Genomic DNA, 143,046 nt, shown 5'->3' on the forward strand with positions numbered 1-143,046 from the left:
AGCACTTCTCAGTTTCAGTTTGTATATTGGCACAAAAAATGTGAAATTGCAAGTTCGCATTAGAATGATGGATTTTTCCATCATTCCTATATCATTCCTTCTAGACATAGACGCCTTTACTTTCAGTCTCACAATGATCCTTGCAAAAGTTATTCTCATTCCATCCCGAACACATATGCCTGATATTTAACCAGGACCTTCATCCATCCCATAAACATTATGTAATATTAAACCCATCCCAAGAAAAAATTAATTGCCATGTTTTCTTACACCCTCACTCATCTGCCTTCTTACCTGCAGTAGAATATGGTGGGTCCCACCGGTGGATTTTGTCTCATCCTTTTATATAGTTTGGCAACTCAATGCTTCTCTTCTAATCTCCCCTCTGGAATTTAGTTATTTGCATTTCCCCATAGCTGGGGAAAGAGACCGGATCAGCTAGGGAGTTTACTGTTGACCATGAAATGCACTCTCCAGGTGGGCTGTGAACGTCTATTTACTGGGGCCCCAGTGACTTCTGGCTGGAATGTTGATGATCTTGATGCACAGTATCACACATGCTCTGGTACTCAGCTACTATTTCTACAGAACATTTTGTGGTGCTTTCTCAACAACATAACAGAGTGTTCATGAATCTTCATGAAAGATAAGACTCTGCCTTCGGTGGGGTTAACAGGTTTCCTGCACTTGAACACTTGATACTCATGGGTCAGGCCCACAGTGAAGAAATGGGGTAAGACATTCTTCCCCAACCTGGTGCCCTCCAAAATTGGCTGCGTCCTATGGCAGTTTCCGTTTCAACCTGTCTAGGATGGGAAAGGCTGGGGTTCAGGCACCTTGATTTTTAACATCTGGTAGGGCCTAGCTTGGGCCCAAAAAATAACCCAGTGGTGAAGAAGAAATGGAGAAGTCAATATGAAGGAAAACAGAAGTGATGAGAGAAGCATCAAGCCCATGGAAAGTGGGGACGGTGCTCAGAACTCCTGGGTGCTGTCAGTTCCCTCCTCTCAGAGCCTAGGCAAGACCCTCTCATTTTCTGTGCGCATGGCCTGCTTCTTTGCATCGCCAATTCTTCTAGGCAGGCAGTGGCTCATGGGGCATGCCTGGACAATGCTGTATGGATTATGGAATGCAACTAGCCATTCTTCTTCTGCATTAGCATGTGGGGCCCAGAAAATGCTTCCGTTCAATTTCTAACCACTCCGTTTTACCTCTTCTCTCCCTGGCTCAAGAGTCACTCAATGTTCCCTGGTCTCCGAAATGTTCAGATGGCAAGGTCTTATTTTTTTCTTGTGGTCTCCAGTGGGAGATGTTCAGGTGTGGATACGCTTTGTGTCAAATCCCATATACAAGGGGTCTTCAAAAAGTTTCTGTACTTTTATATTTTATAAATATATTTTATATATACTTTTGCTGATGGCATTAAAAAGTTGGTATGATGCTGGGAAAAATGCATCGCAAAGGAAGGTGACTAGGTAGAAAAGTGATGTAATTTGTTTTTGAAATTCTTAATAAATAGAGTTTAAAAAGTGCAGAAACTTTTTGAAGAACCCTCGTACATTAAAAGCTTGGATTTTGATGCTGATGTCTACAGGCAGCTACAAGTTCTGTGCTGAGACCCATAAAATAAGAACCCTGAAAATGGGCTACCCAGACAAAGTGAGAACGCATCTACCCCTTCAAAATCTATGCATCTCTGCCTCCATCCTCCCTGGCAGTCCATTTCCATTCCATTCCCACCTCATTCCTCTCTTTTTTCCATTTTTTCAACATCCTGTACTATTTTCTTACAAGTCTATTTTGTGGGTTTTGCAATCCCATTGAAATTTATTTTCCCTAACAACTGTTTGAGCATTTGCAAATTTAGGGTGACCAAATGCTAAATACTACAGGGCTTTAACAGTGGTATAAAGAGGGAATTCCGCCCCGAGGTTTCGGCAAGGGGCGGCATAGAAATGTTATAATAATAATAATAATAATAATAATAATAATAATAATAATAATAATAATTTCATAGTCATACAAACTACCCCTACAGAAATTTCCTGTCCTATATAACTTTTAAAGGTACAGACGCCCCGTCTTCCTTTGCAGCAGACCAACTTATCTGCAAATGTTTGGGTTATTCATAATCTGTTGATCCTTCCATGCACGGGTTGTGTGCGTTCAACTACACAGCAATAAGCCCAAGAAAACTTGAATCAGAAATAGAAGGAATGGCATTAATATTAGCTGCCATTTCAGCCAGATCTTGCCCTTTTACAGATTATTGACCGTTAAAAGGACCATAAAACAAGTGCATGCCTAAAACACGACAAAACAGAAGCCATATAAAAGCAGTAAGCAGAATTAAAAACAAAGAGCAGCCAACAGTAAAAAAAAGAAAGAAGAAGAAGGTAATGCAGAAAGGATTAAGCTGGATTTTTGAAACGGCGGGAGTTCCTCGCCTTTCATTACAGGCAGGGAGTCAATATGTGCAGCAAGCTGCAGAAGAGGGAAGTGAACATTTGATATTATTGGATTTATCAGGTCTTCCCTTCTCTGCTTTTCCCACTGAGATGCTATGCGAATCTTATAAGGACCATGCCTTTAGCAGGACCATTCGAAGGGTCACCAAAGAGTGAGTTGGGGTTTAATTGCTTTATCAAGTGGGGTGGTCAGGAAAACGGGGCAGCAGAGAGAGAGAAGTTGGTTTAACATGGAAGTCATGACACCTGCATCCAGGCATAGTCTTCAGATACAGAGTGGGAGGATATTGGCAATCCTATACTGTCTTCTCATAAGTCAGTTCCCTTGTTTCTACTTGACCTCATGCCCAGGTGAAAGTAGTTGGCATTGCAAGCTTTTTTGGGCCAGCTCGTCTGGTCATTTCAGAAACTGCCCCAGGCAACAAAATAAGGTGGGTGTCATGGGAGGCATGGCAGAGGACACACCCTAAAGACTGAATAAAAATTATTTATTTCCCGCTTTTAGGCTTCCCAGACTCCAGTCCAATCTGCAGCAGCCCAGAGTCTGCAGGGCACTCCCCAGGAATCCAGCCCCACACGCCGTACAGACAGCACCGTGGGTGGCCACCAGGAACGGTGGCCAGCATGCCCACTCTCTTCACCCATTTTCCATGCCCTCCACCACCACCACTGCAGGCAGCAGTGAGCAGGGAAGGAGGCTGGCCAGCAGGAACTGCAGCCGGGAAGCATTGCCAGTTGCACGGCTGTGGATCTGGAAATGCTCACAACTTCTTCCATTCTCTTCCTCAGAGAGGGCTGAACCCTAGAAGGAGCCCAACAGGCAGGCATACACTGGGTTCCAGAGGAGCAAGTACCCAGAAAGGTGTCTCCAGAGATCCTTTGGTGCCCCCAGACACCACAATCTTTACCGCCGAATTAGACCCTTCCATGTGCGATGCAAGCTTGAGATTGGGCCTAGGATTGCTGGGATAAAGAAACACATTTTTGAAAATTACATTCAGCAATTCCCTGGCTCTGTCTCCAGGCTTAAACTAAGCATGCCACGTTTCTTGTTAATTGGGCAATAGAAATAAAGAGAAGCATGGCGGTTTTCTATATTAAGACACCTATCAATTAATTTTAGAACATGTAAATTACATGATCTAAGATTAATCTCCAGGTTTGCTAATACAGAAATAAAACAGCCAATGGTTGAGAAATTGGGGAGCATTTACTAGTGACTGAAGGAAGGTAACCCTAGAAAGATTTTCTTGTAGAGCCCTTTGGAAGGATTCCAGCAGTGAGTTCCTCCAACCCGGCAGAGTTGGGACCTGCTAACTGAATTCTTTCTTTGCTGGTTTGGGGGCCCTGACAAAGGACAAACTTTGCCACCTCCTAAACGAGCCCTCCGCTAAAGGAAGAGCATTGCTAGGGCTGACCGAGAGCTCACAATTTTCCAGCAAGTTGCCATGACAGTGTGCAAAAGTGGCACGTACGGACAGGGGACACACGCAAGGTAGGTGCAGCTCCTGGATGCAGGAGTGGACATTCTGAGCTGGAAAACATCAGGCACCCTGTTCATTCCAGAAGTGCTTCTGCCTTTACTAGGGCCCACAGGAAGCGCACACCACAAATCACAGCTTTTCAGCTGCCACCACCAGAATGAAAGAAATGTGCATCCAGACTCAAACTATATTTGAGTTAGAGTCTTTTTCTCCTCTTTTTTCGTCTGAGCGCTTTTTGTACACCAATGATTTTCTTGTATAACGTGAAAAATATTTGAAGCTGCCCTTGCGATGGCTTATCTCATTTCTTGATCTAGCTGCTGGAGCCCAAGGATTAAAAGATAAGCCGTGACGCACAAAGTGGTGAATGTCAGAGCTTCCCCCGTGAGAATCTCACCTTCATTAGACATACCTTAGCAGAAAAACAATAAACTAATATCAGGCAGCATTAGATCATTTTGCAGGACAAAGGAGGGTGTGTCCCACTTGTGAAGGACAGTCCTCTATTGGAAGGCCACCTCTAATGTTTGAATTGTCAAACCCAGTTTAAATATAAAGAAGCAAAGGTAACAAAGGCCTTGACTGCCCATCTGCAGTTGGCAGCTGAACAACAGGCCAACAGGCTGAGCAGGAACATGGGTCACGTGGCCCCACTAGGGAGAGCTGTATTGCACTTCTACTGAAATCACAGAAATTATTTCCACTTTCAAGTCTTTCCCTGTACATTAGCTTAGCTTAGTAATGCATTCTACTCTTGGCAATGCACGTGTGCTTGATGCATAAAAGGACAGTTCAGGCCAGGGGCCAAGAAGAATGGCTTGGATCTCGTCACCTGCTCTCCTGCATGACACCCGCCCCCCCCCCGCCCCCCCGATGCTTTTATCACCTATCAGCTACTTACAAAGTTTGGTAGGGGTGGGGGATCAGGGAGGCAGTTTGCTAAAGGCATATGAGAATAAAACAAAAGGACTGAATGAAGTCAGGAGAACACAAACATAAGAACATTCAGGAAAGGCAGACATGAGTGTGTCTCACGTGTGCCCCAGAGGACAGGTCTTTCAGGACTGGGACATTGGCACTTCTAAGGTGTACACGGGGAGCAAAACTAGAGGCATGGATTTCTGGTCAGGACAGGAATCCCACCTTAATTCTAAAGCTGTTCTTACAGTATCAGTCTTTTAGCAGCCGTATTATGGCAGAGCTTTTGCTCATGTTGCCCTGACAATGGATAACCCTTGATAGATACCTGCCCCACTTCCCAGGACTAGCACCCCAATTAGTTTCCTGAGTCACCAGCCCCTAAAACCAATCTTGATTATTCCTTTCCATCCAGTATGGAAGGCAATAGAACAGCCTTCCCCAATTTCTCTAAAGGCTGAGAATTGCAATCCAATGCCTCTGAAGGAAACCAGGTTGAGAAAGGCTATGGTAGGAATTGAAGGATGCTAAATCCTGATGCAACTCCTAAAGATGGAAACTCAATGCAACTCAGACAATGGTGAAGAATAAAACATTCTTTTCTGATGACCAAATAACAAGTAATAATTTACTTAGTGTTCTATCAGAGAGACACAAGAGGGACAAAGTTATAAAATAAACCTCTGTCAAGAAGGTCAACATTGTAAAGATAAGCCTGTAAGCACATGTTTTGACACCAGATGTCCTAAGGGGTGATGTGGGCCAAGGTAACCACATACAAAAAAGTAACTGAATGTTTCCTGCTAAATATGTTCATCCTTTACTGACGGATGTGTCCTGCTTTTATCAAGTATTGTTTCCTGCTATGACATTTTCTTCTACCATTCATTACAAAAAGCTAAATGCATAGATTGGCTGCACATGATGACTGTAGCAACTGGTCCTGATCAGGGACAGCTCACTCTACGTTTCTGGGGTACACCTACAATAAAGAGTTAACAGGAAGGCTTTGCTGGTGTCGCCTGTCTCTTGCACAATCACACAACAAACTAGGGGGACATTTTTGTCCTCAACAGTGGGCTTTAGTGAGGAGAGAGCCCCATAATCATCACCATCATTAGATAAAGTACATTTTTGTGTATTACTATTGCTATCTACTTTTTATGAGAACAGCTATATAAACAGCAGACTGTTACCACCTCTTCGCTTTGCTCTCACATGTAGGCTTCACAGCTCTGAGGTTCACTTCACAAGAACTGTCACTGATGCACTCAGTGCCATTCATGGGCAAATGTACCTCCTTGTTCTTCATGGTCCTGTCTCAGGTACTTTCCGCACAAAGCCCCTTTGGGTGGGTCTCCAGCTCTGCAGGGAATGGCAGCCCCACACAGCTGGCTCTTTCCAAACGAGTGCTGCCGTCTAGGATGTGGACTCCTAGGCTGATCAGCAAATCTCCTTCCTTTCCCTCCTCACCTCAAAACATCTGGGAGCAACAGCAAACAGTCTTCTGGAGCAGTCTTCCCCATCCTGGTGGCCTTGCAAAGTGCTGCAGGTCTCATCATCCCGGACAGTCTGCCCTGCTGAGGGGAGGCAACGGGAGCTGGACACCTGGAGATCACCAGGCTGGGGAAGGTGGTCCTCAGTTTGTACCTGCCAAGGAAGAAGAAAATAGATCTACTTATGGATTACAAAAAATGTGTTAACTGCCAATTATCTTTTGTCTAATAATTGTTTGTTAGTTTATTATAATTATATCCTGGCTGCAGTTCCCACAAGGGATCCATTCTGCTTATCTGGTCGTCCTCCTTGCCGTTTCACACTCACAACCACCTGCCCTGTGAGGCAGATTGGGTTGAGGCTCAGCAACTGCCCAAAGTCACCCAGGGAGCTTCATGTCCAAGTCAGAAGTAGAACACAGACCTTCCAATTCCCAGTTCAACACGCAAACCGCTAGGCCATGCTGGAGTCATGACATGCCTTTGCCTGGCCTCTGCAATACCTGTATTACCTCTAGAGGGGGATTAGGCTAAATCTTCAAGTTAAACAATATATTCAATAATTCATATATTAAATAGTACTAAAGTTCAATTGTATTAATTGATGCTCTCTACCCACAGCTGCCATATATTTCCCTACTGCTATTTTAGCCTCATTCCAAATCAAAAACAAATTTGCTGAATCTGTCACAAGTTTGACTGATGTAGACGGCTAGAAACCAGAAGTAAATGGCTTCTAAGAGGGGTCAGCCATGCCTCTGGAAAGTCGTAAATGTACAACAGCTGCAAAACCCACTGTGATATTTGCAGAATGTGTTGGAGGCTCATTCTGCTTCAGTTTAATCAGAATTTAGCCAGTTTGCCATTCCTAGAATTCAACTCAGAACCAAACACCTTCTGCAATGTATTTCCAACCTTCTATCTTTCTGCGTATTTCTAAATGTACAGTGCAATTTGCAGAAGAAAAAAAGATGCATTCTAAATATATTTTTAAAAAGCTAGTGAAAATGCACACACACATTAATCAATGGGAATAAAGTGTGTATATACCAAAAGCACAATAGGGGGAAAAGTGCATGAAACTAGATCTCTCGAATTATGCAAAAAGGAAGCGAACAAAGTTCTTCATGCAGGAAATCTTGGAAAGTTTGGCCCTTGCTGATGCATGCATCCCTAGATATTTGGCAGTGCACATTACAATCACCAGCCTTGGTTGGTTGGTTGGTTGGTTGGTTTTTTAAAATTCAATTTTCCAGAGGAAGTCAAACCGACACCATCCTAAGCAGGCAGCTCAACCCTACATTCTCCCATATCCATAAAAGTAGGGCACCATTCATTGAAGGGGTTGAATGTTGCAGAATCCTGTAAACCACTTCCTTTTGTTGCTCACGTTTCACACCAAACCTCGCCCCTTGACTACCTCTAATATTTCATATTAGGGCTCAATCTTATGCTCATTAAGAAAGGGCAAAAATACTACAACTCCCAGGATTCCCCACCCCCATGGGACGCAATGAGGAGGGAGTTTCTAAAATAGAAGAAAAGGATCCCGGCGTTCTCTATCTTGCTCTCTCTCATTTCTGTCTCTGAACTCTCTTCCACTAGGGAAGTAGGACACTGACCACTGTCTGACTCCACCCATTTGACATTTCCCTCCCCCTTTCTGAGGTTTCCTGCCTAAAGTTATTTCTCTCACGCCACTCCTGTACTTCAGCTAATTGCCGTGGCTGTCCTGGCTTCCCCGCTTGGGGATTCACAGCCAGATCACCCCCAGGCAGAGAGACTTTCGAGGAGTAGCCTTTCCACAACATTGGAGCTTTCACCATGGACCAACCAGGGTTCCGTGTTCTCCACATTCTCTTGGGCTTGTCCTGGGCACAGCTGGGTGAGTTGAATCAAAGGCTTCCTTTCTCCTGCTCTTCCATTGGTCTCCTCTGGGGCATCGGATCCCTTGCCTGCCCCCAGAGTTGCCCTCTTTCCTGGAGAAGGTTGGCCTTACTCTGGCCATGGCTTGTCAGGACATGGGATCACCTTCCTACCACACCCTTGCCCCACACAGCTTCTCTTCCCCAGGGTCAGAACAAGCTGTCTTAAAGCACACAGAATGCGTTTCTGCATACGTACATGGGCAAGCCAAAAATGTTCCTTAATTCTGATGAGGCGGCTGAGAGTGATGGGAATTGCAGTCTAATGCATCTGAAGGGCACTGGGTAATGCCAGGCTAATAATGGATCTGAGGTGGGCATAGTTATGCAACCCTCCCCTCCCTGCACTGCCTCTATGGGGGAGGGGTGCCCTCATTGAAACCCCTTCCCCCCTTGGTTTACGTCAAAGCTAAATCTTCTTTCCTCTCCTTTTCTATTTTGGGCATTCTGTTCTGATGGAAAGGCTTTGTTCCAGTGTGATCCCCATTAGACACGGGTTTAGTGTTGTTAAAATAAAAAAAGAACTTCGGAATATTTCAGCTGATGCAAGTGTGCCGAAACCAGTGCCAGCTTCAGGTTTTTGTGGGCTCTCGGGCAGGAACTTCCATGGCCGCCTCCCCAGTGAGAGCACCTTCCCCCTGCTGTGGTCAGCAGCCCTCTGGTGCTCCTTCCCCATCATTGCTGCACCTGCCAGCTTGATGGGCAGAGAGCCAGGGCAGAAGAACACAAGGGCCACCACTGTCTGGGCCAGAGCAAGAGGCGCGGAAGGAGTAGCTTGTACTGACAGGGAAGTATGAGTCAACGCTGCTGCTTTTTTCCAGCAGGCCTCTGCCTGGTGCAGGCAAGTATAATGTCGGGGTCACTGTGGGTAGGTGAGCAGCCATGCCTCCCCTTCAACCCAGCCTGCTTGACTTGCGTCAGCTTCGATGGGCTCCTTGGTCCCACAGCCCCTCCTCTGCTGCTTTGTACAGAACACTAGGGAAGGTGGTTACAGCAGCTTCTGCAATCCCAGAAATGCTGGGTGCAAAGAGCTTCCGTGCCCCCAATTAATATACCGAGCTAAATGAACCCATTGTCTGACTTGGCTTCCCATGTCCTTAAGAGACCTTCCTATCGTCCTCTTTTCTAAATGGAAGGAGGCAGACTTCCTTCTCCTTCTGCCCTGCCCTCTGTCCATCATGGACCATCTCAGGTCACCACCTATGAGTGATGAGAAATGTCCCTGAACTGCAGCTTCCATCAGACCCACCTGGCATGTCCAAGATCTTAGGTATAGTTCACAACATCTGGAGGGTGCTAGCAGAGAGCAAGCCCCATTGAACAAAAATGGGTCTTAATTCCAGAGGGATCCAGCATTTTGACAGCAACCAGTCTGCTCATTTTCTGCTCTTTCTTATTTATAATGTTAGATTTATATTTAGCACCCTCAGTGCATAGGGCACTGGAGAGAGGAAGTCTGCGGTCTCGGCGTTTGGTTGTTCAGATTCTCCCTTTGAGGACAGAGTCGGTGCTCCAGTGTCAGAAGGGGAAGTGTTCGCCACCCCCTTGCCACCGGTGCAAGAGAAATCAGAGAGGGGCAATGCTGGGAAAGTGATGAAAGGAAGGAGAGAGAAATTCTGTGTGCATGGGATCCCTGCATTAAGAGATCCGATACCGACCTCCTTGTTTGGGGGCTTCCAATTATCAAGGGTGCAAAAGAAAGCACAGGAGGACAGGCCGTGGCCCCAAGGAACTTCCAATTACCAAGGGGACATAGAAAAAGAAACAGAGTGAGTCAGAAGGGGTCTCCTGGGCCATCTAGTCTGACCCCCGGCTCCACTCATGACATGCCTGCCATGTGCATGTCCAGCCTATCCTTAAACGCCCTCACCCACGGGGCTTCAACCAGCTCCTGTAAAAGCCCATTCCATACCCTAGGGGACCTAAGCATCGGGAAGTACTTCCTGGCATCCACCCTAAGTCGTGGTTCCCTGAGCTTTGCTCCATTGGAATGCATCCTGCTCTCCAATGCAGGGGGAAAGAGGTCATGACCCACCTGTGCATGGTGGCCCCAGAGATTTGTAAACCACCCAGAGAGTCCTCTGGGCTACTAGGGTGGTATATAAATGCAAATAATAAATAAATAAATAATACCTGTGTTGCTAACTGGCCCCCTCTGAGTCTCCTCCTTTCAAGGATGGAAAGACTCAGCTCCCTCAGTGGCTCATCCTGCAAAGCAGGCACCATCCCAGTGGCCCTTTGCTGCACAGATTCCAACCTTACCATCTTAATTCTATCTATCTATCAGGCTTACTTTGTTGCTGGGTTGCCTAGAATAGCGGGCTTGCATTCATCCACTTGTTTTCTGCAGTGGCCAGTTTGGATGGGCTTGCCTTGATGCCCTGATCAAAAAGAAATACTCTGTGCAGTTTTGCGTTGTAAACGCAAGTAAATCATTGCACCGTCACGACTCCATATATCCCTGGGGTTTACTTTTGTCACCCAAATCTTATGTACATGTACATAGGATTTATTGATTGATGTTTGATTTCATTTCATTTCTATTCCATCTCATTAGCCAAAATGAGTGCCATTTTGCTGTAGGAAAAAAATAATATACTTTTAATGTAAAAATAATTAAAGTATAACCCTACCTCTAGGTTAATACAGAGCAGGAATTCTAGAATCAGATGCTAAAAATGCACTACGGGGTCTGCAAGAAAATTGGCAGCCAAACAGCCAATTAATTCCACCATTTTACAGACAAGGAACACTGAGTCCGCCATTAACGAGCCATATTATTTCCAGTATTTCTGTCTTTGAGTTTTCTACAGGAGGTCACTCATTTTTGTATCTATTTTCAGTTCGTTTGCCAAATTGAGATCCAAGATCTACAAGAGCTCTTTCTTTCCTCCTTTTAGGCTTCATAGCCTCCTGTTAGCACCGCTGAAACAGAATAACATGCAGTGGCTGGTTCTCTATTCTGCGAAGAAACCAAAAATTTATAAAGCAGATTAGAAAAGTGACGCTCTGAATTGTGTTCTGACAAGGAAACGGGACAGCTTGGTTTGGGGAACCAAGGGTGGGGAACAAGGGCTGCTTCTCCTTCATTAGCTCTCTCCTGAAGCACCTTTGTCACAGTTTGAGATAGAGAAAGAGACCAGGGCTGCCCGCCCAGCCTGTTATTCCATTGGTACAATTGCTGGCAACGTTCTTCCCTGCAGCTTCACTCATGCCCTCCTGGGAAATGAGCTACCAATTTCCCTTATGGAGAAATAGACACCTGCATGCAGTCCCTGTGGCACCGCTAAGAACTAAAACTGTGTAGAGTCAAAACATTTTGCAGCAAAGCAAACACACAGCAGTAAGGGTACCACTCCAGCAGTTTGTCTCTGCAGCTGTTATTGGGTAGTTTTGTATACCAACACTCCTCCTAAACATGTTTTGGCATCTATAGATGTCAGAAAAATCCAGAACGGATACAGATGATGTCTGATTTCTATGAATGTGATCCATGGATTCTGCAGTGAATTGGCATCTTCCACATCACACAGATTTGGCAGATGTGTAGATGATTTCATTACTTTCTGGAATTATAGGCAAACTGAATCATATGAAAATGACTGGAAAATGTTAATATTCTTGCCATTTGAAGCAACAGCAAAAAGTTGTTTATGTATCTCACCATTCTTCAGCTTCTGCAGATTGTAATTTTTTTGTGTGCTTACACACATACAAACACCAAACTTGGAAAGAGATAACAAGTATCATTAACTTTTCCTCAAAGTAGTAAAAGAGGTTTAAGGTTCAATTTTGCATTTTTAGACAAAAAAAGCCCTACAGCTCACAGAATGCCTATGCCAGCTGAAAATTATTATATTCTGTAAACTGTTTTGAGAGCTAATCAAAATGTATATAGGTACTTTAAAAATAAATAAATAAATTACAACCTGCATTGGGCAAAAACAAGAAGCAAGATCTCCTTAAAACAAATCATAAAACTATACATAATATGTTACTAGTTTCAGACTCCACAAGCTGAAATCAACAGAACCAGCTGACTGCATTGCAGAAAAATATACAAGAGATTTATACACAGGGATGGTCAGATGATATAAAAGCTGCTCTATTTCATGAACTGCCAGGTGCCTTATGCAAAAATGCACAAATTGACACTCTCCAAAAAGCACAAGTCCTTCCAAAATACGCAGCCCCCAACATGCATATTTTCATGCCTATTGAAAGTGTTTTCCTATGCCTAAATGTATGTGAAATTATGTAAAATTAAAAGGGCCTGCAAGTCTATGGAATCCATGTGACTCAGGAAATGTTGGTCCACTGATGGATCTCCAGGTTGCATTCTCAGACATTTGAATTCATTTGCATCTGCTGTGGGTTTCTCCGGCACCTCCACAGAGCAGACAGCAAAAGAGTTATTCAGAGAAAGGGCCTGCAAACATTATGTCAGCATGCAAGGTGTAGAGAAATGCATGTCTTTTTATGCTTATGAAAATGGATACAAAATGCTGCTCACATGTTCATCCCAAAGGCTGAAAAATTGCAAACTGATGCAGAAACAGGATGGAATGTGTTGTGCCTGAAATGAAAATGAGCGTCCCTTCTGGCAGCCCCTTGGCAGGTGTTATCTGCTTTCTATCTCTTGCCACCTGACAAGAACTTCAGCACTGTGGTGATGTTCACTCCTCTATTTCCTGTTGATTCAGCTCTGTAGACCACGGGGCTAGAGGTGGCGTGTGCAACTGTGTGCTGTTTTTCTGCAAGTGTACCTTATGAGTGCAGAAACTGGGACGCCTGCTGGGAACGAGGAATACAGTTGATATTGGCCCACACTCTCAGGGACTGCTGGCTGGGGGGGGGGGGAGTGGTGGGCAGGGGGCTCAGAAAGTGTGCAGAGATGCTTTTTCAAGGCCAGATTCCCAAGATAGGCAGGCAGCCTCTGAGGATAGCCAAGACATGCAGTTAGCAGAAGGGGACTTGGAACAAGGGAGTTTTTCGGAGACAGGTGAGGCAGGGCTGGGTCTGGACCCCAGGACACAACATGGACAGAGGAGGATTTGCCATACAGGGAGTAGCATGCAGATTTTCAGAAGGCCCCTTCCAAAGAGGTGGGCCCAGGCATGCTCATAAGGAAAGTTATTGGGAGTGAACACTACACTGGGTTTAACAAACCACTCTGTGCACGCTCAGAGATTCATCCTGGGTGTTTGTGCTGCTGGAAAATACTTTGGTCAGTAAAGAACATTTTGCAAGAAAGGTCTGTGGCTTTCTATGTGCAAAGGAATGAAATTCAGTCCAAACTTATCATCAGGAGCAGAAGTGGCATTATTGTCAATGCCCCACACCACCATGTTTCTAGTCCCTATGGTTGTGAAGCTAGCATGCATGTATACACACACACACACACACACACACACACACACACTGCATAGGCAGCCTGAAGGAAAGTGAAAATGACCTCTCCTAAAAACTACTTTGTGAGAAAGAGGAATGACCTCTCTTAAAAACTCAGGGCCTTCTATCATCACTAGCAGAAGCAGACAGAAAGACAGATGGATTGTATATTCATTTCATAGGATTCTCCTTCTCGCAGCACAGAATATAGATTGCCTTTGGGGCAAAGAGCTGGTGCAGAAGTGGCTTCCTTAGCATGGAGAATGCACAACTTTGGCTGCAACAGCCTGTGACAAACAGGGCAGTGTGGTGGGTTTGGTGTTACTGATCCTCCGACTCCTGGTGTGCAGAAGGCTGGCATGTGGGCATTGGATGGCCCTCCCCATCAATACCTGCCCCCATCAGTTGCACAGCTCCCATCCAGGTAACTTGAAAGAAGATTATTTCCCCATACAAATTATAACTGAGTCATAAAACTGAAAATCACAGAAAATAAGGCTAGAATGCTAAGCAATAGTTCCTTGAAAATTAACACCATCTGAATTAGTACAGAGTTTGGTTTTTTGTTTGTTTGTTTGTTTGTTTGTTTGTTTTTTAGGGTAATGCAAAATAACTATTATTTGCCTTTCAGAAATCTAACACATAAGGCAAAGCTCTCCCCACGTTCAAAAAGCACTTTATCCCTCTCCATATCTCTGGCAGTACAGCTGAGGTCTAGGAACTTGCAGTGCCGTCAGGGCCCCACCTTCCCCTCCTCTCCCCACGACATTTTAAATGCTGAATTCCTCCTCACTCTGTTAAACTATAAATTTGCTATGGGGCCTGTGTTAGACTAACTGGGGGTGGTGGTAACCATGGTTTGCACCTACCTTCTCACCTGAAACCATGGTTTGAAGTAGATTTGCAAGATGTGGTTTGGAGAAGATCCTGGCTCTCACTAAGTGAGCTGCAACAAGCAATTGTTGACTTGTGAATGTGATCCCCACCTCCTGATGCCAGAAAGGAAGGGAGAGAGCGTCAAAGTTAATTTTCACTGAATACTCAGGCACATGCTGTCGCCTCACTTCCGGATTCATTGCTTGGACTCAGGGGGAACACAGTAGCAGGAGTAATTTTGCACCAGGTAGGCTGGTGTGGCAGCTGTTCCTCTTTGTGCACAAAACAGATCTGATACTTTGGTTTAAATGTCTCTCAGAAGGATGGAAAAGTCCCATGGAACAAAAGCCTATGAGTACATGGACGAGCATTGAGCAAAAACTAGTGAGAATTTTCACCTTGAGAACTGAGGGCAGAAGAGAACAGGGTGAAAAGTGAGGGTGGATTCAGAAATGGATGGAATTCAGCCCAAGGCTTGGGGCTCCTACCTCAAGTGCAGCTGCAGTTCTGCTGCAGGTGAAATGGAGCGGCCACAAAGCGAGCGACAGATTGTGGGGAGGAAGGTATTTCTATACAGCATGAACAGGAACAGAAGTACAGAGACCAGACCTCAAGATCAAGATCTTAGCTCCAAACCATCCACTTTTCTTCGCTTCAGTGCACAGAGTCAAACCCAACATTAATGTTCCCAACCTGCCCCACCCAGCAAGATTTCTTTCCCATTGCAAAATTCTGCCAACTGCTGCATGGAGAGACCTGAATGTTCCTCTTAGAGACCTGTCATCTCTCCTGTTATGCAAACAAAGATCTGGTGGAAATGAATGGGGAATAATGTCAATGTAATAATAGCTCAAACACTATTTCTTTTTCTTTTAGGAGCTGCCCAACAGAGCGGTAAGAACCTATCCACCCTCCTTTTTGTAATGCTTGCTGCTAACTTTGGAAATCAGAGTTGAGAAAACCTGGAGGCATGCAGGACCTGTGTAAAGTTTTAGCAGAAGCCCAAGAGCTACTAAACAGTGCCTGGTACAAAAGACAGACCCTCAGAACTAAATGGCTCTGAACCCTGACCGGGAATTTGTGTTGCGTGTGAGAACTGAAGGAAGTCTTTCACACACACTCAGGTCACTCACAGTGAACACAAGCATTCTTCTTGTCAACAGTATAATTGGAGAGGGGGTGATTCTATTACTGCAACTGTTGCATAATTAGGAGGCAGAAAACTTTGCTGATCTACTGCAAATTGGGGGGGGGGAATGGAAACACAAAACAAAGAAACATTTACTTAGATGGTGCAGTCCTCACTTTGGTATTTAAAGTGCGCAGCTGTTGCTTAAGGTTTCAGTTCCTTGCTCTCTTTTCTCCCAAACTATTCCTCTTCAAGCAACTATTTATAGACCACTTTGCTTCCCACTTTCAGCCAAGATGAATATGCCCTTTCTTGTTCGGATAACTTGAAAGTGATTTTGTGTGTGCGCATCCCACTTCTGAGTGGCAAGATATTTCAGGGCTCCCTGCCTTCACTGGGGATTCTATTTCCTTAGAAAGCGGTCACTAGAAATTGATGATATTAAGATAGTATTGGGTTTATTTTTACAAATATGGGAAACCGAGCATAAGATGGAGATGGGGATTTCACAACGGTTGCACTCTGATAGTCTCAGTTCCAGCAGACTAGACTTCCGGCCTCCCACATTGCCTTCACTTGCCATTCACATTATTGTTGTTGTTGCTCACTATTATTATTATTATAAAATTACATTTACTTTGCATTGAGGCAGGTTGGGCTGAGAGTGTGTGGGCAGCCCTGTTCAGTTCTAGTCCCTGTTCAAGCTTCATGGTTGAACAGGGACTAGAACCCAAGTCTCCTGGCTCACCAGCCCAACTCCGGGGGAGAAAGAAGTCAGCCTCCTTGGACTATCCTAGTTCTCACTGAACCACATCACCAGACCTAGTTATCAACTCTGCCTTAAGAGCAATTGCCCCAAGACTCCCACTCTGATCGCTCTTCTAATCTAAATCTTACAATGAAGAATCACATCCTTGGAAGACAGCCTGAAGCTCAGCGGCACTGGCTGCAGGAGCACCTGAAAAAATCATTCAGGCCAAGCCAGCCTCAGAGCCCAGTGCCTTCCTTATGCAAATGCCCCCACACAGAGCTCCCAGGGGCTCCTGTCCAGAGCCATATCTGCAGACTTCCAGCCATGCCACAGCACCTGGCATTTTGCAGTCTGCTCATTTGGACGCATACGTATCCGTCAGTTCCTAAAGGGGCAGGTCCTTGAGATATCCAGGCCCTGCAGGGCAGCCTCCCCAAAGCTGGAGAACATTTAAATCTCCCGAATGGCAGGCAGCAAGGCAGCCACAACTAACTCTGCCTGCTCCCTTTGGCAGAACAGGGAACCACACTCCTGCTGCCGTTGTTCAGGCCAACAGGCCCAGGACAATTTCCTGCCTGAGGAAATGAAGGAAATGCAAATGGAGTCAAGCTGCTGAGCACCCTAGGCCAGTCAAGACATTTTGGTCCTGGGGGAGCAGGGGGAACGGACCAGTTTGCACAGTGCCAGCACCTCTGATAGGTTAGGGTGTCTTTTAACCCTGTGCATGCCTGTCTTCTGACAGATCTTTGTTCCAAGTTACCCACACTTGGGTGAGTTTTGTTTTGATGTCCAAACATGGCGAGAGGGGGGTGTTGGGGTGAGCATCCCTCGGACAACGAGGGGGCACACAGCAGCCTGCTCGCAGCAGGTTTGGGCAGCATTTGAGTCCCCATGGGGTGAAGTGGCAGCTTGGCACCCATGAGCAGGATGCCCCCCCCAACACACACACACACACAGCTCAAACAAGCCACGGGGAGCAGTGGTTCTTGGGTAAACCAGGTCAATGTCACAAGCATCTCTGCTCCCGTGGCCACAAAGATGCGATCGTGATAAATTAAGTGACAGACCATTTGCCGACGCTGCTGCAAGTCTCGCACAGTCTGCAGCCTGAGGCAGTGGCCTCGCTCTGACAGGTGGCAGAGTTGGCCCTGGCTCCGGGTAGGCCGGGGTGGGCTGCAGCCCTGGGAAGAGAACAGGCTGGGAAGGCGAGGCTGCCCCATCTCCTGCCGCATCAGAAGGTTCATCCACAGTATCTGAACGTTCCCTGGTCTGCGTCAAGGTGTGTTCCTCCAAAATTCCCCTCCCTTTCATGGTCATTCTATCTGCCTCAAGCCCTGCAGTCCCAGAGTGAGGATAAGCATTGCCCAGACGTCCAGGGGGAAAGGGCTCGAGTCCCACGAATGCCGGCCAGCTCCCGATGGGCTCCGTCCAGAGAGTTTGATCCCAGGGACCGCTGCTGCCTCCGTGCTCCTCACCATTCCGGCTCTCATTCTCCCCAGGCTGCAACGACTGCTACATGCTGCGTCCGAGCACCATCGCGGGCATCGTGCTGGGGGATTTGCTGCTGACGTTGCTCATTGCGCTGGCTGTCTACTTCGTGGCCCGCCACATCTCTTGCCGATCTGCTCACAGTGGTGAGGAGCAAGGGGCTGCTCCCATCCTCTTCCAGGGTGGCACCACCGTGCTACAGCCAGGGGGCTCCAGCTGCAAGGCTCTTCCCATGGACTGGATCCATTCTCCGCGGGAACCATGGAAGGGCCTTTTTCCTGCAGCTTCAGTACAGTGCTGGGGAAAATTTTTAGAGGGTTTGCATCTGGAGAGGGGAGCAACAGCTCCTCCTCACAAAACAATTCCTGCCCCCTACAAGGCAGTTTAAGAAAAGATTCAATTAGTGCCAGCGGGAGTTATTTTTAGCTGTTTCGCTGACATGCCAGGAGAACTGTGTTGCGTTTCAGCTCCCCCTCACATGAACAATCCCCATCTGTATGGCCATTGAGCTTCTGGGGCAGCAAATTTGCATGGGCGCTGATGGAAACATCTGGCCCCAAACCATTTCAGTGCCTAGAATGTCCCCTAGTGTGTTAGAAAAAGCATAGTCACTGGTCTGGCATGCGTGCAACTGAAGGAGATGGGCAGCCTGCTTGCATGCAAAAGAATGTGCACAGAATGTGCTTTTGGGCAAGGAATCCATCCCCTGGCTTGGGCCTCATCTGCATAGCTGAGCAGAACCCCAGCACAGAAACACACGCACATGATGTCATATTCCCTGCAAAAGCAGGTCCCCCGATCGCCCACCCTCTCAGCACCTCCCCTGTGAGAAAGGTGCCAGGAAATGTAATTATTTACCTTTTTAAAAGGCAAGGAAGAGGGGACGGGACACAGAATTATGCATGGTGTGCAGAAATGGGGAAGGGGGATGTTTTTCTCCCTCTCCCAAAATACCAGCAAGCCAAGGTCACCCCATGAAGTTAAATGGTGGGAGATCCAGGACAGATAAAAGGGAGAATTAAATGGTGGAATTCACTTCCCTGTGGCCACCAAATTGGACAGCTTTCAAAGGAGGTTGGGCAGATTCATGGAGGAGGAGGCTACCAACGGCCACTGGTCCTAATGTCTTTGTGCTACCTCCACCATCAGCAGCAGAGTGCCTATGTACACCAGTTGCTGGGGAAGATGGATGGGGGTGGCGTTGCCCTTGCATTCTGCTTGCAGAATCCCATGGGCAGCTGGTTCCCACTGCATGCTCAGAATGCGGGACTAGTTTGTTGGATCGAGTGTGACTTTTCTTAAGTTCTTACCCTCCACTGATCCAAATTCAGAGTCTAGACATCTGCCACGATTGCCAGGTTGAAAAGAGAGAAAATGGCAGAAGAAATTGCATCCACTTTTTGCATTCCTAACTTCAGGAATCTAATTTGGAAAAGCCACAACCACCCGTGGTTAAGGAAAGGGGAGGGGTAGAAAGATTAGACCTGCTTTGCTTGAAGACAATGCAGCTTCCGTTGCCTGCAGCTCCAGGTAAGGCAGGGAAAATTCGTAGCTGAAACCCTGGTGTGGCACGGCCAGTCAGTGTTGACAATACTGGGGTGGGTGAACCAAGGACATGGTTTTCTACATTCTTGTTTGGGGTGAGAAAACAACAACCTCCCTCTGCTCTTTCTTCTTAGGTGGCGTAAACAAGGCGCAGAATGAATCCCCCTACGAGGTGAGTGTGGGGGTGACTGGGGAGCCTTGCCTTGGGTGGTGCTGACTGGGAAGTCCAAGGATCAGAAGTGGGCCAAGCCCAGCTTTGTTGCTGCTGTTCTTTGGGTTGCCGTAGTTGTTTTCCTCCCTGTGGACTTGCACCTCTAAGATGCACCCAGTTGGCACCTTTGTAAACAGTGTGAGTCGCACAATTTGCATGTATTGGAAACTGGAGCCTACATAGTCCTCGTGTGATGTGGGCAACGTGTGTCTTAACTCATACGACGATGAGTCAGTGCCAGCATGGCACTAACAAGCAGAAATCCAAGCCGATGGGGCGTTTTATGAAAATCCCATCTGTTCAGCCCCTCTTGGGTGCCACACACATCCCTGGCCTGCTGAGTGGGCACACTGAGATAATCAAGAATTTGCAGAAAGGAAAATCCCTGTCTCTCTGCCTGGCCAGCAGGCCAATCTGTGACATTTGCGGTCCAGGTTGAGATGTGGTTCAAAACCCTTAACAGAAATTGCTCCTCATTGACTCACAGGGATCCTTTCCCTGTGGGGTGCAGAACCAAACCTGGTGCACCTGTGAGCCTTACTCAGCCCCCTGGGGTCCCAGATAACCACCCTTTCCCTACCCCCTTTCCCTGAACACCTGCTGTTTGAGGTGTTGCTAGTTTTTGAGCAATTTCATCTCCATTCGCGGTGGAGAAATTTAGCCTCTTCTAATGCTTAGCTATCTGCAAAAGAGCTTGAAGATAAAATCTACTAGAATCTGCTGGTATTTTGGCCCTGTCCTTTGCCTTTGGCCCCATCCACCAGTGGAATGTGGCCCCAGAGTGTTTTTCTGAAATGTAATTCAGCACCCTATTTAAAATAACTCTCAACATTGCCTGTTTGCATTTCTTTCCTTCCAGTTCTATACCTTCCTTCCAAAAGATCCTGGGATTTCTAGTCTGATGACAGAATTCCCTTCTCCCCTAAAACTACAGTTCTCAGATATGATAGCTTCTCCCTCTGGGAGCTTTAAAGAAAGATTCAGTAAATCCATAGTTTAATTCAGTAAATCATAGGGTGAGTACTCAGAGGAGGGCTTTCTCTGCGGCAGCGCCCAACCTGTGGAATGCGCTCCCCAGAGAGGTTCGCCTGGCGCTGTTGTTGTTGTTGTTGGGTTTTTTTTTGGGGGGGGGGGTTGGCACCAGGCCAAGACCTTTTTATTTAAACACTATTTTAACAGTTAATGGTTCACTTGTTGATTTTAAATTGACCGGGCTGTTTCCACTATTTTATGTATTTTATTTATTTGATGAATTTTTTGTATTTTATACGGGATTTTAATGATTGTAAGCCGCCCCGAGGCTCATGCGATGGGGCGGCATATAAGTTGTCTAAATAAATAAATAGGTTCTCTCAGTGGTTCTTGGCCTTAAGACATACACAGAAGCTTCATATTGACCAAATCTTGAGAATAAAGAATAGGTAAGGGCTGTTGCCACAGATCAACATGGCCAACCATCTGCCAAGGGCCCATGGCCAACCCTTTTCCCCCCAACACCATGGGGACGTCCATCTACCACCTACCTCTCCTACCACCAGCTGATGATTGAGGGCACCCCATGCCTGCCCACAGTTGTGTCCCTCCAGTGCTGGCCAGCAGAGCAGACATCTTAACCTCATTCAGACTCCCCACAATGCAATTGCCAATGTCAGCAGGTGGCATGATGCCTTGGAGAACCTAACATGGCAGCTGTCTGCCACAGGACCCTCCTGAAGGCTGAATGGGCACCCAACCTCTTGCTGTTTCTGGTGACTATGTGGTGGCCATCTTAACTGTGTGTGTAATCCATTTCTTTTTATGCTGTTTTCAGAAAGATTCTTATTTTTTTACCGGGTGCATATTGTTAGCCACTCTGAGTGCCATTCTGGGAAGAAAAGTAAGATGTAGGTTAAATAAGCAACTGATAACACCAGGTAAACACACCTGTGGGGAAATGGAGGTGAGGTGAATGAGAGGCAGTGGTGGCAAGCCAGCCCTGGGGGAGAGCTTAGCAATTGACAGGGGGCATCAGTTGCGAAGGTCCAAGAGCCCACTAAAATGTGGCACCAGTCCTGGGCTGTTGCCTGTCATTATAACCTAGAAGCACCCAGCCACTTTCAGAACAAGGATTTGGGACTACATGCCCGCAAACTGCCTAGAAAGCCTTCTCTGTTGGTTGATACGGAGGTGAAATACATTGATTGTTGTGGTCATCTAATGGGGCTCCCCATAGGATTTCTTGCAAGGAAAGAACTTCTAAACTGCCTGAGCAGCATAGCTACACCTTGACACTCTGCTCCTCTCTTACCTCCTAGGAGCTTCAAGCGCACAGAATGGATGTTTATAGTGATCTGAAGACTCCTCAGTCCACTTACAAATAGTCTTCCTTCTCATCTTGTTCTGTTGAACTTTACAAGCTCCGAAACAGCTTTAGCTTTAGAAGCTCCAAAATCGAAGATATCTGTTCAAGTCTGCTCGGAAACTGAACTTTCATGGCAGGCTTTTCAGCATGAATTCAGTTCTTTTCAGTATGTACTTTCTCTGCTGTGACGATCTGACCCATTTTAGGGTATGTCCCTCACACGTGCACACACATCCATGGTAATATGGATAAAATTTCCCTGGGTTGCCACACAGTGTGGAGAAGTTGGAGAAGAAGGGCATCCCAGGGCTACCCAACCAGGGGCCTTTTCCTCAGGCCGTGGCCAGTGGCCACGTGTGTGCTGCAACCCAAGCCATGCCTTCCTGCAAAGTACATGTGCCAAAAACAATGGTGCCTCTCAAGTTTCGTTTTTGCCCAAGAACCAATGGATCTGGTTCCATACTCAGAGTAAACCCATTGAAATCAATGGGAGTCATGTCAGTCATGGCTGACGGAAGGTGCAATTCTATGTGGGTTTACACCTACAAAAGTCCATGCTGACTGGAGAATGCTGAGAGCTATAGCATGTTTTTCGTTCTAAATATGTATAGGATTATGTCCGTAAAGACCCTTAGATTTCAGCAGATCTCCTTGAAGAATGATCAGATCTGGGTCCATTCTATTCCTTTTGTGTTATAATTTTCAAATCTAATTAGCACACAATCCTCTGGGATATTTTCCTGCAAGGAAATGAATGAGAACTATTTTAACTTTTTAAGGTTTGATGCATTATTAAGCTGGTATATTTTAAGGTTTTATGTCTGCTTTTTGTGATTTGCCCAAAGAACTTTGTCAGTGGAACTGCACAGAAATGGAATGAGGACACTGCCTCATGCCAGGCCAAGCTATTTGTCCTGGTGGCCCTGCATTTCAATGACAGCAGAAAGGACCTGGAAAGGCATCTCACCTTAGACCAAAGGATAGTTAGGAAGGAAAGAAAACACCTGTGTCAAAGATAACAGTTTCCCATTGCTGATGTTAGGAATGCACCACATCCAACTGGATGCTGTGGAATTTCCTTGACTACTCTGGATCAAGCAGCCATTACCTTTCCCATAATGCCCCAGAGCAATGCTAAGTTAGGGGCATCATGGGAAATTAAAATGGCAGCTGGATAAACACAGTGGTCTGGTGAGCTGCTGCTCCTGAGCTGCCACCAACAGAGAAGCTCAGCAGAACCCACCAATGGTCAAGGGGTGAAGCACCAGAGAACACATTGCCTGGACGCATTGCATATGAGGTCTGTCCAGTCAGAGGCTGGAGCTGAGGAGATAGGGGAGTGGCCTGGTGGTGCCATGTGTCCTACTTTGCAGAGAGTACCTTTATGTGAAGAGCTCTCTTTTCCTTGAAGGTGTCTCCTTCAAGAACTGACCTGTCCATGTACAGTCTAAGGATAATCCCAAAAAAAGAACCACAGGGGCCTTGAAGTTCCCCATCACCTGGTCAGAAGATTGAACAGGAAAGCATACAGGGCACAATCTCCCCTGCTTTAGCAAGATGCACTGTCTCTAGAGTGCTGGACTGGGGCCAGGAGAGCCAGGTTCTGGTCCCAACCTGAGCATCTTAGGCTTTAAGGCTGGGGGCTAACCTAGCAAGCAAACTTGGGCGTGTTCAAGCTTTGGTGTCCTCTGGCTCAACGGGAAAGAGCTGCACAGTGGGAGGGCCTCGGAAAGCCCCAGGGTGGACCAGGCCTGCCTTCTCAAAGCCCACTTGCTGCACTAGTGACGCACCCAGCAGTGTGCAGTACCCGCAGGGTTGCCACATTCCCTGTGTCTCCATAGAACAGGGACATGGGGCAATCAGCCTCACAGCCTGTGTCAATGCCTCAGGCCAGCAGCAAGCACACAACATGACTCACACAAACCATGTGAGCCTCTTGTTTCCCCATTCATCTTGGCAAGTTTCCGTTCTTTCATTCTCACCAGCCCACCAGCCACCGTGGAGACTTGCCTTGATCAAACACAAGCTGTAACCCAGCTTTCCCCAAGCTGGTGCCCCCCATATTTTGGACTTCAACTCCCAGAATCCCCAGGCATCTTTTGGGCTTTTATAAGGGTAGGCATGTTGAGAACCCGCCTGCCAAGGGCCCATGACCTGTGCAGGACAAAGACACTGGCGGGGGCATTGCTCCACCTCTTCACGACCACAAGCACCTTGCTCACCCACCTCTCCTGGAAGAAGGGAGCCGTGGGTGCCACCTCCCGATCCCTCAGTGGCTCCTGGCCTGTCATGGGAGGGTAGCAAGGCTGAGAAAGGCAGTGAGGAGCAGAAGTGGCTGGTGACAATAGCAGTGAGATGGAAGATTCACAACAGGTTGGGGAGATTTTGACATCCTCATCACCATCATCACATTGTATTTATATCCCACCCTTTTTCCTCTTGTAAGAAACGCAGGGCTGTTTCCATGACCCCATTTTATCCTCACAGCAACATGCCTGTGAGGTGGGGTGGGCTGAGGGCGAGTGGCTGCTGCAAAGGCTCCCAGTGGGGACCCGACTCTCCCAGAGCCCCAGGCCGTTGCTCTCAGCACCACACCACACTGGTTCTCCGTGCTGAGAGTGTCTTGCCCAGGGGCCTCCAAAACCTGGAGCCAGCACTGCTGGCCCTGCAGGCTGATGGGATCCATGCTGATGAGGCTTATGGGCATCCAATGGCATTGCTGGCCAGGGCCAAAGAGGCTTGGTCACTGCACCTCGCACCTGCATTCTCTCTGGCCAGCCACATTCAGCCATCCAAACAGTCCCAGGAGGGGAGCGGAGGCTGGGGCACTGGTTGGAATCGGCACCTGCTCTCAGCCCCAGCCTGCTCCTCTGCCTGCTCCTTGCATGCCTGCTTTCCCCCCACAGAGGCCCTGCTAGGAACACAGGGAGGAGCTAGTGCAGTTCCTTCTGGACTCGGCCTTTGACATTTCAGCTCCAAGGCCCTTGCACATCAGAGGCAGGATGCTAAAGAATCCCATGATGTCAAGAAGCCACCCAATTGCACCTGGGCCCCATCGGCTTTCTCCCCGGAAGGCCCTACTGGGACTGCTGTTGTTGCTGCTACTGTACCATTCCTTTGACTTCGCTATGCAGCTCGGACCGAGACAGAAGTGTGGCAGGATCAAAATTTGGGGTATACGGGCAAATCGTTTCCATTTCCTTTTGACCAGAATTTACCCAGTTCACACTAAGGGGGACCATAGATGGACTGCACTTGAAGTCCCTATGTCTCTGATGTTGTTAAGTGATTTGCAAGACCAGAAAAAGGAGTTCTCATTTGTAATATAAAGTGTACTTTTGAAAAATGCGCATTAAAACATACTTTGGGAAAATGCAGTCAAACACACTTTAACTGATGGGGGGGGGGAGTGCATACTTTTAGAAATGCACACACTTAAGCTGCCCCTTTGGGAAAAGGTGCACAAGAATTATGTACTGATTTTCTTGTAAAAACTCACTGGCTGATAGGGAAACAAGTCTGGAGGCACTTCAAGGTGGATTTGCAGAACTTCTAGGAGCTCATGTTCCACTGATTCACACACCCTTCCTTAGAATGACTGGCTAATATTCCTTAACAGTCAGTGGCCAAGCTGTGCCAGCCACCCCTTATTCTAGGAAAATAGCATATTAATAGCCCAAGACAATCGGGAGTATGTTTCTTATTGGGAGCCAATGGCTAGGAAATAGTTGGAGATTTCTCTGGAATGCAGCAAAAGACTAGAGCAGGGTGGGCAAATTTTGGCCTTCCAAAAGGTTGGGCTTATATTTCCCATCAGCCCTAATCAGCATAGCCAGTGGTGAGGAAGGATGGGACTTGTGGGCTAGAACATCTGGAGGACCATGTGTTGCCTCCCCCTCATACACACAAGCACAAACCACTGGTCTTAAGGTGTGTGTGAAAGGAAAACACAGGCTGAAGCAGAAGCAGAGAAACACAGAGAAGGAGAGGGATGGCCGAAGGCTGAAGGGTCCTGAGCACTACGTCAGACTCTCTGGAGATTGGGTGCTAGGCTGGCAAACTTGGCCTGACTCCACAAATGTTCAGCTCATTGCTTTGGAATGATGGGAGTCTTCTTACTACTTGGGGCCATGGAAAGCAGGTATAATTGTGCTATGATTATAGTGAATGGATCCAGATTTGCACAGGTCAAAGTTGTCATTGTCCAGCAAAGTTATACAGCTGTCACAATCAGTTCCACTTTGCTCACCCCACCAGAGTGAATGCAGGCCTGCTGGCACCCCTAGGCATAGCTGCCATCAAGGTACACCCCATGACCCCTGAAGAGAGTGCCCACCCATTACATTCTCCTGAAGGGGCTGCCCCACCATTCATTCCCCACCCCAGCTTCAAACATGTCAGCTGTAAAGCTAAGTACTGATTAGGGAAGCCTGCCATCTAGTGACAGTCAGTGAAAATGCAGGTTTCAAAACAAGGACACATTTTACCATGAGATACTCATAAGCCTCTGAACTCCGCAATTCCACCAGACGGCCAATCTGCAGTGCCTTGGTGAGAAAGCAGTGGAAACTGAGGTGCTGCCAGGTTATGGTGCACCCTGGCAGCCCCAGTCTGCTCTCCAAACTGCCCCTGAACCACCCCCTTTACCTCCACTCCAAGGCCAATTGTCTGACCCAAAAGAAGTAACTGCCATGGCTCTTTCCATGCCACTGCAAGGCTGGGAGGGGGAAAGAGACTGCAGTTCCCCACCTCTGAGCTAGGAGTTCTGTCTCTGACCCCGGATCTGGGAATCCAAGGGTTCCTATGGTCCCCAAGATGCTACCTAAAGCAGCCTTCCCCAACCTGGTGGTCTTCGGAGGCATTTGGGCTGCAACTTCCAGAATTCCCATCCAGCAGGGCCATTGACTGGGAATTCTGGGTGCTGCAGTCCAAATGTATGTGGAAGGCACAAGGTTGGGGAAGCTAATCCATAGGATCACCTCCTAACTAAATGAATGCATTTTAAAAACGAAATAAGCACACACATGTGTGCATACTAAGTTCCAGGTGTTTAGGCTTCAGGGTGCTTACACTAGGTGCTGACAGACAGACAGACAGATGTTTTAACCCTAGAAGCCTGGTTCAGTCAAGGTGCCTCACTTTACATTTTTGTATCTGTGGAAGAAACAAAGCCTCCTGTATCAAGGATAATGCCTTACAATATACTGAATACAGTAGTGAAATATGTGTGCAGAATGTAATCAAAGCAAGCAAAACAAAGCTCACACGCATGCCCTTTTCTTTGGTTGGTTCTCTGAATAAACCAGGGAGTGCACTCCATGGGCCTCCAAAGTTTCCTGAGTGAGCAACACATGAATTCATCTCTCCAAGCCAAAAACTTCAGACATTGCTTCTTGCCATGGATTTTATGAAGTTCCTCTTCTCAGATTTACCTGTTAATATGCATATTGTTAGCATCCAGGGCATGGGCAGCTGGGTATCAGATCAGGGCACCAGGACCCAGACAACTGGTACAATATACAGACCCATTCCAAATCATGGAATGGGTAATAGGCAGTCCAGAGATGAAGGTGGGTAACAGAAGTGCAAGGTAGGCACTCCAACAACACCCAAGACCTTTGTTAGTGAGGCTACATCTAAAGGAAAGAGCCAGTTTTTGTATAGTTTTTCCCTCAGGGCTCCCAGGTGGTGCTCGTAACATTCCAGGTGGCTGCAATTGACTGTGGACTGTTCCTGCAACCACCAGGGCTGCCATTCTGGTCTCTGGCCAGAAGAGGGAGTCCTGGTGCTGCCTCAGAACCTCACACATATGGACTCTAAAACCCCCTTCCTGGGAGATATGTGAGGCTGGGATGAAGCTGCTTCAGTAAAGCAAACAGTTTTGGTTCTCACAGCAAAAGCAGCTCTTATCTAAGCAGCTCTTATCTTATACTTAGAGAAAGCAATAAAAGCAGTCACCTCTTGTGTTCTTCCTGACAAGCTGAAGACCAGAATGCCTAGGCATGGCTCCTGGAAACTTTCCTGGCCTTGGGGTTCCACAAAAGTTCATTCCACTGCCTATGGAAACTTAATATCCTTCTCAACACTATCACAACAAAGCCCACACAGAACAAAATCCTCTGTTGTTATTATTATTGTAGATGATTATGACACCTAAGGTTTACTAGGCACTGAACAAACATTTTAAAAACTCATAATCTAAAAAATATGTTACAACAGGGATAAGGGATAGCGAGGGAACAAGAGAACAAGCAATAACAAAAACAAATTACTTAACTCTTTCTTAATTGAATGGAATGGCACTGGAGGACTCAGTTCTGGGAAATAAGCTGGTCAATATAGATGGAAATTAATCCCAGCTGAACCAGAAGAGGGAGCTTTGAGACTCGCCTCCTCCTCTAGTGCAGCCAGGCAGCTGATAGGTGATGTCTGCAAGGGACAGGAAACCCATGTAGGTTCAGGTTTTGGAGGGCCCTGGTCAACTTGCCCTTCATGCCCCCTTTTCTCAGTGACTCCACCTTTTCATCACCACTGTCACCAGGCCCTCCTCTTTCCCATCACCACAACTGCTGTCCAGGCCAGGGTAAGAGGCAAGTGAACCTACAGCTGACACTGGGGAAGGGGAGGAGCTATTCTTGTCAGTGGGCTGCCACTGAGGGATGGATTCTCAGCAGTCCAACCATGCCTGCTCTTGAATCTGGCCCTCCAAGGAATTAATTTACGTTTGTGCAAGAGAAAGGATTTCTCAGTCTCAGAGTCAACCCAGTCCAGCCCATGTTTATGCACAAATCAACCAATCAAGGAGCACTTTTCAGAAAGCCACGCAGAAATGTGGTGGAGTCCCTTCTTGGTGCAGGCAGTAAATGACACATACACTTATGCAAGGATGAGACAGTGATCTCCACCCACAGCAAAGGGCCATGAGGAACAGAAAGTCAGAGCAGTAGCAATTCAACTGCAAATACTTGGCTGGAGACTTTGGACTCCTCCAAACCTTCCTTTCTTATTCCTTATTTATTTATCTATCTTTCTATTTTGATCCACCTCATCACAGTAGCGGCCATCAGGCACCCTTCCCCAAAAATGCAGCATTCCAAAGTTCTTCTCCCAGAATCTGAATCAGAACTGGAAGGAGAATCAGTGTCAGAATGCTCAGCTGAAATGCCAAGGTCAACATGACCTGAGATAAGCCGAAGGGTGGGGTCAACCAGGACCAGCTTTTGGGGTGCTCTGGACAAAGTGCCCTACACCCATCTATGCTCTAGTGCTCTGGTACTCCCCCTCACCCTTACCAAGCACTGGGGACAGGCATCGCATCCTGTTTCCCCAACATTTTGCTAGCACAGCAGGCCAGCAACTCTCAGCCTGTCTGCGTCATTATACTGTATCTCAGAATGCAAAATGAATTGAAGGCAGCAGGCAGTTGCAAACCTCAGCAGGAGCTTCAGTTCACAGGGCAAGGCTGAGCGATGCTTGTGAAACCTCCTAGCAGAGCATTGCGGGGGTAGCAGGGGCAAGTGGCTGTTGGAAGGCAGCCTTGGCCTCATATGCCCTGGCACTTGCCTGGCCTAGAGCAGGCACTTACTTTTCAGCCCACACGGCTTGCATAGCACATGCATCACCTGAACCATCACATCGGCTCTCTCACACACACCACCTGTCCTCTCCTGGCAATGCTCCGACAAATGCATCACCTGAACCTTGCTATGATGCCTGATCATGTGCTTGGGATGCTACCACTCTACTGCTGTCAGGCACAGCAGAGGCAAGCACCTCCGTTGTGCACTGCTTCAGCAGCCTCCTCCCCAGGATTGCCAACTGGCCATTCTTCCACTGGAATGACAAATGCAGTGGCATGCTGGCCTGGGCCAGGCAAGGAGGGCTGAAAAGCCAGTCCTCTTTAGAACGGGCCTGCCAACTTTTTCTTCCTGATTCCACCACTCGAACCATGAGGGTCCACCGCATTCTCCATACTCCCCATCCTAAGCTGTACCTTGATTTATTAACAACAACAACAACAACAACAACGTACTTCTTAATGCATGGCTTAACTGCTACTGTTTTGAAAGGCATCTGTCATTAAAATTGGGATGTCCTACTTTATAGAGGTCAATCTTTTTCAGTGGCTGCAAGAGAACTGTCCTCTATTTGAAGTTGCTCTCACTTATTGGAAAGGCTGCCCCGTCAAAGTCCATTAAAGATAAAGAACCCTAAGAAGAATTGCACAGCACAGCCCTTGAATCTGCCCATCCAGGAAGCAGCAACTGGCAGGAGTACAGATCACCTAGATCCAGTCTTGCCACTGTGGTGAGAAACGTTGTGTTTCTATTTGAATCATAGTATTTATTTCTAGATTCTTATGGATACAGGAGGAAATTGCACATGCCAATTGTATCCAAACCCATGCCTTCTTTGGCCTCTTATTTGGAGGATGAATTCTCTCCTTTTGGGCTCTTCACCAATGCCACTCTACCTGCACACCTGGCACAGGTATGGTGTCTGGCCTCCCATGAACATTGCAAGTCCAAAGCCATTTGCTACCACAGATTTCCTTTGAGGAGATGCCTTTGTGAAGTTCTGGGTTGTGTTGCCAAGAATCAGTACTTTCAAGCACTACTTTGGACTTCTGATGCTGAATTGTTTAGACCTCTGAAAGCCCTTAATCAGAAGAAAGAAAAGTGTGTTTCTGGATGAATGGACAGATCTGTGAATTTCAGTTTCTTTCAGTTCTCATTCTTCCCAGTGTTATATTTGGCTCATTCTGCTTCCATATCAGTTTGAGATTTTTTAAAAAGGTTTTGCACTAAACAACAATCACAAGTTGGGAACATTTCTCTATATTCATACATTTCTACATGCAATATGTAAAAACCTGCAATATTTACATCAATATGCAATACGCCCTGTGTAAAAAACAACCTTTTTTTCCTTCAGCGCAAATGTTTTGTTATCAAATTCTATCATATGTTTTGGGGAAGTGTGAATTTCAAAGCTCAACAGAAGTTTGGTTTCTAGTTTAGGTTCACAAGTGCAAAATTAGGTACGTTTGCATTAAAATGCTAAGTGAACAAATTTCTGCTACAAATTTCTCCCCCTTTCTTATATGCAATCTAAAGTTTTGCCTTTGGACTGTACAAACTGAATGCACACCACACAACTGAGTGCACTGGTTTGAACTGCATAGAGGTCTTAACTGCTAAGCTTCATACAAGATTGATTTTTTGCAGGAGAAGAAATTGCAGTTTCATGGTGTATAAGCTTAACATTTGAAGAAAAACAAGCTGGATGCAAGTAATCACCACTAGCATTCATGACGGTGCCCTCTTGAGCATTCAGTGGGAATTGCTGTGTCAGTCAAGGGAAAAGGCAACCCTACAAGATTCACACACCAATCGTTGTTTGGCTGGTGAAATTAGAAAATAACATGTTTGACTAGATGGGACAATCTGACAGGATTCTTCTCACGATCTTATGCTTCCAGAGCAACAGTACAGAGAAAAGGTTACACAAACACACAACCACCCTGTCTCATTCCAAAGATTTATAGAAAAATGTTGTTGAAGAAAACACAAAGGCTGACTTTACAACTCAGCTGGTTACTTTTGTACATTCTAAAGAAAGCAAATCACAAAGGTTAATTTCTGTTTTACAGACAACCAATAATTGCATTAAAAGGCTGAGGATGGATCTTCAAAGATTAAGCTGCCTCAGCAAATTCTGCCTGTACTATTTCCTGTTAACACATATTTTATTATAGGAACACTCACTTATTTATTGATTGATTTGGGATATTTCTAGCCTATCCAATCACTTTTGTCTCTGGACAGCTCACAGCAAACTTTCTTAGCAAACTATTTATTACTAGGGTCTACCAAGAGAATTGCCAAATCGGCTTCCCCACAAAAGCCCCTATGGCACATCCATGCTAATGTTTCAAGTGATGCTGACCCTGAACCCATATAGCTCATACCATTCCATTTTCTATCAAAAGTGCTGATAGCAGGTTGGATTCAAGGATAGTCCAACAGTGTAGACCTACTGAAATGAATGAGGATGTAAGATAGATGAATGCTGAATACAGCCCACAAATCGGTGAAGAAATTAGTATGCTTTAACGTTTGTTGTGCTTTAATCCTGTTTTAGGTGCTCTGCAGAGCACAGCATCAAATAGATGCCCTTCAGATAATTGGTTTACCAAGCCTGGTGTTGCCTACTTTTGACATCAGAGGTTCCTCAGGGTTCCAGGACAGAGCCTCTACCATCGCCTGCTTGCTGGGACTGGCCCGTGGCTTCCAGAATGCAAAGCACATCCATGGCCCTTGGGTTACAGCCTTGCCCAAGAAGAATCTCTCAGAGCAATCACCAATACAGAGGAGCATCTGTGGGTCAGTTGTTAGCAACCAAATGGGCACAGACCAGCAGCACTGGAAACAGACAGATTTCCTGTGGCACAAAAGCGGGTGAACAAAACAACCCAGTTCCTCTCTTGAGTGTTGCAAACCTTGTTGCCTCTTTCAGGAGAAGCAGATTTAAGTCTTGTTACGTAGAATTGTGGGACCCTGTACAATGGGCTTTTGTACAAACTCGGGTCTCCAGATGTTGGCCTAAAATTCCACAGCCATTGTAAAGGGAGTCCTAGGCCAGGCAAAAGCTGACCAATTGCCAATTTCGCCAAATATGGATCAAGGAAACAAAAGGACTGAAGAATCTGGAGCCAGTTTCACCTCCTCGATATCACAACCATTCTCCTGCTACTCTTTCCCATGCAGAAACCCCACCAATATGCCAAGCTTCAGTGGACTCAGTGCCCCCTCCCCAAGCCCAACCATCACAGATCCTTCTCTGACATAAAAAGTGCTGATTCTGGTCATGTTAGTGTAGATATTGGTGGTGAGTTTCAGACAAGAAGGAATCTCATTTGCAAGTTTCAAGCATGTTCATGTAATTATTCCTTTCACCTGTAGAAAAACAGAAGGATATTCCATTAGGCCTGAAAAAAGGAGGTGTACAGATTGAAGACTGACCCATGGCTATTATTAACTGGCTGAGCTATTTTTATTTTGACTGCAAATCTTGCTAATGTTTTGTGTGCAGTTTTAATACAGCTTTTTATATCTTCATCTTTTTTACATCTTCATCCAAAAAAGTAGAATGCCCATTTTATAGATGGAAAACTGAGGCCAAGAGATGGGGAGCTGCTAAGGTGCAGTCACTAGACCTGTGATCCAACAAGGGAATTTAAACTCTCTATTTTCCAGCCCTGGGTTCAGTTCTATCTGCCACACCTGATGCAGATGATAGATAACTGAGCCTTTAATAATCGATATGGGAGAGGTGCTTCTTCTCATCACGTAGCATTTGGAGAAAAAAGTAATATGTGTATGCCTATTAATTGTATGCATCTGTCTCTTTTGATTTTGTGTGTTTGTGTTTTAATGTAGGCCTTAAAAACCTTAGTAATAGACATATTTGGTGGTTGGAGGATGTGCTCAATTTAGTATAGTATTTATATCATGCCATTCTGCAAAAAGTAACAAACACAGAGGCTTACAGTAAATGTAGGAATACACAGTGGGGCAGAACTAAAAACAAAACTTAAAAACAAATCAGTTGTAACAAATAGCATCAGTCAAAATATTGACATATAGAGATGGAAACTGAAAAGTCCTGCAAATACCTAGCATTAAAATATAAAGCAGTAAAACTGTACATGTTTTTAAAAAGTTTCACCGACTGTCTAATGATGGGTGGGTGGTGGGGGGGGAGAGCTGGGTAGATTTACAGTTGTGGCACCGCCGCTGGGAAGCCCTGCACCCAGTGCCAGAGGTAACAGGGGCAGAATGAAGCCAAGGAGAGAGGCCGTTTGTTTGGGCCCACTGTTGAACTTGGCTGGGGCTCTATATTTCTTGCATGGCCCTGTTTCTGGTGTATGTGCTTTATGCTAGGCTTGAATTCAGGTCTCTTTGATCCCCTGCACCCACAACATCTGCATCTCGCACTTCTCTCCAGAAACAATCTCCGCCTTTTGCCGGCCTCGCTTTTCACAGGGACTGGAACTGGGGACCAGCTTCCCAAGGATGCCTCACTTACCCGCAGCATGCTTTTTCTTGTCCTTCCGACGAATGCAGCAATAGACGGGAATGAGAAGCAGCACGGTGAGGAACATATCTACAGCTATAATTCCAGCCATGATGCCTGGGGTGATGCGGTAACAGTCTCCAGAACTCCCTGTATGTGAGCGGCAGGGAAAGGAGGCTGAGTGCCACCAGCTTATTTATTTATTAAAACATTTCTATGCCGCCCCTTGCCGAAGCCTCGGGGCGGCTCACAGCACAAAATACAATACAATAAAATACAAAAATAATAATATAAAACCAAAAATATAAAATAAATAACAATATACAAGAAGTCACCCTGGCCAGATAAATAAGCAAATATTGTTAACAATTAAAATGATGTTTAAATAAAAAGGTCTTCGCCTGGCGCCGAAAAACAAATAACGACGGCGCCAGGCAGACCTCTCTGGGGAGAGCTTCCAGCCTTCCTGCCTGCACAGCTCCCCCTGGAGCCATCATGTCACGTCACCTTTGCTAAGCTGGAGCAGTGCGGTCCTGCAGCTGGATGGGTGACCACATGTGGAAGCAGAGCCTGGACTCCGTGGCTTTGTAGGCCCCTCCAACTGTACTACTATTCTATGTTAGTCAAAGATGACGCGTGGTGCCTCAGAGCATAGGCAGAGGGCACTGTGTTGGGATTTGGGGCCACGCTACCCTCGTCTTGAGGCTGCAGGCCTCCATGAGTTATACGTGGGCCAAAATTCCTCAGGAGACCTTTTAAAATTGTCTGAGAATTTTCCCCTGCCAGCCCCTGAATAAATAAGACAAGCTGGAAAAATAATATTGTTTGCCTTCGTGTTTGTGCACATGCGTGTGTGTGTGTGTGGGTGTGCCGCCATGTTTTTCTCCCAATGCCCCAGGACTAAATAATCTCTAGGGCATTTTGAGGGATACAAAATGACAGCTAGGCTGCCGACGCAGAAACTCTGGCGCTGCCTAGCTGCCATTTATGGTAACAGGAGAGGGGAAAAAACCCTTTAGAAAATAAGAAGTTTCACTGCCACAGGTGCAAATCTTGAGTCCCCCACCCTACCCCATGTGCAAGAAACCATCGTAGAATTCCCCCAACAGGGATATTCTCTGAGAAGCCTCCTCCTCTTCTTTTTCACCAAACTCACGAATTTGGGGTGAATTTGGGAAGGTCATTTTTGCTCTGCTCTACAGCATCTTTGGGAAAGTAGATGCCACAGCACAAAATTCCATTTAGGTGTTGCCAGTTGCCTTGCAAAGGGAATTTCAGCAGGTATGAGATGGTATTACAGGGATGAAAAGCAGGTTATGACAAGGAGCTGGGAAGGAACCACACCTGCTGCAATCACCTCTTCCTTACAGTATTTAAGGAAATCGAAACCCTATGCTGCCATCCAAAAACTGCATAGATCTGCCTGCATAGCCTAGGGATTCCCTTTGCAGCAGCATCTCCGGCAGTCTGTGTGTATCAGCCTGGAAACACGAGATGCACTGAGCTTGTGCTCAGAGCATTGGTAATCTAGCCCAGTATTGTTAGCACTGCTTGGCTGCCACTCTCCCAAATTTCAGGAACGGTTCCTTCCAAGCCCTACCTGGTGACGTCAGAGACTGAACCTTAGAACTCCTCTATGCAAATGTGCTCTACCACTGGACTGTGTGTGCGCGCGCATGCACATGCATGTTGATGTGCATGGAGGGGAGTTCCATCCAAACAGGTGGAGCTGTGGGTAAGCTGCTTCCTCTGCTATCCTCCCTCCCTCCCTCCCTCCCTCCCTCTCCTATTTACAAATATCTGAAACTGAGAGGTGATGCATCGTAAACCCCGACGAGTCTCTCACTAACATGACCAAACACTTCGGTATATTTGCCCTGTTGAAAAAGGAGACGAATTGTCCCCATTCTATTTTTAAAGAAAACACTTGACTTCAATGCAAATCTCCCGGTGAACTTGCGAGGGGTGACAAATGCATGGTTTAGAAGCACACATGAAGAAATCAGTACTGGCATTTTTCATATGCATGGTAAGACCTGCCCAAGGCATGCACTGCCCCTCCTGGGCAACAGACACCTACAGAAGCTACCAGGACTGGGAGCTGACTCTTCCTTCAGCACAGGTGGTAGAACAATAGGCTGTCCCTCACCTGAGGTCAGAAGACCTAAAGGGAGCAGGTTAGACTGACTGGGTAGGCAGCGTTGTTCCCCAAGGCCCGCCCTACTTTAAGGCAGAGTGACAGATGGCTCAGGTAGCAGATGTTGTGGGACAGGGACAAGGTGTTGGAGAAGACACCTATGGGCTCTGTGCCCCCTAAATTAGCCTGCTGCCTTCCAGAGGAGTGGGGGGGTGCTGTCCCACCATCTGTGTTGGAACTGGGCTCATCTGCCAAGCCACTGGCTTTGCACCTGGAGTGGGAGGTTAGTGCTGTCTTGCTTTTTGCCTCAGGCAGCAAAGAGGGGATCAAAAGAGATCTCCCTTTCTGTGAATCACTCTCCAAACTATGCTCTGTTGATAGGCTGAAATTCCTCACCTGTTTGCTCAGCAGCTGTGCTTCCTGTAAGGAGGGCATGTGAAAGAAGAAAATAGGTTATTCCAGGCAGGTATCCTCACAGAATAGCCCCTTCCCACAGCAGAACTCCTCTCCTTCTTTCCTAACACAGCTCTGTAGTCAATCCAGAAGCTGCTCTCAGAGGAGACACAAATCAGAGCTGGGCAGCGCACGGCTTATAAAAGGCACATAGCCCCCAGCCATCCTCCACTGCAGCTTCCCAAAATTGCACTGAAAAAGAAACATAAAATAAACCTGCAGCAAAGCAGTGCCCCATTGCAGCCACAGAAGGCTAAAACGGACAAATGCCACCTGCAAACAGGACATATTAGGCTGTTTTAAAACTATTTAGCACCATGGAGCAGCTCAACACTGAATTTCAATGCCAAACTGGTGGGGGGGGATTAATTTTGTAAATACATGTGTCTTTCCCCTCGCAATGTGCCCCACAGTGGAGAGATCGCTCCAGGGGTGATCATGGGTCTTTCCAGATGGCCCACCCTGGTACCACTGCGGGTGCTGTGAGAGCCCACGGATCCGTGGCTCTGGGGCAAAGGTGCTCCTTGGAACGCCATCATCCTGCAGACTGCTAGGTGAAATAGAGAGGGCCGGGGGGCGGGGGGTGAGGGGGTATTGGACTGCGCAAGACAAGAGCGGAGGGCCAGGTGGTTCTGCTACGATCACGGCTCCTTCCTCTTGCACACCACCCCCGCTCCTCTCACCGGACACAAGAGAACGCCAAGCCTGCTGCCATCGGTTTCAGTTCCTCCAAGCCACAGGCAAGTCCTTTCAACACCCTGTGGAAACCAATGCGAAACGTCTCCCCCTCCCTCTGCGCCATCGCACAGGCCCGTGTGCTGCTTGCTGAATCGTAGGCTAGCAGAGCCAGATGAATGCAAAGCGGATTTCACATCATCGTCGTCAGAATGCATGACATTTGTGTCGCGCTTTTCTCAAGCATCCCGAAGCTCTCAAAAGGGACGGGTTTGATGCTCTGAAACGCCATGAGCCTGGAGGCAAAAGAGGCCTGGGCTCTTTGCCCAGCGTCATTGTGAGAGGGCCGGATGGGACCCGGGGGTCTGAATTCTAGTCCGCACTCAGCCCTGAAGCTCACTGGGCAACTCTGGGCAGCCACTGACTCTGAGCCGTGCCTGCCTCGTAGGGCTGACGCTGTAAAAAAGTGCAGAGGTGAAGCAGAATGATGCAGGCCCTTCTGGGTTCCTTGCAGGAAAAAGGGGCAGGGCATAAAGTAGCATAAAGCTCCTGCTTCAGTTGCTAGGTTTTAAAAGAGAATGCCAGCCTTTCAGAAAGGGGAAGAGCTGCACATTCCATAGGAAGAGTTGTGGGGGCGGGTAGCCACCAGAAGGCAGCTCAGCCTACGACGGAGCCCCAGAGAATCAGAGCGAGGCACTTCCCCAGCTCCAAGGGCTGGATGTGGCCCTTGTTCAAGAGCCAGAGTGAACATGGAAGCCCAACTTCACAGTCCAACCTATTCAAAAACACCGGAAGAGACTCACCCATGCAGAGCCAGAAAATGGAAACAGCCAAACCCCACATGATGGCGGCAACGGTTCTCAGAGCCCTGCCTCTGGAAGAAGCTCGCAGATGTGAGGATCTGCAGAGAGGTTGCATCACACCCTGATGTCTGACCAGGATGTGGGATGACATCAGGAGTCACACGGCAGCCCAGCCTGGCTCGGCAGCTGCTTCCCACCGACTTCCCCAAAGACGCAAAGCACCTCCCGCTAGCTCCCCAGTAGCCCATGTGCTCAGCTTTCCTTTGTCATTTTCCAAAGACTCAGGTAAGCAGCCAAAGAAGGAAGGCAAGGAAAAAAGGCATCAAGCTGAAATCCAGCTGTGGAGAAGTGGATCCATTCAACCGATTGTTCCCCCTTCACTTTGAAGGCAAATCTATAAGTGAAATTCATTGACTGCTTGGAGATTTTGTTTATGATGTTCCATTAAGAAAAAATTGTATTTACAGTGCAGTCCTATGCATTTCTACTCAGAAATAAGTCCCACTGAAATAAGTAGGGGTTACCCGCCCACCTCCAAGAGTAGGGTTGTATTGCTCCTTTTTTTCACAATCTGAAGAAGCTCTTTGATAAATATTGCTGGTTTTGTCCCTGTCTCTGTACAAAGTAAAGTTGTGCCATATTGTATTGAGAACCCTCTACTTTCCACTAATTTGCAATGCAATGAGGCTGCCTGTAAGCCGCAAAGGATTACAGACGTCCAATGGCAGACGGGAGAAGGACAGAGGAAAAGGTCACCTCCATGCTTCTCCTTCCCTGCAAAAGGCTAAGTTGGCTAATAATTGCCATAGGTTTTCTGGCCATCTTGGCAAGGAAGAGATGCTGACCACAGGCTATGCTGTATCCCAGCAGAGCCTTTTCCTTCCCACCCCTAACCTGGCCAACAAACCTCTGACTCCAAGGGCAGGCTTCCAACCTCGGAGCCACAGCTGGTAGAGGAAGAACTGTGCCAGCTGCAAGAGCACAGGGAGGGCACTCCAAGGTTGGAGTTCCAGCTCGGAGTGTGTTTCTGAGGTCAGAGCAGGGGTGCATTTCTGAGATCACACCACTCCTGTGTCTGTCTCAGCAACATCTAGCACCCAATTTGATCTGTTGGAGGCGAGGGGTGGTTTCTAATGGTTTGTGGCATTCCAAGTGGCATCTGTATACAAAGACATGCATGTTAAAGGTTGTGTAGTTTTTCAGCTTGCATCTGCTACCGTGGGTGCTGTCACTAGCATGAACAGGGGGTCTCAGAGTCAGGAAGGTAGAACAAAGAAGGGTCACGCGCATGGATAATTGTTCGATTTCTCCTGAAAGTTGGTTTCGCATCATTCCTCAATGTGAGCATCTTCAGTTTTTCAAGAGGGAAAAGGGTGCATTTTCAAAAGCATGCCTAAGTATGTATGTCCCATTTTAAATGTACATTTTTTCAAAAAGGATGCATTTTGCCAATGCAATTGCAAGGTGGAAAACACGTGAGCTTTCTCTGGAAAATGTGATTGGATTTGCTTTGGGGGAAGAAAGCAGGGCATGTTCTGCTCTTTGGGGAAGCAAAACAAAACTCTTGTTATGTCTCTACCCAGATTTGTTGAGCTCCCATCCAACACAGAGAGAAAGCACAGTGTGAATCAGGTTATGGCAGTGTTTGAACTACAGCCAGTGGGAAATCCACAACAGCTTGACTTGGGGTCATGAATAAACAATAGCACTTATTTTGGTGCTACAAAAGAGTTTCCCGCGTGCTTTCTGGAGATTCCAAGTGGCTATGAAAGATGCAGGAACAAACCAAACCATTCCCCCCACCACCACCAGGCACTTACTATTATTTATTAAAAGTTTTTGTATGCCATCCTTTATATAACTATCCCAGCATGGCTTACAGCAATTTAAAACAATTTAAAACATCTAATAACATCATCCACAGATCACAACAGTGATACTGTATGAAACAATAAATAAACATCAGATAAATCAAATTAAATCAAAATACCGTATTTTTCACTCTATAAGACGCACCTGACCATAGGACGCACCTAGTTTTTAGAGGAGGAAAACAAGAAAAAAATATTCTGAATCAAATGGTTTACTAAACTATTTAATAAACTATAACAGAATACAGTAATACCGTATTTCAACCGTGTTGCTTCCATGTAGCCTGAAGGGCCTGATCATGCCCCATCTTGGAAGCTAAGGAGAGTCAGGCCTGGTTGGAATCTGGATGGGGGACTTCAATGTTGTGAACCACCCAGAGAGCTTCCGCTATGGGTGGTATAGAAATATAATTAATAGTAATAATAGTAAAGTGAACAGCAGTCAACCGTGGCATTAAGAACCATCATCACTGTAATTAACAAAAGAGAGACTTTAAAGTTCAAGTACTCTTCTAGTTTTTGTTGAACCCATAGAACTCATCATCACTAGAGTCAGAATTTATGAAGCTCTCTTGCTCACAATCACTGACATCACTTTCTTAGTCAGTAGTGGAATTATTGAAGGAATCCACAATCTACACCAGTTATACAAGAGCTGCTGCAGACAATTCAATAACAAATCTAAAAAAGCCAGTAACGTTCACGCTGCCCTACTAGTAAATAATAGAAAAAAAACTTTTGACAAAAAATGAGGTATTGTACGGTAAATCAAACACACAGCAGACTAAGTAGTCTTTGAAGAATAAACTTCATACACGAAGGCAATGCCATTCAAATATCCACTGATCCTAAAAAAAATGTGTCTGATCAACTAACAAATAACTGATCCATGGAAAGCTTCCTGATAATCACAGGCACATTCCCCATCACTTCCCCATGGGCTTCATTAAAAGACGGGTTGCCATTTGAAAACACACACCGACCTGTGATTAACAGCTCTCAACTGTGCCGGGGGGCGGGGGGGAGCAGGACGCGCCGAGCACATGCCGGCCAGGTGGTGCCACGTGGTGCAGGCGGCCGGCAGCATCCCGGGCATTGGGCACACACACATTCGCTCTATAAGATGCACAGACATTTCCCCTTACTTTTGGGGGGGGGGGGAGTGTGTCTTATAGAGCAAAAAATACGGTAGAACAAAGCAAACCTTGGCCACCTAGCTGTGATTCAAGGAAGGACACCAGGAGCTGACCCAGTAATGGATTGCAGCAGTGCAAACTCCATAGCCCTCTTAGAAGGAAAACCCTAAAAAGGGATTAAAATGTTCTCCCATTGTTGTTCCTCCCACTGTCAAAATGTAATGTGTAAAGTTTTTTTTGGGGGGGGGGATGGGGGTCATACTTTTTCAACATTTGGGGTTGAACTAAATTATCATTTAGGAGACCCTGCAGCTTGGATTCCCAACATGTTGCCCATGAGCTCCAAAATCCCTACAGGCTTGCTTTTGGTACCTGCTATGCCTCCCATTGTTATTTGCTTTCTTAGGTTTTAAAAATTATTGCTGTAAGCCGCCCAGAGACGTGTAGTGATTGGACTGGTTAGAAATACCCCCCATAAATAAATAAAGATAAATAAACTGGGAGCTTGCTTTCTGCAAAGTGAAGTTCTGCACTCTTGGGCCTCTTTTTTGAAGCTCAGAAGCTTTTGGAACTCAAATTTCCTGCTGCCACCTCTGCCATGTGCAAGATACTTTCTTTGCATGTCAGGAGTTAGCTTCTGGGAAATCAGCTTTTTGTGAGCATCCACAAAGGTCAAGGACCACTGTCTTCCACCAAAGTCCACAGTTCCCGCCTCTCGTCTCCAAGGAGACAATGAGCATCCCAAGATGCTCCCAGCACCAATCCCAGCTCTCCATTTCTCAGCCACTGAAGGGCATCTAGTGGTGCATCTTGAGAGGCTGGGTAAGGCTGCCGGAAGGGCTTTGGTCAATACCATTGAATCAAATAAAGAATATGAGGCTCATGTTTTGCTGGGGGGTGAAGTGCACTCTTTCTCTATCCCTGGGGTGGCTAAATTCCCTGTGCCAGACTCGGGGACACCAGTGGCTTTGTTTTGAGAACAAGTGGCAAGGCGAGGCAGTACTTTTGCATGACATTAACGAAAAAGGGGGCAAAGCAGGAGGCAGACAGCTCAAAACTGGACTACAGCAGGGATTCCCCTGCTCTAATCCCTGTGGTTCATTTCAAATGGGGCTTGTACAGGAGAAATTCCCAATAGGTTGCATCCAGAATACTGAGCAGATGTGGGAAAGTGCCATTTACATGTTCAGTCTCAAACACCAAAATATCTTAAGCCCAAATCTTCGTAGGAAATCCCACTGTGATGATCAATCAGTTTGTTGCTCTCCACCAGAAGAGTCAGGAAATGAAAAGTCACTTTCACTCTTCCCTTCGGGGAGCCTGCAGAAGCGAGAGATGAGTGGCAAGTTTCTATTCCTGAAGCTGTGGTCCTCGCAGCTTTTGCTCCCACCTCCTCCGTGGTGTGAAGCCATGGCATGGCTAATGACGGTGTCATCCGTCCATCCTGGGCCCCACCACAACAGCAGTCGGATCGCCAGAGGCACCCACGAGCCCCCTCTTCCCACTTCCTGTTCACGTCACCGAGTGACACATCACTTCCCCTGTTTGGTGCACCAACTATAATTATCACTTCTATAAAACGGAGCTCACCTAGTTGGGGCAAGATGATCTGTCCAAGACAGCAGGTCATGAAATGGGCAAGATCAGGTGCCCCAACTGGAAGCCTTCCAGATGTAGCACACCAGTTCCCATCTTCCCCAGCCTGAATAGCCAATGGTAAGGCACACTGAAAGTTGTAGTCCAAAATAGGCCGCTGTGTATGGTGGCTTCCTGTTTGTTTCTGAGTGCAAGTCAAGGTGCTGGACTTGGCCTATACGGTCTTACACAGCTCTGAACCACCACACCTGATGGCGCCCCTATCCCGGTGTGCACCGCCCTGTACGTTCTGAACAACACCCGAGATCCTGCTCCAAGTGTCCTGAAGGTTTGGAGCATGGCAACAACGGCAGCCCTCCTAACCGTGGGATGTTCTCCCCATGTGAAGTCCTTCTGGTGCTGACATGGCCAGGTTACGATTTCCCTCCACTGCCAGGCTTTTGACCATGTAAGAGGAGGCAATCTTTGTATAAGGTCTCGGTTGTTTGACTGTCAGTGTGTTTAGTGTGTTTTAAAAGTTACCTTTTTTAACACTACTGGCTTGATATTCTATTTTACCATGCTGTGAATCTCCCAGAGAGCTTGGATGATCCAGGAGCATAGAAATGTGATAACAGAATGAGATCGGGAGGGCGGCAAGGTGAGGAATGTTGGACTAGATGGAAAAATAGCTTGAAGAGCTTTGACTTCGGGGTGGTATAGAAATAAAATAAGTGAATGAACAACAGCATAGTACAACTTCCCAACACCCAGTGTGGTCCACATGGGTTGGACTACCAAGTGCATCATCCTCAGCACCACAGAGAAGGCTGTTACAGTACCTTGTGGAGGGCTCCTTTCCCGCCCCCTTTCTGCATTCAGTGTTCCTTTATTCTTCTATGGTTGACAGCACCCTAATAGACCTTAGGCAGGTCAGTCTATTGGGCAAGGGGTGAGAGATGTGCTGACATGGCTGCCGCCCGGAACTCTGGATTGTGGCTCTGTTGGGAGTCTAGGGGTGCACATTTAAGGAGACATCCTTGCTGGCTGAGGCATGCTGGGAGTTGTAGGCCTTTTTTCTGCCTAGGAAGTGAAATGCATCTTTTCTTCACCCCACCCCACCCAAGTATTCAATACCCCATGCAAGGCTTCCCTTGTGAGGGTGTGGGAGTACATCAGCACATGCCCAGAGATCCTTCACATGACATGGATCCTTAGCCTAACCACACGCAGACACTAACAGAACGGGTGGAAATGCAATGTCATGGGAGGGCTGCTCTTCTGGGTGAATTCATCTGATTCAAAGGTAAAATCTGGTACCATGTGGCACAACAGTGAGAGGAGAACAGGTTAGGGTTACAAAAGATAAGCAAGATGCAAATACTCTTTCCTTACAATTTGTTTATCCTGCATTGATTGATTGTTTGATTGATTGATGATTTGATTTGATTTGAGTTGACTTGACTTGATCCCACTTTTTTCTTACAATGAACTCAAAGCAGCTTATGTCATTCTCCTCCTGTTGCTCTCAATCTTATCCCCACAACAGTTGGTTCTGTGACTGAGCAGGGACTAGAACCCGGATCACCCGAGTTTCAGCCCTGCGCTCTTAACCACACTGGCTCTTTCCTAGTTATTTGCTTCTTTTGTTAAATTTCAAAATGAGTATGAGTACATGTTTAATGTACACATACACACTGGGAGCCAGTGTGGTGTAGTGGTTAAGAGCCTGGGACTGGGACTCAGACGACCTGGGTTCTAGTCCCAGCTCTGCCATGGGGCCAAATAGGTGACTTTGGGTCAGTCACAGACTCTCAGCCCAACCTACCTCACAGGGTTGTTGTTGTGGGGATAAGATGGAGGAGGAAAATGATGTAAGCTGCCTTAAGCCCTTTGTAGGAAAAAGGCAGGATATAAATGGATGGATAAATAAATAAATACTTTGTGCATTGAAATATAGCAAAACCAATACAGCATGATGTATTTTTCATCTAGGTCAGGGAGTTGATGATGGACACAGAGCCATGGTGAAATAGTAGCTTTGTTGGTTTGTTGTGTTGTGTGGACCCAGTTCCAGAGTTCCTGTATGGTAAGATTGATTTTCTGAAACCACAAAGAGAATCAGTGGTCTGTTCTATGCTTTCCATACTTCCCATGGCCCCTTCCATCCAGACCCAGCATCACTATTTTACCATTTTTGGTATGGAGACACCATAGAGTCCTCAGGCCAGAACAGCCACAAACCTGCCTGCTTCTAGCCTTGAATCTCTACTACACTCAGCTCCCTAGCAGCAGAGGCATCACTGTTTGCTTTATACCCATTAGCAGAGCAATGTGTCCATCTCCTTGATTATTGGAAATAGCAGTCAATTTCCATTGACTAACCATCTCCCTGGCGGGTAGAGCAGCTGAGGAGTGCCACAGCCATGCAAGTGAATTCAGGAAGGGGCAGGGGGAATCACCCCTCAGAGTTGCAGCAGCGGACACTGCTGTGGTCCAGCCACAAGAATAGGGAGAAGGCAGGGATCTTGCTTAAAGGGGGTGATGGAAGGTGCAGCAGAGCCGGAAACAACAGGGTCGGGAGTGCAGAAGCCATGCTGCCTGAGTAACCACATGGCCATCAGACTGGTAAGTTGCATGCAGGATTTTTTGCCAGGTCATGTGAACCCAGCTGTTCTGTTCTTCCACTCATAAGCAAAATGACTGTGTGCACTCAACAAATCTAGAGCAGGAGTGAGGGAACCTTCTTCATCCATGGTTCCCAACTTTGGATCTCCAGATGTTGCTGGACTCCCATTCCCACCCAGCATGACCAATGGCCAGAGATGATGGGAGCAATAGTCCAAAACAGCTGGAGTGCCACAGATTCCCCGACTGTGATCTATGGCCTGATCGGCCGATGATGCTTTTCTGGGCATGGAAATGGGGGAACCTTCCCCTACCAAAGTGGGGGTTGAGCTGCACTTACCAGCACAGGACTAGTAAAATTTAGCATTATATTAATATTTGTTGTATAATCTTCATATTTTATAAGCCATTACTCTTATTAGAATTTTGAATATTGCTGCCTCAACCATTGTAAAAGGGGCACAAATCTAGCGAAAACAACCTGGAGCCACACCTCATTTTAAAGGGCAGCAAAGGCACAGCAAACTTTTCAGGAGTCCATTTAGTCAGATTCACTTTCAATTGCAAATTCTATATATGCATATGTGTTCATCCATGCATGTGGGTGTGGGTGTGAGTGTTCACACACGCGCATGGGTACAGCAGGTGACTGTACAATCAGGAAACCAAAGGATTTCTTGTGTTCTGTTCTCTCTCTCTCTCCCCCCCCCCCCCCCCCACCACACACACAGACACACACACACTGCATGAAATGCAAAGGGTAGCAATCAGTCACCCTTCCTATGCAGAGCTCTAATGGGTACACAAGATTAATTCACAACATCTGTCACTGGGGATGATGTTCTTTTTGGCTATGGTAATATAATGCTTAAAGAGAGGCAGCTAGTTTCCCAGGTGAGAAATCAGGAAGAGACAGTCCCACTCTTCCAGTGGATGGATGAGGCCAATCTGCTTCATCAAATGCTATTTGCAAATGTATCATCAAGGGTATTATTATCCTTAGTCAACAATGTGTATGCACAGAAGGCTTTGAGAATAACAAATGTGACAGTTTCCTGCCTCTAGGAACTTACCTTTTAATCTAAATGTTTTCACTGGAGGAAACAGAAGTGGAGGAAACAGAGGTGGGGTGGAGAGAGACAAGCATGGGCAGCCAACAACAGTGCACGAAAACGAAAGCTTTAGGCCCCTGGATTCCCCAGAAAAGGTGCCAACTTACAAGATTTTGGGTACATGCCCTCCACCCAGTCTAGGGGTCATGCCAGAAGAACAGCTCAGATGACACACATTTACCGAAAACTCAAAGAAACGAAGCACGATTCCACTGCAACACAGATGATTAAGTGTTACGCCATGAAAGATGACATAGTCGGGGAGTTATGTATGCGTTCCGATTGTGGTAATGCAGAAAGTTCACATCGCAGCCACAAGGTGACATGAGTGAGCAGCGCTTGCATCATTTCTTTGGTCACCCAGATTTGAGACAAGCAAAGCTCGTCTGTGTTTGTTCATCATCATTTAGGGCAGCATTTCCTTTTAGGGCATTTCTTTCTATAAGAACATATCTTAGTTTCCAAGTGCAAGTCTGCACGGCACCAACAAATGCTCTTCTTGGAAGGTTTTTAAATGTAAATGTTTTAAAAGGTTTTTAAAACATTTTAAATGTTTAAATGTAAAGACTTACTTCATTTGAAGGGGAACTTTTCCAACTGATTTCTACATGTGGAGAAATGTAAAAACCAAAAACAAAACCTGGATTTTGCCTCAGCTGAAGCTCGGTCATTTTCAAGAAAGGTATGCAAGCTTGTGACTAAAGTTTAGTCTCCACTGAAATACATCTCAAGGCCGAGCATCATGATTTCAGCTTTCGCTGAATTAGAGCACTGCTCAGACTTCCAACCCCTTTGAAAGGACGGGCAGCTTGTGGGCCTGGCCTCTTTGTACACAGCATTCCCCCCGCTTTCACCACATGCAAAGCTGTCTTGTGGTGCTTCCCGAAGGCCCCTGGGGCTAACCATCGAAAGGCTCTGTACAGCTATTCTGTCTTTTCTTCCTTTACGGGCTTTTTAAAAGTAAGAATAAAAATGGAAATATTGGGAAAATACAGGACAACTCCCAGGGCTAACCCTGTCTTTAGACAGAGTGATGCTGTTACCTTGGACATCAGGGGTTGGAGGGTGACAACAAGCTGTTGGAGGAGAGACCTGTGTAACCTGCAGCCTCCACGGCACTCCCAATGTATGACTGCTGCCTTCAGGGAAGTCACTTTCCCATCATCCATGTTGGATTCATCCATCTCCAAGTCCAGCCCAGTCCAGTTTTGCACCTGAAATGGGAGAAGTTACCATCTTGGACTTCACCACAGGCTGCATTCCTGAGGGATACAACTGAAGATGGGGACAACTAGACACCCGCCCCCCATGTGAAAGCCCATGAATGAAATAGGGGCACTGTCCCATAAAAGTCTCATGCGGAAGCCCTTGCAGGACTTTGCTAGAGGTACCAAAGACCTTGCCAGCTGCAGTCCACTCTTCCCGACTGGCAGCACCTCACCAGGGTCTGCACCTCACCTGCATCCCACCCTTTTAAGTGGAGAGGATGGAGAGCAGCCTTGGGCCTATGCAGAGAGAGCAGCGGGTCTGACTTTTTGTTCTTTCCTGCTGTCTGAGGCGAGCGAGCTTTTTTGGTGAGGAAATAAGTGTGGTGCAGTGGTGAGACTGTTGAACTGGGGATTCAGGAGAACCAGGTTTGAGTGCCCATGAAGCTCATGGGGTGACTTGTTGTAAAGATAAACCGAGGAGGAACAGATACCTTGAAAGAAGAAAGGCAGGATATAAATGGAATGCAAGTTGTATATCACCAGCCTTACCACCACAAGTTGGAGCGGTAGGGAAATTTATCAAATGTAAGCTTTCCTCGATCTGGTGTGCCCAAAAGTTTGGGACCACAACTCCCTGCATTCCCAGCCATTGGGCTTTTTGGCTGGGGTCTGATTGGAGCCGAAGTCCAAACCGTTTCGAGAGCACCAGGATGTGGAATACTATATTACATGGCATGCATGCAGTGGAGGCTTTTGGTTAAGTGTTACTGTTCCAGTATTATTTTCTCATGTATTCATTCATAACACTATTCCGTCCCAGTTCCAGATTAATTTGTGATTTTAAAAAAATCAGCACAAGGACTGACATTTAAAGTCAAGCAATAATATTGCAATTCAAAATACACATGTTAAAACATTTTCATACTTTTTGAGCTAAGGGCTGTGTCAAAAATTGATATCTGAGAACATTATAATCTAATCCTTCATCCCAAAAGGATAGTGAAGATGACTGAAAAATGATACAATACAATCTAAACACCGTACCTCAGAAAGTGACATGAAGAATTATCAAGCCTTTTCAACTGGTTAAGAAGATGCAAAATTCATTCTAAAATGTTGGAAAGCTTGTTTCAAGCTGTCCATACAAATAAAAAGGGCTTCTCCTGGTGCTAAACTGTGCACCATCTTGACATCAGACAGATCTGTAGGTAGATTTTCCAGCATGAAGGTCCTCATTTGAAGATGCTGTGTCCTTCTCTTATGGATGGAGTATAGAGAAAGGAGCTCCTCTAACTGTTTTAATGCTCAGCCAAATTGAGAGACAGCACATACTTGGGCCTTATGTCTCTTAGCTAACCACCAGTAGCTTGAATGAGGCTTGGTAGAAAATAGGCAGCAGTAATATTTAAACATTCTTACCGTGCATCCTTGACCACTTGTATGGCATGTTAGTCTTTTAACTGTTTATAATCCACAAAGTGAACATGGGTTTTTGGCAGATTAAAACTATAATCAAGAAATAAATAGCCCCTTCAGAACCTATGTAAAATAGCTTCCTCTAGGCACACCAAAGATTGTTCTAGAAACTGTGTTCGGTACTAATTCAAGTTTTCACAGTTGAAGCTTTCCTATGACAGCTCACATGTTGGTCTAGGTGGTGAAGATGCGAGCAATTCATCAGAGTGACTTCTGCCTTGTCAGCCTATCTAGTCAGTGGGACCACTGGCTGAAATGCTCCTGGAGGTTCCATATGGACCAATGGCTAGGGTAGAATCCACCCAGGGAAGACCCCTTAGTGTTTCTGAGGAATCCCCAGGCTCTGGGTGTCAGGAAGGCACTAATGCAGTTCCTGAAAACATGTTTATTTTGAGGAAGCATTCTTTGGCTCATCAGCCACTGTTCTTATTGATCTCCTGCTTTAATATTATTCTTTTCAGCTTGCTCTGTCTTTTTATTGTTTGGTGTTGTTATATCCCATCAAGTCACCTCTGACCTATGGTGACCCTATACATGAAAGCCCTGCAGGGTGTCCGTCCTTGTAGCCATGCTGAGCTGTTGTCAATTCAAGACGGTGGCTTCCTTCATGGAATCAATCCATCTCATATTTGCTCTTCCCCTTCTTCTGCCTTCAATTTTCCCTAGCATGATTGTCTTCTCCACTAAATCTTACTTTCTTGTGATGTATTTGCAGTCCAACCACTTCAGTTTTGACAGCTTTGCTTCCAGGGAAAGTTCTGGCATGACTTGATCTAGGGCCCAGTCATTGGTCTTCCTGTCAGTCTGAGGGATCTGCAAAGCTCTCTTCCAGCTTCACGTTTTGAACGCATTAATTTGCTTCCTTTCACCTTCCATCACTGCCCAGCTTTCCCACCCATCCGCAGTGATCAATAATGCTATAGTGTGGACAATCTTGGCCTAGGTCTCCAGTGAACCATCCATATACTTTATCTTTTCCAGTGCCTTCATCACTGCCCTTCAGTCTCAGTCTTCTTCATTTTTTTGGGCTGCAGCCCCCCTTTGAACTGATGACTGAGCCAAGGGATGCAAAATCTTTCACAACTGCCATTTCTCCATTGTTGACATTAAAGTTGTGCAATTCTTATGCGGTCATGATTTTTGTTTTCTTAATGTTCAGCTGCAGACTGTGTTGATGTAGAGCAGCATAGAAACATTGCAATAAATTAATGAAAAGCAGCATTTGCAAATTCTCCATGTCTCTTTTGGTTTCTCCTCATTGGTTTGGTTGTCCTCATTGCAAACCGTGAACAGTCTTGTGAGCAAGTTGACAGCCAACCCTAATATGCCTGCCTAAAAAAAATCCATCTAAGTGTACAAAAATCCATTGATAAAATGGTGAGCTTCACTGGCTCAGTAAGCAGGCTCCTCCCACCTTCCCATGTTCTGACCAATGAATGCAAAGCCACTATGTTAACTGCCAAACTGTAGCTGCTTACATGTTCATGCAAAAACATGGTTAGGACAGAGGTCCCTCTTCATTGTACCATCAAAAGCCCAGTCCATGAATTTTGTTAAGCTGGGCTCTGTGTGAAGCTTGCAACACCATCAAGAACATCTGTACCACTTGAATTTTTTTTTCCTGACACTGGAGATTTGAGCATTTTGCCCAGATGACTGAACAGGGTCAGAGGCAGTGTGCCTATGTATACCAACTGCTGGGGAACATCAGTTCTCCTGCACTCATGCCCTGCTAGTGGAGTTCCCATGAGCAGCTGGCTTGTCACTGCGGGATCACAATGCTGGACCCGTGGTCTGAGCACGGCTCTTCTTAGTCCTTATGAGAGCTGGAAGTTCAGATAAGGCAGCCAACAGAGCACTTTGAGCACAGCACACGTGGGCTGAGAGGACCTGTAGTGCAAGGACGTGTGCTAATTTCATTTTTATTTGCAAAACAGACAAGCATGCCTGTCTGAGTGCCCATTATGAGCACAATCATGAGCGCACCAAAAATATTTGCAAACTGTTGAGCACGTCCTCCTGTTCCTCTCATTCCCAATTCTCAGTTCAATTTGAGCAAATTTCCTCAGTAGACTGAATCAGTCCCATCAGCCCCCTCAGCACACTGAATCAGCTCTTTGGAGGAAATTTGCGCAAACTAGGAAAACTGTGCCAATTCAGGGATAGCTGCACAAATCTCCCACTCGGGTGCTGCTCAATTTCCATGTTTTCCATTCACACAGAGAACACAGTGATTACAAACAAGCATTACAGAAATACTGCAAGTCTCCAGTCCTCTCATTTTTTGTTGTTCAGTCGACTCTTTGCAACCCCATGGAGAACATTGCTCCAGGTTCTCCTGTCCTCCACCATCCCCCGGAGTACACCCAACCCCACCCCCACCTCTCCAGTGACCCCATCCAGCCACCTCATCCTCTGCCATCCCCTTCTCCTTTAGCCCTCAATCGTTCCCAGCATCAGGGTCTTTCCCAATGAGTCCCTCCTTCTCAATAGGTGGCTAAAGTATTTGAGCTTCAGCTTTAGTACCTGATCTTCTAAAGAGCCATCAGGGTTGTTTTCCTTTAGGATTGACTGATTTGATCTCTTTGCAGTTCAAGGGACTCTCAGGAGTCTTCTCCAACACCACAATTCAGAAGGATCAATTCTTCAGTTCTCAGTCTTCCTTATGGTCCAACTCTCACAGCCATACATTACAAGTGGAAAAACTATAGCTTTGACTATACGCACTTTTGTCGGCAGGGTGATGTCTCTGCTTTTTAGTATGCTGTCTAGATTTGCCATAGCTTTTCTCCCCAGGAGCAAGTGTCTTTTAATTTCTTGGCTGCAGTCATCGTCTGTGGTGATCTTGGAGCCCAAGAATATAAAATTGTCACTACCTCCATTTCTTACCCATCTATTTACCAGGAAGTGAGAGGTCCAGATGCCATGATCTTAGTTCTTTTAATGTTGAGTTTCAGGGCAACTTTCCTCTCCTCTTTCAACCTCATCAAGAGGCTCTTTAGTTCCTCTTCAATTTTGGCCATTAGAGTGGTATTATCTGCATATCTGAGGTTGTTGGTATTTCTTCCAGCAATCTTAATTCCAGCTTGCCATTCATCTAGCCCAAGCCTTCATATGATGTACTCGCCCTCAAATTTGCAGGAGGCCAAAGCAACAGTTTTGCCCATGAAACATCACCACTCAGGGATGGGAAGCACGCAACAACACACTAGTGGCACAATCCTGCTCACAAGTACTTAGACGTGACTATGGTCAGTGGGGCTTACTCATCAGTGACTGTGCACAGTGAATTATAATACACCTTAAGCTTTCCATCTGTAGGTTCATGCAGGTGTGCATTAATTCCCCACCACCACATGTATGTTTGTTAATGTTAATGGGGGCTGACTTATGAGAATATATGACACCAAACCTCTTCCAACTACATTGGCTGCCAGTTGAAGTCTGGGCCCAATTCAAAGTGCTAGTATTAATATTCAAAGCCCTAAATGGCTTGGGGCCAGGCTCCCTGAAAAATTGCCCTGCCCCATATGTACTCACCAAGACCATAAGGTCTTCTTCAGATGCCCTTCTCCAGGAGCACCCTCCAAAGGAAGTAAAGAGGATGGCTACCAGGAAAAGGGCCTTCTCGGTTGTGGCACCCCAGCTATGGAATGAGTTTCCCAGAGAGGTGCACCTGGCACCTACTCTTTAGCCCTTTTGGCACCAGCTAAAAACCTTTTTATTCTTCCAGGATTTTAACAGCTAACCTTTCAACTGTAGTTCTTATATTGTATTTTATCAATAAGATGCTATATATATTGATAACATACAATCTAAGAGCTACAGTTGCTTATACCGATAAATCTAAGAACCATTGCTGCTATACCTCTGTGCTGATTTGGTTGCAACTACTATGATCTTATTGTTTTATGTCTTTTCTGTTGTGTGTTTTTAATTTTGATAACCACCCAGGCAGCTTCAGCTACTGGGCAGGATACAAATGAAACAAATAATTATATGGAGAGGTTCACCTGGTGCCTACTTTGCATTGTGTTCAAAAGGAAATAGACTTCTTGCTACCATTATCATCAACGACATCCTAGACTCTCTGGGGTCCTTCTGAGATTTCGCAAGTTCTTTCTTTTTAAAAGGTCCGTCTGGCGCCATCGTTATTTGTTTTTCGGCGTCAGGCAAAGACCTTTTTATTCAAACATCATTTTAACTGTTAATACTATTTATTTATTTTATTCTTCGGCCAGGGCGACTTATTTTATATTGTAAACTTGTTTTATATTTTATTGTATTATATTTTAATTGATATATTTGTGAGCCGCCCCGAGGCTTCGGCGAATGGGGCGGCATAGAAATTTTCTAAATAAATAAATAAAAGAATGTTTCAAAGGGATCTTTTCAGCTCTGACACCCCAATTGTGGAAAGTCCTCCCAAGAGAGTCTGACTTGCTGTCTGTGCTGTAATCTTTGGTGCACCAGGAGAAGCGCATTAGACTCTCACATCCTTCAGTCTGGGTTGCTTTTAAATACAGTATTTGCATTTTTGCTGCTGGCTTTTGCTTTGGTTTTACACATTAGCTTTAAATGTTTTAAAACAAAGTTGTATGTTACATTTTATCATGTTCTTTTATTTCATGGTCTTAGCCGCTGCAAATCACCCAGAGAACGTCAGCTATCAGGCAGTGCAGAATAAATAAGGAAAGGTTTGATGCCATGTCTGAGCTGCTTTTATTGATCTCTCTGCTGTGATGCATTTTATGTGGAAATTGTATTTTTATATTGTGCATTTATTGCTCATAATGTATTGTGCAATTAACAAGGTCATGGTGCTGCCCAGGGAATGTCGGATCTGGGGTGGAAGAAAGAAACAGAGGAAGACTAGAGGCCTCCCCCAAACACTTCTGGCTGGAAGTGTTCTCCAAGTGCTTCTAAAAAGCTTGTTAAACAGATTGTTCAGATGGCTGGGGAAGAGGCGTGGATTATAAAGCCACTTCCTTTCGCTAGTATAAATTGAAGGTTGTTTCCTCCTTGTTAATTTCAAGAGTGCTTGTGCAAGACAAGTGTGTGGCAGACACAGCTGAGGAAGGTGGCGGAGGAAGCTAACGGATCTGGTGCCCCACGAGGGCTAGAAATGGGAATGAAACTGCAGAAAGGTAAGTGAGAGATCCCAGAAGCTACTCTGTGGGACAGGGTGGGGGCTCAGCTTGTCAGACATTCTGGTGGGGAGCTGAGAGCAGAAGGAAAGGAGAAGCCCTTGAAGACTGCAAGTGGGGTGGCCTCGTTTTCCCCCACTGCAGGGCTGCTCCTGATTCTTCATGGCTGCTTGACAGGCAGGTACTCAACCGATGGAGGTTTTCCTGGCATGGGCCTGAGCTTTTGTTAGTTTCTGTCCATTCTGCAGCTGTTAAAGGGCACAGGAGTGCTGCCAGAAAGAAGAGGCAGCAATCCCAGTTGGACACCTTCTTGAGATGGGTTTTGCATCATTTAGTAATTAATGGACTACAGGCAGGCCACGAAATATGTTCTCTTCCCTAAGGGAAGATTTTGTGGAATGGAGATGGATTTCAGGGTTTGGCCTGGTGGCAGTCTGCGTATTAATCTAATGCCTTTGGATCAGTTAGGATTTCATCTGTCCTGTCCTAGAGTTACCCTTGGCCTCCTAAGAGGACGATTATGTGCTGAAATTAGGTATGCAAGGAAGAACTTCCTACAAGGTTGCTTTAAAAACATGGCCCTGTTCCTCTACCATTAATAGCAGCCTGACGCAAAGCAAATTAGTAAGTAATGAATTTTTCCTCCCTGGCCCAGCAATAAATGATGGGGAAACCCAACTGCACACAACCCTACACAGGAGGGATACTTGCAAGCGGTTGTGCATGGGATGCACGGTTAACCTTGTTGATTTGCTTTGACTCCAGCCCTCCGAACAGGAAGCTGCAATTCCTCGTGTGCCACCTGCCCCACCTCGCACCGTCCCCCTAACACACCCGAAGGGAACTCGCAGTGATGTGGGCAATACCATTGCACAGAAATCCGCCTTAGACCAGGAAACTGCACCCGCCATTAGGATCTAAGGCAGCCTTCCACTGCCCTGATGCCCCCCAGATATTGGGGGCCATAGCTCCCAGCATTCCTGGCCATAGGCTATTCTGGCTGGGGAGTATGGGTGCTGAAGTCTAAAGCATATGAGCCAGGGGTAATGCTGATGTCCAGTTTCTCGGCATAGACACAAAAAGCCTGCTGTAGGAAGACTGATCTGCTTGGAACACCCACTGGGATTGATAATCGATCACTGCAATTTCGGTGGCACTGTCCCCATCTGCAAAGCGAGTTTTCTTCGCTTTCAGACTGTAAAGAATCAGAGAAGAAGCCTCGCAATGCGAGGGGCATCTGGTCCCCTCCTTTGCCCCCGTTCGGTGTAGTGACGCTTTTCAGTGCTCGAATTAGCCTAAGGCACGCCTTCCGGCCCCTGGGGATGAGGGTAGCGGGAGAGCGGCAGGAATCGGGCGGTGGGGATACTTGGTTTTCATTAAAGGCGCCCACCCCACAAACCAGTTCCCCGCGCTCGGATTGGAGAAACGCGCCGGCAGATCGTGGGGTTGTCGAAAAGGAGCCACCTCCTCTGGCCTGCCGCACTTAAGAACAGGTGCCTCATTTTCTAATCCGGTGGCCATCTGAGCGGCAGCGCCCTTTCCCAGCAACGGGGCGCGGCGCCCAGGCTGTCCCCAAGGGGGGCTGGTTCGGCTGCAGAGGAAGAGGGCTGCACCATGAACGACGTGCTTTGCGGGGGGAAGGGGGGTGAGGAAGGCGGTGCGTCCTGACTCTTTCAGGGGCACCTTGGGCGGGAGAAGAGCCAGGACGCCTGCGTTCTGCCTGCTTTGGCAGCGCCAGGGTCCCGAGCATGGTGGACCCCACGCGGCGTGCGGGGGCCAACCCCCCATGATGTCTCCCCGGCCGGAAAATAGATTCCAACCGCCTGGCCGCCTCTTCAAAGAAGAGAGGAAGCGCTGGGGTTTCCCAGTGACGCGCCTTTGGGGATTCCACTCTGCGCGAGGCGGCGCGTGGGCGGACCACGCTTGGCCGCGCCTGGCGCAGGCCATGTACGTGTTTGTGTATTTCTGCCGCGCTCCTTCCTAGCCAGACAAGTGGGCAAAGGGCACGACCGGCGGAGCCGAGGAATCCCCGCGCCCACTGGCTTCCCCGAGAAAGCCCCTCGGCTCACGGGGGAGATCCTGGCTCCCTAGGGGTGATTCCGCCGCCCCCGCGAGAAGACTTCTGCTTGCAGGAGCTGGGCTGAGCGGCTGCTGGCCCCTGAGTGATGATGCTCGGCGCGGATTGGCCTGCGCTTAGAAAGTTAGCGCAGCACGGACGGAATCCGGTGTGTGCGTGTGTTTGTCTTGGCGTGCTAGTTCTTTTCTTGCAGAAAGTTAAGAAAGTTTAAGAACTCCTTCTCCATTCTGCTTTACAATAGGTATATACAGATTTTTTCTGAGCAGTTACAGAAACCTGCAGTAGTACAGATTATACTGCTTTGAAATGGAGATCGGGAATTGTTTGCTTGTGGGTTTATTTCAAGGGTGATTTAAAGCCACTGCTCAGGATCCGTTGCCTCCACTTTATTATTGACCTTAACGCACTTACATTGTTACCAAAACATGGGCATTCAGATTATAATTAACCATGATTTTTAACTACCAAATGCCAACTGGAATAAAAGTTTGTCTGTTTGAAGCCAGCAGTGACGAGGCCATGTGTGTCTTCCTGGCATTCCAAAGGTGTGGGACCACCACTGAAACAGCCCTGCCCTCAGCACCTCCCAGCCTTGCTGGTGAACCAGAGAGGAAGACCCCTGATGGGATCCTGGGCTGTTCTGAATGCCACCCACCCCCCAACACATCCAGGAAGTTTAGAAAGAGGGCACCCCAGGAAAAAGTTACATCAGATTTGGTAGTTTCCTATTAACAGGAAGATAGTTACACGGAGGGGATTTTTAACTTTTGTTTTTAAGTTACAACCTTTTTGAAGTGCTGCAGCCTGGCACTGTGTTCTGATCAGCAAGGGGCAGGTTTTACCCCTGACAGATGAAGCCCCCTTTTTGTCCACCTGACCTTGTGTGCATTTGAGTGTGGCAAGAGGGGCCATTCACGGCAGTGGAGATGATCACTGATTGGACGATGCTCGATGCTTGTGTGTGGAGCCTGTTTAATTCCTCCTGAATTAAAAGGCTGTGGTCATCTGGAGGACAACCTTGTGGGAGCAGGGAAGGATCTGTAATGCCTTTAGATCTGCAAGATAACAGAGCCAGCCCATTGCTCCTTGGTCCCTGCCTGAGTATAGAAACCTCACAAGCAGTATTTGTAATTTAAAAGAGTCTCTGTTGCTTTGGCCTCTTGACCGACCAGCAGTGTAAGGACTGGAGAAAGAGAGAGGTCACTGTTGGGCCCCAGAGTTGCAGGAATGGGTCGGGCTGAAGATGTGGCAGCCATGCTCTCCATCTCCAGTAGCATTTTCCACCGCTTCTAAGAGGAAGCGAGGTGGCCCAGAGCTGCACAGCCTCTGCACATTCGTCCGTGCAGCTATCACTGGTACTCCAGGGCAGGCCACTTCCAGTGTTCCATATATTTTGAACTACAAATCCTATTATCCCTAGCCATTGGCTAGGCTGACTAGGGCTCCTGGGAGGTGTAGGCGGAGATATCCTGTAGCAGTTGCCCACTCCTAGTTTATGAGATAGCAGACAGATCTAGAATACTATTATTCAGTTTTTTAAGCAGGCACTAAACACACTACATTGTGAAATCCAGATGAAACCAATACATGTATTTCTATTATTTCCCACATACCCATTAAAGACAGAGCCAGTATGGTGTATTGGTTAAGAGTGCAAGACTGGGACTCAGGCATAGAGTGAGTTAGAAGGGGTCTCCTGGGCCATCTAGTCTGACCCCCCCCCCCCAGCTCCAGCCGGCTCCACTCATAACATGCCTACCTTGTGCATGTCCAGCCTATCCTTAAACACCGCTCAGCCATGGAAATCACTGGGTGACTTTGGGGCATTCGCAAACTCTCAGCCCAACCCATCTCACAGGGTTGTTGTTGTTGTGAAGATAAGATTGGGAGAAGAGAATTATGTAAACTGCCTTGAGTTCCTGAGAAGGAAAAAAGGCAGGGTATAAATATAAATAAATAATAGTGCTCAAGGCAGCTAACATGAATAGGCAAAGTATTGTTTCGCTAAAACATAGCAACATCAAGGGAAATATATCAGTTAAAAACGTATCTGTTCCATAAAGATAAGAAATAAAGAGCATGTTGAAACCTAGATTAGCAGACAAATACTACCCAAATCAGAAAAACAACCCAACTCCCTCCCCCGCCTGTCAAGATGCTCTTCCAAACAGTTTTAAGTGAGCACCAAAACAGACAAGAAAATGCCTCTAAACAAGACTGTGGAACTGCAGGCATTTGGGACCAAATCTGGCCATCCAGGCAGGGCTCCCCAATGGCCCTGCCCCCTTCTCCCGCCCCACTCTGTCCCCAGCTGCCAGTCATTTGATTTCCCAGCCTTGGCGTGGTTAGTCCAGGTTCTGAAGGGCTGCAGTGCCTCTAGGGCTTAGCTGAAAGCAGTAAGAATTGTAGGGTGCGATCTGATGCCTGTGAGGCTCCAAACTTGCAGGCTTACAAGCATCCAGTGCAAGGGGCAAGGAGTTGTGGCAGCCATCTCTGTCCCTGCTGGCCGTGCATCCTGGGTGTTATCCAGGTGACCTTTTCAGCCATCCAGATTTAGGGCCAACAAAATGGAAGGAAGATGGTTGGGGTACCGACTGGAAACAGCTTGACTCTGAAGGCCCAGCTTCTTCCCCTGCCTGTCCCTTGGCATGCCCCTTCTCCCTCCAAGGTCCAGTTGAGACTGGAGGTGGTGGGGCAGCTTCCATGGCTCTTTCTGGTTTGTCTGTGATGGGGTGGGGTAGGTGTTTGGAGTTTAAGCATGGAGATTGGAGGGAGCCCCATGCTGAGATGCCAAAATGTCCTTCCCAGATGAGACCGCGAGATTGCAATAAAAAGACCATTGGATTGCGCCTTTCAGCTACAAAGTACTGGGTGTTCAGGCCCTGCCCTCTTTGCCTTTGCCCCACCCAGCCTGAGAGCTTCTCTCAGGCTGTAGAATTTGGACCTGGGGCTCAAGGAGGTTCAACACCACTGCTGTATGCAGAAAATTCTGCAGTCTGGGTGCCACAACTGAGAAGGCCCTCCCTCGGTACCATCTTCCTTACCACAAAAGTAGACCCTTTGACTATGACCACCAAAAATGGGCTAATAGTTCTTGTTGCGAACAGGATTTATCTTAAATTTTCCACTTCTTCTTTTTTAAAGTCATCTTGGTAAGTAGGCTCCACTGCATCTTAAAATTAATTTAGCCTTTAATCCTACACACACTTAAGCCTTATCCAATTATTCAGCTCAACATTTCAAAATTGAGAACAGGATTCTGGCTTGTACATGCAAATGCTTCACTTTAATTTCTCGCCACCTGATTATCTTCCCCTTGAGGTTTTGCAGCTTGCTGGATGTATGCAGGCGGCAAACTGAGGTGGCTGAATGGGCTGTCATACGTAGGACGGCAGGAGGAGGAATCTCATGTCTCGAACACTCTGCTATGTAATCCATCTCCCTGCAGTTAGACAACTGGCCCAGCGAGACATGTTTTCTTTCTTCTGACCTTCGTGTTAGTTTTCTTCATGCAGGGAATCACACAAGCAAAAGGAGTATTCAAAAATGGTTCTCCTTGCCTGTGTGGAGTAACAAAATCCACTCCATTCCTAAATTCTGCTGTTCGCATACATTTGATGGCAAAAGAAGAAGGGGGTGGCAGAGGATGAGGTGGCTGGATGGAGTCACTGAAGCAGTCGGTGTGAGCTTAGATGGACTCCAGGGGATGGTGGACAGGAAGGCCTGGAGGGATGTTGTCCATGGGGTCGCGATGGGTCGGACATGACTTCGCAACTAACAACATGCATAAATTAGCTATTGAGCCAAGGGTGTCTGTATGGGCACTGACTTCAGGTAAAGGTGTGGTGTTTGCAGTGATACAAATGTTCTAGCTGAATGAATGAGGCACAGGTCAAAGACATTCAAGTGATGACCTCCATGTTCGAACTGACCCATGGTGCCACCGCCAGGACGAGAGCCATGTGGTGTAGTGGCTAAGAGCACGGGACTGGGACTCAGGCGAATGGGGTGCTAGTCCCGCTCGGCCATGCAGCCCACTGGGTGACTGTGAGCCAGGAACAGACTCAGTCCAGCCTACTTCACAAGGTTGTTGTTGGGGGGATAAGATTAAGAGAAGGAGGAGAATGATGTAAGCCATTCTGAGTTCCTTGTAAAGAAAAAAGGCAGGAGATACAGCTAATAATAAATAAAATGGCCATGGTAAAAGTGGGACAGGCGTTCCTGAATCCAGTGCTGCGCTGTCTCTCTGCAAACCTTACCACCAGGCCACATGCCAGTCCCACAGGCTGCACATGCAGGTCCAGTTTGCCCCAGGCCAAAGCCCAGAGGCAAAACAGATAGCCAAGGTGGGCTGGTGGTCAGGTTTCAGATCAAGCAGGCAAGTGGCACAGACTAAGACACCTGTGCTGGACCAGCAGTTGTACAGCTCTAGTCAGGCCCTGATTGGTGACCCTCATCACCTGACATGGGCTGTTTTATGAACCATGATCCCCTACCTGGCCATTCTAAGGTTGGTGCTGCTCTAGCCAGTGCCACCTTCACCTGCTGCAGTTCAGGAGCCTGGGCCATGCTGCCTGAGCTCCTGGTTTATGATTCCTGTTGCCATCACTTTACAATACTTCCTGCTCACACACCTGAACATTACCTGAACATCACCCACTTGATATCCTGGTAGAATGCCTTGTGGGATTTTCATGAGGGCTGGCGTATCAATCCATGTGCATGTACGATAGTGTGGATAACCAGAGGTGGCCAGGCCATGGAGCAAGGGGACAGAATGCAGAAGGCTTCCCAGGTGTCTGTGTGCTGACCTGCTGAGCCTGCCACGGTGCTGCTAAGTGAAGATGGACAAGAGCTCTTAAGGCTCTGCATCTTTAAACTGCAGCTGTGCAGGTCGGGCCTTCAAACAGAGGACTGTCCTCTGTGCCAGAGGACACGTGGCCACCCCATCAAATCAGGCAGCAGCCTGGGGCCGGCTGCACCAGGAGAGTAGGCAAAGTGTCTTCCGCAGTGCAAGCACTTTGAGCGCAGCAGGGGCAACATCAAGCTCAGTGCCTTGTGTCACCACTTGGGTCTGAGGGTGGGCAAGGCCAGGGATGGGCTGCCCTTCTCACCACCAGGAAGGGGAGGAGTAGATCTGTGAGCTTGACGGAGGACTGCGACACAGGGCTGCCTCTCTAGCACCGCCTGATGTCTCCTGGGGGCTTGGCTGAAACTCAGGCCTGGCCCTACCATTACGCAGGGGGAAGCAGTGGCCTCTGGCAGCAGGTGCCGAGGGGCAGCAGCTTCTCGTACTGAGCCCAGCAGCTGATCTTCTCTTGGAAGGACCACAGGTGCATCTGCCACGTGGCCTGGCCTGTTTTCTCAGCAAAGGAAACAGCTCTCCCATTGTCTCAGAGCAAGGGGGGGGGGTGCTGGCCCATCAGCAGGCAGCCTCTGCACATGGGACGGTAGAACTGAAGGCAAGCTGGTTTGAGATGGCCTTGCTGACACTCTGGACTCTGGGCCTGTGCAACACACACATGGTGTCAAAACTTGTCACATGGTGGCGTTTTCACACATGGATCTTGTGTGCGAGAGTGCGTGTCAGGTTTCGGCACCATTGTGCCATTGCCGATGGCACAAGCCCTGGGGGGACCCACTGCACTCGTGGCACTCGTGGACTTGCACACCTCCCAGAAAGAGGAAGTGCATCACCAAAAAAGAGGACAGGAAGCTGTGTCAAATTCACATATGCTGATTTATAGAGAGAGGGGAAAATGTGAACATCATGTGTGTTTTGTTTAATAGTATTGCTTTTATTGTATATGTTGTTTGATATTTATGACTTTGTTAACCACCCCTTGAGCCATTATGGCTAATGGGCGGTGTAGAAATTAAACTAATAAAATACTTCTCACCATGTTGGAGAAGATTGCGATGAGGGGATCTGTCTGCCTGCCTATTCCGTCTCCTGTCTAGGTATTAACAGCCATTGACACACAATGGTTTTCCTTAAGATTAAGGTTAAGGAAAACCCTTGAAAGCCTTTCAAACATTATTACATTTATAGTCCCCTTTTTTTCCTTTTTGCTCCTGCAGGGAACCCAAGGCAGCTTACATGGTGTTTCTGCTCCCCATTTCACTCTCACAACAACCCTGTAAGGTGGGTTAGGGCAAGAGTCAGTGGCTGCCCCAAAGACACTTGGCAAACTTTATGACCAACTGGGGATTAGAACCCCCATCTCCCAAGGCCCAGTCCAGCACCCTGACCACTAACCGCTCTGAGCGCCGAAGTCTGGGGCTGTAAAGCAGGACTCACAGCCATTTGACCTCAACTGCAGCCAACCTTCTGCCCTCAAGGTTACTTACACACGCACAGGTAATGCGAAATCACCCTGAACTTAGTGGCTTTGGGTCACAGGATCTGGATAAGAACCTAAACCAAGAAGAGCGATGTGACCGCCTGGCCTGTGTCGGCTGAGTTTTCCTTTCACCTTGCTTCCTCCGGACAGACTGTCATGACTTCCATCATGGAAGCAATGGCTCAGCCGCTTCGTGTTTCGAGACAGGCAGCCCAGGCAACCACAGTGTGATGCTCTGAGCTGGCGTGCTGTTCTTCCCCGCCCTCCTCACACTGTGCCAGGATGGCTTTGAAGAGAAAGCAAGAAAAGAAAAACCCCGCAGCATCTGCATTTAGGCACCGCCTGCTCTGGAAAACATCCCTTGTAGGTTGAGAAGGAAAACCACAGGTGACGGAGGCGGAAGGCCAGCGTGAGGGCACAGCATGATTCACAAGCAGTGTGCCATTATTTCTCTGCTAAGAGGCCTCGCAGTGTGAGGCAGGGTAAACTCTGCACCTCCATTCCTGGAGGGTCAGGGATCTAAGCTGGCTGTTCCAGTTGGCCTGCAGAGTAGAACACACTGTTGAAAGTGCAGGTCGAGTCTTCTTTCTGTACACAGATTGCTGATAGCAGTCTGAGGTCATCGAATCACAGAAGAGTAGAGTTGGAAGGGGCCATGAAGGCCATCGGGCCCAACCCCCTGCTGCTGCAGGACACCAGTTTATACCATCCCACTCAGGATGGTCCAGTTTTGCCCTGAATTTCTCCAGTGTGGGAAAGCCCACGACCTCTCCAAGCAGCTGGTTCCACTGTTGTATTGCTCTGACAGTGAGGAAGTTTTTCCTGATATCTAGCCTGAACCTGGGTTGTCGCAACTTGGCTTGATTTTTCCATGTCCTGCACTCTGATATCAGTGAGAAGAGATCTTGACCTTCCTCTTTGTGACATCCTTTGAGGTCCTTATAGAGAGATGTCATGTCCCCGCTCAGCCTTCTCTTCTCAAGGCTGAACATGCCCAGTTCTCTCAGTCTCTCCTCATAGGGCAGTGTTTCCAGACCCTTGATCAGTTTTGTTCTTCTCCTCTGGACCCTTCCTAATTTTTCCACATCCTTCTTAGATCTGATTGACTAGTGACTGGTGTTTCTTCAAGGGGTTCTCAACAGTGATGTGAGGCTGATTCTGTGGCTCTAATTAACTTGCATGTCCCAAGTGAAATTGCCTCTCCAAAGCTGGTCTTTGCATTGCATTTCAGGGGATGGGGTAGTCCTCTGCCTGATAGTCCTCTGTTTCAGCTGTCTTCTATTTGAAGGTTGGTCATTTCCAGTTTAAAGCTAAAGAAGCAAAATAGTGGTTGCCCATCTACTCCTAGCACCTGGAAAGGCAGGCAAGTCCCCTGGTCACAGTCACCTGCGGTATGGTGAAGTGCCCTGTATTTCTGTTGGAAATGTCATCATTGCCATGCCTGCATCTACACGTACACAAATTAGTGTATGCAAATCAGTGCAGTATCCTCTTTGTTTCTGGTGATTCATAATTGGCAGTCCTAAGGGATGTTCCCAGTGGAATGTGAATTCCTTTGAAATGCAAATGGAAGCTTTACAGAAGCGTTTTTATGGATCATGGTTGGGGGTGGGGCTGGGGGAGAGAAAGAGTGGGCTTAGACAACAAAATAACCCACACTCAAGAGCTGACCATGGGTTGAGTCTGGATTGTCTTTGAACCCATGGGTTATTGTTGAAACGTGGGTTGTCATGTTGTCTGAACCCAACTGAAACGACAAATGGAAATCCAACAAGAAACCAAGGGTTCTGCTCATAGGTTATCCAGTTCATAGTTGTTAACAATGCCATACGCACACGCACGCACACACGTCTGTTAATCCAGCTGGTTTCAGATGCCACTCACATTTCAACAACAATCCATGGTTCAATGACAACCCGCACTCAACCCAAACTCAACAATTCAGTGAAGGTTACTTTGCAATTAACCTCAGGTATAATTTGGCCCATGTAGAACGACAACCACAGTGTCTTCCTGCATAGGGAAGCAGGAAGCATGTGACAACATTAAGGGAATGCAGTAAGTATCCTAGGGAAAGTGGTGCTCTCCTGATGCATTGGACTATGGGAGTTGGAATTTAATGGAATAGGTTGGGGGAAATTGCTGCAGTAGCTCATCTTGTGTGAGTCCTGTTTCCCCAAGCCACTGAAACTTCCATTTCAGACAAGCAGCTCCCATGCTGAAAGAACAGACTCAGGCATTCCTGTTCAGCCACTGCTCTCTGCAAATGCAGAACCTGGAAGGGCAGGGCAGTGACATTCAAGATCCCGAGCAATGTAGCATTCGTTTTTTAAAGGGGAGAATTATCCTGTTAGCCCCCAAGGATGCAAAGTTTGGCTTCAAAGGGTGCAAGCCATGCCCAGTAAACCCCAGAAGCCCAAGTGAGTCCAAGTAAGATTCCAGGTAGCTTGGAAGTGGAGCTTCTTCACCCACATCTCTCCCAATGGGAAGTGGGAGCAGAATGAGACCAATGTAATTGCTAAGTTGAAAGGGATGCTAGGAGCATCCAATCCAACCTCCGCCTCATACTGACAATAATAAACAAATACATATATGCTTGATAATACCCACAACTGCCGAAATCAGTTCTGTTTGGTACAAAATCATTCATTCATTCATTCATTCATTCATTCATTTATGAATGAAATTTATAGGCCATCCATTGCTGTCGTCTCTGGACAGCTTACAATATATTATAAATCCTAAACAAAATAAATTGGCTACACCACGACTGAGTATACAATGACATGGTTAAAATAAATTAAATGAATAAATATACCAATAAAATTAATTAGCTTTAAAATATTGGTCAGATAAAAAGGTCTTGATCTGGTGCCAAAAAGCATATAATGACGGCGCCAGGCAGATCTCTCTAGGGAGCACATTCCATTCCATCTCTTTTTTGGCATGTGCTTGGATACAGTTTGCACATTTTGGAAATCCAGACTCTCATATATTTCTGAATCAAAATTATGTAACCTTCCTGTTGGTCGCCTTTGCAAGGAAGCTCAGGCATGAAAGAAAAGATGCTTCACCTGTACATGACATGCTACCTTTTGGTGCTCAGGGAAGTTTCCAGGGGCACCACTTGCATCCTGAGATTCTGAGGTGCCACAATTTCATGGGAGGACTATACCACATGCTCTTCAGAAAGGCTGATCACAAACCCCAAGGACTCCAGGCGCAGGTTGCCCTCCCAATTGGCTATCGTAACAATAACCCCTTTCGCTCTCTTTAGTTGCAGGTTGTAAAGTGCCACGCAGCAGCTTACCACCACAGACCGTGCGGAAATTACTGGAACAAAAACGGCAACAGCAGTCTGTCCTAGGCCACAGCACTGGACCCTTGGTGAGTCACATGCCAAAACCAGTTTTGGTCATCCCCTCTCCCCACCACAACCCCCAACAGTCGGTAGCTTTAATTTTGCTCCAAAAACCCAGCTATGGGATCTTGGCAGAAGAGCCTTTTGAGGGAAGGGCCTCAACTTGGTGGAAGCAGAGTGTATGCTGGTTACTCAAAAGATCCCAGGTTCAGTTCCTGGCATCTTCAGGTAGGGCTGGGAAAGACTCCGTCTTTGGCAGTGAAGCGCTCTGTTGAAAAAGGGAGTACAGGGGTTTATTCATTAGAGAAAACTGTATGTGAAAATGCACAGGTGAGTGGAAGGAGCATTAAAAGTGCACTAGATTAAGAAAAGTGCTTGCACACAGTGTGTACATTAGCCAAAATTGTGAACAAATATGCATGCATTAGGGGAACACCTCCTCCCACCCCCACCCCCAGTTCTAAGACTGGGAAAATTCTCAGTAAATGGGGCAAACCAAACTTAAGACTGGAAAAATGAAAAACTGAGAAAAACAGAAACTGACAAAACTGTTTTCCTCACCCCTAATGATTGCTCACATCAGCCCAGCCAGCAGGGCCAATGGTCAGGGCTGATGAGAGTTGTAGTCCCTTTATCTCTCCTGAATTGCCTGACCACTGGTTTCAGTGTTGGAGGCTGAAGTGCTGAGCCAAGAGTCAACAAATTCTGGCCAGAACTGGCACTAGCATGAGTTCCACAAACTTCGGGGTGCCGTCGGGGCTAGCTGTGTGGGGAGTCCTTGGGCTGCATTCATGCAACTTGGAAAACATAAGAATGGGCATTTGGGATCAAAGCAGGCAACAGTGTAGCACTGCAGGCAACCTTGTCCAGATCCATTCAGGCTTGCCACCATAACTGACCCTCTGGTCTTCTCTTCTCCTCCTGCCCAGATCTCCCCAGGAGCTCTAGAAGCCAACCAGCCAGGTGAGTGGTTATGGTCATTCTGGGAGGCACGTCTCTTCACTCCAGCTGAGAAAGCTCTCCTTGCTCTTTTCCTTCCAATGAGCTTCCTGACGTTCATTTCTGAAGGTGGGAGAGGAATGTTCTCAGACACAACCAGAAGTTGTTCTTTGCTTTGAGGCAAAGAGAAAGAGAGGGTGCCACTGTGGATGCTGGGATCACATCTCAGTTCTTCCATGGTTGCGTGGAACCCAATGCCAGCAGCACCTGGGGAGGCTGGTCACACCTGCGTCAGGTATTCTTGGTCCATTGCAGCCCGCCTGTTCAGTTTTGTAGGAGCTATCCATGGTGTGCCATAAAGGTGATCCTATCTGTGGGACTGAGGTGGAGCACCATGGATAGCTCCTACATAGCTGAAAATCTGCCTTCAAAGAAGATGAGGAACCCACTTGGCATGGGAGTCACCAGCCTCCCTGAGTAGCACCAGGGCTTGTTTCCTTCCTTCCTGCACAGCTCGTGAGGCCAGGCAGGTGCAGGTATATCTGGCCCACCCTTCCCACCTGTGGGTGCCAGGCCTATTTCCTTTTGGACAGCCTTCTCTAATCTGGTGCCCTCCAGATGCCCTGAACTTCAGGTTCCATAATGCTTGACCATGAGTCATGCTACTAGCGAGCCAGATGAAAAGAGATAAAGTTCCCAGTTTTAGCATTGTGGACCCATGCTGGAAATTGTGTGGGAAGTGCCTGTGATGATCTCATAGGATGGGAGGAGTGGCCTAATACAATTGCCTGGTGGTTAAGAGATGGAGCTTCAGTCTCTGGCATAGCTTCTTGCTCCACCCCATGACTAGCAAAAGTCGGGGAGCGGCAGGGACATGATGCAAAAGTAGATGCAGCCGTACTCAGTTGGCATGATCCATAAGTTTAAGGAATCCTGCTTGTCTTGGCCCCAGTTGTAGGACAGAGTTTTGATTCCTTTCGTACATGGCAGATGCATCCTTGGCCATCCCACCTGTGAATTCCGCACCTCTCTATCATACAAGAAGGCTGACTAGTTAGAACAACTATTCTGTGCCTCCTTTTATCTTTGCTTAGCTGAGTCCTTCTTCCTAGAACCCCCTGGAGGACCAGAAGGAGGGGGACCTATTCCAGGACAGACAGCAGCTCCAGAGTACCCCATCACTACCTTTCCCACCTGGCAGCCAGACCCCTCAAGCCAAGCAGCTTTCCCCGTGGACTATTCCTACAACTGTCTGGACACCACCAAGGACTTCCTCCTCCAGCCTCCAGAGGTTCAGTATGACATGATGGACCCATTCTCACCTTTGGAAGCAGGCGTTTATGGGGCTTCAGGACCTGGGCCTACAGAGGAAGCATACAGTTCCAAGATGGCACCAGTGGTGGAGTATGAGGTAAAACTGGTTTGTGTGTGTGTGTGTGTGTGTGTGTGTGTAGCTCCATGGCCTTGGAAGGGACTCAAAGTAGAGATGTATCCATACTACAGTTTTCAACTGAGTTTTGAAAGGAATGTGCCAATCCCAGAGAATCCATGGAAATGTTTGAGGAAACTCTTCCAACTACAACTTCTCAACTGGGGACTTCTCTACAGAACATTTTGCAAGAGATTCTTTGGAGGCAGCTCTGATGGTGTAATATATCTGGGATATTCATATGGTTAGGTTGGCCACTTAGGAATTGCTGAAAAGAAGATGAAAGGAGGACAAAAAAGAGAAGACAATGATTTGCATAATATTTTCTGGGATTAAAGCTGGGACAGACAACCTTTCCAGGTCACAAGCCCAGGTGGCATTTGAGAAAACTTTCCCAGGCACCAGCACAAAATGGCTGCCTGAGGGAAAGGGTGAGTACAAGACACAGGTGGGGTCTGAGCCTCAACGTTCCCAACACCTTTTACCCCACAGTTTTCAGCACCAACGGAAACCTATTTCACAGCAATCCTAGCTGCTGGCAAGGAAATGCTTTAATTAAAAGATTGATTAATTAATTGAATCAATGAATGCATGCATGCATGCATTCATTAATTAAATAATATGCATTCTTGGTACCTTCGTAGGTGCCAAGAAAAGTGTCTGGAGGTAAACTGGTGCCTGGAGGATCGTTGCCTACTCTTTGCCTACCCTGTCTTTATAGATACAGATGCAAATCAAGAAATAATTATCATTATTTGAATAGCAGTACAGAGCAGCTCAGTGCAGTGTGGAAGACCTGAGTGCCTGCTGGCCAGGTGCAAACTGGGATCTGCAGCAGTTCCTTGCGTTCTTTATGCTTAAAGCAGACTCAGACAGGATAACTTTTCCGAAGGGGGATCCCTTCAGATAGTCTTTTGGAGAGCACATCACCCCACTAAAAGACCTGGGATAGTGGGCTGGCCGTGGGCCCATCTGGGAAGGACCAGGCCTCAGCCCTTCCGGCATAAACTTCAGGAGCCATTTTATGATTCAGGCCCCCACTGCATCCCCACAGCTGTGCCTAGCAGCCTCCAACCATTTGGGCGATGCTCAAGCTACTCCATGGCATAACGAAATGGCTCCAGGAGCACTGTTCTGAAATCAGACCATGTAGATGCAGTGCTATGATCTAATCTCACTGCCGCATTCTGTAATGTCCTTCCAGGAGCCTATCCAAATTAGGAGGCAGGTTATGGAATCTTCCTTCCCACATGCCTGGTCGATTGCAGTTGCTGGCGAGCAAGAGATGAATGGCCCTTCTCCTGCTTAGATCCTAATTCTATGTGTTAGGCTAGCAAGCACATGTTTGTCAGGTCTGGGGTTAGTGCTGGGGCAAATTACTTGGACCCAGTTTTGGGTCCCAGGCAATGGGCAGCTGGGCTTGTGCAAGCTGCCTTCCATTTTAATTAGCTGCATTGCCCTGATGTAGCAGATCTCCAGGACATTATGAGAAATTAAAAAGTCATCTCTTCCCCACACAAACACATGGGTTTAAATGGCTTGCACTGATCCAAACCACCGTGACATTGAGTGGTCTGGGGGCCCTTGTGAGCGATTTGAATAACAGCCCGTTCATAGCCAGCCAGTCCATCTTTGTGCATTTTTCCCCATAAAATACCAAGGAAGGGGCATTTTTAGCAGTGAATGGCACTGAGAGGGTGGGATGTGCTGCCTGCAGAAGTCAGCTGCTTCTCTGTTTTTGCTTGTGGAATGTTTCTTGGTGATGCTCTGGGTTCACAGCAGATTTTGGCTTGTGACTCTGTTGGGGCCATTTTGTCACTTGAGACACTTGCTTCGACTCAGCTGTGCTTCGAGAGGCTTTGCATGAGGTTGAACAAGATGACAGCCCACCACACTGAAGGGCTGGAGCTGGGTAGAGTGTGGGTTGTCATTCAACCATGGCTTATTGTTGAAATGTGGATCTTCTTCTTGTCTGAACCTAGGTGGCTTATTGGTAACAAACTAGACATGAAAAGAATCCAGGATGTGTTTTCTGGTTGTGCACCATGATTGTTCCCCATGGTTTGTTACTACACCTGGGTTCAGACAACACAATAACACAGATTTCAACAGTAATACATATTCAATCTATACCTAACTCCCGAGTGTGAACACGGGTTGTCTGAACTGTCATTGTGTCAGAGTTTTTGAATCCTAGGAAGCTGCTTTGTGCTTTCTTGCAACAGTGAGCCAGAATTACCATCATTCTTATTGAGTGTGGCACAGGGGTGCGGAACCTTAGTACCAGTGGCCAAATCCAGTCCTCTGAAATTCCCCAGAAGGCCACACTCTCCTCCTATCCCCATCCCTTTCACCCAACCACCAACCCAAGAGCTTTCCAAACCTTTGTGCCATTTTCCCTCCATTATAAAAGTTTAAAATTTTCTCCAAAGGCTTAGTTAGTGTCAGTAAGAACTTGAGGCCAAAATAAGCAGCATGTTCGGAATTTTAGCTCTACCTCTTTCATCTTACCCCCTCCCCCCCGCCCACCACCACCACCACCACCACCACCATTTCCTCTGACCCCACACATCGCCAGAACATCACCACCGAGAGTTGCTCCAAATGGTCCACAGGCTGAGAGAGGTTCGGTGCCCCTGGTCTAGAATATGCAATATTTGGTGTGGGCTCTTTTCCTTGAGGCCAATCACAGGAAAGATGGCAGGGTAGCAAACAGGGATGATGCTGGGTGAGCTATTGCAGGGCAGGCCCAGAAGAACATGCATCTTGGAGAGGGGAGAATGCCCCTGTTTCGATGCCTCTCAGCTGTGTATTTTCCCCTCTCAGAAGGCAGCCACTGAGGCCCAGGCCTTGAACCTCTATCCCTCCTCTGGAGGCCATTGGCCAGGACAGGAACAGAGCAACCTTTGCCTCCTTCCCTCTGGAAATTACCAAGCCGCATCTCTGGAGGTGGATCCCGGGGAACTGGCCCAGGCTCGGGCGCGGATCCAGAACATGGATCTGGCTCACCTGCTACAGCAGGATGAGGACGGAGACATGTGAGTATGCGACCGAGGCAGCGTCAGCTCCAGGTTTCAGAAGGCACTCGGGCAGGGCACCTTCAATGGCACCTTCCCTCTTCTTCAAGAAACTCACCTTCTCTCCACCTTTGTCACCAGCTGCTGTTGCACCTCATCCTTTCTCTCATTATTGCTACCAAGACCCCTCTCAATGTTTGCACTCATAATATAGGCCACAGTAGCTAATCTATATGCATAGATGCAAAGTTTAGAAGCAGCTATTAGGATTTCGAAAGAATGCCATTCATCTGCCCATCGTTTGAGTGGCTGGGACCAGGGGCCTCTGTGGCTCTCTGCTTGGTCTTCTGACCAGCAGCTAACCATGAGCACACCCTCTTCCTTCTTCTTTCTATACTTTGGGTTGGACCCCAGTTGAACTTGGGTCTTGTTGATTCCAATGAACCTGCTCTTAAGTATGGCTAAAACTGGACCTAACTTTTTCTCTTTAAACTGGACTTGAATTGAACAGCCCTTCAGACAGAGGAGTGCCTTCTGTAAAGTAGGACAAGTGAGCATTCTGCTAGGGAAAGGAGGAGTGGGAAGGGTGAAGGTCTAGACAAGGATGGCACAGCCCCAGAGGCAAATGCATGATGGGTTCTCGGGTTGAGGGACCCAGGCCAGTGACAGGGGCCTGTGAAAGGTGGTGGGAAGGTGAGTTAGCATGGGAGGTGGGTAGCCACATGTTGCTTTCTGGGTTTTAACTATTCCAAGCTCCTCCTCTTCAGGCTCCTCCATCTGCTTGTGGCTCAGGGACACCGCCCACTGGCTTACGCTGCTGCTGAGACGCTACGAGACTGTGGGCAGCTGGATGTCAAAGAGCACAGGGGGAAGGTGAGGTCATGGCTCAGGTGGGCGCCATCCTTCTTTCACAAAGGATGCCGGATGCATCTCAAGTTCTTCTGGCCGCAAAAAGTGTCTCTCCCATCACCCGGGACGTGCCCTGCATCATGGAACGTTCTGTGGCTGCTGCCTGCTGGGACTGGTGGGGCAGGAATCACATTCATCCATGGCTGCAACAGCCTGTTGTGGAGAAAGGGCAAATTGATCTTGAGATCAGGCCTGCAAAGCAGATGATTGGCTGGGGAAAGATCTGCAGAGCAACACAGAAGCACCCCTTGGGATCTCCCCCCCCCCCTTTTTTTTTTTTTTTTTTTGGTGCAGCAACAATGCTTTTGGCCTAAAGAAAATAACTCAAGGCAACACCATTGGTGCAAAGCAGAAAAGTGGGGAATGCTCTCTTTCACAAACAGACACAAACGGGCACCCATAATTTTACAATCCAGAAGTTGCTGCCCCTCCCACACAAGCAGCAAGCTGCCTCTGGTGCTATACTGCAATCTGAAACAAGGAAGAATCCAAAATCCATATTGTGTGGTGTCTTTATTTGAAGGTCTCCATGGTTGCCCATAGTCTCAGCCAGGAACTTTTCCCAGCCCCACCAGGAGCTGTCAGGAGCTGAACCTTGCAGGAATTGGGCTTGGGGGAAAAGGACCTTTTTCAAGCCTCCTTGTTTCATGGAGGTGTGGTAGGATTGAGATTTCTGTACGGATGCTGTCAGAGCTTCCCTCCTCAGAGATGCTGCACTGAGCTGCCCAGGCAGAAAAGGGTGCTCCGTTTCTTCCTCGGCAAATTGCTTTGCTTCCAAGTTATGTGCTGCGAAAGGGCCTTCCTTATCTCAGCTCTCAGCATGGAACGGTAGCAGGCTGCCTGGCACACCACAGGCAGGTCGATGGAAGTGGAGGTGGAATATTGCAAAGGAGGGGAGGAGATGCTGGTAGGCCCAGGGTGGTAGGATGACGTAGCCACTCCAGCTTTCTGTCTGAACTGTGAAGGAACTATCCATGGTGCTGGGCCATTTTGGGATGAGGTTCTGCCCCACAGACAGTTGAACTAAAAGCCAGAGTGGGTACACCGCACATTGGCATTGGAACCACCAGCCTCTATGGAGTCATGGTAAGGGGAGCCAGGTTGCAGGCCAGATGGAGAAGCCAAGTAAGCTACATATGCCCCTGGTGCCGTCACAGGAACAAACGATGGGTACCGACACCACCACCAGATGATAATTCTGCCCTAATAGGCTGCTGCTGAAAGATGCAGCCAGCTGAGGCAGTTGAAAAGTTGCCCGCCCTTATCTTCACCATACCTGATGACAAGGAGTTCCTTCCATCCACTGCCACCCCCTAGGACTGCTGCCCTAGGCGGCTGCAAAGAGCCACCCACTCCCCACTCATGGCCCTTCTCCTCTGTGCCTAGACTCCACTGCTGGTGGCAGCCGCAGCAAATCAGGCCAACATTGTGAAAGACCTGATCCTACTGGGGGCGGATGTCAATGCTGTTGACCAGAAGGGCCAGACTGTGTTGCACCTTGGCGCCACCTATGGGCTGCCCAGTGTCATTGAGGTGAGTGTGGCTGCCTCCTTTCCCACAGAGCAGGGGTGGGGACCCTGATTTCAATTTGGGAGACACTCTCGGGGGGGGGGCGCGGCACTGGTTGAAATGGACAAAGTAGCAGGTGGCTCTCCTGCATTAGTCCCTGGAGAGCTACTGCCAGAAAGAGCAGCATATTCTAGGCCATTGACCATGCTGGCTGGGGATGAAAGGTGTTATAGTCCCGCACATGAGGTCAACATACTGGGAAAGGCTGTGCCATCTGTTTATTTAGCCCAAGCTTTCCGGGACAGGAAACCACCACCCCTTTTCGGCATCTCCCTCTGACGTGGCAAGATGTTTATTGCTGCAGTGGAAAAGCATGGCTGCCCCCTTGGGAAGGCATGCTGGGATGTACTACTGTTCCCAGGATTGTTAATTCCATTTATATACCACCCAGTGGCCCAAGTTCTCTGGGTGGTTAACAAGAAGACATAAAATACGATAAAAAACAGTTCAAGTATGTTTTTTAAAGGGTACCAATTAATAGGAAAAAATGAACTAGCATTGTGTTCTAAATCATATGAGGACTTAAAACATCTGACTAGACCAGTGCAGATATAAACCTCCCAAATGCCATGAAATGCCGCAGTGCAGAGGGCGCTCTTAACCTGGCAAGGGAAAGAGCTGGTGCCAGGCAGGCCTCAGTGGGAATTGGATCCATAATCCAAGGTGCCACCACTGAGAAGACCTACGCCTTTGTTGCCACCAACCAAGCCTCCCCTGGAGGTAATTCTTGGAGAAAAGCCTCAGGTGCTGACTGCAGTGCCTGGATAGATTTTGGTCTGGAAAGGTGTGCCAACCGCTCTTGTGAAACAAAGCCATTAATTTCTTTCTCTTCCAGGCTGTCTTGTTAACCAACAACCCTGTCAATGTGGAAGCCAGAAATTTTGAAGGTAGGAAGCCAGGAGAGGTCTGTCTTCCCACAGATCTCCTGGGGTGGTGCATGCATGGAGGGCGAAGGGCCATGCGGCGTGTATGGGCCATGCAGCACTGACACCCCACTCCATGCCGTCCCTCCAGGGCTGACTCCCCTGCACTGTGCCGTCATTGCTCACAACACTGCCCTCCAGGCAGAGGGCCTGGAGCCATTGTTCCAGCACCGCCTGCAGAGCTTGCTGCTCTGCATTCGACTGCTCCTGCAGCTCAGAGCTGACTACAAGAGCCAGGTAGGTGGGCAAGCTGTGCTGAGGGCCTCCTTCCCTTCCCCCCAAAGTCCATCAGCCCGTGGATCCTACACAGGGCACCTCGTGGCTGCAGCCTGACATTTCCCCTGCATGCCGCTCACCTTTTCTAGGACCTGAAGAGCAGCAAAACCATCCTGCACTTAGCCGTCCAAGCCGCAAACCTGCCTTTGATCGAGTTTCTCCTCCGGCTGCCTGGACAAGAGCTCCAGAACTTCGTAAATATGAAGGTATGCTTTTAGATCTCCTCCCACAGTGGGGTGCTGCTAGCCAAGGTGGGGCCAGCCAGATTCCTATCTAAATGCGATGTCTGGAGTTGCATCAGGACCAGTGTCAAGGACAGATGCTTGCACAAAGCCCACACAAAAGCAGGGACCACCACACAAGTGCCCTGCCGTCGCTCCCCTCCTGGCCATTGCTGGCCCGCCCGACCCTTGCTCTGCCCAGATAACAGCAGTGGTGGCAGCGGGCTCCTCATGCTTCTTCTCACCCACTTGCCACAGGCGAGAAAAGGGAGGAGGAGCGAGGGCAGCTGGCAGCTCCCCGAGGGCAGGGTGCTCTCAGGCCCACAAAACCGTGGAGCCGGCACTGCGCGTAGGGTGACCTGAGCAGCTGCTGGAGGCTGATCATGGGCGGGCAGCTTCTCCATGCTAAGACCGCTTGTCTTTTGAGCTGCAAGGGAAATGTAAAAAAAAACCTCTGCAGCAGCCTGACATGCAGCCATTTAGCAAAGGAAGGTTTGTGGTGGAGAGGGTGGGGGCGCTGTCTTCGCAACAGAGTGGTAGCAGTGGTTTTCTGCCCAGCTCTATGTCCCCTCTATCTGCAAGAGCTTTAATTTTTAATTTTGTATTATGCGTGGAGCTGGAAGCACTGCTGAAAGGCAGATGGCACCGTTGTACTTTCCCCCACCCCTCTCTTAAAAGGCTGCACAATTGCACAGGCAAAATAGCAGGCTCTGCGTTCTTCCAGATGAAGCTTTGCTTGTACAACGGCTCCCCTTCATTCATGGAATTGTATTGAGGAGGAGGAGGAGGCATTGTCAGGATGCTATCATCAGTTTGCAACCCTTCTCGGTTTTCCCAGTACTTCCTTTCTCCTTTTGCACAAAAAGCAAAAGGGAAACATGAAAGAGGGGAGATGAAATGGCTGCCCCGTGCTAGGAGCGGCCTATCTGGAAGCCCCCGCTCTTTCCAAAACAAGTAAAAAAAGGATGCGGAGAAGGCTTGTGTCTGCTGGTGGCAGTGATGACACGGGTATTATCCAATAGGAGCCCATCAACAGTCCCAGAGCCAGAATGAACACATCTTGGCAAGAACCCTGGAAGCATTTAGTAATTAGCAAGGAAGAGAATTGGGATTCTGCTGGCAACTCTGCCTGGGGATTGCTGGCCAAAACTCAGTTTATCCAGCAACAAGGGAAGGGTTGGGAGGGAGGATATTTGTATTCTTCTGCAACCAGGGACTCTGATATCCTCCAAAAACTAATCTTCTGTGTATAATTACAGTTGCTTATTGTACATGCTCTGGATTTTTTAAACTCATTCAAATGAATCCACATTTTAAGATTTTCCCTAATATGGATGGGGAACATGTGGCCTTTCAGAGATTGCTGGACCACTGTTCCCATCATCCCATGCTTGCTGGACCTGATGGATGTTGCAGTCTAAGCATGTCTGGTGTGCCTCGGAGTCTCCACCCTTGGACTATTACAGGGATATTGAACCGTTTTCAATATTTTGAAAAAGTGCTTGAAGACCCCTTCCCAGGGTTGGCAAGGCTGCGGTTGAATGGGATGGGGCCCCAATCCCTCGGAATTTCAGTATAATTTACCTTAAAGTGATCACTGTTAATAACTGAAGGTACTTCATCTTTTGGAATGGGGTGGGGGTAGAAAAAAGCAGAGAGATTCCCAAAACATGAAAGGCTAGAAGAAAGGAATGGGGTTGGAGAAGAGAGCATGGCCACCAAAGGAAGCCCAGAGGTCCAGTTTGGGACCCCAAGTGAGCAAGCTTTGGCTTCCAGACCTGAGGCTCTGCACTCTCAGTGTATATGTAACCTGGGAAGTAGTTCTTGGCCTTGCCTAGAAGCTAGGCCTGTGCCCCTCCCAAGCCCCCAGGTTTGTAGCACCAGCTCAAGGCTCTAGTAACTACCCACTTTTCTAGTTCGAGGTGCCTTCCACCATCCCTTTTCTTCTAGTCACAGGATCTGCACAGCAGAGGAAAAACTAAGGCGCAGCTGCTGCACTCCGTGACTTCTCTGAAATGATTGTTTCTAGCATGAGGAATGCTAACTTTGTGCAGGAAGAAACCCTGTTTCGCACTCAGAAGGATTTAGCATTGTTCCTCGGCATCTCCGGGTGAAAGGACTGGGTTGCCTGTGACCCCAGAACCTCAGATCTGGCAGCTATTCCCAGTCCTCCTGGCATTTCCAGTTGGCCCCCCCCCCCCAAGGCTCCCAAATGGGCCCACCAAGGCCAGGGCCCCTTCAAATACAAATAGCAACTTTAGAGACACTTTTTTTTTTTTTTTTTGAGCAGATAGCAAAAGAGAGCATCGCATGTCCCAACCCTCAGAGTCTTGAACAGCCTTTCCCAACCTGCAGCCCACTTCAGCTCCTGTCACCCCCTGTTAACAAGGCCAATGGTCAGGAATCCTGGGAGTTAGGAGCCTAAGCATCTAGAGGGTCCCACGTTGGAGATGGCTGGCCCTGAGAGCCACCTCCTGAGAGGCAGGTGAGGTTCCCGCAGGCTGTCCACTTGACCTCTGCATAATGCTGAGCCTCAGCTTGGAAGGAGAAACCAGCTGCTAAGCCAGCCCGCTGCAGACATGCCCATGTGTGCAGCTGCTTCTCCAGGATGCCGTCCTGCAAGACTTGAGGAGAGGTTTTGCCTTACCTTTCGTGTAGCTGACCAGAGAAAATCTCTCTCCACAGGCTCATGGGAATACAGCGTTGCACATGGCAGCCGGGCTGCACGGGCACCCCCATCAGGAGCAGATCGTGCGCCTGCTGCTGCAGCATGGGGCTGACCCCAGTGCCCGGAACCTGGAGAACGAGCAGCCAGTTCACCTGTTGGCTCCGGGGACAGCCACAGAGCAGGTGAGCTGGGGCCCGGGAGGTGGACCGAGGAGGGGCATGGAGTAGCCCTGCAGTTCTGACCAGATGTTGCCTCCCCTCTTCTCTCCAGCTGCGTCTGCTGCTGAGGAGTCGCCGCACTGGTCCTTCCCTGATTCATCATCTGCCTTCCCTGCCCTGACAGCCCTCTTGTGGCAGATGCTCCTGGACCGGGACCAACAGAACCCCTTTTTGGCTGCCCAGAGAGTGAAAACATGTGGATGCCTTCCTTGTTGGTGTTTTCCAGGAAATCCCCGTCTTGGCTGTATTTAACTAACTTATTGTATGGAGGGGGGTGGGGTACTCACCTGGCTGCTTCCTTGCTTGAGCTCCTGAAAATCAACTCCAGGTCGGTGGGGAACACAGGAATGACTGATGTGGAGGTGTCTTTCTCTCTCTCCATCATCAGCCCCTTCAAAGCCCAGCTTGGGAACTAATGCACCAGGGGCTCGGTCTCTGGTATTCTCGGGATGCCCTAGAGTACCATCCCCATGATACGAGGCCGTGGGCTGCAGTTCCTTGGGCCAGCAGAATTAGAGTCCAAAATACCTGGAGGCTGGCTACCAATGAGATGCTCTCTCCCCCACCAGAGAGCAGCATCCGCCTCTCTCTCATCAGCAAGGAAATCACCCAGGAACTGAGCACAAGGGTCTTTCTCCCAGCGCCTTCCCACGCTGGTGCTCAGTGTACTCCTCTTGGCATGCTTTTTCTCTGTGGCAGCTGGCCAGACTCATCCCCTCCCCTCCCCATCCCTCCCTCCACTACATGTATCATTTCTATGAAATGAATTGTGCTTTGAATCATATTGGTTCGTAGAAAATTTGGATCATTTAGCTTGGGACTGGCATCATCAGAGCATTACTCAAGCAAAACAGCCCACACAACGCTCTACGTGTCTACTTGAAAGCAAGGCCTGTTGTGGTCAATGGGACTTACTTCCTTGTAAATGGGTATAGCGTTGCAGCTTGAGTTTCTCTTCAGGCCAGCATTTGCCATCCTGGCATGCTACAGATGTGTTGAATTACACAGCCTGTAATTCTCCACCAGAAGACCTGTTGTCCAGGCCATCTAGGAATCATGGATGTTGTAGTCCAATGTAACTGGAGCACACCAGGTTGACAAAGGCTGCCTTAGCCCACCCCTCTCTTGATCCACCCCTTAAGGGATCCACCCAGATCCTAAGAGGACTCTTGTATCTTTTTTAAAGAACTGCATGAAAGGGGGAACCTCCCACTGGGACTAGTTCCTGGAGAACGTAGGATCCGTTTCTCCAAACCACAGTCAGTGGTCTTCCCTCTTCAATGCAAGTCCAGCCTACAAACCTAGCAGGTTGAATTTGTGTTTCCTCTTCCTTGGAGAATCCTGGGAACTGTTGTTCTGTTTGTGGGATTAAGCATGTCCAGCAGAAGTCTCCACACCTACCCCAAACTACACATCCCAGGATTCTTTGCAGGGAGAGGGATGCTATGCCAGTTAAACTGGTACCACTTTGTAGCCGAGAACGTTGCCCTTTGAGGGAAAAGAAACCTCTCAGGAGACAGATCCAGCAGAGCGCTTTATTCTGCCCCAGATAACCTGAAGCAAATCACACACACAGTTTCAGGGCTGCCTTGCTATGCTCCTGAGAACCCGTCGAGCAAGATGGGTGGCCTTCTAGGGGGCAGGGATGAACCCTGATCAAGTGGGGGGATTTCCCTCCAAGAGAATCCAGCCTGCGTTGCACCTTCTCACAGCATCTGTGCCCAGAAACCTGTAGCCAGCTCCCTGGCTTAATTTGGAGCACCATGTGTCTCCAGAACAGTCTGGCTGAATGCCAGGAAAGCAGTCTCTCCTCCCTTCTTTATGACTGCACTGGCTTCCTTCCACCCAAGGAAGCTATATCCCCACCAAGTGGGAAACCCATTTCCCCTTCCTCTTTCTTCTATCCTCTCTACCCCAACCCACAAGTGCTACCCACTTCTCCAAATTCCTTTTAGAGTCGGCTGGTTTGGCTTTCCTCTTCACCTTCCTCAAGTGGCCAGGCCCAATCAGTCTATTCTGGGGCTTTCTTTAAAGTAAAAAAAAAACATTCGGGAGAATTTGGGCAGGTTCCACTTTTCCTGTCATAAAATATGGCAGGATCTGCTGTCACCTGGCTTCTTCCTTGCAACAACTAGAGATGTCAGAAAAATCCACAATAGATTCAACCGAGTGGGAATTTTGGTGAATCCAACTTGTAGATCCTGCAATGAATGGGACTTTTCCTGTATTCGTGTCAATGCACAGTAGTGTAGGTAGAACAAAAGTTTGGTTTTAAAGAATCCAGTTCCACTCAAGAACAAGTGATGGAATGAAAGACACCTGGGAAGCTGCAAAACACAGGTGGAATTGGTTTACCCAATCTGTACATCCCTCTATCAGCTAGTTCTCATATATGCACTATGTTTTTTAATGTTTTGTTTGCTGCATAGAACATATCTACTATTGTACACTTCGAACTACAGAGAACCAATTAATTAATTAAGTAGGGCCATCTCTCTCTTTCTCCCCTTCCCTCCCCTTGAAATCTGGGAAGTTTTCACAAGCACCCCTCTGTGTTTGGCTTGATGAATCCTCTCAGAGCTTGTGCTAATGGAATATTTGAACAGAAGAAGGACAAGCAGGAGGGGTTTATGATGAACAATATGTTATTGGGACAGAAGTGGACTAATTGTGGCAATAAAGAAGCACACTGTTTAATCGTCTCAGCTGTCTCTGTGTTATGCTGCCCCATCCCCTCCCCAAGCACAGAACTGGTGAGCCAGACACCATGGCTGCATTCACACAACAAGACAAGCAACCTTATGTAGTCACCATGGTTCACTGTTTTTTTACCATGATCTGCCTGACAATCAAGTGGTTTCTACTTCATCATGGTTTCCACCCTCCCAGCTCAATCCTCTCACTGTTGGCATGTGTCTCATCAGCCACAGTGCCTGAAATTCAATCTCAAGTATTGTTACACCCTGCCTATGTTGCCTGCCTCTTCCTCTTTCCAGAGGGTTCTGTGTTAGCTACATACCAGGACAGTGGAAACCATGATCCTGTGTTCAGACAACATGATAAGCCATAGTGGTACTGAGAACCCATAGAACAAACCATATTTCTTATCATGGTTTCCAAAGACCAAAACTGCCATGGTGAAATACCACAACTGGGTTCAGACGACACGACAGACCAACAGTGGTAAAAACCAGCATCACACTTCCCCCCACTGTGCTTCTGGCTGTTCAGCCAACCACACTGAGAACAGGGAATACGAACGCCAGAGAAGAGGCTGAGACACACGATCATGAGTTAATTTATTCCACATGAAACATCCTGGATCAGGGTAACCTACTGTAGCTCTTCTTAGACCAGTTCCCCTTGTTGCTCAAAGGGCAGATCTCTGTCCAGGGGAAGGTAATCCACCACGGAGTCATAGATCTGCATCATTTCTGCATAGCTACCCAGAGATGCTCCGCTCGATTGATAGGCCTGCTAGAAGCAAGGGTTAAGGATGGCGAGTGAGGCTCCTGCTATGTGCATAGCATAGCAGGTGATTAATGAGGACAGAGCCATGAATGGCATGTAGCCAGAGCTGCTGATAGTCTGGGGCCTGTGGGGCACCAACCCCAAAACTCTTGCCCTGAGCTCTTCCACAGAGCCCTGGGCATCCACTGGTGCTGATGGAAAGGTATTTTGCCCAGCTCAATTGCCATGATCAAGGGGGAATGCAGCTGGGTAGGAAAGGGTTAGTTCTTCCCTTTCCACATGCTGTCATGCCTTCCCCACCCCCCAGATCTTCCCATGCATAGCAATTAAGGTTTTGGAATGAAGTGAAAATTCATGGTGAAAATTTTGGGGAAGAATTTAATTGATTGGTTTTGTCTCCTGTGAAATTTAGATCAATCCTAATAATTATTTCTAAATTTCTATGCACAGATCAACATTAGCCTATGCAGATTTTGTACAGGGTTGTGATTCAGGGGCTTGGGCCCCAATAATTATAATTGCTTAGTAAGCCCCTTTGTGTGCCATGAGATGGAACTGTCCAGCACAGGGACAGACTACCTCCAAATTCCAGCTTTTAAGGTCAGGACAACTAGATACTATTGCCTTAGAGGTGCCATCAGGTCAGGACCTTGGGGAAGATGTCCAGCATCCCCAGTTAGTAAAATGAGCATGGGGGACCCTAAAAACAGCAGGACTGGCTGGATTACCCAATATCTTTCAGATGTTCTCAACTGATGCTTCCATCAGTCCTTGCTAGCATGCCCAATGGTCAGAAATCCTGGAAGCTGTTGTATAAAACATCTGGAGGATACCAGGTTGGCCAAACAGCATTTGTGGGGGGCGGGGGGGGGAGGTAAGGCCATTAATTCCATGGTCTAGAATGCCCTAACTGCATTGCCTTTAGCCCTGCATCTGCTTGTCTACTGTTAGCTAATGGTATGAGAAAAGGCAGACCTTGATTCAACTGATCATGGAAATCAGTGAGCTTGTTAGCCATTGCAACTTTTATTCAGAGTGTTATAAGAGGTAACCATGGTGATAAACTCCATCTCCAGCATAGGGTCACTTCCATGGGGCACCATGGATAGCTCTTATAAGGTACATAATAAAAGCTGCAATGGAATATTAGATGGCCAGCTCCATAGAAGAAGCCACAGCCTTAAATTTACAAGAACAAAGCAGGGCTCTCAAAGACAGGACATTTTGAAGAGGGCATCCATTCATGAGGTCACCCTAAGTTGGAGAATCACCAGTTTCCCCTGCACATGGCAGGCAGAAGGCCTCTAAATTGCAGGTGAGACATGAAAATCCTCTACCCAAAACTCTGGATATCAATTGCCAATCAAAATGGACAAGATAGGGCTAGATGGACTAATGGGCTATCCAATGATCAAAGAAAGCTTCCAATCAGAAATTTGAATATATGTTTCTAACTGAGGAAGGGAGTAACAGAATAAAATGCATGTTTCCTGAAGGTGGAGTCCCTCTGCCCTGGTTTGGAGAGGGGGGATCAGAAATTACTAGTTGCTCCCACTCCCACCGGTCAAGCACATCCAAGGTACTCACAGCGTACTCATGAATCCTTGGTGCCTCCTCGGGGTACCAGACTTCATACAGAGGTCCCAGCTCATCGTATCTCCTAGGCATCCTCACTTCCTCATACTCATGGAGCTCCGGGGAGCCAGGCCAGCGGGGTGGAATGCTGGGACCTGTAATGACAAAGGATCTTGTTCCTCAGAGAATCAGGAGCTTGGGTTTGTTGTTAGTCTGGGTCAAGGCACTGTTGCAGCCTTCCCCAACCTTGTCACGTTCGGGAAGGAATGGGAATTGCAGTCCCACACATTGTAGTCCCACCCATCTGCAGAGTTCTGTGGTTTGGGAGTGGAACTAGGTCCCAAGGAGGAAGAATGTGTCAACAGTCACACACCTGCAGCGCTAGCATCTGTTTCACTATCAGCTTGGTGGCCCAGCTGGGTCCAGGTATGGGAAGTGGCCCCAGAACCAGTCGTTGACGTCTTGGCAGAGCTACCCTGTGGACAGAGACACAACCCACCATGTCAGGAGCAAGGCTGAGATCTACTTCCATACACCTGAACCCCTCCCATCACCCCTTCCTTGGCAGCTGGACTATAGTTCCCACCCAACCACTCTTTAGGCAGGAATTTCCATAAATAGGGTCACTGTTAGAACCTGTCAGCACTCTTAAAATTCAAACAATGTGCCCTGGGGGAAAATGTAACCAAGATCAAATTTCTATCCGTCATGATTATAGCACTATTTTGAGAGGTGTGGATGAGTCATTTTCAGCACAAAAGACGATCCGGGAGAGGCTTCTGGTGGGCAGCATAGTCAAGCCCCAGCACAGCTCCTCTCAGAGTCTCAGCTACCCATTCCCCATATTCTTTTCCACTACAGCATACGGTGTGTTCTATTAAAATGCGTGCTAATCTTTCCTGGCTGATGTAATTCATCTCTATTGCAGAAATGGGGATTTACTGATGCAGAATTCCTGAATCCCTTATCTGAATGCAAGCCAAGCATCACTCTTTTTCAAAGGATGTGTCTTTGACCTGAATGTATGTCTCACTTGAGTAGATCCACCTGCCAAGGTTTAAATTGCTTTTAACATCAGGGTTGCATCCCTTGCGAGAAGGAAGAGAAAGTCCAAAATGTGTTGGAAAATAAAGGGGTCATTTCTTGTCCCACCCAGTTGGTTTCGGTTTTCTTGGGCACCGCCTGATCCTGCCATGCTTGCGACTTCCGTCCCAGCACCTGTGCTTCTCTACCTGCAGCTTGCTGGAACAGGCAGAAACCGCTCCCCTGGCATGAGCTATTTCACCATCTGGCCCCAGTTGCTGCTGCTAAAGGGCCCAAAGCACACCTGGCTGGTCCTTTCCTGGCACCTCCCAACCTCCTGCCTGGATGCTATTTATTTCTGTAAGCCGTCCCGAGGCTGTGTAGCAAGGGGACGGCATATAAAAACTTTAAATAAAATAAAATAAATAATAATAAAATAAATAAGTGCTATGCCACTGTTCCCCACAGTCCAGAAGGTGTGCTTACCTCAGAGCTGTGCTCCTCCAGCTTCTCTGGTTGTGCACCAGCTTTCAGCCACTTAAACACGGTATAATTGTTCCCAAATCTCACTTTTGCCCTGAAACAGCAACAGCATTCTTGGGTATCAGGCAGGTCTTTGGGGGCGACCATGGGAATGGGTCCTAGTAGTGAAAGCTACTCCTGCCCATCAAGGAAGGACTGCCAGCCTTTTTTCTAGCTGGGCTCCTGTGCCTTTAAGTGCCCCGTGGCTGGCGGGTGGGCAGATCATTCGGCAAAACACTTTTTCTCCAGCATGGGAAAGCAGTGATATGAAAATTCTCACACTAGACCCATCTCCTCTTATCCCACTGTTGTGAGAACAGGAGGTGTGCCAGAAGAAAAGGTGGAACCTTTTCCTTCAGGCCTCCTGCCCCATGAATACTCACTTTGCTGCTCCTTGAGTTCCTGTAAGAAGAAGGAGAAAACAGAGATCATGCCAGAAACCAGAAGATCCACCTCGTGCTTTACCAGAGCTGGAAGTGCTTGCAGATTGCCAGTCCCTGGTGTGGCAAGGGTGCCTATCGCCAGCTCAGGTTGGGCTGTGGAATGGCCTGGGAGGCACCAACTATGTCATGCTGTCAGTCCCAGTTCAAGACCCATTACTTTACTGAGCCCTTCCCCGAAAGGGAATGCTGCCCAGTCCAGTGGTCAGTAATTGTGTGTTTTAGTGTTTCATTAATATTTCTGTAAATATTTTAACAACAACTATGCATTTTAATTATATCTCAATGCATAGCATTATTTTTGCATGTTATTAATTTTCCTGTAAGCCACTTAGAGATTCTTTTAAATGCACAACAGTATGAAAATCTATTAAATCATTGTCCACATGATTATCATCCAGCAGCCTTGTGGTGCCTGTTCCTGCATAACAAATATTTTGCCAAAAGAAGAAAGACTAAAGTGGTGGGAAAACAGGGAAGGGTCCTAAAAGGAAGCGGGGCATCTCTGCCCCTTGCAATAAAAATCAGTGAATAGGGCAGAGTAATTTTGCAATAAAAACACCCCTTCAGAAGCACCCCGAGTTGGACTCAGATTTAGAGCAGATCCCTTGAAACCAATAGGACCTCGGTTGGCCATGTTCCAACCTCCTGTCTGGAAGGAGGCGTGTGTCCACCTTTCCCTGTGCCCTAGTGGCAGGAGGGGATGCCAATCAAATCACACCCAGGCCCAGCAACCCTTCTGAAGGTCAGGGGTCTGTCCACATGCTTACCTTTGAGACTTTGGGCCCGTCGCCTACAGAAGAAGCATCCCAGAAAGAAGAGGTTGGAAGCTATCAGCAGCCCCCCAAGGGCACCGAGGAGCCCAATGAGAGGAAGTGGCAACACGGGACTCTCTGGGAAATAAATGAAGGGATTAAAAAGAGAGGACACCAAGAAATACGCCTCCTTCCCCATTTTTGTTTTACCATAAACAAGAGAAACATCCAGGGCTCTCTTGCCACTGCTCCTCTGAGTTTCAGCATTGCATAGCACTTGGTATGCCTGTGACTCTGCCCACAGTCCTCTCTGCACATGGGAAGGGAATGGCTTTGCAGCAGACACGGTGGAGTGCCGGCACGTTAATGAGGGGAAGGAGAAGAAGAAGAAAGGAGAGGAAAGGAGGGAGAGAAAGCAACGAAGGAGAAGAAAAAGCAATCGGAGCAAATGCACTATTCACGGCAGGAGAGGAGTCGTCGTACGCAACCATTCCAGACAGCACACAGTCTGGGGGCCACAGGCAGCCTCCCCAATTCTGCACTGAATTTTCCACCCAAATTCAGTGGCACGGCAGCAGAAATAAACTGGAAACTTTAAAATAAGATAAGCAAAATTCTATGAGGAAGACAACACTGAATTTCAGCAGCAAATGCAGCAGAGGCATCGGGGGACAAGAGGGCAGACCCTGGTGCGATCTGGGCGGGGACGGGAGTCATGTTCTCCAAATCCTGAGAGCCCCCCACCCAAGCACAGGCTTGAAAGACTTGGGTAGCCAAGCTTAATGGGTGTAGCACGTGGTAAGGATGAGTGGAAGGTGGCATCCCTGTTGCTTAATTAATTGCTAACTGAATCGAAGCATCAAAGCTGAATCGAACTGAATCGAAGGCCTGCCCGGGCTGGCCTGGTTTGCTCTGTGCCTTTTCAGAGAACAGCCTGCAGAACTGGCACCAGAACCTTTTCAGGGGATGGAGAAGCACATTCTCAGTGCCTGCCATCTGCAGATCAAACTACCGTCTGGGGGTGCAGGAGCAGAGAATGATCTTCCACGGCCTCTTTCCTCACCGTGGTCCCAATAACAACAGATATGCCCTCTGTGGAAAGCATCTCATTTCCTCAGATACAAAATATCGTTGAAGGGCTGGAAAATTCAGTATCTCTGAAGCGGGCTCAGAATCTCGATTGTGTGTATGGACTGGGCACATGAAATGGGAAGCACTGCACATGAGGGTGCAGCTGACTAATTGCACAGAAAAGCATCCAGAAGCAGAGCTGTCTGTAATCTGCACATCGAAAACAAGACTCACGTCTAAATATTGCATCAAAAGAGTGACACCTTCATTTTTTTAAAAAAGAGGAAGAAAACAGATGTGAGGAAAATATGCAAATTGTGCCTTTGCAAATGTATTAATTTTCTATCCTGCCACTCCTGCTAAACACTGAGGTGAGTACAGAGCCCTGTGGCATACTAATGCCTCCACTCCTAAACCCCTGATCACCTTGCTCGGTCTCCCTGTGAATTCTGAAATGCTAAAGGGCATCACCCATGTACCACGAGCTTCTCCTTCACAAACATATGGCCTAGAAGCTTGGACATTTTAAAAGGAAAAGCAGTAAATCTCAGAATTTTTAATTCTGCAGCAAATCCAAAAAGCCTGACATGAACGATTCAGCAAGAAATAATAAGAACACACCCAGCCCTGCTTGCAATGGATGCGCAAGACGAGGGAGGGAAGGGGGGAGGGAAAGATGTCAGGGACTGGTTCTTCCTGGTAATAATGCTTATGTGCTATGAATAGTTCTTCTAATCATTATACCTGATTCAGGTATTGATGTAGTCTTGGGCTCTCCATCAACTGCAGTTTCCTTTCTCTCTGGAAGGGAATGTATTGCATCATGACTGGGTCGGATTCAAATTCTGCCTACATCAGACAAAAGATAACTTGCCTAATAAAGGGATGATGTAAAAGTTGATCATGCTTATTGGTATGACCTTGTAGGGTAGTCAGAAAAAGTAAGCAGGACTCCATGACTTCACTTAAAGGGCATGTGACCCATGGGCATTTGCCCTCTTCAGTGGCTTGAGCAATGCAGTTCATTTCACTAACCTTTTCTTGAAACTATACTATGATTCTGCTCTACAGCCTGGTTGGAAGATCTCCAGATGTTTTGGGTCTTCAACTCCCAGAAGCCTCTGCAAGCATGGCTAATAATCAGCAATGCTGGAGTTGAAATTTCAAACATCTGGCTATGTACTTTCCATCTTCCCCTATCTACAGTGCATTTCCCATAATAGTTCACCCAGGCTGGATTCCCTGGATGGATTTTTTTAGTTTTTTATTCTCACTACATGTTTATCTCTCCTTTCTTCCAAGGAACTCAGGGGTGGCATTCATTTTTAAAATTATATTAACTTTATATCCCACCTTTCCTCTTCAAGAAACTCATGGTGGCTTACATAATCCCCCGCCATAATCTCCACCAAGTTTTTCCCCGCACTGATTATACCTACAATAAGCCAATGAGGTAGGCTAAGCTAGGCTGAGAAAGAAACTGACCCAAGGGCAGTTTCTGGCCGAGTAGAGATGTGAATCTAGAGCTCTCTGGTGAAAGTGCAGTGCCCTAGCCACTACACCTCACTGCCTCTTGCTTCTTGGCATACAGCCATGTCATCTTGCCTGCATCTCCACCCAGAAAGATGCTGCTTACCTTCAGTGGTAACGCTGAGCCCCACACCTCCATCCGCAAAGTCGCTTTCACCAAGCCCGTTCCGAGCATTGACGGAGACATTATAGAGAGTGTTTGGATACAGGCCAGTGAGGGTGAAAGCGGTTGACTGTGGTGGGAAGACATCCACATACAGAAAGCTGGGCGCCCCTGGCCAGTGATACCTGGGGAGCAGTGAGGGGAAGGATGTGCTGGTGAGAAGAGATGTTCAAGGTCTTCCACGCTTGCCATCCAGCTACTGTCAACACCATCAAAAGGTCGAGGTGCTCAGTTCTTCCTCTCTTCATGGGACACTCAGGTAAGCTGTTCTACATTTTGGGCAGAGGTAAGAGGTACCTCCCAGAAGGAGAGCCAGAACACTCTGCCGCGGAGCAAGCAGCCAGGAGTCTCGTGGCATGTGGCAGGATCTGTTGTGGACTCAACCCACCCCATCGGTCGCCTGGAAGGTTATCCTAAACTGGCAAGGTTATCCATGATACATGCACAAAGGTACGGAGCCAGGAGCCAAGGGTGGTATCTCTATGCAGCGGTTCTCCATCGCAGACGCTAATGGGGAGAAAGGGGCAGTGGAACCATACTGCTGGGGCTTCGCATGGAAGCAAGTGCCGGTGGTTTCCCACCCATCCACTTCCTGGGTTGGCACAGACATGCAAATGAAGGGTCCCATGCCAGGCATAGCATCATGGAGGGGCTGAGCATCTCAGTCTCACTGCCCCCTCCTCTGCATAGCAATGAAGCTACGTGTAGAAATCAACCGAACGAACGGGGCTGTTGGCAGTGACCTTTTGCTGCAATGCTGAATCGTATGCATGGAAACCAGAGGCACCATTCACATCAGCAGCAAGCAGCGATACAGAGACCGTAGCCAAAGGAAGTCATTCTAGGCGAATCAACAGGCATTGTCTTATTGACACATTTTATCTCTGTAATAGGGGAGGGAAACCTCTGGTCAACAGACCTAATCTGGCCACAGAGCCTTCCTGGATTAGCTCTATCCTCTGGAGAAATTCCCACAGTTCTCCCAGATAATTTGGAGAGGATATTCTTCCATTGTGGCTTATGACTAATAATAAACAATTCTGACATCCCTCTGTCTAGATCCTTCTTTTTCTGACCCTTATTCTAATAAGTTCCTCCTGCCCAGCTGACTTCCCTAACTGTGTCTGTGTCCACCACATCCAGTTTCTCAGGGCAAGGGTATTACACAACCATTTTGATTTATACTCCTTTGCCTCACAACTTACCCACAAGGGAGTCTTGGGAGCCATCTTCTGCTGAGAGGACCAAGGGATATTCTCACTAAACAAATGCTCATAGATCCCAACAGTTGAGCCAGCTCCCAATTTGTCTAGCAAGTGCAGCGTTGGTCTAATGACCACCATACCTGACACGAAAGCTTTGCTGAAGCCCTCCATCAAAGCCTGGGGTCCATTCCAAAGCCAGCCAGTTGTGGGAAACATCAACAACTTTTAGCCCTGTTGGTGAGTCAGGGCGGCCTGGTGAAAAAGAGTGGCATGAAAAACTGATCAAGGAGTTAAAATAGGATGGTAACCCTTTTCCCCCAAACTCAATGGATGAACATCCAACTAGAACCTCTCAGGACCTATTGGTCCGTTAGCCCTTACTAGTGCTAAGTAGCTGGATGTCAAGGGTATCCACGCCTAGTTCGTTTCTGGCTGTGCAGGTGAAGGTGGCATAGTCAAGAACTGCGCTCACATTGGCAATGGTTAAGGTGCTCGTATGCAAGGAGCCCTCATGGTCTGTAGCCACAGTATGCCTGGGAGAAGGTCATAACAGAAAAAGAGGTCAGAAAAGGCATGCAGCTGAAATGAGCAAATCCTTCGATAATTTCCAGGTGCATGCTCCAAGATGCATCCAGCCCCAAATGACGCCTGCACTTTCCCCATCCACACCTGAAGCTACAGCAAGTTACAAGACAAGCAATCAGTGCAACCCAGTGCAATGAAACCAATCAGAGCCACTCCGAAACAGGGGGAGGTTGCAGCTTCGAGCAGGACTGGAAAGAGATTCCCGGCAAGCTTCAAAGAACAGTGAACCCAACCTTTGCCAACCCAATGCTCTTCAGATGGGATGGCCTGCAACTTCCATCATTCCCAGCTGGGAATTCCCAGATATTACCATCACCATAATGGGGAGGATACTGCTGATGTGGGTATAAAATCCCACATGCCACAGATCACAGCTGCAGAGCCTCAGGCCCCGGCCACTTTACCCCAGCAGGGGGCCAAATCCAGTCTTCCGGGATTTGCCAGATAATCACATCCTTCCCTGGCCTCCTTCCATTTCCTCCAACTACCAATAGTTTGGTTGTTTCCTGCCTTAGCATTGATTTTTTTCACCCTTTGAAAATGTTGAAAGGCCTCTCCAAAGACTTAGTCCCTGGCAGTAAGGAGTTAAAGCTAAAATAGCCTGAAACTTTGACCGCACCTTCAGTCCTGTCCAACAAGGATATGAGAGCTGACTATGAAATGGAATTTGCCTCTTCGATTCACGCACCCCTGCCAGATAACCATCTCTTCTGAGCAGAACATTCACCTGGAGTTTGGGAGGTCAAGGGAGACACCACTCTTGGCCCAGCTGAAGAACACCATAGGAACCCCTTGAGCGCTACACTGGAGTGTGGCTTGGCTTCTCCCATCTCCTGAGGCTGCCACTTTCCGTTCTCCAGGACCCTTGATGATCTCTGGTGCGTCTAGAAATGGAGAAACAGGTTTAAAAAAAAAAAAAAACTGATAACATGGAAATATTTACTGCTTTCATGTAAGCATGTGCTTTTTCCACTAAAAATTCAGAAGTGATTCAGAACCCTGGTATTGCATTGTTCTTAAGTTTCAGCAAATTATCAAACCAAGCCAGCAGCAACAATGACCCCCTTGCTTCAACATGGCTCTCAAAGGGCTTGCCCTCATACTCAGGAGAGACCCAGCCTTCAGATCTGGGGAAAGTTCAAGACACTCCACTGTTCAGAGTAGATGCTGTGTCCATTTGCTATCTATCCCATTGTACAGGTGAAAGATCATATATGATCACATATGATGTGTAATCTGTGAGCACGAGGGTCAGTGCCTTCATAGTATTGACCCCTAAGCGCTGGAACTCCCACCCCCATCTCATTCTTGGGAAACACTGCAAAAACCATTTGGTTTAGATACGCCTTTGATGGCATCTGATCACTAGAGAATATTTATTATTTCACTGGTCTTGGTAAAGTAAATATTTGTTCTAGATTGATTGTACTGTTTACTGTTCAGTGCAAAATGTGGGCATACAAAGTGGGGAGGGTATAGGGAGATGGAAAAATTAAAAAATGGAGGGAGTCCATTATTGGGGCTGTAAGAGAGGGGCTGATTATGGCAGGGAAGCAATGGATCTTTGTGGTATATCTGTTGGGGCTGAGAAAGTACCATTAGGCTTTTAGCAGGAAACTTACATCGCACAATCAAGCGGGCACTGCTTCTGGCCGCTGGGGAGATGCCATTGTCTACCTGGCATTCGTACAGACCAGCATGAGCTCGTTGTGCCTCCTGGACATGCAGTCGTCCCACAAGCCCTTCTGAGCGCAGCTCGATGCCGAGCTCCTCCAAGTTCTGCTCCAAGTCACCCTGTGTAAGATGCACAGATAAGAGGCCTTAGCAAGGCCAGAGCATCTAGTGAGTGGAGTGGAGCCTCTCTCAGTGGGAAGGACAAGTGTCCTTCAGTGCTCCTATCCACTAAAGATGGCCAAACACAAATGTTACATTTCCATTAACAAAGATGAGATGGAAGGTGGGAATGGATGAACCATACGTTTCTTCTGTCCCATTTCTGCATCACCGCACCATTTTTAATGCACATAAAAATGTCAATTTAAATGCCCATTTCTAAGCATATCTTCTCCCAAGATACCCATTTCTAAATGTCTTATCTCCCAAAATAGGTACTGCAACATGCATGAGCCAAGAAGTGTGTTGGGACAATTGGGCAGGGTATGGATAACTGGGAGTTGTGGATCAAGTCAGTTCGTATCCAGATTGGGAAAGGTTAAACTCCTCAAGCATCTCCAATGGAGGGCCAGGAGAGAACTGGAGGAAGTAACTCTACAACCCATCATGAATGTGTTCCCAGTGTGTTTCCAGAACTGCCAGCATCCAAGGCAGATTCCTACCAGGCTTTGCCATCGCCGCATGGATCAAGATAGAGCCAACCATGATTAGCTATTTGTGGTTTCATACTCCTCCAGTCTTCTGGTCTGAAGACATTTGAGGAGCAAGCTTGTAGTGGTTCAGTTCCCTTGTGAAGTAGACTTATTGGAGGCTTGTGCCATTTTTTGCTATGTCTGCTTATTTACACCAAGGGCAGGGAACCTCTGGTCCATGAGCTAAACATGGTCTCCTGGGGCCTCTCCATCTGACCCACGGGATTCTCAACAGGATGCATCCCTCAGGCCCCAGTCCACCCCTTATCAAGTGTCCTACTGTGGTCCCAGTCCATGCGTTGTGCCATCCAAATTTCTATGCCGCTCTTACCAACTCAGCTGCCCTAATGCCCTGCATCTCTCCATCGAAAATGCAGCTGCATGTCTAGTGCTCAGAACGGCTCGTTCATTTGCAGAACTGCTCCCACCTTCCCCCTCCCACTGAGCTGCTGCCAGCCTTATCAGAGCAGTCCTACAAGCACTTGTTCCCGCATCCCACTTCTGCTGAGCCAGTCTGGATAAAGCCCTGGGCTGGGTGTGGATGCGCGATGAGTGTGAGCACCATGCATATATGCAGCTTGGCCCTGCCCACTGCTGGCCTGTGGCCCCCCAAGTGTCCCCCCAACCCTGACCTACATTGAGTGCAGAGGAACAAAGGATGAGCCATCCAGATATGGCCCGTTATGTCCCTGCCTAATTGCAGAGGTCTTCCTTGGAGGCTCTTCTCTAGTGGTGTGATGGCGGCTACCAAGGAAACAGCCTTCTCTGTAGTGGTCCCCTGTCTATAGAACACCCTTTCCAGGGAGAATCACCTGATATCTTCACTATATACATTTGGTCAGGTTACGACAGCCCTGTATAAGAAAACATTTAACCTTTAATGTGTTGCTGTATTAATGCTTCTGTGGCTTGTTTTAAATGTTGCAGTGTTTAATATTATACCATTTCGATAATTCTGTGTTTGTATTACTTTATTTACATTTTAATTATGGTAATTTTGTTGCTCCTGCTTGATTTTTATTATTTTTAGACTGCCCTGGGGGCATTTGTCAATTGGGTGGTATACAATCTAATCTCATCTAATCTATCAATACTCCTGCTAGCAAATTTTTAAAACCCTCAACTTTCTGTTTCCGATCCTCTCACTAGCTATGCTCAAATTCTTCATTTTTTTCTCCAGCTCACCCAAGCATTCAAGGTGTATCCAGTAGCCTGGGGCTCAGAGTCATAAAAAGCCATTAAGATGAACATGTTCTAGCTGCCAGGACCCATTAAAGACACTATTTGGGCTGTTAAGCTATAGAAGACTTGAAGAAAAGATCGTATCACTTTACATGGCCACATCCATTTAATTAAGAAAGGGCACAGATCTCGGGCAGAGCGAAGGTGTAAGAAACTGACTGCACGACTACAGCAAATGTCATTTTCTCGCTACCCCGCAGTTCTGCTGATCTGCAGCCTTCCCCTGTTGCCAGCCTCATCTCTCCTTCCAGACTAGTCCCCCGACCTTACCAGCCACCGCCACTGGAACATGCTCTCCGGGGCAGGGTTGGCATCGGCCTGACATACAATCTCTGCAGTGCCTCCCAGGTCCACGTAGGTTGGGTCTCCGATGCTGCGGATGGATGGAGAATCTGTTTGTGGAAAAAGCATGCATTGCCCAGTACATAGGAAATGTGACACGGCAGAGTAACTCCAGGGAGAGAGATGCTGACGCAACTCCCATCCCCAAAGAGAGGATAGGATGCTACGAATCCAGGTTTCCCCAACCTACACCATGCTGGGTATAGAGGGTGATGGATGGTGGCAACTGGAGGGCGCCAGGTTGGCAAAGCAGTTCTGAACACAGACTAACAAAAAGCAGAGGCAGAGCAGGGCTGAGGTCGCCAGCACAGCATCTGTGGGTGCCATGTGCCCACAAGCACCTCCAATGGCTTCCACACAGTTCTTCATACACCACCCACTTCAAAAATACACAGGTTAACACACAACTGAAGAACATTAAGGCACCAGGTTGTCCTTCTTATTCCTCAACCTGTTCCGTGGGCAGGAAGAAGAAGCAAAAGAGCGGAGTGGGGGAGAGAGCAAGGCCAGCAGGTAGGAAGGGAGAAAAAGAGGGCAGCTTGGAGCAGGAAAAGGAAAAGTAGTGAAGAAACGGGTTGGAGGACCACAGTGGCAACTCTACAGGGCGGGCGTACAAGGGGAGAGAAAGAGCAAGAGCTGTGTGGAGGCAAGTTTGGGTGAGCCAGGAAGAAATTCTTTTCCTATCCCCTCCCCTGCCACTCTCTATTAACAAGACCCTCACAACTTCCTCAAATCCCCAAATGTGCCCATGGGTGCAAAAATGTGGGGGAGCCCTGGAGGAAAGTGTTATGGAGGAGAGAGTTATGGAGGAGAGAGACAGAGAGCCTCTTTCCCCAGCCTCGCATTCTCCAGGAATTTTGCACTGCAGCTCTTGTGAGCCCTGGCCAGCTGCTCTAGTGGCTACAGCTGGTGAAGCTGTAGCCCAAAACATCTGGAGGGGACCAGGAGGGGGAAGGCGGGGATAGGCTGAACCTCTCCTCTGCTGGGCCACTGTGAAATTTTGAGCAAGGCAACTTTCACATACGCAGCGGGCAGCTGCTATGTTGCACTACTGCTCCCATCTTCCCCAGCCAACGTCTCAGCTGGAGGATGCTCAGCACTTCCAGGAGGTACCAAACAGGGGAAAGCTGCGTACTGCCTTCTCCATCTGATACTCACACTGAACGTCCAGCAAGATGGTCGTCTCATTGTACCCTTCTGGGTTCTCACAGTGGATCTTATACAAGCCAGTGTCAGCCCGGGTCACGTTCCAGATCTCCAGGGAACCGCCATCTCGCAGGTGGTACCGTGGGGAACCCTCTGCAGCATACAGAGGCAAGAAAGCCCTAAGTTCAATATGGTAAACAGGCAAAGGCTGGGAATGGGTGAGAAAAGGGGGCAGAGAGGGCTAGAGGCCCATCTAGCCATGACTGGTGGTGATCACTGCTCCAAGGCATATTGGCCAGAGAGGTGCTTTGCTTCACTGTCCCACCAGGACGGGATTCTCCTCCACACTCCCACCAGGGCTTGAGAAGGCTCTGGCCAACTTCTTTCCAGTCAGCAAGCCAGCAGCTCCTGTTCTCACCCACTGAGTGAAGCCCCTTTCTGAGGGTCCCTCAGCTCCCTGAGACACTGGAGTGTGGGGGGGGCGGGGCCAACAACATTCCTGCTGGCTGCCTCTGTCACTTCTGAAGCCCCATATGGTCTTGCCCTCCCTGCTTCTCCTTCTTCCTTCACATCTGGATACTTCCTTGGCTCTTCCTGTTCTACCACACTTGCCTCCCACTCCTTAAAAAAGCCTCTGCCCTTTCTCCCTTGCTGCCCCTGATTTCTGGAAAATCATAGCTCAGTGGCACATCCTGCAAGCAGGAGGCTCCAGTTCATTCCATGGCTTCTCCAGGTAAGCTTAGGAAAGAATCCTACCTGAAACCCCAAAGAGCAGCTGCCAGTCAGTGCAGACAATACTGGGTGCAATGAGCCAAGGGTCTGACTCCGTACAAGGCAGCCCCCGGTATTCTTAAGTTCCTAGCTCCCTTTAAACACCTTACATGATGCCACTTGTCCTTCAACTCCCTGAGAAACCACTCACACAACCCTTTCTTCCTCATCCCCTACTGAAGCTAAGCTTTTGGTGCAACAGAACTGAATGCATAGTCATCCCTCTTCATTATTACTTTCATCTTCTCCTCCCTCTGTCGCCTCCAACTGACCTTGAGGAGGCAAACCAGATTCCATGCACCTTTGCACTGAACATGTGCATTGCAAATGCCAGCTGCCAGAGGGCCAGTTAGGGAAACGGGCTAATGATGATTAAAACCGCAGCAAGTGCAGGTTAACTTTTCCTTCCCCTGATGCAGTCCTGAAGGAAACAATAGCTCTTTGACGCTACTGTTTAGACCAAGAGAAAACCCTCCACCAGATATCAACGGGTGATGCCAAACCAGTGCAGTTAGCAGTTTCAGAGGATGGATTGTCCTCAGGGGAGGGAGGAAAGAGCAAACTCCCCCTTCACCACTGCATCAACCCTGATCACCCCACACACACGCGCGCGCGTGCACAAATGCACACAGATGCCATTTTCATAAGTGTATGTTGAATGAAAGGATGTGTTCAACCTGTCCAGTTTTGGCCCTTGGACTTAGGTTTTGTTCACTTGCTTGTTTTGGTTGCTCGGTAAAAACGGATGAAAGTCAGTAGACATTTGTTTACCCTCTTCCCTATTTTGCTTTCTCTCCATCAACCCACACACTGCTCCAGCTCTTGGAAGCTCAGTGCATGAGTGTTGCATTTGGTAGGACCCACCTGTCAAGAGCACCTCACCAAGGAAGATCCAGCGACAGGTGATCTCAGGTGGGCTGGCCGAGACCAGCAGGGGCAACAGAACAGCTTCATGCTCCACAGTTTGCACGACAAGAGGCTGCTCACAGGAGAATTCCGGAGGAACTGTGTAAGCAAAGGAATCAGAGCTCTCAGGATCACGTGCTCTTCCCTGAGCTCCATCCTGCTCCTTGCAGCCCACCCGTATGCATGCACAGTATGCCTTGCCTAGTATGCATGCACAGAAGGTTGTTGCTGAGGCATCTCAAAGACCCACCGTGGCAAGTGGGGAGAGTAGCCTCACATAAATCTTGCCTGCCCTGGCTGGGAACAGTGCCTTCCCTCTGCCAGTGCTTCCAGCTAGCCAGGATCCCAAAGCAGTCATGATGTGACAAGACGCACCCTCCAAATAAAGCAAGTTGGCGAGTGCTGAGGGCAGTTGCTCACATTCCCAGCTGGGTCCAAAGGGGTTTGGGATCCTTGCAATCAAACTCCCACATCCAGAGGGACCAACCGTGGAGGAACAGCTGCTTGGATGACCTGATCCTGTGCTTCCCAAAAACCTCTGGGGAGAGATATGGGGACCAGGATGCTGGCATGATTCTGAAGGATTCTTTTCTTACTCACAGAGGACAGTGAGCTGGTAGAAGCTATTCACACCTTCAGAGAGGATGGGGCTGTACGCATGGCATTCCACCCTCTTCCCATGATCTGCAGAGGACACCACCAGAGTTACCCTTCCCGAGATAGAGAAGCCTCCATACTCTGCTTTCTTCTGCCCTAGATTGGTGGCATTCAGCCTGAAAAAGAAGCATCAGCAACACAAAAGACAACAGCAACACTTGGCATTTATGCATCACAGGGGTGTGGAGCTTGTGGCCCTCCAGATGCTTCTGGACTTCAAACACCATCATCCCTGACCATGAACTATACTCTCTGATGGGAACTGGGGTCCCACAACATCTGGAGGACCAAGGACCATGACCTGTTGCAGAACTTGGGCATTGTCAAAGCCCTTCACATACATTTCCCATAGTAATCATCATACTCAGAGCAGCCTTCCCCAAGCTGGTGTCCTTCAGACAGCTTGGACTTCAACTTCCATCAGCCCCAGTCTGTATGGTCAATAGCCAATAATGCTGCGGACTGGAATCCAAAACTTCTGGAGACTACCAACTTGAGGATTGCTACAAGATGGGCAAGACCCCGGTTCATACTCGCTTTCAGCCATGAATCTCACCAGTGGTCCCTGGGCAGCTCATTCGCTCCCTCCACCCAGCCTGCCTCATAAAGGTGTTGGGAGGATCAAATATAAGGGGGAGAACCATCTATGCCTGCTTGGAGGAAAGGCAGGGTGTCTCCGCAGCATCCCTCCAATGGTAGAATTATCTCCCCATTGGGGCCTGCCTGGTACCCACTTGACCATCCTTTCCCACCAGTTAAGACGGTCCTCAGTGCCTGAGAAATTTAAAGATATTTCAGGTTTATTTACCGGCATGATCAGGACACCTATTTCGAATGTCCTAAGAGATCCACCCAGTCTATGGCTAAATTGTTCACAACATTGTGAACTGCTTTTCAATGTTGTAGCATGGAAAATATTTGTGGTTGTTTTTAGCAACCCCTTGTGCTTAGGAACTCCTGTAAATCACCCAGAGAGTTTCAGCTATTGGACAATATAGAAATAAATAAAATATATTGATGTATTGCCACATGACATTCCCTGATGCAAATGTAACACACTGAAGCCAAGCCGGTGGTTTATTTAAGTCCGCCTAAGAAAGGTGGTGGTGAATCTGAGAGTTCCTGGGTGGGAGCTTCATCCTTTTGCTGCTGCACTACTTTAGCTCTCAAGCAGAAGGAAAGGAAGATGGACTAAAGAAACGCAACTAAGAAATGAGATCCAGTGTGATTTGGGATTAGTGTGTTGGAACAGGAGTAGGGAGACCCGGTGCTGCCCCTGCTCGGCTGTGAATCTCACTGGGTGATGATGTGCCAGTCACTGTCAGCCTAATGTATCCCACAGGATAAAACCAAGAGGAGGGGGATCACGTACGTTGCTTTGAGAACCTTGGGGGAAAGGAAGGACATGGATATAGCCACCCCTCTATTTCCACTGCTGAGGTTGTGGGTGTCGTCACTTATGCAGCAAAGCGGTGCACCTCTGCAGGGGAGAACAACAATCCCAGCTTGTCTGCGACACTACAAAAATATTTAGGGAGAAAACTAACTACAGAGGACAGAACTTGCGCAGTGGCCGCTAATGCCTGCCGATCGTTCCTGGGCAAAAATGGAAAATGGGGAAAGCAGGAGGCAGGAATGCCAAGGGGGGAGCACAACCCACTGCAACATTTTATCATAGGGCCACTTGTAAATTATAACGCCAGGGGAACAAAGTACTCCTGCACAAAGCAAAGTGCAGAATCCATTCGCTGTGATGGGCCCTACATTAGATGTGTTTGGAAGAAGGATTGAAGGAACTCAAGAAGGATATGAATATCCATTAGCTATAATAGGTAAATGGAACCTCCCCATTCCGAGGCAATATTCCTCTGAATACCCTATATAGCTAATGAGCAACAGTGGGGAAATTTATTCATGCTCTCAATGGATGGCTGTTGTCAGAAACAGGATACTGGACTAGATGAAGCTTTGATCTGCTGCCACCACGCCGTTCTTATGTTATTATGAACACCCACCACTGGGGAAATCCGTGGCCTGTGGGGTCAGGACTGAGGGACATTGATGGTGATTTACAGTGACAACTGGGAACAAGATGGTTTTGCAATGTTTTCATAGTTGCTTATTTGTAGCAAGCAGGTTTCTGAAAGAAAAAAATGATCATGACATTCTGGGCAGGTGCATGTCCAACAACCAGAAAAGGGGATCAAAACACAGCTGCAAAGAAGCCAAAAATCTAACAGAAAGAGACAACTGCATCCATGCACTATTTCCTAAACTCCTTAGTGAGAGTCAGAAGTGAGATAGTTTCAAGGAGTCATGCGGATGTTTTAGGAGAAACGAAACATTTCCTTGGATAAAGAGATTTTCTCCAGATGCTTCAGAGGCAGCATTTGGATAGAACTGCCCCATTTTTTCTCAGAGATGCATGTCCTCAGACACCGGGGGGGCACCGAGCCCCTTTCAACCCAAATGAAAAATTCCATTTCTAGGAAGTGCTCAGCTGGAGTGGGGGCACACTCTAATAGCAGGAAGGACTGAAGTCAAAAGATGGTGGGGCCAGAAATGCCGGAACTCCCAGCCTATCTTCGCTTAGATTTCTTGTGGCATGTCATTAGGCCTTAAAAGAGGTATTCCAACCTTTTTGGAATGGTGAGAAAACTGCTCAAGAGCTGGAGACCCCTGAAATCTCTGGCATTTTGGGGAAAGGGGTGGGGCCCAGGGAGGGTGTGTGGCTAGAGAACTGCAGCGGGTCCAATCTGGTGCAGGGGAGTGTACGGTTGCACCACACAGGTAGGGGAGTCACACAGGAGTGGCTGGCTTGTTTGCATCTAATTCACTTGTGGCCAGGGGATTATGGTCCACCAGATCCTAACGGGTTCAGCAAGAATGCCTCCCAGTCCTCTCCCAGTGGACTGGCATAGCCTGGCTGAGGGGGGAAGGGTCACCTTTCAGATTTTCTGCCTTGGGTACCAAAAAGTATTGGGCTGGCCCCAGCAGAACTGGGCAAGGGCCTGTGAAGACGGACCAAGAACCCCGAATGAAGTAAATGAACCTGGCTGCAGAGAACTGGCTCTGGGAGACACTCGTGCCGCTGCTCACCTTTTCCCATCTTTGAGCCACGTGAGACTAGCAGGAGGATGGCTACTGCCCGATTTACAGGTCAGAGTCACTGTCTGGCCACGTCTTGGTTCCTTGTCCTCCGTCGTAATCGTCACATGCAGGGGTGGGACTACGGAAAGAAAGGGCAGTAAGAAATCAGCAGACCACCCGGTTCAAAATTCATGGCTGCCTCCCAGCTCCCATCATTCTGTACAGCAAACCTTAACCTCCAGGGGTTAAGACCACATCCTCCTTTGATTTGGCCCTTCCTCTGATAGGGCAGGGTCCAAATCCTGGCCCATGCTGTGTACATTTTACACACCTACATTCTTCTATAGAACTGTCCTTGGAGGGCTGCACCAAGTGCTTTTTCTCAATTTGTGGACTAGCAGTCATTCCCCAACAACTTAAGAACATGCATTATTTCCAGGAAATGATAAAGTGTGTGTGTTTGATTTATACTTACTTTAAGGAAAATGCTAATAACTGTTTTATTTCTGGAAGAACCAGATGAAATTTAGAGGGACAGTTGTCCTTTCTGAGTGAATCAAACACGCTAAGCTTCAGATGAATGAGAGAAGGGAGTATTGTGAAATAAAAGTGTTTACAGTTAGGGGCTTTCTAAAAATAGGGGGAAATGATACACACACCATTCTTAATTTATAATCACTCATCACCCATCTCAGACACACCCTGCATTCACATTGGGGCTGGAGGGAGGGAGGGAGGGAGGAAAGAAGGTCTACATCATCCCGGAGTGTTGACCTTACACTGGACGCGCAGAAAGGTGTACGCGGTGATTGGCGTGGTCCTGGAAGGGCCCGTGGCATTGCAGCGGTAGATGGCCAAGTTGTCGCTGGGCGAAGTGGTCAAGATCAGCTCCTTGGAAACAATATTCCCTGCCGACCCTGAAGACGTTCCATCCCTTACTGCCTTGGTCTCCTGCAGAAGTAACCCAGGTGGCAGTGAAGACAGAGGAAAGGTAGGGACGTGCCTTAGCTCTCCTAGGCTGGCCCTGAACGGGTCTGGGCAGCAAACCAGCGCAGAGGATGGAGGCAGAGCAACCGGCTGCACAGCGAGGGCGATGAGAGGCCGCGCAACCAGGCCCCCCACAGTTTAGGCAGGGCTAACGCCTATTTGGGGGAGTAGAGAGCTTAGAATCCCCGTTATCAAGTCAAGAGAACTGGGGCACCAACCCCGTTCGTTCGTTTGCTTTTCCCCAGAGAAGGGCAGGCAGTTTGAAAGAGAGATCACTGCTTTCCCTGTGAGAAAATGCGGAGTCCTCTGTGTTTGCATCATTTCAAATGCATGCAAACCTCATTTGACCACAAGCAGAAATGGGAGGGCTTTTTTTAATGTGTGCAAATACCATAGGAAATAATCAGAGGTTCCTTATAAGGCATGCAGGGAACTTCCTTCTTGGCAGTCAGCCAGAGGGCAAAGCAGCACCTTCAATCCCATTCTCTTCCTCCCTTTCCTTGCCCCAGTAGCCACTTCCACCCCTCACTCACTTGCCTGCCCGTGCAGGGCTTCAGAAGTCCACTCTGTCCTGGAGGCAGCTTCCGCTGCACAAGTACTCCTGTGTCTCCTCCCACCTGTGTGCATGTTGTCTGCAGAAAAAAGAATTTTTTAAAAGCCATCTTGTGTTCTAATGCAAAAATTGCCTCCCGGGAGGCCACCATAGGTGAATGCTCAACCATTCCCCAAAGTTTCACTGAAACTGATTTACTAGCTGTCCCCAAAGCAAATCATGGCACAGCTGTTTGTTGCTCAATGGGGCATTTGTGAAGAATGCCCTCCATCAAATCCGCTGCTGCATTTATCAAATTTCAGTGCCTGTTGCTGGGACTCATTCCTCAGATATGCTTGGGATGCCATGACAGCATCATCCCTGATGGAGTGGATGGATGGATGGCTTATGCTTTGTTGAGAAAGCTCTACAATCTAGGGAACAGCCTTCCCCAACTGGTGTTCTCCAGATTTGTCACATTACAATCCTCACCATCCATAGCCTGCATGGCCATTGACCCTGCTTACTCAGGATAATGGGAGTTGCAGTCGAACACATCTAGAGGAAGTCAGGTTGGGAAAGGCTGTTGTAATACTCGTGTACACTTCAGTTTAAGGAGACTTCATCTGCTTCTGGACTTGCCTCCCACACAGTAACAGAATGCAAGGATGTCCCATCCAAGGAGATAAGCTCTCTCTAGGGACGGGCAGAGCTAACACTGGATTGGAAGTGAGCCGGCACACGCAGTCCAGTTGTCACTGAGAACATTCCAGTCCCAGATCCTTGACATCTCTGATGGAGGAGTGTTGGCTCAGTGGTATAGCACATGCTTAGCATGCAGAAGGTTCCAGATTCAGTCCCCAGCATGTCCAGGTCATATTCCTGCCTGAAACCCTGAAGAGACACTGCACGTCAGTGCTGACAATACTGGATTAAAAGGACCCATGGTCTGGCTCCTTGTAAGACTCTAAGAAGCACCATGCTGGTTCAGACCAGAGGTTCATCTGGGAAAGCACTCTGCTTATAGCGCAGGCAATTAGCCACCCAAGAAAATGCGCACACAGGATGTGAGTGCAACAACCGCTGTCCATGCTCCCCAGCAACTGCGTATGCATGGCAGCTTGCTATGTTCCTACGCAGAACGGGTGTAACTCAGGCAAAGAAATGGTGTTTGCAATGCTCACCCACCTTGTACCACTCAAGACGAGGCGCAGGGTTCCCTCCACTAGCAAAACAGCTGAGCTTGACTTTGGTGCCAGCTCGGAAGTATGTTTCTGGGGGTGGAACATCAATCCAGACCTTCTGGGGTGGATCTGAAAAAAGGCAGTGGCAAGGATGGAAGAAGGGAGAAAGAAAGCATGAACAGATCGAAACATTTCGCGCATACTGCAGCATACCCATTCTTAACCCCATCCTCCTGCTCACATGTTACTCGGAGGGTCACAGTGTCAGTCTTGGTGTACATGATGGCTTCATTGAAGGCTTCGCAGACCAGGGGCAGCCCATTGTCCTCTCGGTTTGTTATATATGTCAGGTTAGATACGGTGATCATCCCACCATTCGCTGCCTGCAAGAGGAAAGCGAACTTCACCCAGTGATTCTCATGTTGCCGCACTGCAGAAAAACTGATATAAGCAGCCAGTTTCCAATTTCGGGGTCCCTATTTCTCACAGCACAGGATACTACTGTCTTCCTTGGGGCTCTTCCCTACAAACCAGGGAGCTTTTACTTCTGCACGCCTTGATCCTGGATGGCAGACAAGATCTGACACAGAAGAGGAGAAGCCAGCTGGGTCAAGAAGACCAGCAATGGAAGCTGTGGAGGGGTGGAAGCCGGACCCAAGCTGCCCCACCACACCAGTGCCTTTCAGCCGGGGGTTCCCTGAGCAACAGATCCCCAGAGCGGAACCCCCAGAGGACTCCCCTGAGGAACTGCTGCCAGGGAGCACCAGCTTTCCTTCATATTATGCCTTGACACAATCATCAACATTTGCTTAGTTTGAAAATCTGAACCTAAAAGACCAGCTGGCCAGGCCAGCAAAATAGGAGCAAATGTCTCTGTTGAGATGAACAAGTGAGGAGAGATGGACCACACAGGGGAGAGATTCCTCTAATATTAGAACTGAGCCTCTCACCCCGTGCCTGATGAAACCCCCTTTGGGTATCTGCTTAGCCCACTGATCTCCACTTTCAGTCAGTGCAGACATTCACTCCCCCAACTCATGGGTCATAAAATCTTGGTTGGGGGGGGTCAAACATCCCTATTGTCCTGGAGACGAACAGATTGCTCGGGGTCTTATCTCACCACCATCCTGCTTAACACGCGTTCTTCCCCAGCTCCGAAAGGTTTGTTTGCAGTTCTTATTCCGTCAGAGTCCTGCACCCTGAAATCCTGTCTCGCTATGGCAGACATATGCACAATTCTCATTTCTGAAATGGAGAATCCAAACGCCTTCCCTTCCTATGCTAAGACAGTCAATGCACTCTTGCATCAGTCTAAGTGCCATGTTGGAGCGCTGGTCTAGGACAGGGGTCTTCAATGGGTACCCCACAGGCAGCAGGCAGCCCAAGTAGCCCTCAGGACAGCCCCTGCCCTCTGTTGTCCCTAAATACTGGTTAAGAAACCCCCCAAACATGACATCCATAGCAGCCAGGCAGCACCCAAACAGCCAAGCTGTGCTTGCTTGCAGAGAACAGCTGGTGCTTTGGGTGCTCCTCAGCCATGCTGGAGGTGCCAAAGGGGTTCAATATAACTTCCATGTAACTATAATTTAAGTTAAATTGATGGCTTTGGGCCAGTCCTCCCAACCTTCTTCACATGGCTGCTGCCAGGATAAAAATGGAGTCGGAGGCGGCCGAGGTAAGCTGCTTTGGGTTCCTTGCAGGAAAAGGTGGGATATAAATGTAACCAATACATAATACTAAATAAATTAGCCTAGGGCAGGGGTGCAACCTCTGGACCCACCTGCTGTGGAAGAGATGGCCAAGAGCACAGCTGTGCTCACGTACAGATCCCATTTATTTCAGGGATGTTTGCACCTGAGGACATCCTGGAAGATCGTGTTGCACAAGTCAGATCTGTCTCCTTCCCACTCCGCCACCCCAATAACTACTGCCCAAGGTAGCCACTGCACTCAGCCTCACAGCACTGCAGCTTCTGGTCTTTCATACCTCTGAGACTGTGGCCTCGGTGGCATTGATCTCCCTCCAGCCCAGCAACCAGCGCAGGAGCACAGGAGGGTTGCTGCTGGACGTGGAACAAGACAAGGAGATCTCCTTGTTTTCTTGGGCACTGCTTGAGCCGGTGATTTTCACTTCTTCAGGGGGAACTGCCATCCCAAAATAAGGAGGGGGAAAAGAGAACAGTCAGACTTTTTTGAGATGTACAGAGTGACTTTTTCTCCTACCCACCTGCCCCCTGCTATTTGGCTTTCTTTAATGGACTTAAAGACAGAGAGGATGCACAGTGTCCGTCCATTTTGAAGGAAGCCCTTTTTTAATGGACATAATGCATCTCAGAAGAAAGGGCCCACCTGTGGAGTGTGGAGGAGAGAAAAAAAACACACTTTTCCTTAGCCTTATATCCTTTGATTCTGGCAAAAGGGTTGCATTTTGGCCATGCTGATAGAAAAATATTCTGGAAAGCTGACCACCCTAACTTAGCTCGGTTAGTTAGTTCGTTGCATAAAAAGAGCTGAAATGCAGAAAGAGGAACAGGAAGAAGAACTGGACACATGTCAAAGAAACTGGGAGATGAACCTTTGACTCAGGTATGGGACAGAGGAAGAACATCAATACAGGTTAGGTTGCTGGCAGGAAGTGTCCTGACACTTACAAACCACAGGCAGAACCATGCTAGCCTGCAGGGGTGCAGGCAGGACGGTGTTCAAGGCCTGGCAGCTCACTGTAGCCATGTTGTCATCCGCTGTGATTCGGAGACTCAGGGAACTCCGGGATAACTGGTTGGCTTCGTCAGTCTCCCAGTTGGTGGAAATGACTTCATCATTCTGTAAATCACAAGACCGTAGCTGAGAGGCAGGGGAGGAGACTGGAATTGCAAAGATGGGATCTACCCAATCTGGAGCTGAAGTTGGCGAGATGCAGGACCAGGCAGGGTGGCCGTATGTCAACTTTCCAGACAACACTCTTCTGTTTGAAGGCATCATGCGATGGTCACAAACATTCCAGTGGATGAGGGAGGAGGGCAAATCAGAGGAATGAGTTGCCTCTGCAAGGGAAGTGAACAGGAAGAAGGGGCAGCAGAAGGGTCGAAGTGGGGAGAGGATACAGACCAGAGAGCTAAGAGGGAAGATGACTCAATAGAACCAAGAAGCCAACAGAAAGTAGGGTGGCTGAATGAAGTTGTACAGAGGAGGCAGTGAAGCGAAGATTAGGTGGAGAATGTGGAGGGCTGAGAGAAAGGCAGAGTGGGCTGAGAAAAACAGAAAAGAATCAAGGCACGTAGATAGCCAAACTGCTTGGCACCAGATACAGGGCAGGAAGGACTTGTTGTTGTGAATAAAGCAGCCAGGAAATTGTTGGCAAAGGCCCCAAGGGGTCAACGGGGCCAAGGAGCTCTTGTAGATCCTGACACAGGAAATTTTCCATGAAAGTATGCAAAGCACTGTTTTCTCATCAGCTGTTAACAGAATAATTACCACCAGGGGACGCTTATGGTGAAGAGTTTGCATTTACCGCATAGAAGAACGCCGCAGAAATGTCAGAGCAAAGATTATGGAGCAGGGAAAAGATTTCAAACTTTGAGGCTGTCCTCCAAAACTGGTGCTCACAGCCAGACAGCTCTCTTTTCCCAAGAGCACAGTGAGAGGAAACCCTAAACCAGCAAACAAGTCAGTAACAAACAGTCTTACATTTCTTGCCTTCCTCCAACAGAGCAGGTTGAAGGGCGAGCAGCCGTCAAAGGGTTGGCCCGGCTCTGGGAGGGAGGGCAAGATGTGCCTTGTGCCCCCTCCCCCACCACCGCCATGACCTGAGTGGGCCCACTGGTTGCAACCCATTCACCTGCCCTCTCCCTCTGGCCCCAGTCCACACTGCTGCCCAGAAGGAGAGGGCAAGGAACATGCAGACAGCTGCTGCACCTGCCCCATGTTTCCACAGCACAGTTCAATCTGCAGGTTAACAACAACCCACACTCAACCCACACTTGAGCCTGGTCTGGGTTATTATGCTGTCTGAACCCAGACATTGTATGCCATACATTGAACATTGAACAAGTCACCTAAGAAGGTTGTGAATACTGTATATACATATGTTTTACATAGACAGTGAAACAAGTATTTGGGGTCGGGGGAATGGATTTTTGCCTCGCTCGTGCTCCTTTGAATCAAGGCCAGAATTCTCAGGCAAAGCACTGCTGGACCTTGGAGTCCCAGCCCACATCCCCAAGTTCTCTATCTCACCTTCAGCCACTGCAGAGTAGCCAGGGGGTTCCCACTTAAAGAAACACAGGTCAGTACAAGGTTGTCCTTGGCTTTTACCACAGGGCCATCGTATCCCCTGATGACAGGAGGCTGGGGTGGAACTGTCAAAGAGAGAGAAAAGGGCTGATATTCCAGTCTTGGGAGCTGCCAATATCCTGACAAGACATGCTTTATGCTTCATGTCTTGCTCTGAGAGCCTAACCTATACACTGTAAACTGGACACCACTGCTAGGGCAGCTGCACCAAACCATCAAATGTTAGAGCTGCAAGGGATCCCTGGAGGTCATCTAGTCCAACCCTCTGCTCCATGCCCTGCAATACAGAATGCAACCTCCTTGCCAGATGGCTGTCCAACCTCTGCTTAAGTACTGTTACTAAAGGAGAGTCCAGCATCTCCCAAGGCATCCTATTCAATCACTGAAGGATTCTTGATATTAGCGAGTTTCCCCAAATATTTACCCCCAAAATCTGCTTCCTTACAGTTTCCAGCCAATAGAGAGTCTTTGTTGCTGTTGTTCAATTGCAAAGTCATCCCCAACCCATCACAACCCCATGGACAACATTCCTCCAGGCTCTTCTGTCCTCCACCATCCCTCGGAGTCCACGCAAGCTCACACCCACTGCCCCAATGACTCCACCTAGCAATAGAGAGGCTAAGAGATGTTTATGTTAAGACCATGGTCAGACAATTCCAGTTGGAGTCCCTCCAACTAAGCCTTCTCTGTGGTGGCGCCCCGACTGTGGAATGTGCTCCCCAGAGAGGTTTCCCTGGCACCGACTTTCTATGCTTTTCAGCACCAGGTTAAAACCTTTTTATTTACCCAATATTTTAAAGTTTAAATATTTTAATCTGGTTTTATTAACATCCTCAGTCGTGTATTATCTTATGATTGATTGCTGTATTTATTGTTTATTTATCACATTGTAAGCCATCCAGAGACAATTGGTATAGGATGGGATAAAAATAGCCTAAATAAATAATAAATAAGCATCTCTTACTTTGGCCCTACCTTTTCATAGACAGATGTAGTCTAGGAGTGAGACCCCAGTCATTAAAAATTGCTCCAAACCATGACAGACACAGTGCTGGAGGACAAGGCTTGTAACAACCTACTGGAAAAGATGGCACCCATCTAAGAGGTGTATTTTTTATGCAAATCGAAGGGGGGATTTCAGCTCAGACAGTTCAGTGTCCGTCAACAGCCAGACAGAGAAAGTTGGAGAGTCAGACCAGAAAAAAGCACTCCTCGGTCCAGCACGTACATATGAAAGAGAGCAAGGGTGTTCCTGTTCAGCAGCAGCTGTTCCAATATCCTTGGATATCCACATGGAACTATAAGGCTTTAATACACTCATCAAATTTAATGTGGATAGTGCAAAACCATGTGGCTCATTAGCAGATTTTATCCGAGATATTGACCAGGTGACATCAGCCTACGGACATTCCATTTTACCCTTGCAGGCTGTACTCAGACTTTACAACCGCACGCATCTGGTTGGGATGCCGGAACCCAGGCTGACTTGGCTTGCCAGGCAGAGAAGGGGAGTGGACACGCCTTTCCTGCCCTCCATACATAGGGGCTGGAGCCGGTCTGGCTGACAGAAGCACTTCATATAATGTAGGGCTTGGAAGGTGAGACTGGCACTTGGGAGAGCTGGGTTCTAGCCCCCACTTGGCCGTGAAGCTGAGGGAGCTGGGTCTCTTCTCCTGGAGAAGAGGAGACTCTGAGGGGATCTGTTGGCAACATACAGGTAGGTGAGGGAGTGTCACACGGAGGTGAGTAGAGACCTGTTTTCCCCTGCAGAGGAAGGCAGAACACGCTCCAATGGGGCCAAGCCAAGGTTCAGTTTGGATGCCAGGAAGTACTTCCTGACAGTTAGGACCCCAAGAATATGGAACAGGTTTCATATTGCTGCCCGGCATTCATGGTCCCCAGCTTCGCCTCAGTTGGGGTTTCCTCCACCCTGCTCCCTTCCTGTACGTGTTTGAGGCAATAAGGATCTGAGGCAAGAGCATTCGAGGTGAATGACTAGAGCTTCTCCATGTTTCTACTCTTTCTGGCTATCTGAATATCCATTGTCAAATTGCCACCCTTTCCCATGTGGTTCAATGGCTGGACTGGGGAACCCAGGTTCTAGTCCCTGCTCTGCCATGAAGCTGAGCAGTCACTGACCTTTGCCCTAACCTACCTCACAGGGTTGTTGTGAAGATAAAATGGTTATGTAAGTGGCCTTGAGCTCTTCGCAGGGGAAAGGTAGAATATTGGTTTAATTTAATAATAAATAAATATTCATGTGAAATGGTCCAAATGAAAAGAGGAAATCTCTCTAAAACTGGGGCAACGGGGAGAGAAGGGAGACCTGGATCTACTGGCAGCTTTTGATTCAAAATGTTTTCATGATAGCCAGAAGCTTCCAACCCACCCCAGAACCAAACCAGAAACGTGGGTTCTGACATGGGTTCAAAGCCTTGCCTGCCATGCCCTCACTGGGCTCAGGCACCAGGGCAACTCCGGTGCTGCAGGGTAACAGGCAAACCAGGCCGCACGCAACCCACACGCCCGGGGCACAGAAGAGATGCCACCGGGGCTGCTTTCCCCTGGTGTTCCTGCAGACCCAGGCAGAGCATTGTTAAGCCCCTGCGGAGGCATCGTAAATGGCTCCCTCTGCGAGCCACCGCTTTGTCTCTTGCTCCGGTTGGTGAGCCTGGTGGGGGGCCTTTGAAGCAGGAGGGAGAGCGGATTCTGCACGTGTGTCCACACCTGCTCCAGCGCACTCACAGGGAACGCACAACGAAGTTAACACGGGCAGACTAGGAGGATGAAAGCAGGCCTGCAGCGGAGATCAAACAAAAGGCGTTCAATCAAGCCGCCTGTTCACAAGCTCATTACAGTCTTTCCAACTGGTGCATTGGCCAAGCTGGTGAGGTATGATGGGAGTTGTAACTCAGCATGTCTCACAGGGCACCAGGTTGGGGAAGACTGCCTTAAATTTATGGTGTTTATTGAGTTAAGTGGGCAAACCTCAAAGATCCCATCAATGTAGGTTATTTCTCATCCCATGCCTGCTTTGCCTCACTCTGAAAAGGTCTCCAACTCCATTTATTATCTTGCCTATTCCCTTGGTTATTGTCTGCTTGCTTTCCCTTATACTGGGTCTCTTGTTTCATTTTCCTGTTATTACAATTGCCCTCAGTGATCTTTCCCTGCCTCCCTCACCTTCCACCCTCCTTTTTCTTCTCCCCATCCCACGTCCTTTGTTTGTTTTTTATTAAGATAGTAATAAAGCAGGTCCCTTGGGCATGTAATAGCGACTATGATGTGGTTGGCTAAGTTTTTCTGAAGATCTGACAAAGCATTCTGTGCAGGGCTGGCACCAGTGGTAGACATGTTTGGGCATCTGCCAAGGCCCCACACAGCAGAAGGTGGATCACCAGCAAGAGCATCCTGGACTTGGTCCTGCTCTTCCCCGCTGCAACCCACTTGGTCAGCCCATGCTTTGCCTTGGCCTGGACAGTGAGAGCAGCGGTACGGAGAAGTGGTGGCTGAGCAAGCAGGAGCAGCGAGGGGAAAGCGGTTGAGGAGCAGTGGCAGCTGCTGGCAAAGGCAGTGAGAAGATGGACTTACTGCGAGGAGGGCGGAGCCATTCAGAGTGCCTTGCCCAGCAGCCCCCCAAACCCAGGGCCAGCATGCTTCCATGTGACTTACACAGGACATTCATAGTGAAGCCAACAGCCACTGGGATCGGTGCAGCGATGTTGGAGGCTCTGCACAGCAGCTGCCGCTGGTTGTCTGAGCTCTCCGGAGTGATCCTGCAAGAAAGCACAGATGAGGAATCACTTGCCAGCATCACCAACACTGCCCTAGACAACGAGGCTGTTCGGAACAGGTGCTCCTTGGTCTGCACTCCAGCCCGCTCTTTCCACCACTCCCAGGCGGAGCAGTGAGTTCCAGGGAGCGAGGGGGCAGTCAGCATGGCCAAGAGCTGCCTGGCCACACCGCCCTGCCCAGCTCTGCTGGAGACCGACATCCAGTGTAGCAAACGGGTTGGTGCGCTACCCCTGGGGGCATGCCCAGCATGACAGTTGCAATAAGCATCTGCTCCTTGAAATTTGCACCACTGCCTGCCAGATCCAATTCTTCTCCTCTCTTGATTGTCTTCCACAGACTTGGCCAGATAGATCATTTCATGTGATGGTCAGACCCTCTTACTCAATTGTGATTATACCTACAAAGCCAACTCCCAATTTTTAGGCTGCTGGTTTTTGTTTTATTTTTCAAGGGAGGATGGTGATGTTTGCTGTAAGCCACCCTGGGCGATCAAAATACAACGGAGGGATGAGCTGCCTGTTTTCCAAATAGATACATACAGTACATGTATTAATTCTGCTGCTGGGTGCTGTGCTGAAGGGCGCTCATGTTTTCCCTGAATGAGTAGCACTGTTGCCCTCTGCTGTCTCCCACAGGGCAGCCATTGGCCCTTCCTTACTGTCCCCTGGCAGCCCTTCAAATAGAGGACTATCCTCTCTTTTGAGCAGGTATACCTGTTTGAGGGACTCCTCAGTCCCATTTCTGTTTAAAGAAAAATTACCATTAAGAACTGTTGCTTATAAAAGTGCGCACCCGGGCAGCCAAATAAACAGATAGACACACATGACACCTGGTTGCAGACTCCCACGGTGTGGTGAGATCTATTGTATCTTTCTTTTAACTTTGATGATTCTTTTGGAATGTGTATCTATACACAGAGATGATTATATGGAACTTCATGCGTATTCATGTCCTTTTGCATCCTCTCTTCGGAGACGCATTTCCTCTTTCTTGGCAATTGGTGAATGGCCACTCCTTTCTGTGGTCTAATGGTTCTGCAGAAGCAGATATTCGCCTTCCCTGGGTTGGGGAGAGGGGGCACCCTTGTTCTTCTTCCCCAGTAAGGCTAATTGCGGTTCTGCAGGTGGAGGGATGATTTAGACTGGGGAAATGGTTGTGGGGTGTACACATAACCATCTATTCCAGCCTGGTCTGAAGGAGACAGAGGGCCAAATTAGAAAAATGCTTTAAACAAAGGGGTCAATCTTCCATGGGGGTCATTCAAAGATTTCATGGATAAAAGAAGATCTGCACGGTTTTTACTTGGCCATATGGCTTCAAACTTGCTAAATGTGACAGCAGCTTTTAAAAAAAGGATCAGTAAGGGAAGAGGAATGCTAGTCCTACAACTATTTAGGACCCTTTCGGGCTTCTCCCTACGTCAGCATGGCCTCAGTGTGGAAGAGCTTGTCTCCAGAGCCAGGTTGGGTGCTGGACGTCACATCTGCCAGCTCATGGGCACCTAGAGAGATGAAGAAGCAAAGTAAGAGAAGTGAAACTGCCCTGACCAAGCCAACCTGTCCAATATTCGCATAACAACCTTCAAAGATGCTCCCCTCCCTAGTATCGACATGGTTTGGAGCAAGGTTTTAGTATTAATGCCTGACATTTATATTAAGATTATAGCTTTCTATATCCCCCTGCCCTGTGTGTGCACATGTGCAGGAATAAGTAGGTACATATATGCCACAGATGTGCATGCATCTGCCTGTCTGTTTAATATATATATATATATATATATATATATATATATATATATGAAACAAGTGAATTCAGCTGGGTTGCATGCTTTGTGGAGAACGAGATAGCCAGAACCAGTTTGGTGGCTAGTTGGAAACTTAGAACGGCATCCACTTTCCCATGAATGAAAACACTCTCCATGCTCTTCTACAGTTCTAGGTAGTTCAGATGAACCTCAAGACACGGAACTGCCCACTGGATCACGCTCCACTGCCTGCTATCTACTCTGCCATCTTAAGGATAGCCCAAAATAGTATCCAGGGTGGTGCGTACAGGAAGCAAAATTTACAAGACCTCTGACGACTCCAGTTCTCCCTTCCCCAGAGGAGACCAAGCCTAGTAGCTCAGCACTGCCAGGGAATGTCTCTCAACTCAGGGAAGTGGGGAGCGTGTAGCAAGCTGATCCCAGAACTCAGCCTTGGGAATGCAAGGGGTGTTCTGGGCAACTTCCTCACCTTTGCGGAAGACAATCTCAGCTGGAGGGCGGGCATCTTCCACCCGGCAGTGCACTGTGTATTCCTTGCCAGCCACCCAGGTCACAGTGCTGTTGGCCTCATACTCAGTAATGACCGCTTTCTTCGGGGGGACTGTAAGGAAAGGAAGCAAAGAGGAAAGTGATGCCATGGGGTTACTTCCCCTATTCTACCCCACGACCATGTCGAAAAATTGATTCCCAAAGGTTTTCAACTAGATTAGAATAAGACAAGCATAGGGCCTTCAAATGTCTAAGAGCACAGCTCCCATAAACTCTGGCAGCATGGTCAATGGTCAAGAATCAGGGGTGGTATAATCCCAGACATCTGGAGGGCACCAGCCCTCTGAGCACAGAAGCCTTCCCACAGAGGCATGACTGGGGAGGAAGAGAGAGGGAAAGAGAGGGAAGGGGGTGCAAGACACACAACGGGTGCGGGAAGAAAGGGATGTGCTGGGAAGTGGTTTGCATGTGTAAGACTGTGTAAGTATGGGAGAGAGGGGGGTGAGGGGGATGGATGCCACAAGGAAAGAGAAGTCAGGGGGTATGTGAGAGAGAAAGAAGGAAACTCCAGAGAGAGAGAGAGGATTGTATGTGAGAGAGAGGAGGAGGCAGAGAGTGGGAGACAAAGAGACACAAGGGAGTGGCAGAAAGAAAGGGAATAATGGATGGAGTAAGTGAGAGGGAAGTGGAAGAGTGTATATGAGTTGCAGTGGGGAGGAAAGAAGATAAAGTGATCGAAGAGGGTAGAAGAGAGAGAGGTGGGAGTGCTAGAAAGGGGAGGGGTAAATGCGAGAGAGAGAGAGAGAGAGAGAAGGTAGCAGAAAGAGGGAGAAGGAGAGAGACAAGGAGGTGGCAGAAAGGAGAGGAGAGAAAGAGCAAGGAAAGGGGTGGTCCTCCCTTTTTAGGACCCTCTGGTCCCACCCACCATTGGCTTCACCCCTGTCCAGTGCCAGCCCAGAGCCCCTGACTGTGTCTTCCTGGGGGAAAGCAGCTGTTGACCAAACCAAGGTTCCCCACTCCAAAAGCAGATAAGCAGAAAGTACGACCTGGTGCTAAATATTGCACGGAGGCTGCTTCTGAACAGAGGAAGCTGTACCAATTTGCTTAAGCATCAGAGCAACAGAGCACAACCCTCCCAGAATCCCTCTGGTACTTACTCAGCACAGTGAGCTGCACACTGCGAGAAATGATGCCGTTACTTTCTTCAGAGGGGCCCACCTGGCACTCATAGGAGGCGTCGTCCTCCAGCCGGCTCCTCGCTACTTGCAGATTATATTTGCCTGAAGCAGGGAATGTACATGGTACACAAGCACGAGCTTAAGTGGCATTTCCCCACCCCTGGGATCCATCCTCCAAAGTTGCTCCAGGCTAGTCAGGCGATGGATCTCAGATGCCCAGCTCCCCACCTTCCTTACAAGGAAGACATATCTTCAGTTCTGCCTCTTCCCAGCATTTCCACCATGCCATGTGGAATAATCTCCATAATCGAGGTTTTGATACACTGCATGCAGCCCACAGGCAGCCCCGCCCACTTGTCCCCGCTGCCCAGCTGATCAGTCATCAGCTGGGCAGCAGAACAGACGGTTGTGATTTTGCCTGTGGGGTCCATGGAGGAGGAATTAAAGCTTCCACCAGGATCCTGACCAAGACTGCTGCTTTCCTGCTGCACCTTGCCTGCATGACTGATTGTGAGAATGTGTGTGTACCTCCTGCCTCCACCACCACCAGCCCCAGCCATGGGTGAAGCCTCCAAAGAGTTCTGCAGTTGCATGAGTGGCCTTCCAGCAGAAAATTTTGCCCTCCCCTGTTCTAATGGATAATATTGATGGAAGCCAGTCCCACCCCCAACACACACACACCGGGATTTTCACCTTTATCGGGCTCCCCCACCATGCTGTATCTTGGGAACCGAGGAATATTCTGGTCAGGTCCCAGCAAAAGCCCATCTTTTGCCCACTGCACAATGCCGGAGGGGTTTTCCACCTCGCACTTTAGCAGAGCTGCCTCTCCTTCGCGGACGGTGACGTTATCAGGTTCCACACGGAAGGCCTGCTGAAGGTTCTCCGAAAGACAACCTAACAGACCCAACACATAAATGTTCTTCAACAGCTATGCTCATTCATCACTTTTAAGTAAGAATTTCCATTTCTGTTAGACTGACTCATATTTTTTCAAACAACTGAGAAAATCTGAGGGCATCTCAAATTCCAAGGTTCAAAATATATCACTTCTGCCTGTTTCATCATTGAGAGCAGACTTATCATAGAATCATAGAATAGTAGAGGCCATGAAGGGGCCATGAAGGCAATCAAGTCCTACCCCTTGCTGTTGCAGGACACCATGTTACACCATCCCACTCAGATGGCTGCCCAGTTTCTCCTTGAATTTCTCTAGTGTGGGAGAGCCCACCACTGCTCTAGGCAGCTGGTTCTGCTGTTGTGTTGCTCTGACAGTGAGGAAGCTTTTCCTGATGTCCAGCCTGAATCTGGGTTGTCGCAACTTGAATTGATTATTCTACATCCTACACTGTGGCAAGAGATCTTGACCTTCCTCTTTGTGACAGCCTTTGAGATACTTATAGAGGGATCTCATGTCCCCCTCAATCTTCTCTTCTCAAGGCTGAACATGCCCAGTTCTCTAAGTCTCTCCTCACAGGGCAGTGTTTCCAAACCCTGGATCATTTTTGCTGCCCTCCACTGATCCCTTTCTAATTTACCTGCATCTTTCTTGCTGCATCTCATACAAGTATTTGTGGAGAAAATAGCCCCAGGACAAGGCATTTTGTTCCCCAAGACAACCTTCACATTCTGTCCCTCTTCTGAATTTGCTCACCTTCTTTGGTCAGTTCCAGGAGAAAGTACAACAGTAACACGCCCACGTTCCAGGGCATCCTTCCTACCTGCTGATGTTCTGCAGGTGTAGCTTGGAATGTCAGGAGGCTGGGCATCTGCAAGAGACGGTAAGTAGCAGTGGGTGTGTATGGAAGAGGACAAGGTAAGAGACCTTATCTTCCACATCTGGTCCAATGGGCAATGTTGCCTTAGACCAGGTGTTGGGGGAAACTGCTGATAAAAACAAAGGAAAAACACTTAGAAGTTCATTATCATAGTGTTGGATCATCCACTCCAGCCGTCCCTAACTCAGTGTCCTCCAATATATTGGACTACAACTTCCATGCTGAGATTGATGGGAGTTGCTCTCCAGGCCATCAAGAGGGCACCAAGTAAAGGTGTTCCTGTTCAATATTCTGTTTCTGCCAGTGGCCCATTAGATTGTTCTGGGAAATTGACAAGCAAGCCCTGAAAGCAACAGACCTGCCCTAGTCTTACATTACCAGAGTCTGGTACAACAGAGAATAGTGACTTTAAACAGGGAGCTACTGTGAGTGATAGCTGTCAATCATCAAATGATAGGGCTGGGACCTTGGAGGTGATTTATTCCAGTCCTCTGCCGGACACAGGAAACCTTGAATGAGAGCATCCCAGCTGATGGCTGTCCTGCCCTTGCTTAAAGACATCCAGCAAAGAAAGGTCCACACTCCTCTAGATAATGGCTTCCACTGTTGAACTGGCCTTATCTTGAAGACGATTCTCCAAATGTCCAACTGCAATCTCCTCTCCCATATTTTAAGCCCACCGAGACAAGCCCTCTTGGGTATTGCTGAGAGCAAATCATGGTCCTCATCTGTGGAACAACTCTTAAGATATTTGAGGAATGCTTTCAGTTCCTGCTTCTCACTTTCACAGCCTTCCCTCACAAGAAAGCTGTGGGTATAAGTAAAATAAAAATGGGAAAGCATTATCCTTTCCCAATGCGACCTCTTACATATGCGTGAATGACTACACCGAACTATGCCCCTTCCTTCCTTTTGATCTTACCTTGTTCCCAGTGAAAGATTCTCGGGCTGACCCTCGACAGCCTCTCCAGAAGTGGGGCTGCCCAGGAAGTGAGATGGCTGAAATTCCAGTTCTGCTCCCTCCTCCTCCTCTCGCTGCTGTCGGCTCAGCCCACTTCCATCCCTTCCAAATGCTCAGGGGAAGAGAACCATCCCACGCTTCCATGGGGGAGTCTTTCATTAAAGACATGGAAGGAGGCCTGCTATCAGCAAAGGCTACACTCTAGCAACAGAACAATTTCCAGAATGCACTTTTCTCCTGATGGTGGTGTTGTATTTGTTGTTAAGTTTCCCTTACCTCAAAAAAGTCAAATCGAATTGATGACAAGCTGGTTTGATTTTGTTTGGTTTTTATTATGTTTGTCTTTTGGAGATTGTGGTTGTTTTTAATGGGAGGTGCCAATTCCTGCATGTTGGGTTACGGTTGGGTTAGAGTTATTCAGGATGCCCAGAAATGAAACCACTGCTGCATGACTCATGATGAGCTATGCACTTGTTTAATCGGTGCAGATCTTTGCAAGGTCCGTCCCATCCATACCTCCATCAATACTCAATGATAGATGCATCGAACTGGAAGCAATGGTGTAAATGGGGCCAAGGTTTGTAGAAATATATCAGCACTTTGTGATCAGCAGGGTCACTGATATCATCTGCCTTACATAGCAGCCAGCTTGCTATGTAAGCAGACGCCACCATGGGTAAATTTCCCGGTGGGGCTTGTTATCACACTGGCAGCAGCTTGTTTGAATATTCAAGGTGTAATAGGGGCATGCCATAGTGTCTCCTTATGTGCAAGCCTGGTGATGGTAGGTTGTTGCTATGGTTGATAAGCCACACACAACCCTAGAACAGCCCCTGGGTTCTGGGTGGCTTGTCCACCACATATAATGTGAGGCTATGGACCTCAGCCATACACTGAATATTCAAAATAGCAGCTACTGATGCAATGAGAATCCATGCAGGGAAATTTGCCCATGCTGACTGCTCCTTCACCCATTAAGCAATCCACCAATTCCCCTGTTGTTTTTCTATAAGTGGACCCCACTGTACGCAAGGAAGAAGTCCCAGACACGGATCTCACATTGCTCAAAGCTGCCCTCTTGTTGCTTTTCACAGGGCTGTTATCTCTGCCTTTGCTGTGCATGCAAGGTGCCCTCACACCTGCATCCACAATCATGACTGCAGAGCAGTCACCCCGGGTTTTGCTCTGATCACTAATGCCCACATGTGAATCCACCCAAAGGCAGCCGGCAGCAGAGGGTGGCAGCAGCACGCATACCGAGCCAGAAGGGGGCGCTCAGCACCACGAGAAAGCCTCTCTGTTTAGGGATGAGGCAAGTTCAACAAGCATTGCCAAAGTCAAAAGGACAGAGAAAACTGTGAGAAACCGTACAAATGCAGGAGTCCTCGGTGCAAGGTCAAAGAGGACGAGCGGATTTTGACTCTGCCCTCCGAGAGTATTCCTTCCAGATAAGTGAGCCTGGGCAAGAAGCCTCTGTCGGGGAGAAAGGTCCCGTTTTGCTTAGCAGAACCTTCCACATCCTTAAGCTGCACTTGCACTGATAACTCCCTTTGCATCAGGCACACCTGGGTGCTCCACCGACGTGTGCCAATTTCACAACCAATATATCCGATCTGCATTGCAGCAGAGACATAATCACAGGTATAATCATGCTCTGAGCAAGAGCAGGAATAGCAATTGCACCAGGTCATCCTGCAGTGCAGCTCATTAGTATGAAGTGCCATGCCCTTCCCTCCCTCTCGCTTCCATGTTGGACCTGCAAAACACTAGTAAAGGCATGGCCTTTGGCTCGTCATCTTGGGATCCACAGCCAAGTGTCTTTAGCTGCAACAGATTTAGCACCGGATTGAAGGCATATATCTCTATGTGGGTCTTGGGAGATAGCCTTCATCAGCAGATTCAAGCCCAGGATACGTCCACAGCTGAGTAAGTGCTGGCTCTTTGCCTGAGCTCATGGCAGTGTGGGGCGGGGGAGATCAATCTACATCCAAGAACCCTGCACATCCGTCGGGCTTGTGCAGAACTGCAGGCAGGTATGCTGGTCGGGATGTCTTGCAGGCTAAAGCTAGCAGGAGTTACCAGTCATGATGGCTCTAGATTACCCAGCAGCACCAGAGAGGGACTGCCCTCCACATCAGCTGGTGAAGAACCTGAGCAGCACGCCAGGGTGGTCTCATGGTTAGAGTGTTGGACTAAGGACCGGGGAGACATCAGTACACTAGGTGACCTTGGGCCAATCATATACTTTCAGCCCAGCCTACCTCACAGGGTTGTGTCTGTGAAAATGCAATGGAGTGGAGGAAAACTACATCAGCTGCCTTGGGTTCCTTGCAAATAAAAAGTGGGATATAATGCAACACAATAATATTTTGAAAGAGGGCTTTTGCACTCACGTCCAGCATTTGGTTGCAGAGGAGGCTAGTAGCTCAAGCATCACTGGGGCAGTGTACACACTCTGGGTTTTAGTCTGAACTTGGAAGGAACTATCCATGCTGCCAAAGTCTAGCCCCAGAATTGGTTCAGCACGGAGGATAGTTCCTTAAAAGCTCCAGCTGTAGCCTGCAAAGGATACAATCACCCCACTGACATCGGCACAACCAGCCTCCAGTCTAATTTATTGCGTTTAGTTCATTTCTATACCATCCCACAGCCAAAGCGCTCTGGCCATTCCCCTGGTCTAACTGGCCACTGCATTGTAATTCAGGACCAGCTGGGCCTTTCGTCAGCTGCAGCGTGCCTCCTCTTCTATTCTTAGCTGAAGCAAAAACACGGGTTTTCCAGCATCCACTTTGCACATTACGGAGAACATGCACAGAGCAGTTGTGAAATTGTGCCCACTGTGCTCACTCCTGCTCCCTGCGAACAGTCAGCCTCCCCTCTCAGCCATCATGAACTGTGCACGCACAGCGGCTCTGTGTGCACAGCTGGGGCTCTGCCTTTCCAGGGTTCCCCAAGGAGAATATTCACATAGAGTTTGTACATGCATATGCTTTTAAGCGCACATGCTCACGCAGAAGTTATGCTTCGCTCCCTAGACACATCGATTGCCATGGGTGAAGAGGGCCCCTGCCGAGGACATAGATTTTGTTTCCAGCGCTCTTTAATAGAGTACACCCGCCATCCTGCGCCATTAAAATACCTGCTCGCGGGCTGAGTTACTTCTAACGCTGCATTCGGCTACTCACAAATAACCTGTTGGTGTGATGGGAAGGCAGGTGGACAGAGGTCTGGTCTCTTGCGGGAACCTCAGAGGAGTCGAGTGTCTAGGGAGAGGGAGGGTCGTGCTTTCACTCCGGGGGCACATCCTAAGTGTCAGGTTTGCTTTACTTGCCCCTTGCACACCCCATAGGAGACTGAGGACCTGAGAAGTAGAGTGATTTGGGCCTGCTGAGAGATCCAAGGCTCTGCAGGCCGCATAAGGCCTGTGGGCCAGAGGTAGCTCACCATTGCTTGGCACTGTGTGTTTATTATTTATTTATTTGAAGCTTTTCTATCCCGTCCCATTACAAAAAGTCTCAGGACGGTCATACAATAAAAGATAAAACTACAAAAGCACAACATCACATCCTCTGTAAAATCCCAATTAAAATAGCAATTGAACCCTAAAAGAGTGGGAAAATAAAAAGGTTTCGGCCTGGCACCAAAAAGAATAAAGTGTGGGTGCCAGGCACACCTCTCTGGGGAGCATATTCCATAGCTGGGGTGCCAGCACAGAGAAGGCCCTTCTCCAGTAGCCACTCTCCTAATCTCCTTCAAAGAGGGCTCCTGAAGAAGGACCCTTGACCCAGCTCTTAAGGGGCAGGCAGGTACGAAGGGAAGCAGACGCTCCTCCAGATATCCAGGTCCGAAACAGTCCTATCTAGAGTAGTGAGTATTTATTTTAGTTTTTAATGGGGCAGCACTTGCTTTTAAAGTTGGGCTTGTTTCCCTTTGCAAATGCTTTTCATTGAAAAGCAAATGCTTTTCATCCATCTATTGCATTTATGTCCCTCCTTGGCCCATGGAACACAAGGGACCAAACATGGACCTCCTCCTGCCTGTTTTGTCTTCACGACAACCTTGTACAGTAACTTAGGCTGAGAGGCAGCAACTGCCTAATTTCACCCAGTGAGCTTCCTGGCTGAGTGAGGATTTGAATCTGGCTCTCCAGTCTTGGTCCGGCTCTCACCACTACACACCGGTGCCAGGGCAGCCCTGAGCCACGTCTGATGCAGCGCAGCAAACAGCAGCCTGCTGGGCCATGTTCGGCAGCATGCCAAGCACCGGAGGGATCCTGCTTGCAGTCTTAGCAGTCTCAGGCAGCCATCCACACCCAGTACTTCCTTGGGGGGCCCTTGTGTCTGGCTGGGGAGCAGCATTCAGTCCAGAAGGTCACGGGTTAGTATCCCAGGAACTGCTGAGAAATGACTCTTTCCTGCCATTGGGATGGAAAGATGTGCAGGAGGGGAGGGGAGGACAGATTATTATTAATTTTTTCCAGGCAGAAGTAATGAAACAGAACTAATACCACAGCAGGTGCTTCTTTATAGGATTAATGGATGATTATTAAGTTCTGCAGCCCTTCGTGTGATACAAAGCACTCCTGATACAATTTATATCTCATGTTGACCCCAGCACAACCCAGGGAGGCAGCGGACGAGAGAGCCAGCCGCTCCCAGTGCCACAATCTGCTGCAGGCGCACCTCCCGGCTGGAGCTCGACTGGAACCATCCCGATAGCAAGGCTGCAGAAATGCTGGCCCGGGAACCACCCCTGACCCTACTGGCTGCCCACTCTGGCCCTCTGGGGGTCCTTCCCCTAGCCCCAGTCCCTTTCTCCTAATGATCCATCATCTGGTGGTTCCATGGCCTCCTTGCAGGCTCTCCAGCCCTGTGCCTCCATTCTAAAAGTCGGAAGTGCCCCTCCAGGGTCTTAGATGCAGGCAGTAAGCAGATGAACCTGCCACGAGCTGGTGCATTTGCCCCTTGCCCTCTGGCTCTTGGCCCTGTCCACCACCGGAATATGGCTCCAGAAAGCTTCTCCCAGAGGGAACCCAGCCCAGGGGCTGGCAGACCACAAGGAAGAGCAGCTAGCCTTAACTAGAGGAATTGGGGTAGCCCAGCTGGGGAAGCTTGTAATGCAGTCTGAATCGTGCCCCCAGTCAAGGCCATTTGCTGCCTGAAGCAAAGAGCACGACTGCGGCCCGTCCCGTGCCTTGTGTGGAAGCCAGTTGGACTGGCAGAAGAACCTGCATTCAGCACCAGTGAGAAGACAGCGTCCTCTGCCAGCCCCAGCAGCAGCTGACTAGCTTGGGGGGCGCAGAGCAGACACACGGCCCACAGCTCCCTCCTCCAGTACTGTGGGGTTGCCCATCCTAAGCTACCACCCCACTCTGCCCCATCCCACCCCTGCTGCACCCAACCGTTCCAAAAGCCTCACCACCGATATCCACTGGTGATAGGTTCCCACATGTATCCTCATCAGGGGGCAGGGGGGGGAGCGAAGCACGCGACTTCGCTTGCTTCATGACAGGGACTGCCCGAGGTTAAATTCTCCAGAAAGGGTGGCAGACTAGAGGGCAGGGGTGAGCTTCTCGAAATAGCCTGACCCGGCCTCCCCAGAGAGTGGGCCTCTTTCTCCCTGGAAGGCCTCTGTTCAGCTGTTTATTTGTGCCCTACATTTGATGGATTGTGTGCGGATTTGATGAGGTTGAGCATTTTCCAGACGGTCATGGTGGGGAGGCCAAAAGGAGCCATTTGCCACAACCCCCCCAAAAAAAACCCTTCACCACAGGGAAGATCCTTCCCTCCCCGCCCCACCCCGCCCCGCCCCACCCCACTCCCATGACTGGGTGCTTAGAACACTGGCACGCATCCTGCACGGTGCCAAGCACTCAGCAGCAGAGGGTAGTGAGACAAGGGGCCTCTGTGCCCCGTCCCTGTGGGCGTGTGTGCGCAGATGACCGTAATGGGGTGGCATATGCCCCTGGAAGCAGCTGAGGGTCTAATCCGCCGGCAGAGAAGGGTTTAAAGCCTTGCTGGTTTAAACCTCCCGACCGTGTGAAAATCCACCTCAGTCACAGATGGGAAACGGGAATCAGAAGAGCGGCTGGCTCGGCTCATGTCTCATCAGAGGCTGCTGCAAACGCACCCAGTTAAGGTGGCTTGCTCGCTACCAGCCCGTTTCCTCCAAGACTCCAGCGCTGGGATGGATCCTCCCAACCCACTCCAGAAAACATCTGCAAAGCATCTCCCTGTCCTTAAAGAGAACCAGGTGTTCATTCCAAAAAGAAGGAGGGAAAGAAATCTTATACTCCTTCCCCCCAGAGTGTTAATCTATACCGTCGTATTTCAGACACACATGCGCATCCAGCCTGGGTACCCAGACGCTGAGCCCCTGCTCCTCAGCTGCCTTTCCCCCACGTCGCCTTCCACTGTTCTGCCAATTCCCCCACGCCAACAATGCCTGAGCGGCGTTGTTGAGCCAACAGTGCCTCTCCCCCTCCACATGCACACTGCTCAGCCTCTCCTTCTTTCTCCTTTTCTAATTAACTGAAGGGCTATTTGGCAATTAAAGAGTTCCTGTTAATGAGATAACAGGATTAGTGGAGGGGGAGCCTATCATCCACTCACCACCAGCCCACCACCCCTTGGCAAAGGCTGGGCAAACAACCAGCACCTGCCAGGACTGGAAGGGGGAGAGTATGGAGGCAGGTATTTGCCCAGGCCTCGTGTTCCTGCTGCTTCCTGCCCTGCTCTCTGGTCAGATCTCGGCCAAGATGCGGTGAGAAGGGGAGCTTAGCTCCAGGCAAATGTTACAGCATCTCCAAGCATGCTCTGTCCTCGGTTATCCAGCACCAGTGAGATTGATAATGAGCTACTTTCTCTGAGGGATTAATTGGATGCAAGATTCATTGGGATTTTAACTCCAGCATCGCAGGAAAGGTTTTCCAGGGCTCACCCCAGAGGTCTTGCAACCCAGGGAAGGGCAGTGCCATAACAAAGGAACTGTACTACCAAGTTCTATCCTCTGGGGATGTGCAGAGTGCCCACAGCAGGACAGCACATGACATCTGAGGTGAGGGAGACGAGTCTCCAATAGCTGCAGATTTCAGCAGGATGCAACTTTGTAGTGGGGGTTGCTGAGGGTATCAGGTGCACTGAGCCAGTGGCAGGGCCAACACCAGGGTAGGCAGGGCTGGGTACCTGCTTGGGGCCCACATCCGCATGGGGGTCCACTGACCAAAGGTCCCTGGAGTTGTTCCTCATGGCCACCACAAGCTGCTAGTGCAGCTGCCTCTTGTTCTGGCCCAGGAACCGACCGGCAGGGCAGTGAGGAGCAGCACCGGCTGCTGCAGCTGCTTGCTCGCTGGCTTCCTGCCTGCCAAAAAAGCAAGGGATCCCATGATGGGGAGGAGGAGGAGGAGCGAGAGCAGCTGGTGGCCGCGCAGCAGTGCAGAGAAGATACCCTCCCCTTGGAGAGGGGGCACATTGCCTCTTAGTGTGAGCTAGACAGGAGCGCACGAACCCACCCACACTGACTCAGCCCGTAGGTCTACTGCATTGTCTCTCGTTCCGTCCTGGGCAAAGAAGTGGAACGCAGCAGCATCAGGAGATGCTCTGGCCTTCTTGCTCCCCAGCTTCCCACCCATCAAGCAAGAGGGAGCAGTGGGGGCGGGGGGGCTGGAGGTGCTGAAAGCCAGGAAGTTCACTGGTTGACTTCAGCCCAGGTGCTGATTCGTGGCCAAACCTGCCCCACAGGGTTGTGGTGAGGTCAAAATGGAGAAGGATTATTTAAGCTGGGTTCTTGGCAGGAAAGAGAGCAGGACATGAATGTAATAAATAAGAAAATGATTGGCTTTTTTGCAAGCTGCCTTTAACTCGTCGAAGGTAAGTTGGTGTATCCGTGTTTGAAAAGCCTTCTTCATGGGGCTGTTATGAGGATCACGCGGGAGGAAGGGGAATGTTCCAAGGAGGAAAGGAGGCACTAAAAGGCAATGCAACTTCAAAAACTCCGCAGCATCTCCACATAAGGTTGGGAATATTCCTACCTGAAACCCCAGGGACTACCTGCTAAATAGCACTGACAACACAGTGTAACTAATGGTCCCGCGGTCTTATTCAATTTAAGGCAGCTTCCCGCGCCTAAATTTTCCAGATCTAGAAATGGGTATAACCCAGCTGTCATTCCCCAGTACCTTCCCAGTCAATCCAGCCCAGCCCCCTAGATTGTCTCCTGCAATGGAAGGGCAGTTTATAAAATTCCAAACGACTTCTCTCTTTCTAAATGCTTGAATTAATATTTGCTTTGCTGAGCAACCCTGAACACCATCTTATTGACTTATTTACGCAAAGAGAATGGCTTCTGCAGTGATAATACTTTCCCCCAAAATATTCTTCCCTAACACTGTTTCATGTTTGAATAAAGAGATGTTATTCCCCCCCGGCCAAACACAGCCTGCACAATTCAGTCTTCTTCTGCTGAAGCCCCAGATAAGATATGAGTCTGGAGGGGGTCTTAAAATTGCAGCAGCAACCCAGCTTCTCCCATACTTCTCTTCCAGAGAGAAGTTGGGCAGGTGCTGCTTGCCGTGGTGTTACTTCCCCACACCCTCCTCCTCCTCCTCCTCTTCCTCCTCCTCCTTCCTGCAAAGCATTTCAAAGACAGCCCTATCTCTGCACTGTTTCTCAGATAAAAGAGCCTGGCTTGTGTAATGGACAATAAAGTGAGTCGCCTTTTATCCTCCATCAATTCCAGGGGATTAGCGTTCCCGGAACATCTGCATTAAACACTTCCTGCATCCAGGGCACAGTCAGATGAATGGCTGCAGAAGCCCCAAAGTGCTTTCCTTCTGTTGGAGTCCTGGCCTGGAGGCTGGCCCCACCACCAAGGGGGAGCAGAGCAGAGGCCCCTAAAGTTGACTCTGCAGGAGGTACCGCACCAGCCAGCTGCTGACCAGTCCCTGCTGGTCACTGGCCCAGTCCTCCTGGTAAGCTCTGGGCTGCGCGGTAGGTTGTCTAACAGCACCTACAACAGAGTTGTGATTTCCTTCTCCTTCTCCTTCTCCTTCTCCTTCTCCTTCTCCTTCTCCTTCTCCTTCTTCCAGATTTGGTAAAATGCCCATTCAGCATCCGAAAGGAAGTGGATGCAGTAGGGAGTCTCGGATGTGGGGAGCTGCATTAGACAAAGAGGGTGGCCACTTATCCATTGCCAAAAAGAAGAAGCGCATCATCAAAGAGGAAGACTAAAGAGGACACAGATGTGCATAAAATTTTCATGTGCTAATTTGTATCTGTAAATGCGCATTTAGAAATAATCAGTATAGTTTAAATTGAAATGCGGTGCATCTCGCCATTGCATGGAGGGCCGTTACAGGTGCCAAGCTGAGGTCTACTTCTCCGCGCGGAATGTTGATGGGCACATTCAAGCCCCAGCGATTCCTTCTGATGGCTCTTTGTCTTGATATCGGACATGGTTAGGACAACTCTTCAAAATGAGGCCAGTCTGCTGTCAGTCCTTCAAGTGAAGGGCTGTTGCCTGTAAAGGAGAAAATATAGCCACTTGAATACCAGCTCAAACTTCTTGTACACCTGATCCAGTGTGGCCCACTCTGACTGGCAGAAGCATCCCAATATCTTTGCTGTTGCTTATTGGCCCCCAGACATTCTGATCTAGAAGGTGTTGGCCCTGACCAAATTCATGTGATCACCAGGACCCAGCATGACTTATTTAAGCCACAACACCCATAGGTGTTACACAACCCTCACAGAGCCTATGGCTTATTCTTGGCTTATGTGAGGGTTATTTAACCTATGGTCCCTGGGTTCAGACCATACCACCAGGTGCAGCCACTGCGTGAATGGTCAAGAGGCCCACCAGCACACATTGCAATCCGCCATGGTTCAAATAAGCACTCTATAAGTGGCCAGATGCCAGACTGTCCTTTGTGGTCACATGGCTACTCTGTCCCTGTGGATATCTGGAGGCTTCTAGCACATGAAGGTCTCAGTGACAGATCTGTTCAGTGCCAGCTCCAAGTTTTTCAGTCCTGTAGGAAAACACCTCAATCAATCTCCTCCCTCAGTGGGTCCACCTTCTCCCCACCATGGCCACCAGCTGCTCTTTCTCCTCATCCTCCTTCTCTTCATTGCCCCCAGTTCCCTGCTTCACAGCGTCATCCTTGTCTGGGCCAGAGTGAGAAGCAGGGAAGCAAGCAGGTTGCAATAATGAAGAGGAGCAGAAATCGCTTGTCGGTGGCCCCAGCTGCCTTGCCACATGCCAACCCGTGGCTGGCTCCCTTTGAAGCCAGCCCTCCTCTCAAGGCAATCCCCAGTGCAAACTAAATTGGGTGTGCATTTGAGGTTGACATTATGGAAAAACGCAACTGAGGTCAGGGCGAGAGAGAGGCTACAAATACTCACCTTCTCATCAGATACTGGGGGTGACCTTAAAAGCCCTGAACCCATCGACCTTAACCTGTTTCCCGCTAGATGCTTTGGACTACAGCTTCCAGGATCCCTTTGGTCATGCTTGCTGCAGCTGGTGGAAGTTGAAGCCCAAAACATCTGGAGGGACCAGGACCCAGGTAGACCTTTGAACAACCTCTTAAAATCGAATGGGACCGCTGTCTAATGGGCTAAGCAAAGTCCTTACGGGGCAGTCAGAACACCTTTGGGAATGTTGTTCCCCCACGGAACAACCAAAGTTGGAGCCTGTGTGTCTTCTCAGGGCAGCATACAATGCTTTCATTATTCAATTTTTGCTAGCCTGTTCCATGAAAGATAGCATATGGTCACTCACTCACCCTGGATCCTTGGGACAGCGCAAGATATAAATCCTGTAAAATAAAATCCACAGAAGCATATGGCATTTTTGCACTGGCAAAATAGCTGTGAAAGTGCTCTTTTCACACCTGTAGGCCCCCTTCGCATGCTGCTTTGAACATTGTTCAGGTACAAAAGGGGACATTTCATTGAAGCGTACAAAGTGAGGGCATTTTCCTTGGGCCATTTTTTGTCGGAAAAAGAGTCTGCAGACTATCAAATTATGCACAGCTCTTCATCAGGCGATCCTCCTCACAATGAAAAATTCTATGTTACTCCAACACTTACACCCATTTTAACCACTGAACCTGGCCCAATACAAAGTGTGTGTGTGTATGTTGTGTGATCTGAAGCCAACACACCAACTATTGCAGAGAAATGGATTAGAATGAGCACCGAGGGCAAGAGATAAGACAGGTGGGAGGCAGGTAGCCAAATTCTAGTGTGCCATCTCTCAGGTTCCCAACCAAGGGATGAATTCCAATAAATGGATGGAGACTTCCACTGAGAAGTGGGGCGCGATGCAGGGCCGGGGGGGGGGGGGCAGGGGAAGCAGTGGTTGTACTATCCCTTCCCCCTCCCCCCACCCCACATTGCCAGCATGTCAGGAGGGAGTAAACACAGCAGAAACAGATGGTGCTTTTGTGACCTTGGTGGGAGCGCGGGGGAGGGGCTCTGTGTCAGGCAGGATTAATAGACCATGCAGGAATGTCCAAACCACACTTTTAATGAACTCCGATAAAGATTTAATGAAGCAAAACACAGCGAGACAATCAGGGTCCCCGACCCCAGGGGGGTGCAGGGGGTCTCCATGGTGAAAAGAGCGCCCTCGATGCACAAAGCTGGAGGGAGGGCCCCACACTTGGTTATAGATTAAACCAACTGCCAGACTTGGGGGAAGAGGGAGAGAGCGGCAATCCAGCCACGGACGGCCAGAGAGATAGATGAGCTCGAAACATGGAGGGACTGTAGGTGTTCGAGATAAATAACTGCTCTCGCCTCGGATCCCTTATTGCCTCAAACACATACAGGAAGGAGCAGGGTGGAGGAAACCCCAACCGAGGCGAAGCTGGGGACCACGAATGCCGGGCAGCAGTTCAGCCCGTCTTTACTCATGCATTTCCCTATTGCATGCATTTCCCATGCTGCCCTCCAAGGAGCCCGAGATGGCAAGTGTGATCTTCCTCCTCCAGTCCATGTTGTCCTCACAACAGCCCTGTGAGGTAGATCAGGCTGAGAGCCCAAAGTGAGCTTCATGGCCAACTGCGGACTAGAACCCGGCTCTCCCAAGTCCCAGCCTGACCTTCTAAGCCCTTCGCTCTGTGGAGTATAGATGGGCTGATGCTACCCCCCCACTGCAGCCCTATGTGCGGAGGGCAGTGAGGGTTTGCGTATTCCCCGAGTCCAGCTAGCAAGTCAGTCAGGGTTCCAGCATCCCAGCCTGATTCATGGAGTTGTAAAGTTTGACTGTCTCCTGCAACAGTGAAATTGCATGTGCGCAGGTTGATTTCACCTCGCCCATTTCCTGGATAAAACCTGCTACTGAGTGAGCTGCATGGCCCAGTGGGGACTAGAACCTGCATCACGCAAGGCAGCCCAATACACGATCCACTACATCGCCCTGGCTACCTTGATTGCTGACAACAAAGAGTTTAGAAATGAGTTACCTTGTCTCCCTCACACCCCATCAACACAAAGAAATATATTGCACATATTAGGGTCTTTAATTTGGGGGGGGGGGGTGTTTTAGCAAATGTCAACAAACTGTGTCTGTCTAGATATCTTTCTGGCTGAGAAAGGATGTGGTGTCATTTGCAAGCTAGCCATCCTAGCTTCAGCTGGCATTGGAAAGATAAGCAATATCACAAATGAGAGAGAGATCAATCTTTGCTCTCATTTAGATGTCCCCAGAAATTCAATTTTTAAGTGGCTGATTTTCTACATGCCAGTTCCAATAACCACCAGAATATTTCTGTGGCTTCGCCTTTGGAAAAGTAACCTCTGCGTTGTTGATCTGGCCCAGACTGCTTGCTTCCCCAGCAGGGCCAGTTCTACCATTAGAGTGAGCAGACACTCTGGGCGGCAGCTGTATCCAGTTCTGAATTGTGTTCAGTTCTGGGCCCCTCATTACAAGGGGGATACAGCCAGGTTGAATCGGTGCAGCGAAGGGCCACAAGGATGGTGGCTGGTTTGCAGGTTAAGCCATATGAGGAGAAACTGAGAGAACTGGGTCTTTTTGGTCTTGAGAAGAGGAGACTCAGAGGGGAGCAGTTTGCAACATATAGGTATGAGAGGGGGTGTCACGCGGAAGTGGGTCATGACCTTTTTTCCCTTGCAGATGAGGGCAGGATGCATTCCAATGGGGCAAAGCTCAGGGAACCAAGGTTCAGTTTGGATGCCAGGAAGTACTTCCTGACAGTTACCTCCCCCCCGCCGCAGGGTATGGAATGGGCTTCCACGGGAGGTGGCTGAGGCCCCATCGGTGAGGGTGCTCAAGGATAGGCTGGACATGCACATGGAAGGCATGTCATGAGCAGAGCCAGCTAGAGCCGGGGGTCAGACTAGATGGCCCGGGAGACCCCTTCTGACTCTCTCTGTTTCTATGTTTCTAGGTGTTGGATGTGCAAAGTAGTACTGGCCATCCTTCCAGAGCCCGCTGGCTACCACCTTCCGTTGCCACATGGCCCGCCTTCTACCAGCAACTCTTCCCCAGCCCTACCATTAAACGGGGTGACGTGGCTGCCTCAGGCAGCAGATGCTGAGGGGCAGCAGCCATGTGACGGAGAAGAGAGTCATGGGTCACACAGGGGCAGCAGATGCTATCCCATTAAGGGCATCCAAGCAAGAACCAGCTACTTCTCCAGTCCCCTTTTGTCTGTCGCAGCCTTCCCCAACCCGGTGGCCTTCACAGGCACTGGCACTGCAGCCCCCAGAATTTCCATCCAGCGGGGCCATTGACTGGGAATTCTGGTGTTGCAGTCCAAACGTGCCGGCTTGGGGAAGGCTGGTCTCTGGCACGGGAGGGGTGCTGGCTTGTTCATCCTCCCAGAATGCCCTGTCCCAGCCCTGCTGGCAATGCAGCTTCCAGAATTACCAAGCATTGACCATGCTAGCCAGCCAGGTGAAGCCCTAAAACCTGAAGGACACCAGGCTGTGGAAGCTTGACCTGAGCTAATCTGTTTCAGTAGCAGATGCTGCCCATTCTTGCATGCTGAAGTCAGATTCAGCTGGCAGCTTCTGTAGGGAGAACGAGGACAGCATCATCCTGTCCTTTGCTCAGAAAGCAAAAGGTCATGGCCCAGCCCTGCAGTACTGGCAAACCATTCCAGTGATGCCTTTTAAAATGCTTACTGTTCCTGAGTCATTGAGCATCAGCAGCAGCCGTAACAAAACACTGGGAAATACCCATCAACTGGTGTTAATGAGCAACTAAGAGGGCATTTTGCCAATAGGGTCGCAATCTCCTCGTTTTTGACATTTTTCAGGGGAAAATGACTTCCAGTCATAAAGGACACAGTACTCAAAACCACTAGAGGTGAATGAAGCGCTTTATTCTCAGGACAGGAAAAGAATGCTCAGTCAACAAGCAGAAGGGTAGAATACATTTTTTTATCTATTTATTGTGTCTTGCTTCCAAACGAAGCAGCAACTCTAATTTGTGTGTGTGGCTGCGGGAGGGAGAATTCTTCAGCTCCCATCCCAGGCCCACGAACATGATGTGAGAGGTACATGAGGATCAAAATGCATAAGGGGTGCACTTCATAAGTATTAAAAACCTAATTTTGCATATTTGATGTTGGTCACGGGATCCTGAAGGCATCATTGCCATCGCCATACTTCCCAACAGCTCAAGCTTTCCAGGCAGCTAAAGCCAAGCAAACAAGCCCAGCTTTTGTCTCCAAATTTCTGCTATTTATGTGCAAAACCATGGCACAGATTCCTCTTCTGGCTTGTTGTTGCCCAGATCACACACACAGACACGTTGCCTACTGTCCAATATCAAGTTTACGCATAGCCATGGCTGTTAGATTTGGAAACAATGTGATTTCCCTTAGTCATATGAAGCATCTTGCCGGAAAGAGCTCACCGCCAAAGAATAACCATTGAGAGACACTGCAGGGTCACATCTTAGCCTCACAGCCTCGGTTCTGCATCAGTAAAATGGAGAGCAAGCTTGGCGTAACAAACCAGATGATTGTGAGGCCAAATGATATTGGAGAAAGTACTATTCCCCTTGAGAAAAAGAAGGCTGAAAAATGTGAAAGGCAGTTGTGTGTGTGTTTTTAGAAATGCGCTTCTTACCTGCTGGCTGCCCAGTGTGCCTTCAGCCCTTCGGAATTACCTAGAGCCAAGAAGACTGTCCAGTGTTTGTGACATAATCACTTGATGCTTCATAGCGAGGCTGTGAAACCCCATCTAGAATTAGCCACATGCTCGTGGCCCATGGACTGCAGATGCCTGTGGGTGGCAGAATTGGGGTGTGGTCACAGTCTGGAGCTTGGTAGACAGAGAAGGAAGACCCCAACCCTTCTGGCTGCCCTTGATGTCGAAGAGGGGCTACAGCCTAGGGAAAGGCAGTCTGAATGCTGATGGGAATCCGGATGGGTTGTCTTCAAAACGCCCTCAAACAACCTAGCATGCCTGGAAGTCCCGTCGTGGCTCCCCCTTTCTTCTGTGCTTTCCTGGTGCTTGTGCTCCTTCCCCCAGTTCTAACAAGCTGAAATGACTTCCAACTCAGAAAATCTCAGCCATGAAGGCCACAGGGGGACTTTGGGCCAGTCAGCCCCAGACTCACAGTCTAACCTACCTCACTGGGTTGTTGTTCTGAGGACAGCATGGAGAGGAAGAGACATTTGCAGGCCCCCTGGGGTGCCTAGCAAAAGGAAGAGAGGTGAGATAGGATGTTGCTGCCTCAGCAATAGGTGCCCTCCTCCAATGTTTTGGCAGATGAAGCAAAAGGAAAATCAGGTTCACATGTATCACACACACACACACACACACACACAAACACACAACACATGCATGCTGGCTGGCTTTTTTATGGCATGCACATGTGCAGTCAGGAGGCCTGGAAGATTGCCCCCTCTGGAATCAGTTGCTGCGGGAAGCCATGGTTCTCCTTGCTTCATGATAAGCTTCATAGCCCTGCTAGACAGGTAGAGACATCCCTAAGGTACAGGCTATTCAAAACAAATAGAGCATAAGCATTAAAAAAACCCTACAGCCAGTAGGAACTCGTTCAGATTGAGAAAGACACAGAGAAAGTGGTTGAGAGAGAACAGAACAGAACTCCTATACTTTTAATAACGGTGAAGAAGATAGACATTCAGAAGATGTCATTTTTCCATGGGGCAGCGATACAACAGACGACTACTATTCCCTTCAAGAGACTTCTTCTAAAAATATGTCTTTATTGTGGAACCATTTTTAGAAAAATTAAAAAGCAAAGCACCGAGAACAGTTGTGTCCTACTATGACACACCTTCGCTCTTTCTTCCGAGGGCTACTGCCCCGCTACTTTGCCAGCAGGGCTCCCAGAGCTGTTCGCACATCCATGAAAGCAAGGGTCTCCCTGCCCCCTGAATTACAATCTAAATAGATATAACATACCACAAAAGGGGGATTGGAAGGGGGATAGAACAAACCCCCCCCCCTCAGCTCAGGCGCCCACCTGTGATGCTGTAAGAGGCTTATGACAACCAGGTGTGAAGCTGTGCTTGTGTGGGTCTTACCACACCCAGCTGGAATGGAAACAGTTCAACAAAGAGGGGACAGTGGAGTGGCCCCATCTCCCACCTCTCACTCCTCCATTCCTGACGGCACGTCTGTCAGACGACAGCCGGTCTTCCCGAGGGTCACGCTGCTTTCTCCTTCCCTGCCCTGCTGCAGCCTGGTGGAATTCAGCACCACACTGGGGCTGCTGGGACTGGGTCCCAAGTCCCTCTCAGCCACAAGGCGCACATTTTGACTTGGGGCCAGGCCCTCTTTCTCAAACAGGCATCTCGCAAGTTGCTGCAGCGATTGAACAGAGATGGAAGAACCACGCACACGGTCCTGAATTCCCTAGAGGAACACTGAGATATAAATGTAATTAATAATATTAAGCAAGATAATTTCTGTCTCCCAACATACATCTTTCCTTATTTAATGTATTTGATCCTCTAGCCAGCCATCAGCAGTGCTTAACATGCATTTATCCTACTGTCTGTGTATGCACAGTGGGAAGTCATGCATATTAAGCATAGTTTTCTATCTGATAGTTGGACAGATATCTGTGAAATATGGTCAACTGGGAGAGAAAGAGAGATTAGGACCTATAATATTAGCTCCATTGCTGCTTTATTTTTTGTCTTCCAAAATTTATTGTATCCATAATAAATACATTTCATAATTTATAATCCAATCTATTTCCTTTTAGCTGTTAAATTGATTTGCTTTGTTGAGCTATGAGCAACCATGTTTCAAATAGCATGTTCTGTGTCAGTGTTTTATAGAAGTAAATAATCTATCCCAGTAACATGGGATGTTTCCACTAAGAGGGCTCCTACTGCCCAGATCAGAAGATACTGTGTAGTTATTCGGTCTTTTATTTCTTAACCAATTTTCTGAGCCAGGAGAAAAGATGGAAGCAGCCGTGGAACAATGTGGGAGGGCTCCAAGTTGAAGAGAAGCTAGCTTGGGCCGTCCCATAAAATTCCACGAGTGATGTGGGCCATGGTGATACATCTGGAAGCAGTCATGATCAGTGGCTGGATCCCAACCTCTTCCAGAAAGTGACAGGAGGCCAGTCCTCCTCTGCATCTGACCATCCCACAAGATACTGATCCTAGACACTCCTATTGCTCGCTCTCCAGCTCTCGGCCTTTGAAAAGTGTTGATTACAATCCCATCATCCTCAGCCAGCAGGGCCATTTGGAGGTCACTAGGTTGCAGGACAGTTGGCTTCCACTCAGGGCTCCTTCGATGACCTGATGCCTTATTCCTTCTCCTTCACATTATTCCAGTCTTGCCATCAGAGCCTCCCTTTCATCTCCTTGCCTCCGGGCTGAACGTCCCGCACCCATCCTCCTGTCCTCTTTTCTTGACATGTGTCTTCCAAGCATCAACTGTCTTCACAGTTCATCCGCATGGACACTGCCCTAATGGCAGCTTCCCCCGCAGCTGATATAGCACACTAGCTCAAAACTGGGAAAGGGAGGAGAGAGATTATTTCTTTGCAAGAACAAGCAGTGAAGGAGACGAGGGGGCAGGTTCCACAAAACTGAAGCAGCTCTGCTTTGGGGGCATGTTTGCCCTCCACTGGTTCTGCCACCAGCTGTTCAGATTAGCAGTGATCAGCCTGGCGACTGAGGAGGGAATGCTTTGCAGCAGCCTTGGCCCACCCGGTGCCTACAGGAGACACGGGACTGCAGTGCCTATAATCCACAGCCTCCCTTTTGCACAGGGCTGAAAACTCAGGGCTCCAAACCCCAGTGGACTGAGGTGGACTCTCTCAAGTCAGTTCTCATGATACACTATTCGCTCCCCAGAGAGGTTCGCCTGGTGCCAACGCTTGTTTCTTTTCGGTGCCAGGTGAAAACCTTTTTATTCTCCCATTATTTTAATTGTTAATTGGTCATAATTGTGGTTTTTATATTTATCACTGGATGCTGTACCATTTTTATCTTATTTTATTTGTGCTTGTTGTAAACCATCCTGAGATGTCAGTAATGGGGCGGTATATAAAAGCTTTAAATAAATCAGTCAACACACTATTTCCTATAGGGTTTGTCCACACTTTATCCTACAGACTCTTTTTCCTGTGGTGTTTGCCCATGAGGAACTGTGTGTGTAGCCCAACCCTGGCCATGTTTGCAGGGTAAGAAGGAAGGCCAGGAAGTCACTGACGCTACTCACATACCCAGGGCCACCTTGGCATCGGCCACCTGAACAAGAATGCCTCGCCTGGCCCAGTGGCAGACCTGTCCCTGCAAGGGCCCACACTTGAAGAAAGATAAAAGGAGACACATTTAACTAAAGCTACACACACACATGCTGTTGGGCAGCACTGGGGATTAGCAGGAAGTACGATCTGTAGCACTGCCGTTCACAGGCTGATGTGCAGGAGTGGATCCCCCAGCTGCTCGAGCGCCAGTGTGGTGCAGCGGTTGAGAGCGCAGGACTGGGACTCGGGCGATCTGGGTTCTGGTCCCTGCTCCGCCGTGCAGCCGGCTGGGTGGTTTCGGGCCAGTCACGGCCTCTCAGCCCCACCTCACAGCTGATTTTGTAAGCCCGAACGGATGGAGGAAGAGGATTGTGTAAGCCGCCTTGAGCTCCTTGAAAGGAAAAAGCGCAGGATAAAAAATATAAGGAATAAATAAGTGGCAATGCTGAAAATAAATGTTTACCATTACAGTTCATTTGCCCTTCAGTCTAGCCATCTGCCTGACTTGCTACCTGCCTGGCAGAAAGAGAGTTTCCCTCTCTTGCACGGTTTTTGCAAGGAAGCCGCTCAGGCATGCCCTCCGTGCAGCAGCACAGCATCCAAGGAAGCCCCCAAAGTCTGCCTCATGTGTGAACTGGCCCTGACTCTCCCAAGCCCCACGGTCTGGAAGTGCCTTCAGCGGCAGAGGCAGCCCCTTCCTCCACCCCCAGCCCACCCCGTCTCCTCCCTCCCCCTTCCCCGCCTGAATGAGGCAGAGCCCAGAGAATTTACCCAGCACACCGGCCTGGATCCCTGGAAACGCCACTAGAGCGAGGAGCAAGTTAAGTTCGTCACGGGGGGAGCTCGCAAGCCTGAAGAGAGCAAGTGCGAGACTGGCAGAGCATCGTGGGCCGATCCCCGAACCATTCTTGGCGGTTTCTTTGCGGGAAGCCCTATTTCATTTTGTGCACTCCCCGTTTGTTTTATAACTAGCGGGTTGTGTATTCAATTTGTTTTAGATTGTTTTATGATATATGATTCATTCCCTCTGCCAGCCCTTCACTGAGTGCATGTATATGCATGTGTCTTCGTAAGTGGTAAGCTATAAGCGTTTTTTCTCTCTCTTTGCATTCTACAGCACCTAGCACAACGTTGTGCAATGAAATAACGGTAGTCATAAAGTTGATTGTAAGCTGCCTTGAGGGGTCCTGCTTGCTTGAACCCAAAGGCCGGGTTATAAATTAAAAAGGAAATGGAAAGGGGCTGGGGGGTGGAATGGAAGAAAATCTAATAATCCAGCCAACACTAGTATTCAGACACAGCCCCTGCACCATACATCAAACGGCATGGTGGTACTTCTCCAGCCCCGGCTCTTGGGAAAGTTGTACTAGTTGCCTCTCACAGTTTGCACTACCCAGAGAAGAGAGCAGGAAGATTCAGCCCCCAATTCCACCCATCCATCTCTGCCTCCCACATCAGCCCAGTAATTTCCCCCACAGTTCAGGAATGGCCAATTGCACTGTTCCCATGAATACGAAGAAAGAAGCCCCGGCAATGAGCCTCGGCCCTCCTCTTTCTTTCTCTCCCTCCACCCCTGGCCAGGCATCCCAAGCAAAGATGGCTGCTCGGTCAGGGGAAGAGGAGAAGGCCATCTGGAGCAGCCCCATCCCGTGCCATCCCCAGCCGAGACAACGGCACTCTGCCATGCTGTTCCCGTGCGGGAAGCAGATGGGCGACCAGCTATGCACACCGTCCATCATTCAGCCTGTCACTGCTCTAATGGATGGGCTCGACAGGGAGCAGGCCACAAGCAAAGGTGACAGGGAGGGGAGCCCGGGGTAGGGCAGCAGAGGCCAGAGGAGAGGCGGCCGCAGTGCGATAAAGCAAGCGGGGGGGAGCAGGCTGCGGCAATCCCCACGGGGTTTGTAACACTGCATTGTACCTGCGAGAGTCCGGACCTGTTGGCTCCTGGCTCTTGCAACGCAACAGTAGCATCAGGCCACCTGCCCCAACCTCATGAAGACAAGCCAGAATGCAAAACATGCAGGGAGATGCTGCGGTCCAGATCGGCATGATACCTTTATTCAGACAATGCAAAGGTCACAAAATGCTCTGCAAGCTTTCGGCTTCTTGGAAATCCTTCATCACACAAGACCATCAACAAAGCAGAAGGGGAGACAGGTTTGAAAAATGTGGCTGATGTTAAAGCCATGGAGTCTGCATTTGATTACGGCCCTAAGATGCATGGTCGGGCAATGCCTTTATGAAGACCAAGTAAAAATGTGTCAGCTTTTGAATTATCCAGAACACTTTATCAGGCTAGCTGGCTTGACGGACAGTTCTGGAGAACCTGAAACTTGAAATTTTGCTCCCTGAAAAAATTATGTTAAACTTTGGTTAGTCCAAATAAAGACATTTCCCAGGTTTACATCTTTTCCTCTTGATCATTGGACAGAAGCACATGACCCCTGGGGAAGACCACGAGTATTGTCAAAATGCACTGGCCAGTAATAAAATTTCTGGTGCCTATGGAAAGCCTTTTAATTTTTCCCCATCTAAGTTTGTTTTTTTCCCTTCATGGACCAAAACCCCTTGGTTTCTTGCGTGTGCTTTCGGTCCTGAGATGGAAAGTAGGAGGGGGCTGAAAAGATGCAAAGCAGGCTTTACCAGCTATTCATCCGGATTCGGTTTATACCTGGGACACTCCCAAGACATGCTAGGAAGAAGCAAGACGCAATGGTGGATCCCCAGTTTCTGAAGTCAGAATATAATTCAATACGTCCTGTTTCAACCCAAGTTTCAAGATTGGGAGGGGCCAGGGCTCAGGGATGGAGCACCAGTTTCACATGCCTAAGGTCCCAGTTCAGTCCATGGAATCGCCAGGCCACACTGGAAATGCTCCTGAGAATCCTCGGGACTACATGGATCAGTTATCGGAGCCAATATAAGTCCACTGTTCTGAAATACCTCACTGCTGCATCAGAAGCCGGTAGAATCCAGCCGTGCAATGCCCATTTGAAAGGTATGGATCCACAATGCAAACTCCGTAGACTTCAGCAAAACCATGAACACGGGCACGGGCTGATAAGCTATCGGATATGGAGGAGTATTGTGCCTCTGCTCTCAGCATGTTAGTCAAATGAATCCACTTTGATGCCTTTTCAAACTTTGACATTCTACTAATTTTAGCACATGCTTATCACTCAATATAATAAAACATCTTATAGGTATGTTCTGTCATCTCCATTTAATTACCCAACCTCCCGCTTCCCTTAAACAGCAGCTCTTACAATCTTCAGATCCTCTATCCAAATCCCTCTCAGTTAAAATCTAACATGAATGAGGGAATGAATAAATTAACCCTTGAGGCTTTTTACATCTTTATGAGCTAACCACTTGAGAGGACGGTACAGCCGAGCGAACCAACCGCCACGGAGCCTTGGTTGTGCGCAGGGCTCCTAGCGCCCTAGATCACCAAGTCTGCAAAACACAGAGACGGAAAGACAGTCCATCTGCATGCAATGCAGAGTGCGGCCATAGAATTCGCCACCATGCAACATAGTGACGGCCACCAACTTGACCAGGTTTAAAAGGGAACTAGACAAATTCACGGCAGACGAAGCTATCATTAGCTATCGGCCAGCAAGACTGTGTGTTACTTCCAGTATCAGAGGCAGTTTGCCCCAAAATACCAGTTGCTGTGAGATGGGAGCTGTTATTCTGCTTATGGGTAGAAGCAGAGTCAGGAGTAGGCATGGAGGGGCAGTTGCTGAGGGCCCATATGAAGGCCCATGGCCAAGGGCCCTCTAGAATTGCTCCTCTTCCTCACCCTTGCAGCCTGCCCGTTCCCCTGTGCCTTGCTCTGGCACCGACAAGGGTGGTGGAGAGGAGGAGGAGATGCATTCTGTGTTAGTCTTCCTCACCCTTGTGCCTTCCAGACACATTTGGGCTGCAACACCTGGAATTCCCAGTCAATGGACTGCTGGATGGGAATTCTGGGAGTTGCGGTCCTGATGCCTCTGAAGGCCACCGGGCTGGGAAAGGCTGCCCTACATGTTAAGCCAGTGAGTAGCGGCCATGTTGAGAAAGAGGACGAGGAGCAAAGGAGCAGGTACCAGCAGAGGTGAGAGAGCAGGGACCCCGAGGGACCCAAAGGCCCTCCACACCCTGGGGCTGGCACTGCTCCCAGGCTTCCTCTCTGGGCAACTAGCTGGCCACTGCAGCAACAGAAAGCTGGGTGAGATAGGCCTTGGTCTGCTCCAGCACAGCTCTCCTTATGTTCGTATGTTAAGTCTTGCAATGGAAAATCTCTTCTCCTGTGAGACCTGCAAGTTATTATTGTCTGGAAAATGGAGCTTTAATTAGCAATTCGTTAACATGCTGTTTATTTTTCCTAAGCTCATGCTCCTGTCTGCCTTCTACAGATGCTGTCCAAGCCAGGACCTCCACTTCATTCATGGCACTTAGATTACATCCCACTGGAGGTAATTATTGTCTTGGCTCTACCTGCTTCCTTCCATGAGCTCACCCTGCAATTCCGCTGGGGCCTTCCGCGGCGCTGGCACACAAACAGACAGGTGAAAGTGGGCAGTTGCAATCTGAAGCATGCTATTAAAGCCTTCAGTGTTCTTCTGGGCCTCCAGAAACACCTAATACTTCAGGTCTTTTTCAGAGGCTGCACAGAGCTCAGTGGGACTTCAGGGGGAACCCCTTTCTTCTGGCTCAGGGTCACTTCACTGACCCCTAGGATGGAACCAGACCGACCAGCATAGTGCATTCGCGGAATTATGAGGACGGGGAAAGCGGGGGACCTTTGTTGGGGGGGCGGGGGGGGAAGCAACAGGAGGGTTTTGCTTAACCCTTCACCTGCCATTAGAGAACCAGTGCAGTGTGATTGGACTAAGACCGGGGAGACCGAGGAGTCTACTTCCCACTCTGCCAGGAAGCTCACCGGACGACTTTGCTTCTCATTGTGGCCTACTTCACTGGGTTGTTGTGAGGACAAAATGGATAGAAGTGGGATTGTAAACCACCTAAGGGGTTCCTTGGAAGAAAGCCTGGATATAAAAGCAATAAATAAATAAAATCTTTCTGCCTCCCCTTACCTCACAACCATAGAATGTTAAGTTGAGAAGGCACCTTGGGGATCGCCAAGCCCATTTCCCTGTTCAGTGCCAGATCTACCACGCCAGATGCAGCTGGAGCACCCCTGGCATGCCTGCTTGCATCCGTTCGGTGAGGGAGTGCCCACCGCCTCCTAAACCAGCCTGTTCCGCAGCTGAGCAGCAATACCATTAGGCTGCTTTTCCTACTGTTTGCTGAAAGCTGCTTCCTGCAATTTCCACCCGTTGGTTCTCATCCTGCCCTCTGGAGCAGCGAAGAACAAGTTGGCTAATAAGCTCCCTCACCTCACCCCAGGAGCATCTGATGCCAGACTGAGCTCCCCACACATCCATCAATGAGTAAGCAATCCCTCCGTAAAGCCGCTCACTAGCTGTTATCCTCTGCGCTTACTCAGGGGCAAGCATAGTGATTGCTAACGCTTTCCGATCCAGATGAGCGGCCCCTGCACACTGTGCATGTGCCTTGGAGAAGGAGAAGGTGGGGAGAGGGAGGGCGGCTGGTAAGCAAGCAATGATGCTGCATCTTCACATGAAGGTATGCAGAGCAGATCACAACTGACAGTACATTCAAGAGAGGATTTTGCACACTGTCCAGCCAGGATGAGTAACCAGCAAATGAAGCCAGGGCGTCTGCATTGATCGGAGAGGGAAGGTGCTTTTACCTGGCTAACATGCATGCTCCTGTGTAAATGCCCCGGCCACTGACCTACTTCCTGGAAGTGGAGAACACAGACTTGAAGTAGTCAGTGCAGAAGCTGCAGGACTGCTGTGCCCATTATCTGCTTGCATTCTTTCCAACTTCTCTTAAAAGCAATGCATGCTAGTGTGGCAACGTGTGAATTCCTCTGTTCTTGCTGTCACTTTCTGTGCATTCTCTACTAAATATATACACTGCGCTTTAATGACCCTCTCACCTAAAGTCCTTGGCTGGCTTTATCGTGCCACTGTCGCTTGGTGGTTGACACCCACCTCCATTTCCATTGGCACACAGGGCAAATTGCTGGGGAGGAGGGTGGGAAACGGGGCAGCCAGGCGGCGCAGCACCTCGCAATGTGTTCAATGGGCTGCTTTCCGTTCCTGTGATGTGGGCTTCTGCAATCACTGAGAAAAAAGCAAGAGAGGGC

General features: G+C 48.4%; 3 protein-coding genes across 3 annotated transcripts; 2 read left to right on the top strand and 1 right to left on the bottom strand.

Moving 5' to 3' along the window:
- The first annotated feature begins 8,070 nt into the window (after positions 1-8,070).
- Positions 8,071-22,834, top strand: LOC123025938 (transmembrane immune signaling adaptor TYROBP). Its single transcript, XM_044435102.1, has 5 exons — positions 8,071-8,251; positions 15,435-15,452; positions 17,938-18,072; positions 19,606-19,643; positions 21,977-22,834. Exons 1-5 carry the CDS (start codon positions 8,191-8,193, stop codon positions 22,040-22,042), a joined length of 318 nt encoding a protein of 105 aa, XP_044291037.1. The 5' UTR covers positions 8,071-8,190; the 3' UTR covers positions 22,043-22,834.
- Positions 22,835-54,300: 31,466 nt separating this feature from the next.
- Positions 54,301-79,006, top strand: NFKBID (NFKB inhibitor delta). Its single transcript, XM_044435261.1, has 12 exons — positions 54,301-54,322; positions 66,021-66,130; positions 67,034-67,067; positions 68,156-68,454; positions 71,299-71,510; positions 72,257-72,362; positions 73,785-73,931; positions 74,803-74,854; positions 74,982-75,127; positions 75,256-75,372; positions 78,073-78,237; positions 78,326-79,006. Exons 1-12 carry the CDS (start codon positions 54,301-54,303, stop codon positions 78,392-78,394), a joined length of 1,479 nt encoding a protein of 492 aa, XP_044291196.1. The 3' UTR covers positions 78,395-79,006.
- A 2,615-nt stretch (positions 79,007-81,621) lies between these two features.
- Positions 81,622-117,067, bottom strand: NPHS1 (NPHS1 adhesion molecule, nephrin). The gene is made up of 27 exons (XM_044435262.1): positions 117,010-117,067; positions 116,049-116,252; positions 115,335-115,457; positions 114,158-114,289; positions 113,343-113,424; positions 111,801-111,904; positions 108,072-108,193; positions 106,487-106,658; positions 105,823-105,980; positions 104,078-104,219; positions 103,841-103,965; positions 101,913-102,084; positions 101,143-101,272; positions 97,987-98,159; positions 97,345-97,485; positions 95,722-95,862; positions 94,492-94,613; positions 92,236-92,407; positions 91,341-91,497; positions 90,410-90,561; positions 90,169-90,280; positions 88,767-88,948; positions 85,248-85,266; positions 84,829-84,919; positions 83,693-83,795; positions 83,332-83,474; positions 81,622-81,750 (listed from the first exon to the last, which is right to left on the bottom strand). Exons 1-27 carry the CDS (start codon positions 117,065-117,067, stop codon positions 81,622-81,624), a joined length of 3,561 nt encoding a protein of 1,186 aa, XP_044291197.1.
- Positions 117,068-143,046: the final 25,979 nt, after the last annotated feature.

Source organism: Varanus komodoensis, unplaced genomic scaffold, assembly GCF_004798865.1.
Source record: "Varanus komodoensis strain SLA01 unplaced genomic scaffold, ASM479886v1 scaffold29_1, whole genome shotgun sequence".
In the NCBI taxonomy this organism is placed as follows: Eukaryota; Metazoa; Chordata; class Lepidosauria; order Squamata; family Varanidae; genus Varanus; species Varanus komodoensis.

Coding starts and splice junctions, on each gene's coding strand:
- LOC123025938 (XM_044435102.1), top strand. CDS start 8,191: ATGGACCAACCAGGGTTCCGTGTTCTCCACATTCTCTTGGGCTTGTCC. Junction 18,073..19,605: donor TTGCCGATCTGCTCACAGTG/GTGAGGAGCAAG, acceptor CTTTCTTCTTAG/GTGGCGTAAACAAGGCGCAG. Junction 19,644..21,976: donor AGAATGAATCCCCCTACGAG/GTGAGTGTGGGG, acceptor CTTACCTCCTAG/GAGCTTCAAGCGCACAGAAT.
- NFKBID (XM_044435261.1), top strand. CDS start 54,301: ATGGGAATGAAACTGCAGAAAG. Junction 72,363..73,784: donor TCAAAGAGCACAGGGGGAAG/GTGAGGTCATGG, acceptor CTCTGTGCCTAG/ACTCCACTGCTGGTGGCAGC. Junction 75,128..75,255: donor GAGCTGACTACAAGAGCCAG/GTAGGTGGGCAA, acceptor CACCTTTTCTAG/GACCTGAAGAGCAGCAAAAC.
- NPHS1 (XM_044435262.1), bottom strand. CDS start 117,067: ATGCCCTGGAACGTGGGCGTGTTACTGTTGTACTTTCTCCTGGAACTG. Junction 114,290..115,334: donor TGTGCAGCTCACTGTGCTGA/GTAAGTACCAGA, acceptor CTTTCCTTACAG/TCCCCCCGAAGAAAGCGGTC. Junction 83,475..83,692: donor AACAGATGCTAGCGCTGCAG/GTGTGTGACTGT, acceptor TTGTCATTACAG/GTCCCAGCATTCCACCCCGC.